The sequence below is a fragment of the Mustelus asterias genome, chromosome 10, assembly GCF_964213995.1.
Source record: "Mustelus asterias chromosome 10, sMusAst1.hap1.1, whole genome shotgun sequence".
Taxonomy (NCBI): Eukaryota; Metazoa; Chordata; class Chondrichthyes; order Carcharhiniformes; family Triakidae; genus Mustelus; species Mustelus asterias.
Genome location: NC_135810.1, coordinates 38,231,594 through 38,371,294, shown reverse-complemented (window position 1 = coordinate 38,371,294; position 139,701 = coordinate 38,231,594). Strand labels below are relative to the sequence as shown.

At 45.4% G+C, this 139,701-nt stretch overlaps 1 protein-coding gene across 1 annotated transcript; it reads left to right on the top strand.

Annotated features, from left to right (window-relative positions):
- The first annotated feature begins 29,873 nt into the window (after window positions 1-29,873).
- LOC144499562 (uncharacterized protein C3orf85-like) lies at window positions 29,874-116,913 on the top strand. Its single transcript, XM_078221667.1, has 5 exons — window positions 29,874-29,929; window positions 30,084-30,133; window positions 59,021-59,157; window positions 105,124-105,215; window positions 116,661-116,913. The coding sequence occupies exons 2-5, from the start codon at window positions 30,085-30,087 to the stop codon at window positions 116,734-116,736; spliced, it is 354 nt and encodes a 117-aa protein (XP_078077793.1). The 5' UTR covers window positions 29,874-29,929; window position 30,084; the 3' UTR covers window positions 116,737-116,913.
- The last annotated feature ends 22,788 nt before the right edge of the window (window positions 116,914-139,701 follow it).

The window sequence follows — 139,701 nt, the reverse complement described above, 5'->3', positions numbered from 1 at the left end:
AGATGAGGGGTTTGGATTATGAGGAGAGGCTGAGGAGATTGGGTTTGTACTCGTTGGAGTTTAGAAGGATGAGGGGGGATCTTATGGAGACTTATAAGGTAATGCGGGGGCTGGATAGGGTGGAGGCGGAGAGATTCTTTCCACTTAGTAAGGAAGTTAAAACTAGAGGACACAGCCTCAAAATAAAGGGGGGTCGGTTTAAGACAGAGTTGAGGAGGAACTTCTTCTCCCAGAGGGTGGTGAATCTCTGGAATTCTCTGCCCACTGAGGTGGTGGAGGCTACCTCGCTGAATATGTTTAAAGCGCGGATGGATGGATTCCTGATCGGTAAGGGAATTAAGGGTTATGGGGATCAGGCGGGTAAGTGGTACTGATCCACGTCAGATCAGCCATGATCTTATTGAATGGCGGGGCAGGCTCGAGGGGCTAGATGGCCTACTCCTGCTCCTATTTCTTATGTTCTTATGTAATCCAGCCCAAACCATCCATCCCGAATGCTGGCAGGGAATCAATCCCAAACCGCTGCCTGGTAGATATGGAATTTATCTCAGAACAAAGATCAATGCTTTTTCCACAGTCTGAGTGAGCCTGCCAAATGCTGAGCTTGTGTTTGCCAAGTAATGATTGATTTTTGTCATCCAGCATAGTGTTACTGAAGACGGTACTCCTAAAATAACAGAACCTCTGCACTGATCAATCCACACCACCAATTTGCTGTACAAGTAATAAAAGTAAAAATTGCCTTGTGAAAGCTGATGCTATGGGAATAGCACAGTAAGAAGTCTCACAACACCAGGTTAAAGTCCAACAGGTTTATTTGGTAGCAAATACCATAAGCTTTCGGAGCACAGCTCCTTCGTCAGATGGAGTGAATATCTGTTCTCCAACAGTGCACAGACACAGAAATCAAGTTACAGAATACTAATTAGAATGCAAATCTCTACAGCTGGCTCTGACTGCACTCCTCCAAAGGTACCAGTGCTCTCATCAGCTTCCACTCTACTTGGGAATATCCAGAGTAGGAAATTTGCTGAGTTGGTGGAAAGGATGCTGCAGTTGGCCTTTGTGCCCCTGGAAGTGTTGGTTGGAACATTGTGGAATTGTGAATAAGGCTTGGCATTAATGCCGCTGCCCGTTGAATACATATAAACAATTACTACATGTAGACATAGACATTAATTGTAAATTTGAGATGTCAAGAGGACAGCCGAGTGGAATGTGTGGCTTGTCATATGTGGAGAGTCTTCGATGCTGCCAGATCCTAGATGACCACTTGTGTAGGACATACTCCCAGCTGGTGCGCCAAGTTTCGGAGCTTGAGCAGCGGCTGGAGACACTAGTGCCTCCATGAGGCTGAAAGTTGCGTGAATAGCACGTTCAGAGAGGTAGTCACAGCACAGCTCAAGGGACTAGAGGAAAGATGGCAATGGATGAACACCAGACAGCCCAGAAAGGACAGGCAAGGAGTCCTCTCATTAACGGTGGATGTGGTCTATATGGACTTCAGCAAAGCGTTCGATAAGGTCCCCCATGCAAGACTTCTTGAGAAAGTGAGAGGGCATGGGATCCAAGGGGCTGTTGCCTTGTGGATCCAGAACTGGCTTGCCTGCAGAAGGCAGAGAGTGGCTGTGGAGGGGTCTTTCTCTGCATGGAGGTCAGTGACCAGTGGAGTGCCCCAGGGATCTGTTCTGGGACCCTTGCTGTTTGTCATTTTCATAAATGACCTGGATGAGGAAGTGGAGGGATGGGTTGGTAAGTTTGCTGACGACACCAAGGTAGGTGGTGTTGTGGATAGTTTGGAGGGATGTCAGAAGTTGCAGCGAGACATAGATAGAATGCAAGACTGGGCGGAGAAGTGGCAGATGGACTTCAACCCGGATAAGTGTGTAGTGATCCATTTTGGCAGATCCAATGGGATGGAGCAGCAGTATAAAATGAAGGGTACCATTCTTAGCAGTGTAGAGGATCAGAAGGACCTTGGGGTCCGGGTCCATAGGACTCTTAAATCGGCCTCGCAGGTGGAGGATGCGGTCAAGAAGGCGTATGGCGTACTAGCCTTCATTAATCGAGGGATTGAGTTTAGGAGTCGGGAGATAATGCTGCAGCTTTATAGGACCCTGGTTAGACCCCACTTGGAGTACTGCGCGCAGTTCTGGTCACCTCATTACAGGAAAGATGTTGAAGCCATTGAAAGGGTGCAGAGGAGATTTACAAGGATGTTGCCTGGATTGGGGGGCATGCCTTATGAGGATAGGTTGAGGGAGCTTGGTCTCTTCTCCCTGGAGAGACGAAGGATGAGAGGTGACCTGATAGAGGTTTACAAGATGTTGAGGGGTCTGGATAGGGTGGACTCTCAGAGGCTATTTCCAAGGGCTGAAATGGTTGCTACGAGAGGACACAGGTTTAAGGTGCTGGGGGGTAGGTACAGGGGGGATGTCAGGGGTAAGTTTTTCACTCAGAGGGTGGTGGGTGAGTGGAATCGGCTGACGTCGGTGGTGGTGGAGGCAAACTCGTTGGGGTCTTTTAAGAGACTTCTGGATGAGTACATGGGATTTAATGGGATTGAGGGCTATAGATAGGCCTAGAGGTGGGGATGTGATCGGCGCAACTTGTGGGCCGAAGGGCCTGTTTGTGCTGTGACTTTCTATGTTCTATGTTCTATAACCGGTATTCCATTTTGGAAGCTGATGAGAGCACTAGTACCTTTTGGAGGAGTGCAGTCAGAGCCAGCTTCTGGCACCACAGCGGCTTGACTGTACAGGCGGGTGAAAGAAGAAAGGAAGAGCAATAGTGATAGGGGATTCTTTAGTCAGGGGAGCAGACAGGCGTATCTGCGGCCGCAGACATGACTCTAGGATGGTGTTGCCTCCCAAATGTCAGAGTCACAGATTCACTGAAAAACTGCACGGCATCCTAAAAAGGGAGGGTGTTGAGATGGAGGTCATGGTACATGTTGGTACCAATGATATGGGCAAAGTGAGGAATGAGATCTTGCATCAAGAATTCAGGGAGCTAGGCAGTAGATTAAAAAGCAAGATCTTAATCTTTGGATTACTCCTGGCACCAAGTGTAGAAATAGGACAGATGAATGCATGGCTCAAGAGTTGGTGCAGGATGGGAGTGTGTTAGATTGCTGGATCACTGGGAACATTTCTGGAGAAGGTGGGACATGTATAAATGGGACAGTCTGCACCTGAACCACATTTGGGGCCAACATCCTTGCGGTAGGTTTGCTCGTGCTGCTGGGAGGAGTTTAAACTAGTCTGGCAGGAGGAGGGGACACAGATTATTGGTAAAATAAAGACACGTCATGCTATAATCAAGCAAGTCAGTGAATTCAGCTATGTTGAATGTCAAGAGAGTAAGGTAAGGCTGGATGGTCTTTAATAGGAGCGTAATAGGTAAGACTGATGAGTTAAAGACATGGATTGACCATGGAAGTATGATATTGTTGCCATCACAGAAACATGGTTGAGGGAAGGGCAGGACTGGCAATTCAACATTTTGGGGTATAGGACCTTTAGGCAAGATAGAGGATGGTATAAAATGGGAGGTGGTGTAACACTATTAATTAAGGAGTCAATTACTACAGTAAAGAGATATGATATCTTGGAAGAGTCTTCAAACGAGGCTTTGTGGGTAGAATTTAGGAATATAAAGGGGGCAGCCACATTACTGGGAGTATTATTGGCCCCCAAAGAGTCATGGGAAATAGGCGAGCAAATATACGGACAGTTCAATGTGGTGTATAAGAGTAATAATTAATTATATGAGAGGATTTCAACTTTCCCAACATAAATCAGGATAATCATAGTGTTAAAGACTTAGAGGGGACAGATTTCTTGAAATGTGTCCAGAAGAGTTCTTTTGTATCAATCTGTAGAAGGCCCAACAAGGGATGGAACAGGGCTGGATCTGGTTCAGGGGAATAGAGCTGGACATTGTGGCAGTTGGGAGGCATTTTAGCAATAGTGACAACAACACAGTAGAGTTCAAATTTGTTATGGACAAGAAGAAATATGGCCTTCAAAATACAGCTTTGGATTTGGGGAAGGCAGATTTTATGAAAATTTTTTGAAGATGTGGCCAAAGTTGACTGGGAACAGCTCCTTGTGGGTAAGTCTACAGCGGAACAGTGGGACATTCAAAAAGGAGCTGGGGAGAGTACAGGTCCAACATGCACCCTTTAGGGGAAAATGTAGGATTAAGATTCAGGGAACCCTAGATGTCTAGGACAATTCAGGACTGGATGTGCAAGAAGAGACAGGCTTTTAGCATGTCCTAAGGGAGAAATTCAGCTGTGGCCCGAAAGGAATATTGGAAGTGCAAGAGGGAACTGAAGAAAGCAATTAGAAGAGCAAAAAGGGACATCAAAAAAGACTTGGGAACAGGATTAGGGAAAATTCTCATATTTTGTAAACACATTAAAGGAAAGAGGTTAACCAGAGAAAGAGTAGGCCTGTTAGAGACCAAAGGGGCAATCTGCGTGAAGCCACAAGTTATTGGAAGGGTGTTAAATGGATACTTCTCTTCAGCCTTCACTCCGGAAAAGGAGAATGTAGGTACAGAATTCAGGAAAAGGCACAGTGAGAAACTTGTACAGTTTGATTATAGGAAATGGGCAGGTTTGGAGGTTCTGGCCGGTTTGAAAATAGACCATTCCCAAGACCTGGCTGAATTGCATCCCAGGCAGCTGTTCAAGGAAGGCAGGAAATTGCAGGAGTTCTGACAAACATTTTTAATTCCTCTCTGGCCATGGGGGAAGTCACAGTAAGAAATCTCACAACACCAGGTTAAAGTCCAGGAGGCAAGCTGTGGGGGTTACCAATAGTGTGACATGAACCCAAGATTCCGGTTGAGGCTGTCCTCGTGTGCGGAACTTGGCTATCAGTCTCTGCTCAGCGACTCTGCGCTGTCGTGAATGCCGCCTTGGAGAACGCTTACGGGCCGAATGCCCGTGACCGCTGAAGTGTTCCCCAACAGGAAGAGAACAGTTGCCTGGTGATTGTCGAGCGGTGTTCATTCATCCGTTGTCGTAGTGTCTGCATGGTCTCCCCAGTGTACCATGCCTCGGGACATCCTTTCCTGCAGCGTATCAGGCAGACAACGTTGGCCGAGTTGCAAGAGTATGTACCCTACGGACAATGTACCATGCCTTGGGACATCCTTTCCTGCAGCGTATCGGGTAGACAACGTTGGCCGAGTTGCAAGAGTATGTACCCTACGGACAAGCCCTCCGTATACACAGCATCTGCTCAGATGAGGAGGATCGCAACAGACACCTCCAGACGCTGAAAGATGCCCTCATAAGAACAGGATATGACGCTCGACTCATTGATCGACAGTTCCGACGCGCCACAGCCAAAAACCGCACCGACCTCCTCAGAAGACAAACACGGGACACTGTGGACAGAGTACCCTTCCTCGTTCAGTACTTACCTGGAGCGAAGAGGCTACGACATCTTCTCCGGAGTCTTCAACATGTCATTGATGAAGACGAACATCTCGCCAAGGCCATCCCCACACCCCGACTTCTTGCCTTTAAACAAACCCACAACCTCAAACAGACCATTGCAGCAAACCACCCAGCCTTCAGGAGAACAGTGACCACGGCACCACACAACCCTGCCACAGCAATCTCTGCAAGACGTGCCGGATCATCGACACGGATGCCATCATCTCACGTGAGAACACCATCCACCAGGTACACGGTACATACTCTTGCAACTCGGCCAACGTTGTCTACCTGATACGCTGCAGGGAAGGATGTTCTGAGGCATGATACATTGGGAAGACCATGCAGACACTACGACAACGGATGAATGAACACTGCTCGACAATCACCAGGCAAGACTGTTCTCTTCCTGTAGGGGAACACTTCAGCGGTCACGGGCATTTGGCCTCTGATCTTCAGGTAAGCGTTCTCCAAGGCGGCCTTCACGACACACGACCGCGCAGAGTCGCTGAGCAGAGACTGATAGCCAAGTTCCGCACACATGACGGCCTCAACCGGGATATTGGGTTCATGTCACACTATCTGTAACCCCCACAACTTGCCTGGACTTGCAAAATCTCACTAACATTCCTGTCTGGGAACAATACACATCTCTTTAACCTGTGCTTAATGCTCTCTCCACTCACATTGTCTATACCTTTTAAGACTTGATTATCTGTAAAGACTCACATTCCAATTATTATTCATGTAAATTGAGTTTGTGTCTTTATATGCCCTGTTTGTGATCAGAACTCCCACCCACTTGACGAAGGAACAGCCAGTTCCGAAAGCTAGTGGCATTTGCTACAAATTAACCTGTTGGACTTTAACCTGGTATTGTGAGATTTCTTACTGTGTTTACCCCAGTCCAACGCCGGCATCTCCACATCATGGGGGAAGTGCCAGAGGACTGGAGAATGGCTATTATGGTTCACTTTTCAAGAAGGGTGATAGAGACAAACCAGGAAATTACAGACAGGTGAGTCTCAAGTCATTGGTAGGCAACTATTAAAGAAAATGCTGAAAGAGAGAATTAATAACCACTTGGAAAGGCGTGGCTTAATTAGGGATAGTCAACATGGCTTTGTCTGATGGAGGTCATGCCTAACAAATTTGTTACAATTTTTTGATCAGTGATCAGTTGTGAGGATGAGGGAAGTTCAGTTGATGTAGCTTATATGGATTTTAGCAAAAGGTCCCACATGGGAGATTGAGAAGGTTAAAGCACATGGAATTCAGGGAAACTTGGCAAAATGGATCAGAAACTGGCTTAGTAATAGGGACCAAAGGGTTAGTGGCTGAAGACTGTTTTAGTGACTGGAGGCCAATGTCCAGTGGTGTACCACAAGGATCAATAATGGGACTCTTATTGTTTGTTATTTACATGAAGATGAAAATGCGAAGGGAATGTTAAACAAGTGTGCAGACGATAGCAAGATTGGTAGGGTGGTTAATAGTAAAGAAGATGGTTATCGATTACAGGAAGCAATAGATGGGTTGGTCAAATGGGCAGAGCAGTGGCAGATATATAACTCTGATAGGTGCGAGGTAATGCACTTTGGAAGAAGAATATCTATTTGTTACTTATCTCTACCAGTCTTTCTTTGTTAATGGTATGTGATCGGGTGGGATAATTAATTCTTATGAAACACACTATTTGACAACGGGCAAATAGTTAAAAATTTCCAAAATGAAGGCATATGGGACACTTGCTTTTATCAGTTGTGGCATAGAGTATAAGAGCAAGGAGGTAATGATGGAGCCATACAGAACATTGGTTTGGCACAGCTGAAGTACTGTGTGCAGTTTTGGTCACCTCACAATAGGAAGGATGCGCTAGAGGAGGTACAGAGGAGGTTCACCAGCATGTTGCCTGGGATGGAGCATTTGAGCTATAAGGAGAGACTGGATAGGCTTGGATTGTTTTTTTTAAAGAGCAGAGAAGGGTGAGAGGATCATGATTGAGGTGTACAAGATCGAGGGGTATGGACAGGGTGAGTAAGGAGCAGCTGTTCTCCTTGGTTGAAGGATCAATCACGAGGGGGCATAGTTTTAGGGTGAGGGGCAGGAGATTCAGAGGGGATTGGAGAAAAAACTTTTTCACTCAGGGTGGTGGGAATCTGGGATACACTGCCTGGGAAGGGAGTTGACCGGAAACTTTGCAATCTTTAAAAAGTATTTGGATGAGCACTTGAAATAGCACATCATTCAAGGATATGGGGCAAGTGCAGGAAAATGGGATTAGCATGCCTTTAGTGGTAGTTGTTGTTGGTGCATACTCGATGGGCTGAAGGGCCTTTTCTGCACTGTATGACTCTGACTTTACGACACTTCAAAGGAAGAAATAATTTGAAGTGTACCCTAGTGTATAGTCCTCATCAGTGGAAGGATGGCAAAAATGGCAAGAAGAGAGTGGTGTTGAAGAGTTGGATATTTTATCACTTCCAATACTGTTAGAAGTTTAAATTGATTTAGAAAATGACTCCTAGGGGAGATGCATAGAAGCTATTTCCTCTGATAGTAGAATCCAAAATGGGGAGGTAACCATAAAATTAGACATATGCCCATTTGGAGTGAAATCAAAAAGCACTTTTTCTCACAAATGTTAACGGAGATCTTGACCTCACCTGGATCAAATGTAATTTTCAAGAATCGTAATAAAATAAATTACCCGGAAATAATATTCAGTTTGTTTGCAGTTAAGCAATGAAGATTCTCGAGGAGTACATTAAAAAACCCTGTAGTTGGTCTAGGGCAGAATAAGCAGAAGCAAATATCTATTTGCTATTCACCTCTACCAAGCTTTCTTTGTTAACGGTATGTGATAGAGTCTTAGAGGTTTATAGCATGGAAACAGGTCCTTCGGCCCACCTTGTCCACGCTCTCCCCCTTTTTTAACCACTAAGCTAATCCCAATTGCCTGTGTTTGGCCCATATTCCTCTATACCCCTCTTACCCATGTAACTGTCTAAATACTTTTTAAAAGACAATTGTACCTGCTCTACGACTGCCTCTGGTAGCTTGTTCCAGACACTCACTACCCTCTGTGAAGAAATGCCCCTCTGGACCCTTTTGTATCTCTCCCCAGTCACCTTAAACCTATGCCCTCTAATTTTACTCTCCCCTACCTTTAGGAAAAGATGTTGACCATCTAGCTGATCTATGCCCCTCATTATTTTGATAACTATCTGGTAGGATAATTATTTTTTATGAAATACACAATATTTGACAATGGGCAAATAATTACAAATTTCCAAATGTTTTCCTAGCAGGGTGAACTGAATAATTTATAGAACATGGTTGTAGTTCACAGAGAAGTAATATATCTAATGTCATGTAGCTTACCTATCCATTGGGTAGAAAAGAACCAAAATAAGTCACCAGGTGATGGGTGTACAGGACTTTATGAAAATAGGGACATGGGCAGCAAAACTTCGGAAGATCCCAAGTTTACAACGATGAAAAACAACTGCATCGTAGTAAGCCACCCTAATAGCAATTCACAAACCTGTTTGACCACAAAATAAAAGGAATTTAACAAGATAGGATATGTATGCTTGAATCTATTTTAATAGAGTTGTCCTTATTTAAAACTGTACCAAACCAACATAAAAATCCCATTTCTATAACACAACTGTAAAAACATTAACCCATTCAGCCATATCTAGGCAAAAGAGATTGGCAACTTTGATAGCAAAATTTGTTAAAGGCCTTAATGTTGAGAATCTCTGTGCTTGATGGTAGGATGTTGTTTTGTTATTTATCATTATTTTTGACATTGTAGGCTGGTAATTAAAGTTTATACACAAACGAGGAACTAATGATACATTGTTTGTTTTAATGTGCTATATTAAGCACCTGAGCCCATATCCTACTTTGTTTCTGTTCAATTGTCTTTGCACTTCAGTGTTTTCACAAGACAGCCACTCAGACTGTGGCTGTAATTTGTGTTTCATCAGCAGTTCAAGGGGCTTAACAGACATCTTCAGGCTATTTAAGATGCAGGAGCTCACAGCACTTGATTACGGTTAGCAATTTTGAAGCACATGAGGAATGATTACCAAGAACTGGTGTTCCCAGTGGGGACTATTACTCACAGGGAGTACAGCTGGTAAAACTGAAGACATGAGGCTTGTAGTTCTCCAACCATTCATTTTAATTGATAGAGCATTACAAGCTGCAAACCTTCAATTGTACAAAACCTGAGCATCCGATTGTAAGATTGCTCCGAGGGAGAGCAGAAGAGGGAGAAAGAACTTTTCAGGTGAATATTTTCTGAGGGGCAATTTCAGGTGATGGAACAGATAGAGTTGGCGACATTCTGGGAATGCCATCATGTGAATACACATTTCCTGCTTGGTCACTCACAGATTCATACAAACGCACTCTCTCTCTCGTGTACACAACCTTTATGATGGGTCCTGCTCCTGGCCCCGTTCTCGCTTCAGTTCCGGCTCCCGCTTCCACTCTGTGCTCCTGCTCTGGGGTCTGCTCCCACTCTATGCTTCCGCTTTCACTCAGGGCTCTACTCTCGCTCCAGGCCCCACTCCCGAATGAACTACCCTTGCAGCCCTGGAAACTGCAATTAAAAACTTACCTTCCAACTCCTTTCTACTAGGTAATCATCAGCAAGTGCAAGGAGAAACCAATCTGTGATTGAACAAGCAGCTTTACAGCATCTGTTATATCTCCAGCAGTGTTTGAGGGCTTGATTCTGGCCTCTTGGCCTGCTGGACAAGCCTGCTCTCGGAATAGGCAACTGAGGTCCAGCAGTTCATGGGGATGATCATCCTTTGTGGCAGTGCATTTTGTATCTCCCACCTCTGACTTACTTTGTGATTAGCTGAGAGAATCATAACTTCCTTGTCTACTCTGGGTCTAGTGGATGGTGTCTCTGTGAAAGAAAGGAACTTTTGCTGTGTATAACCTTCCTCAGAATCTAAAGACTGAATTTCCACTACTTTTAAATAAAAGGTTGAAGATTGTTGCTGGAAAGAAAGTGAGTCATTCAACTGGTAAGCATCATCTGTTTTTACTAAGATTCTGAGCAATATACCAACATTACCACTCAATAAGGTATTTTGAGAGACAGGATCTACAGGCATTTAGAGACACAAGGACTGATTAGGGACAGTCAGCATGTCTCATAAATTTGATTGAGTCTTTTGAAGGGGTAACCAAGAAGGTAGATGAGGGCAGTGCAGTTGATGTTGTCTACATGGACTTTAGCAAGGCCTTTGACAAGGTACTGCATGGTAGGTTGTTGCACAAAGTTAAATCTCACGGGATCCAGGGTGACGTAGCTAAATGGATACAAAATTGGCTTGATGACAGGATGTGGAGATGCCGGCGTTGGACTGGGGTAAACACAGTAAGAAGTTTAACAACACCAGGTTAAAGTCCAACAGGTTTATTTGGTAGCAAAAGCCACACAAGCTTTCAGAGCTGCAAGCCCCTTCAGGTGAGTGGGAATTCTGTTCACAAACAGAGCATATAAAGACACAAACTCAATTTACATGAATAATGGTTGGAATGCGAATACTTACAACTAATCAAGTCTTTAAGAAACAAAACAACGTGAGTGGAGAGAGCATCAAGACAGGCTAAAAAGATGTGTATTGTCTCCAGACAAGACAGCCAGTGAAACTCTGTGGGGGTTACAAATAGTGTGACATGAACCCAATATCCCGGTTGAGGCCGTCCTCGTGTGTGCGGAACTTGGCTATCAGTTTCTGCTCAGCGACTCTGCGCCGTTGTGTGTCGCGAAGGCCGCCTTGGAGAACGCTTACCCGAATATCAGAGGCCGAATGCCCGTGACCGCTGAAGTGCTGCCCAACAGGAAGAGAACAGTCTTGCCTGGTGATTGTCGACAATCACCAGGCAAGACTGTTCTCTTCCTGTTGGGGAGCATTTCAGCGGTCACGGGCATTTGGCCTCTGATATTCGGGTAAGCGTTCTCCAAGGCGGCCTTCGCGACACACAACGGCGCAGAGTCGCTGAGCAGAAACTGATAGCCAAGTTCCGCACACACGAGGATGGCCTCAACCGGGATATTGGGTTCATGTCACACTATTTGTAACCCCCACAGAGTTTCACTGGCTGTCTTGTCTGGAGACAATACACATCTTTTTAGCCTGTCTTGATGCTCTCTCCACTCACGTTGTTTTGTTTCTTAAAGACTTGATTAGTTGTAAGTATTCGCATTCCAACCATTATTCATGTAAATTGAGTTTGTGTCTTTATATGCTCTGTTTGTGAACAGAATTCCCACTCACCTGAAGAAGGGGCTTGCAGCTCCGAAAGCTTGTGTGGCTTTTGCTACCAAATAAACCTGTTGGACTTTAACCTGGTGTTGTTAAACTTCTTGATGACAGGAGCCAGAAAGTGGTTGTAGAGGGTTGTTTTTCAAACTGGAGGCCTGTGACCAGCGGTGTGCCTCAGGGATCAGTGCTGGGTCCACTGTTATTTGTCATTTATATTCATGATTTGGATGAGAACATAGGAGGCATGGTTAGTAAGTTTGCATAGTGGACAGTGAAGAAAGTTATCTTGGATTGCAACGGGATCTTGATCAATTGGGCCAGTGGGCTGACGAATGGCAGATGGAGTTTAATTTAGATAAATACGAGGTGATGCATTTGGTAGATTGAACCAGAGCAGGACTTACTCAGTTAATGGTAGGGCGTTGGGGAGAGTTACAGAACAAAGAGATCTAGGGGTACATGTTCATAGCTCCTTGAAAATGGAGTCACAGGTGGACAGAATGGTGAAGAAGGCATTCAGCCTGCTTGGTTTCATTGGTCAGAACATTGAATACAGGAGTTGGGAAGTTGTACAAGACATTGGTAAGGCCACACTTGGAATACTGTGTACAGTTCTGGTCACCTTATTATAAGAACATAAGAACATAAGAATTAGGAGCAGGAGTAGACTATCTGGCCCCTCAAGCCTGCTCCGCCATTCAATAAGATCATGGCTGATCTTTTTGTGGACTCAGCTCCACTTACCCGCCCGCTCACCATAACCTTAATTCCTTTACTGTTCAAAACTTCATCTATCCTTGCCTTAAAAACATTCAATGAGGTAGCTTCATCTGCTTTACTGGGCAGGGAATTCCACAGATTCAAAACCCTTTAGAACCATAGAAAATTACAGCTCAGAAACAGGCCTTTTGGCCCTTCTTGTCTGTGCCGAACCATTTTATGCCTAGTCCCACTGACCTGCACTTGGACCATATCCCTCCACACCCCTCTCATCCATGAACCCGTCCAAGTTTTTCTTAAATGTTAAAAGCATTTACCACTTTATCCGGCAGCTCATTCCACACTCCCACCACTCTCTGCGTGAAGAAGCCCCCCCCTAATATTCCCTTTAAACTTTTCTCCTTTCACCCTTAACCCATGCCCTCTGGTTTTTTTCTCCCCTCGCCTCAGCGGAAAAAGCCTGCTTGCATTCACTCTATCTATACCCATCAAAATCTTATACACCTCTATCAAATCTCCCCTCAATCTTCTACGCTCCAGGGAATAAAGTCCCAACCTATTCAATCTCTCTCTGTAACTCAGCTTCTCAAGTCCCGGCAACATCCTTGTGAACCTTCTCTGCACTCTTTCAACCTTATTTACATCCTTCCTGTAACTAGGTGACCAAAACTGTACACAATACTCCAAATTCGGCCTCACCAATGCCTTATATAACCTTACCATAACACTCCAACTTTTATACTCGATACTCCGATTTATAAAGGCCAATGTACCAAAGGCACTCTTTACGACCCTATCCACCTGTGACGTCACTTTTAGGGAATTCTGTACCTGTATTCCCAGATCCCTCTGTTCAACTGCACTCTTCAGAGTCCTACCATTTACCCTGTACGTTCTTCTTTGGTTTGTCCTTCCAAAGTGCAATATCTCACATTTGTCTGCGTTAAATTCCATTTGCCATTTTTCAACCCATTTTTCTAGTTGGTCCAAATCCCTCTGCAAGCTTTGAAAACCTTCCTCACTGTCCACTACACCTCCAATCTTTGTATCATCAGCAAACTTGCTGATCCAATTTACCACATTATCATCCAGATCATTGATATAGATGACAAGCAACAATGGACCCAACACCAATCCCTGCGGCACACCACTAGTCACAGGCCTCCACTCAGAGAAGCAATCCTCCACAACCACTCTCTGGCTTCTTCCATTGAGCCAGTGTCTTATCCAATTTACTACCTCCCCATGTATACCTAGTGACTGAACCTTCCTAACTAACCTCCCATGAGGGACCTTGTCAAAGGCCTTGCTGAAATCCAGGTAGACAACATCCACCGCCTTCCCTTCATCCACTTTCCTGGTAACCTCCTCGAAAAACTCTAATAGATTGGTCAAACATGACCTACCACGCACAAAGCCATGTTGACTCTCCCTAATAAGTCCCTGTCTATCCAAATATTTGTAGATCCTATCCCTTATCACACCTTCCAATAACTTGCCCACCACCGACGTCAAACTTACTGGCCGATAATTTCCCGGATTTCTTTTGGAACCTTTTTTAAACAACGGAACAACATGAGCCACCCTCCAATCATCCGGCACCTCCCCCGTGAATACTGACATTTTAAATATGTCTGCCAGGGCCCCTGCAAGTTCAACACTAGCTTCCCTCGAGGTCCGTGGGAATACCCTGTCCGGTCCTGGGGATTTATCCACTCTGATTTGCCTCAAGACAGCGAGCACCTCCTCCCCTTTAATCTGTAAAGGTTCCATGGCCTCCCTACCAGTTTGCCCTATTTCCGTAGACTCCATGTCTGTTTCCTCAGTAAATACGGATGCAAAAAAACCATTTAGTATCTCCCCCATCTCTTTTGGTTCCATACACAGTCTACCATTCTGGTCTTCAAGAGGACCAATTTTATCCCTCACTATCCTTTTGCTCCTAACATACCTATAGAAGCTCTTTGGATTTTCCTCCACTCTGTCTGCCAAAGCAACCTCATGTCTTCTTTTAGCCCTCCTGATTTCCCTCTTAAGTAGCTTCTTGCACTTTTTATACTCCTCGAGCATCTGATGTGTTCCTTGCTGCCTGTACATTTCATTCAACTCTCACTTCCTCTTAATCAGTGTTACAATCTCCCTCGAGAACCAAGGTTCCTTATTCCGATTTACTTTGCCTTTAATCCTGACAGGAACATACAAACTCTGCACTCTCAAAATTTCTCCTTTGAAGGCCTCCCACTTTCCATTTACATCCTTACCAGAGAACAGCCTGTGTCAATCCACACTTCCCAGATCCTTTCTCATTTCATCAAATTTGGCCTTTTTCCAGTTCTTTGTGTGAAGAAGTTCCTCCTCAACTAGGTCTTAAATCTGCTTCCCCTTATTTTGAGGCTATGCCCCCTAGTTCTAGTTTCACCCGCCAATGGAAACAACTTCCCTGCTTCTATCTTATCTATCCCTTCATATCTTATATGTTTCTATAAGATCTCCCCTCAATCTTTTGAATTCCAATGAGTATAGCCCCAGTCTACTCAGTCTCTCCTCATAAGCCAACCCTCTCAACTTCAGAATCACTCTAGTGAATCTCCAGTGCCAATATATCCTTTCTCAAGTAAGGAGACCAAAACTGTACACAGTACTCCAGGTGTGGCCTCACCAGTACCTTATACAGCTGCAACATGACCTTGCTGTTTTTAAACTCCATCCCTCTCGCAATGAAAGACAAAATTCCATTTGCCTTCTTAATTACCTGCTGCACCTGCAAACCAACTCCTTGAGATTCCTGCACAAGAACACCCAGGTCCCTTTGCACAGAGCATGCTGCAATTTTTTACCATTTAAATAATAGTCCATTTTGCTGTTATTCCTACCAAAATGGATGACCTCACATTTACCAACATTGTAGAAAGGATATTATTAAACTAGAAAGAGTGCAGAAAAGATTTACTAGGATGCTACCGGGACTTGATGGTTTGAGTTATAAGGAGAGGCTGGATAGACTGGGACTTTTTTCTCTGGAGCATAGAAGGCTGAGGGATGATCTTATAGAGGTCTATAAAATAATGAGGGGCATAGATCAGCTAGGTAGTCAATATTTTTTCCCAAAGGTAGGGGAGTCTAAAACTAGAGGGCATAGGTTTAAGGTGAGAGGGGAGAGATACAAAAATGCCCAGAGGGGCAATTTTTTCACAGAAGGTGGTGAGTGTCTGGAACAAGCTGCCAGAGGTAGTAGTAGAGACGGGTACAATTTTGTCTTTTAAAAAGCATTTAGACAGTTGCATGGGTATAGAGGGATATGGGCCAAATGTGGGCAATTGGGACTAGATAAGGGTTTTTTAAAAAAAAGAGCGGCATGGACAAGTTGGGTCGAAGGGCCTGTTTACATGCTATAAACTTCTATGACTCTATGGTAAGCATCATCTGTTTTTTTTCTAAAATTCCGAGCAACATTATCACTCAAGGATATACGTTGATTGTGAAGAAAATAGAGAGAATCAACCATCTGGCAACCCTTGCAGCTAAGAGGGGACAATAATCCTGCCTCTGTTTGGAAGCTCTATGCTGGACCTTGTAACTCGATGTCCAATGGATAAAGAGTCATCAGTTGAGGTCATCTGCTCAGTGTCAATTTTTTTAGAAAAGTATTGAAGCCTTGATTTTGCACTGTAGCTGATAATCTAGATTAAAACTATTTACTTCCCCTAGGAATTATGTTGTCATGTCATTTCCTGGACTTCCCATTTCTTGGAATTTGTATTGTAAATATCAACTCGTCTGTTACTTCAAGTAAATTGTTGAATTTGAAGAAATGCCTAAAATGTCCAGTTTTGCCACACTGGAGGGTGCATTCAGCACTCTCTGCCGTGTAGCCCTGGCATCTATGATGGGTTTTCATACCACAATACAAGCATCTCAAAATGACTTCCAGCATGGAGTTTCCTGTCCTCTGGTTGCTTTGGTGGGCTTTCGTGGGGTCGCTGCTCATGCGCCTACCCAATCTATGGAATCACATGAAGCATTGGAGTTACCAAAAATTATAGCCTGATTAAATGCTCTAATATTGGGCTGCTTCATATACTGGACCACCTAGACCATAAGAGCAGAAGGAGGCCTTTTGGCCCATCCAGCCTACTCTGTCATTCAATGAGATCATGACGGATTTGATATGATAATCACACTCTCAAACTGAATGCCAAATTTTAACATGTTATGGTCACTGTTTCCTAGGGGCTCTTTTGCTCTGAAAGTGTTCATTAACCTGCCTTATTACACATTATGTGGAGATGCCGGCGTTGGACTGGGGTAAACACAGTAAGAAGTTTAACAACACCAGGTTAAAGTCCAACAGGTTTATTTGGTAGCAAAAGCCACACAAGCTTTCGGAGCTCTTAGCCCCTTCTTCAGGTGAGTGGGAATTCTGTTCACAAACAGAGCTTATAAAGACACAGACTGAATTTACATGAATAATGGTTGGAATGCGAATACTTACAACTCATCAAGTCTTTAAGAAACAAAACAACGTGAGTGGAGAGAGCATCAAGACAGGCTAAAAAGATGTGTATTGTCTCCAGACAAGACAGCCAGTGAAACTCTGCAGGTCCACGCAACTGTGGGAGTTACAAATAGTGTGACATGAACCCAATATCCCGGTTGAGGCCGTCCTCGTGTGTGCGGAACTTGGCTATCAGTTTCTGCTCAGCGACTCTGCGCCGTCGTGTGTCGCGAAGGCCGCCTTGGAGAATGCTTACCCGAATATCAGAGGCCAAATGCCCGTGACCGCTGAAGTGCTGCCCAACAGGAAGAGAACAGTCTTGCCTGGTGATTGTCGAGCGGTGTTCATTCATCCGTTGTCACAGCGTCTGCATAGTTTCCCCAATGTACCATGCCTCGGGACATCCTTTCTTGCAGCGTATCAGGTAGACAACGTTGGCCGAATTGCAAGAGTATGTACCGTGTACCTGGTGGATGGTGTTCTCACGTGAGATGATGGCATCTGTGTCGATGATCCGGCATGTCTTGCAGAGGTTGCTGTGGCAGGGTTGTGTGGTGTCATGGTCACTGTTCTCCTGAAGGCTGGGTAGTTTGCTGCGGACAATGGTCTGTTTGAGGTTGTGCGGTTGTTTGAAGGCAAGAAGTGGGGGTGTGGGGATGGCCTTGGCGAGATGTTCGTCTTCATCAATGACATGTTGAAGGCTCTGGAGGAGATGCCGTAGCTTCTCCGCTCCGGGGAAGTACTGGACAACGAAGGGTACTCTGTCCACTGTGTCCCGTGTTTGTCTTCTGAGGAGGTCGGTGCGGTTTTTCGCTGTGGTGCGTCAGAACTGTCGATCAATGAGTCGAGCGCCATATCCTGTTCTTATGAGGGCATCTTTCAGCGTCTGGAGGTGTCTGTGGAGAGGATCGCCAAGAAGATCGCGCATATCGACACAGACATCAAGTTTCTACAAAGATGCAAGAAAGCAGACAAGATACCGAAAGGACTACAGATCACGAACCCACTCAGGTCAACCTATAACACAGACTACGCTGAGAGACTTTGCCATCGCACCTCTCTCACCCTCCTCAACCACCTCATACACCAACTCTACTGCAAACGCCGCAGCCTGGAAACCAAGATCGAATCCATATTCTCAACTTGCGCTCAGGACGCAGACCAGCTGCGAAACTCTGCCAAGCAGACGAGACAAAGGAACTACACCATCTACATGCACACCAAGAACAGGAAACTTGAGAAACTCGGCATCACCACCAGCAGCAACCAAGCCTTGGTTAACCAAGCAGCATTTCACTGTACCGCAAGCCCACGGGTAACCTCACAATGCTCCACTTTTCCAGCCTCCACCCTAAACACGTTAAAGAAGCCATTCCCTACGGACAAGCCCTCCGTATACACAGGAACTGCTCAGATGAGGAGGATCGCAACAGACACCCCCAGACGCTGAAAGATGTCCTCATAAGAACAGGATATGGCGCTCGACTCATCGATCGACAGTTCTGACGCGCCACAGCGAAAAACTGCACCGACCGCCTCAGAAGACAAACACGGTACACGGTGGACAGAGTATCCTTTGTCGTCCAGTACTTCCCCGGAGCAGAGAAGCTACGGCATCTCCTCCGGAGCCTTCAACATGTCATTGATGAAGACGAACATCTCGCCAAGGCCATCCCCACACCCCCACTTCTTGCCTTCAAACAACCGCACAACCTCAAACAGACCATTGTCCGCAGCAAACTACCCAGCCTTCAGGAGAACAGTGACCATGACACCACACAACCCTGCCACAGCAATCTCTGCAAGACGTGCCGGATCATCGACACAGATGCCATCATCTCACGTGAGAACACCATCCACCAGGTACACGGTACATACTCTTGCAATTCGGCCAACGTTGTCTACCTGATACGCTGCAAGAAAGGATGTCCCGAGGCATGGTACATTGGGGAAACTATGCAGACGCTGCGACAACGGATGAATGAACACCGCTCGACAATCACCAGGCAAGACTGTTCTCTTCCTGTTGGGGAGCACTTCAGCGGTCACGGGCATTCGACCTCTGATATTCGGGTAAGCATTCTCCAAGGCGGCCTTCGCGACACATGACAGCGCAGAGTCGCTGAGCAGAAACTGATAGCCAAGTTCCGCACACACGAGGACGGCCTCAACCGGGATATTGGGTTCATGTCACACTATTTGTAACTCCCACAGTTGCGTGGACCTGCAGAGTTTCACTGGCTGTCTTGTCTGGAGACAATACACATCTTTTTAGCCTGTCTTGATGCTCTCTCCACTCACATTGTTTTGTTTCTTAAAGACTGGATTAGTTGTAAGTATTCGCATTCCAACCATTATTCATGTAAATTGAGTCTGTGTCTTTATAAGCTCTGTTTGTGAACAGAATTCCCACTCACCTGAAGAAGGGGCTTAGAGCTCCGAAAGCTTGTGTGGCTTTTGCTACCAAATAAACCTGTTGGACTTTAACCTGGTGTTGTTAAACTTCTTACTGTTATTACACATTACCAGGTACAAAATACCTTGTTCCCAAGATGGATCCACAACATATTGTTTTAGGAAACTATCTCGAATGCTATCTTATGAATTCTACTTCTTCCAATTTGATTTTCCTAATCTACATGAAGAGAAACTCACCAATGATTAGTGTACTGCTTTTTAACATCCCTTTATTATCTTCTGATTTATTTTCCATTCTATAGATTACTCCCACCAGTGTCTTCTTGCCCTTGTTATTTCTTACCTCCGTCACATAGATTCTATGTGGTGTCCGTAGAAAGTCCTTTAGGAGCTGTCCTTGTAGATTTTTGAAACTTTTAAGAAAAGTACGGAAAGCAACAATTGGTTGTAGAATCATTCCTACAAGCAGAAGAAGTCAACAAGCCACCAATCTGTACAGAGATCATGACGTCATTAAATAGCTCATCCTTAAATAGGAAGCAAGGGGTTTCCTGCTGCTTAACACTTGTTTAGTTGTAGTTAGCCTAAATAGTGTGTGTCAGCTAGAATTCCAAAATGACAGTGCTTATATCAGAGCAACTTTGCATGTTGACTAGCATGGATCTCAAAAACGGCACTACTGAGCCCAATGTCTTGCTTCCTGTGTTTACAACTTGCCACTGAAAACTTGAGCAGGTAATGTACGCTCATGAATACCTGACAATATATTTAGTAAAGAGAAGTAACTGAAAGAGCAGCATATGCCTATATTCAGGAGTCAGTAAATAAAGGCTTTTTGACTGTTCATTTCCATGAGTAGAGAAATAATTCTTCATATTCAACACCAAGTGGTGAACTCCTGTGGCTAATTTATATGGGCGAGTGACAACTTGGCAAAAGATGTAATTTTTTTTTTCCTGAGCAAGTTTTTCCAATGAAGATACATTGCAATTTCATGCAGAAATCCTCCTGCTGTTGAGTTGTCATTGATATAATGACGACTTATTGCTATCCATTGAACGCTCAATCACCAGGCTTGCTTGCTGCCCTCATTCACATCATAATTTGACTGAAATATTTGTGATGGGTTAGTAATAATTCAAGATATCTTGTTGTAGTGACTAGAGAGTCCATTTTTGTATTGTGCAATCACCTGACAATAAAAGGTTCTGATGATCAGTCATTGACCTGAAAGATTAACTCTCTCGCCACTGGTGCTGTCTGACTTGCATTTTCAGTATTTTCTCCTTTCATTAAAATATTCTTCCTGGTGTGAACTGGTTGTTGCTGGACATGAGGCAAACAGTTGAGTTTTATTTATGTATATCAGATGTTAACACTTTTACAAAACCCAATCAATTAATCAGTTCAGGAAAAGATTAACAGTTAATAACTATTGCACTGAGAACATATTAGCCTACATTTTTCATTGGCCAGATGGACAGAAGCAATATACCATGTTAATCAAAGTCATACACAGAGAAGCTGTGATAATATGTACTAACATGCCAACTGGTCAACAAGGCACCCATCTGTTACAGATTACAGAAATAAAGTCATCGCCTGTGTGTGACAAGATAAAGGTAGCTTGTGGAACAACTTACAATACCTGGGACAAACCCAGTATATTCTCAATGCCTGGCTAAAATGCAAATTAAAGAACATATTTTCTTGCCTAAAGTATGATAAGCTCGTGTTCTGCTTTTCAAATCTAGTTGCATTACTCCTAGCAAGCATGAACTCCGACCTAGTGCTGGACCCACTCCCATTTCTCCTGTTGTAATATGCCTTTTAGGGACTGCAGCATGATATCATTAGAAAGTAAATGTGTCATGTGATCCAGTTTTAGTTTTGCTTTTGCTTTCAGCAGAGGACAAACACACAGACACAGCTCTGATGTGTTCAAGTTTTATGCTTCTGTATATATGTTATCATGTGCCTAGTCCCAATGGATTTACCTATAACATGTTTGAACAATTCCTTATGAGCAATTAGTGCCTTTGTATCATTATAAAAACACAACCTCCCTGAGGAGATGAAACAATGTATCTGCTGCTCAAGTTTCAGGCTGAACAAGCTGGAGTTTAATATTCAATGTTTAACTGGAAGACCAGTATCAGGCTGAACGGAAGTTGGCCTGGGAAAGGTCTTCATGAACTCTCAAAAAACTTTTGAGGCAACACAGACCTACTCCATTAAACTAGCAGTAAGCAGATTCATTCTAGCTTCTGCCAGCCATTGGGATTTGTGAATCTCAAATGGATGAGTTATCCCGGATTCCAGAATAACATAATGAGAGAAAAAAACAACTAAATTTATCTGGAATACTGTGGTGAGACCACAAATAGCTAACACACTCTGGAGTATCATGGTGAGAGCTGAAATAACTAACACAATCCAGAATATCCTGGAGAAAGCTGAAATAACTAACACAATCTGGAATATCATGGTTAGCTGGAATAACAAATTCAATGCAAGAATGAATGGATAGGAATGCATATAGATGGAGAAAACTATAGAACCAGATGATTCTCAATTGAGCAGATGAACTTGGAGGTTCTCCTCCAAACCACTTACCATTCTGATATATTGCCGTTCCTTCAGTGTTGCTGGGTCGCATTCCTGAAACTTCCTCCCTGTCAGTAATGTGGATGTGCCTATACTACATGGACTGTAGCGAACCAAGAAGGCAGCTTGCCGTCACCTTCAAACAGACAATGCAGGATGGGGAATAAATGCTGGCCCAGCCCGTAAAGCCAATATCCCTTCAATGAACCCACAAAAACCTTAATCCCTTTACAACAATCATTCAGTCTTATTGTTTTTCTCTACTGGCATAGTAGAGAAAAATCTTTTTCGGGAAAGAGTGTTCTAGAATTTCATTATCTTTTCTACGGAAAAATACTCTTGGTATCACTCTTGAATAATCTGGCTCTAATTTTAAGATTATGCCATTCTGTTGAGGTCTCCCACACCACAGCCTTGACCTTCCCTTTAAACATCCCAAACACTCCAATTAGATAATTTCTTATACTCCAGGCAACACAGTCCTAAATATGCAACTTGCTCTCATAATTTAGCCATTCTATTTCCGCTATAATTTTGGTGAATTACATCCTTCCTGAGACATGGGCAGGACTCTCTGGCCTCACTATGGCGTGTTTCTCACACTGGGAGGCGGCATAAATTTGGCCAATGGCAGGTTCTTCTGGTCCCGCTGTTGTCCATGCCACTGGGAAATCATCAGCAGTACCAGAAGATCCCACCAGCCATGGTGACCAGAATAGAATGGAATATTCCACTTGGTTGCTAGGCATAACTATATAATTTCCAGCCATATACATTCCAGCCCTCTTGAAATGAAAGCCAACTTTTCAATAGCCTTTTTAAAGGGTCCTTATTGCCTCAGGTGCTCCTATAGAGTTCAGGAAGTTAAACAGATGCTGTTTCAGCTTTCCCCAAACATCTTCTGATTTCTAGAAGTACATGTAGGCTTGTACCTGCCCACGGGCTTTTGTGTGATTTCTGTACATGGACCCATAAATATTTTTGCTTCTCTACAGTTCCTGCCATCTCACTGATTGACGCTCATGTGGTTTTTGACTCTTAAATGCCCATGAAATGGTTTAGCAAGCTACCCAGTTCAAGGGCAATTAGGGATGGACAATAAATGCTGGCCCAGCCAGCGACACACGCATCCCATGAATGAATTTTAAAAATCACCATTTAGAAAAGTTTACTTCCCACCTGGGGGTGGAATGGCAGACAGGAAGTTTGTAAATAGTGTCATCGAGATCTGCAGCACAGAAAAAAGGCTCTTCAGCCCATTGACCCTGTGCCAGTCAGTCAAACCGCAACTATTTTAACACTAATGGGCTTCACGCAGTGGTGCCATGCCCATCACAGCCTTTTTAAAGGGTCCTTGTTGCCTCAGGTGCTCCTACAGAGTTCAGAAAGTCAAATAGATGTCTTTTCAGCTTTCCCCAAACATCTTCTGATTTCTAGTTGTACATGTAGACTTGTACCTGCCTACCACAACCCTGCAAGTATTTTACCTGCAGTGGGAGAGGCCTATGCCAGGTGATGCAGGCTTTTGCCGCTATTCGGCAAAATGCATACTTCACACCCTCAATAGACGAGACAAAAGCTTTCGGAATTTTAAATCGATCTTTTATTCAAGCTATACAAAGAAATTTGCCTTCCACAAGATGGCATACAGATTTGTTGAAAGATACCTGGCACGCACAATTATAACTTTGCTTATCTTGCAAGTAATTTGCACATACCAACTATAAGTATACATTTGTTCTGAAGTCATTGATATCCAATTACAACTAATAGTTTTGATTACTTCATTTATGTCAGGTGAATCATATATCAGGACGGTAGTGAGAGACGACATAGGCTCTAAGGAGCAAAACGTGGAATCGTTGTGGGTGGAGATAAGGAATAGTAGGGGGAGAAAGACACTGGTAGGCGTGGTCTATAGGCCCCCAAATAATAACTTAGAGGTGGGGAGGGCTATAAACAAGCAAATAATGGATGCGTGCAAAAGTGGAACGGCAATAATCATGGGGGATTTTAACCTACATATTGATTGGTCGACTCAAATTGGACGTGGAGGGCTTGAGGAAGAGTTCTTGGAATGCTGTTGGGATTGTTTCATTGAACAGTATGTTACAGAACCTACGAGAGAGCGAGCTATCTTGGATCTGGTTCTGTGCAATGAGACAGGTAGGATTAAGGATCTTCTTGTGAAGGATCCTCTTGGGATGAGTGATCATAATATGGTGGAATTTCTGATACAGATGGAGGGTGAGAAAGTAGGGTCCCAAACCAGTGTCCTCTGCTTGAACAGAGGGGAGTACGATAGGATGAGGGTGGAATTGGCTAATGTAGACTGGGCGAGCAGACTGGTAGGTAGGACAGCTGAGGAACAGTGGAGGATTTTTAAGGAGATTTTTTTAAGTACTCAGCAAAAATATATTCCGGTGATAAAGAAGGACTGTAAGAAAAAGGATAACCGGACGTGGATAACGAAGGAAATAAAGAAGAGTATTAAAATAAAATCAGATGCGTACAGAGTGGCCAAAAATAGTGGAGAATTAGTGGATTGGGAAAGCTTTAAAGAAAAACAAAGAACGACTAAGAAAGCGATTAAGAAAGGAAAGATAGATGATGAAACTAAACTAGCTCAAAATATAAAAATTGATAGTAAAAGTTTTTATAAGTATATAAAAAGGAATAGAGTGGCTAGAGTGAATGTTGGACCCTTGGAAGATGAGAGGGGGGATTTAATAGTGGAAAACGAGGAAATGGCTGAGACTTTAAACAAGTTCTTTGTGTCGGTCTTCACGGTGGAAGACACAAATAGTCTGCCGAATATTAGAGATCGAGAGTTGGTGGGAGGGGAGGTCCTTAATACAATTACTGTTACTAAGGAGGTGGTGCTTGGTAGACTAATAGGACTGAAGGTAGACAAGTCCCCGGGCCCGGATGGAATGCATCCCAGGGTACTGAAAGAAATGGCTGCGGTAATAGCAGATGCGTTAGTAGTAATTTATCAAAATTCGCTGGACTCTGGGGTAGTGCCGGCTGACTGGAAAACAGCTACTATTACGCCGCTGTTTAAAAAAGGAAGTAGACAAAAGGCGGGTAACTACAGGCCGGTTAGCTTAACGTCCGTAGTTGGGAAGATGCTAGAGTCCATTATTAAAGAGGAAATAACAGAGCATCTGAATAAGAATGGTTCGATCAAGCAGACGCAGCGTGGATTCATGAAGGGAAAGTCGTGTTTGACGAATCTACTGGACTTTTATGAAGATGTCACTAGTGCGGTTGACAGAGGGGAACCGGTGGATGTGGTGTTTTTAGATTTCCAGAAGGCGTTCGATAAGGTGCCTCACAAAAGGTTGCTGCAGAAGATTGGGGTACATGGAGTTAGGGGTAAGGTGTTGGCGTGGATTGGGGATTGGCTATCTAACAGGAAGCAGAGAGTTGGGATAAATGGGTGCTTTTCTGGTTGGCAGTTGGTGACCAGTGGCGTGCCGCAGGGATCGGTGCTGGGGCCTCAATTGTTTACCATTTACATAGATGATCTGGAGGAGGGGACTGAATCTAGGGTATTCAAGTTTGCTGATGACACGAAGGTGAGTGGGAAAGCGAATTGCGTGGAGGACGCGGAAAGTCTGCAGAGAGATTTGGATCGGCTGAGCGAGTGGGCGAGGATCTGGCAGATGGGATATAACGTTAGCAAATGTGAGGTTATCCACTTTGGAAGAAATAATAGTAAATTGGAATATTATTTAAATGGAGAAAAATTACATCGTGCGACTGTGCAGAGGGACCTGGGGGTCCTTGTGCACGAATCGCAAAAACTCAGTCTGCAGGTGCAGCAGGTGATCAAGAAGGCGAATGGAATGTTGGCCTTTATCGTGAGGGGGATAGAATATAAAAGCAGGGAGGTCTTGCTGCAACTGTACAAGGCACTGGTGAGGCCGCAACTGGAGTATTGTGTGCAGTTTTGGTCCCCTTATTTGCGAAAGGATATATTGGCCTTGGAGGGAGTGCAGAGAAGGTTCACCAGGTTGAAACCGGAGATGAGGGGTGTAGCTTATGAGGAGAGATTAAACAGATTGGGTCTGTACTCGTTGGAGTTTAGAAGGATGAGGGGTGATCTTATAGAGACATATAAGATAATGAAGGGGCTGGATAGGGTAGAGGTGGAGAGATTCTTTCCACTTAGAAGGGAAACCAGAACTAGAGGGCACAGCCTCAAAATAAGGGGGGGCCGGTTCAGAACAGAGTTGAGGGGGAACTTCTTCTCTCAGAGGGTAGTGAATCTCTGGAATTCTCTGCCCATTGAAGTGGTGGAGGCTTCCTCGTTGAATATGTTTAAATCATGGGTAGATAGTTTTCTGATCGATACGGGAATTAGGGGATATGAGGAGCAGGCGGGTAAGTGGAACTGATTCGCTTCAGATCAGCCATGATCTTGTTGAATGGCGGGGCAGGCTCGAAGGGCCAGATGGCCTACTCCTGCTCCTATTTCTTATGTTCTTATGAATATGTACACCTACACGGTGACACCATCCAACTATGACACCTGCTGTTAAGACCACCTTGTGATTTACCAGAGTTCTCTGCATCCCCTGTCCTTTAATCAGCTTGTCCATCTGTAAGTGTGAAAACATAGCGATAGCAGCTTCCCAGAGAAATGTGTGCTGTATCAATTCACATGGGAGCTCTGCTGCATTCAATGATTTGGGTCCTTTTAACCCTTTCATAAGGTCACCAGGCTGCCCAGCAAATGGGAAAAAAGGCTTTGTAAAATTTGTGCGACTATCAGTGAAAACAATGGAGAAGTAATTTATTTAATTAAGTTATTAAAAGTTAAGTTATTTATTAACTTAAGTTATTATGTTATTTATTAATATTGTCAATGCAAGAGTAAGATTTATTAAAGTGAAGTCTATTCAAGTGCAGGAGATTTTAATGAACAAGACATAAATATTGTCCGTATTGGATATTACAAAGCCATCAACATAGAAGGTAGCACCAACAGCAAGACAGTCAGCTCAGTTGGCTGGACAGCTGGTTAGTGATGCAGAGCAATACCAATAGCATGGGTTCAATTCCCATACTGGCTGAGGTTATTCATAAAGGCCCTGCCTTCTCAACCTTGCGCCTCACCTGAGGTGTGCTGATTCTCAGGTTAAATCACCACTGGTTAGCTGTCCCTGCACTCGTAAAAGGGCAGAGCAGCCAATGGTCTGTAACTTTACTTTTATATTTACTTACTTCAGCTGTAGCAGGATATCACTGGTTGTAATGCTCATTTGTGCAATACTTTCATTTAATCGCCATCAATTTAGTCAAATGTTCCATTACCTTTGTCTCTGAAATGCATCTTAGAGGTTACCATTTGCCAAATGTAGGTTAGTTTCTTTGCCAGGTGCCCAGTGACTTTTATAAATGGACATTTCATTTTCTGAAAGGTCCAGAATAGCATCCACTTCTAAGGACATGTTCAGACAGTTGCAGGGAATCTGCATTCTGCAGTCAGAGGGCTGATAAACACCCCCACAACCCTGCCACCACCTTAAGATCCATTTATATAACAACCACTTCCACTCTGCTCCAATGCTAAACTCACAGTGTAAGATGGGGGTCGGATAGTCACAGGACTGATAGGGAAAGAAATTACATTTTTGGGGGTTTTGGTATCACGGTAAGTTTGACCTTGTCGATCATCTGTACACAGTACAATGAGTATGTTCCTAATGGATTTGAAAATGTAGATGCAACTACTTGTTGTTCAGAAGTTTAAAATGTAATTTTCTTTTAAATAGTAATGCTGGGCGACAGGTGTCTGCAACAATATATACAGAGCTTTCACCTGGATGGTGAATTTGAATCAGGATACTAAGCAGGGGAGGCAGTGGTATTGTCACTGGATTAGAATCATAGAAACCCTACAGCACAGAAAGAGGCTATTCGGCCCATCGAGTCTGCACCGACCACAATCCCACCCAGGCCCTACCCCCATACCCCTACATATTTTATCCACTAATCCCTCTAACCTACGCATCTCAGGACACTAAGGGCAATTTTAGCATGGCCAATCAACCTAACCCGCACATCTTTGGACTGTGGGAGGAGACCGGAGCACCCGGAGGAAACCCACGCAGACACGAGGAGAATGTGCAAACTCCACACAGACAGTGACCCAAGCCGGGAATCGAACCCAGGTCCCTGGAGCTGTGAAGCAGCAGTGCTAACCACTGTGCTACCGTGCCGCCCTAGTAACCCAGAAACCCAGGGGATCTGGATTTGAATTCCACCATGGCAGAAATCGGGAATTAAAAGTCCTATGATGACTATGAAACCATTGTTGATTGTCGTAAAAACCCATCTGGTTCACTAATATCCTTTAGGGATGGAAATCTGCCACCCTTAACTGCTCTGGCCTGCATGTGACTCTTAAATCTCCTCAGGGATGGGCAATAGATACTGGCCCAGCCAGCGATGCCCATATACCATGAAAGTATAAAAAAAGTAGAGAAGGTACTGTCTGGCAGGTTTCTATATTTTAAGATAAATAGTCAAGATTTAAGAACATAAGAGAACATAAGAGATAGGAGTAGAAGTAGGCCATTTGGCCCTTCGCATCTGCCCTGCTGATCTAATTGTAGCTTTAAGTCCACTTTCCTGCCTGTCCTCCACCCCCACAGACCATAGCCCTTTGCTCCCATGTAGGTAGAAAATCGGTCTACTCATCCCTGAATATATTCAATTATCAAGTGTCCACTGGGGTAGAGACTTCCAAAAATTAACAAGTTCCGAGAGAAGAAATCTCCCCTCCCTCGCATCTCTATCTTAAATGGGAGACCCCTTATTTTGAGACTGTGCCCCCCCCCATTCTAGATTCCCTCATTTCATATGTTTTAATAAGATCACCACTCATACTCTAATTAATGTAGACCCAACCTTTCTTCAGAAGAGAATCCATTCTCGGAATCAACCTCATGAACCTCATCTGAACTGCCTCCAATGCAAGTACATCCTTCCTTAAACAGAGAGTGAAACTATACAATACTATAGGTGTGGCCTCACCAATGTTCTTCACAGCTTTAACAAGACTGACCTACTTTTACACGTATGCCTACTCTTTGCAATAAAAGCATCATGGACCATGAACTGATGTCCAATCAGATATTTTCTAAAGTTTAAGATCAGATGCCACCCTGGAGCTGGTGTTAGATTTACTGAGGGAGATGAAATTCCTGGGAAATGTCATTTTGCTGCAAAGGCATCCATCATTACAGCATGCACACAGTTTGCAGCTTTCCTGGGCCTTTTGCCTCACTTGCTTCTCAAATAATAGGTTGTGGTTTAAATCCTACGCCTGGCACTTGAGCACATAATGTGGGATGGTGCAGTACTGAGGGAGTGATGGTTTATCCGAGGTGCCATTGTTTGAGTGATTTTTAAACTGAGTTCACTTTCTTAGGTTGACGGTAAGTACTTGAAGAAGAGCAGGGTGATATGCTCCGCTGTGCCCTGGCCAATGTTTATCGCTTAATTAACATCACTATCAGAGTGATTGTGGGGCATTGCTGTGAATGGTTAGCAGACACCTAGAGCTGGCGAAATGTGCTATCTCAATACACGCTCTTTCTTTCGAAAGAAATTCCTTCGAATCTGAACTATTCATCTGCTGTCCATTGATTCCGGCAGACAGGAACAACATTATTCCCCCGAAAAAAACCCAGAAGAATTTCCAACCGGTTATGTGCCAGAGTTGCCTTGGCCTCCTGGAGAACCTTTGAGCTGCAGTCGGGAGGTACGAGTAGCATCAATGTGAGGTCTTTATGAATGAAGGGGCGGAGGTGGGGTCAGTGCCAAAGGCAATGGGCAGCTGAGCCTGGAGTCCCGGGGGTGAGACATCGGTTCAGCATCAGACAGACCCTTCTGTCCGTGCTCCAGCAGACAATCAGGGTAAGTGAGCAACTTTGTACCGCATCTCAATACCAGGTGAAGCAGCTTTACCCAGTCTATGGGGCAGTAACTGGATGCATCTGTTCAGTTCTGACATTGTTTTGCAGCGTGTAGAAAACTTACCCGATGAAATGTGTGTTGTGTTTTCTCACAGAATGTCGTTTGTGACTATCCAGCTTACTCTCGGCGCTCTGCTCATTTATGGTAAGAATGAAACGTTACTCTTGTACTTGCTAGCCCCAACTATCTTATATTAAACTTCACGTAAACCACCCACTGGCTGAGTATACAGAAAGTTTATTCAGATTGCTACCACCGGCAAACCCCTGGTATGTTAAAACCACGAAATTCGCACATTTCAGGCAAAGGTGTTTTTTCTTTAAATTCTCTGTGAAGGTCACATTCACAAAGTGTTAAAAAAAAGTCTTATCCTCCGTCTCTTCAGCTTGTGCCATGCTGTTTGCAAACTGGAGCCTTTTTTCTTTTTAAAAAATGTTCGTGATGATATTTTGAAGTTTATTTGAAGTTTTTATTTATTAATGTCACAAGTAGGCTTACATTAACACTGCAATGAAGTTACTGTGAAAACACATTGCATCACTTGACACTGAACTGGTTTGAATTTATTTCTATGAATGGTTATGAAATGCTTTGCAGTTAAAATTTAATTGAACTAGTTTATAGCAGTCTGGCAGGCTGAATTCATGAAATATGTGTCTGACCAAATTGGTTAGCAGAGAATTATTTCAGAAAGTTTTATTGTTGATTGAAGTCATAATTGAAAGTGTCATAATGGACTCTTGTTTCACTCTCCAAAAATGCTGCCAGACGAGTTTTCCCAGCGCGTTCTGCTTTTATTTCAGATCACCAGCATTTTGCTTTTATTTATAGGATTATTTGATTTGAACTCTAATTCTTATTATTAACGGTATACAGGGGCAGCACGGCAGCACAGTGGTTAGCACTGCTGCTTCACAGTTCCAGGGACCTGGGTTTGATTCCCGGCTTGGGTCACTGTCTGTGTGGAGTTTGCACATCCTCCTCGTGTCTGCGTGGGTTTCCTCCGGGTGCTCCGGTTTCCTCCCACAGTCCAAAGATGTGCGGGTTAGGTTGATTGGCCATGCTAAAATTGCCCTTAGTGTCCTGAGATGCGTAGGTTAGAGGGATTAGTGGATAGTAGGGATATAGAATCATAGAAACCCTACAGTACAGAAAGAGGCCATTCGGCCCATTGAGTCTGCACCGACCACAATCCCACCCAGGACCTACCCCCATATATTTTACCCACTAATCCCTCTAATCTACGCATCCCAGGACACTAAGGGGCAATTTTAGCATGGCCAATCAACCTAACCCGCACATCTTTGGACTGTGGGAGGAAACCAGAGCACCCGGAGGAAACCCACACAGACACGAGGAGAATGTGCAAACTCCACACAGACAGTGACCCAAGCTGGGAATCGAACCCAGGTCCCTGGAGCTGTGAAGCAGCAGTGCTAACCACTGTGCTACCGTGCCGCCAATATGGGGGTAGGGCCTGGGTGGGATTGTGGTTGGTGCAGACTCGATGAGCCGAATGGCCTCTTTCTGTACTGTAGGGATTCTATGATTCTATGATTAACAAGTGCACTAGTAATTTGGCCGGATTTTGGGGGCAAATTCTTTTTGGTCTCACAGAGATGGGTATATGAAAGTGGGACTGAGTGCAAAATCTGAAGATACCAAGTCACATCCCCAACACATTCCTGCCTTTGAACACTTTCTGAAACCAAGTTGAATGCGGCAGTAGCTGCCAAACCCGACAGCAGCAGATAACCAATTGAGGACTAATTAGTCCAGCAAGATGGCACTGTTGAGATCTACCCGGTGTCAGACAGCAGCCCCCCCCCCCCCGCCCCCCCCCCCGCCCCCCCCCCCCCCCCCCCCCCCCCCCCGCCCTCCCAATAAACTTGAAGCCAGAGGGTAATGTGGTGGCAGGTTGCAGTGGAGGGCCAACAATACCTCCTCTAAATCCTCCCATCTCAAAGACATGGGCATCAGAGGGCCACAGTCATGGCTACAGAAATCCTGTGGTGGGGTTCCTCAGCCACAATGATGCCAACTATGGCTGTTCTTCATTTTGAAATGTTGATAAATCTTCAGAGAGCACCTCCATTTTCAGGGGACCTTGCAGTCTCTGATGTGCTTTAACAGTTCCCACCTTAGCTAGTGAGGCAGCTGATTGTCCAGATTTTGAGACCACCTGACTGTGTCTCCCGCCTCAAGAACTCATCCGCTGTCCTTAATTAGAAAGCAAAAGGTAAGGTTAATTAACCACTGCGATAAGATTACAATGCAATGCGACCAGCGACACCATTTGATTCATGACATGTTTTTGGTCCTGACGTGAGAAAAATCTCAGAAGTGGTAAGATTCCATTCTCCTCAATTAGCCAACTGGACAACACAAACTATATGCAATGTCCTAACAAAGAGTTTGTATTTATTTGTTGAGTGCCTTACCACATCCACCAAATGCTCCAAAGCAATTTCACAACCAGTGAGTTACTTGTTTTGAAGTGAACTCACTGTTTTAAGCCAGATTGTGCAGGCAAATGGAATTTTGTCCTTCATTGCTAGAGAGATGGAGTTTAAAAACAGCCAGATTATGTTGCAGCTGTATAAGGTGCTAGTGAGACCACACCAGGACTACTGTGTACAGTTTTGGTATCCTTACTTGAGAAAGGATATACTGGCACTGGAGGGGGTGCAGAGGAGATTCACTAGGTTGATTCCGGAGTTGAGAGGCTTGGCTTATGAGGAGAGACTGAGTAGACTGAGTCTATACTCATTGGAATTCAGAAGAATGAGGGGAGATCTTATAGAAACATAAAAGATTATGAAGGGGATAGATAAGATAGAAGCAGGGAGGTTGTTTCCACTGGCAGATGAAACTACACCTAGGGGGCATGGCCTCAAAATAAGAGGGAGCAGAATTAGGACTGAATTAATTGCAAACAGTTGAGGTCTCAGCACTGAGGATGTAACTGGTGGAGTTGATGAGGGGCAGTGGATGTGGTTTATTTAGACTTTCAGAAGGCTTTCAACAAAGTTCCACGTCAGAGATTAGCATGCAAAATGAAAGCACATGGGATTGGGGGTAGTGTTCTTTGATGGATAGAGAACTGGTTGGCAGAGAGGAAACAAACAGTTAAGGTAACTGGCCTGTAATTTTCCATTTTCTGTCTCTCTCCATTCTTGAATAGTTACATTTGCTACTTTCTGATCTAATGGCACCTTCTTTAAATCAAGGGAAAATTAAAACCAATGCATTAACTATCTCACTAGCCACTTCTTTAAAGACCCTAAAATGAAGTCCATCAAGACCTGGACTCTTGTCAGCCCACAGCTCCAACAATTTACTCAGTACCACTTCTCTGGTGCCTTAAAGTTTCCTGAATTTTCCTTTCCTTTGATTTCCTTCTTTATAGCTATTTTTGGGATATTACTTATACTCTTTGTAGTGAAGACTGATGCAAAACACCTGCTTAATTCATCTGCCATCACCGTGTTTTCCATTATCAATTCTCCAAACTCATTTTCTGTAGGACCAATGCACACTTTGTTAACTTTTCTTTTTTTAATATTCATAAAAGCTCTTACTATTTGTTTTTAAATTACTGGCTAGCATTCTATCGTACTGTAATTTTTCCCTCATTAACCTTTTAGACATCCTTTGCTGTTCCTTATATTCTGTCCAATCTTCTGACTTGCCACCTGTCTTTGCACAATTATATGCTTTTTCTTTATGTTTGATACTGGCTAGAATTCTCTGACCTTGCCCGTGGCTGCGATTATCCAATCCCACTGCTGTGAATGGAGATTTGGCTGAACGCCAGATTCTGCATTCTTGCTGGCAGCAGTAGCTGGGCATGCAAGACCTGAGAATTCTGGCCACTATCTTTAACCTTTCTAGTCAACCATGGATGGTGGGTCCCTCCCTTGGACTTTTTCTTACTCATTGGAATGTATCTTATCTGTGCATTCTGAATGTTCCCTTAAATGTTTGCCACTGAATCTTCATTGTCCTATCCCTTCATCTAATTTTCTAATTTTAGCCATCTCAGTTTTCATGCCTTCATAATTGCCTTTATTTAAGTTCAGTTTCCCACCCTCTCCTCAAACTAATGTAAAATTCAATTCTAGTATAGTTGCTGATAGGGGTGCCTTCACTTGCACAATACCAGGTTCAATATAACCTGCCCTCTGGTTGGCTCCAGAACGTGCTGTTCTAAAAAACTAGAAACATTCTCATCCAGGCTACCATTGCCCATCTGACTTTTCCAGTCTTTATATATAAATTAAAGCCTCCCATGATTATCGCCATTCCTTTAATCTTTTATGTTCCACCCTACCATTTGGTTACTGTTAGGGGGCCCGGTACATGACTCGTACAAGTGACTTGACTTTACCATTTCTTATCTCTACCCAAATCATTTCCGCATCCTGGTCCCCTAAATTTATGTCATCCCACTCTATTGTTAACTAACAGAGCCACCCATCCACCTTTCTTCACTTCATGACCTTTCCAAATATCCTGAAACCTTCAATATTCAGGTCCTAGCCCATGTCCCCCTGCAGCCATGTCTCTGAAATGGCTATCAAATCATACTTATTTATTTCTATGTGTTTTCAGTTCATCGAGGGCATTGGCTAATAGGAGAGGTTGAATAAACTAGGATTGTTTTTACTGGAAAAATGGAAGGGATACCTGATAGAGGTCTACAAAATAATGAGAGGCATAGCAGGGCAGATAGTCAGAGGCTTTTTCCCAATGTGGAAGTGTCAATCACAAGGGGCCACAGGTTCAAGGTGAGAAGGGGAAAGGTTATGCACTTCATAAGAACTCTGGTCCCAGCATGGTTCAGGTGTAAACCATCGCAATGGTACAGATCCCATTTTCCCCAGTACCGGTGCCAGTGCCCCACAAACCGGAACCCACTTCTCCCAAACCAGTCTTGAGCCATGCACTAATCTCTCTAATATAATTTGTCCTTTGCCAGTTTGCACATGGTTCAGGTACTAATACAGACATTATGACCTTTGAGGTTCTGCAGATAAGGACATAAGAACTTGGACCAGGAGTAAGCAATTTAGCCCCTCAAGCATTTTTGTTGCTGTATTTATCATTGCTAAATTTCCCCTTCAGGTTAAGGGAGATGAGCGGAGGAAGTTTTTCACACAGAGAGTGGTGGGTGCCTGGGACGCACTGCCAGAGGAGGTGGTGGAAGCAGGCCATTAGCAACATTTAAGAGGCACCTGGATAGGTATATGAATAGGGAAGGAATAGAGGGATAGGGTCCGAGTAAGGGCAGAAGGCTTTTTTTTAAGTTTAGCCAGGGCATCAGGATCGGCATGGGCTTGGAAGGCCGAAGGGTCTGTCCCTGTGCTGTACTGTTCTTTGTTCTTATCTGTTTTGTTTTGAACGCTACATGCATTCGGATACAGCGCTTTTAGTTTTATCCTGTTATTCTTTTTATAACCTCTCACCCCATCTATTGATTTACAGTTAGTTTTGTATTCTCCATCCCTTCCTGCCAGAGTCTGTTTTTCATTTGCCATAACAATACCTTTCTCATTTGCCTTGTCTCTACGATTTGATTTACAACATCTTCCCAAATTTGATGCCTTGCCCCACTAATTAGTTTAAAACCCTGTCTACTTCCCTAGTTATGCACTTCACAAGAACTCTGGTCCCAGCATGGTTCAGGTGTAAACCATCCCAATGGTACAGATCCCATTTTCCCCAGTACCGGTGCCAGTGCCCCACAAACTGGAACCCACTTCTCCCAAACCAGTCTTGAGCCATGCACTAATCTCTCTAATATAATTTATCCTTTGCCAGTTTGCACATGGTTCAGGTACTAATACAGACATTATGACCTTTGAGGTTCTGCAGATAAGGACATAAGAACTTGGACCAGGAGTAAGCAATTTAGCTCCTCAAGCATTTTTGTTGCTGTATTTAGCATTGCTAAATTATATAAAAACATATTTCCTAAATAAGGGGGCATAATTGAATAATGTTTGATACAAATGTGAACAATATTATTGTTCAATGCACTTTGAAATAGTGTAAACCTTGTAGGTTTAAGAAACTTACCTCCTTTAAATTGTTTAAATGGTGCTAATTACCCAGATCCAAATCATGTTGTTTAGGGTACTGTATTTAAATTGCTCATATAATACGTTTCAGGGAATACAATCCTAGTTTGTTTAATCTCTCCTTGTGATTTAACTCTTGGAGTCCAATTATAATTCTCGGCTGCACTCCTTCCAAGGCCATCTCTCCTCCCACATTGCTCCAGTTGTGATTTCTTTTATCATTCACAAGATAGAGAGTTGCTGGCTAGATCAGCATTTATTGCCCATTCCTATTTGACCTTGAACTGAGAGAATTTCAGGCATTTCAGTAGGCAGTCAAGAGTCTGGAGTCACATGTAAGTTTAACAACACCAGGTTAAAGTCCAACAGGTTTATTTGGTAGCTTGTGGCTTTTGCTACCAAATAAACCTGTTGGACTTTAACCTGGTGTTGTTAAACTTCTTACTGTGTTTACCCCAGTCCAACGCCGGCATCTCCACATCGTCACATGTAAGGCCAGGGCAGACCAGTTAAGGATAGCCAGACCAGTTAAAGATGGCAGATTTTCTTTCCTAAATGATACTAGTTAACCTGATGCATTTTTACAACAATTGATGACAGTTTCATGGTCACCATTCCAGATTTTATGAATTGAAAATCAGTTGCCATGGTGGGATTTGAACCCAAGGGCCCAGAGCATTAGTTTGTGCCACTGAATTACAAGCTCAGTGATACCGCCACCATCTCCTTGTATTCTGAGCAATACATGAAGAAAACCCATTACCATCTTCCAATGGCCATGCAGGGATTAGCAGTAACACTGATCATACCAACTACATCCACATCCCAGCAACTTAAAAAAAAAAATCCCACTAGAATAATGAGGGAGGACTTCAGGTTTGGGCTCCAAACGTGTGCGTTTCAACAACAGGCCCACAGAACCTATGAATTTGGCATTCAGGCAACCTGGACATGATCCCCACATTTTGGCTTCATTCACATTTTCTAGGCAAGTTGTAGGCCTCAAGCAGGCTCTCTACTGCACTTTCCTGTTTGTTCCACAACAAAATCAGTTGACCATATCATACAGTGTGCTGGTAACTAAAGTATGTTTAAAGATGAGAGGTATGGAGATGGGGGTGTAAAATTTGTACGAATGGGCTGGCAGCAGCAAGAAGTGGCACAGTGGTTAGCACTGCTGCCTCACAACGCCAGGGACACGGGTTCGATTCCCGGCTTGGGTCACTGTCTGTGCGGAGTTTGCACGTTCTCCCCCTGTCTGCATGGGTTTCCTCCGGGTGCTCCGGTTTCCTCCCACAGTCTAAAGGTGTGCAGGTTCGGTGGATTGGCCATCCTAAATTGCCCCTTAGCGTTCTCGAATTAGCAGGGCAAATTCGTGGGGTTACGGGGCGAGGGTCTGGGTTGGATTGTGGTCGGTGCAGACTCAATGGGCCAAATGGCCTCCTTTTGCACTGTAGGATTCTATGATAAGTTGTTTGTATTGCTTAGGGGAGCATTTCTCTTCTTCTTGGTATGATAGAAATCTTTAACAGAACATTTGGGTGAGGGCTGCTATGGTTCATCATTGCTTTCTCAAAGGGAATTAGAGATGGGCAATTAGTTTTGGCTTTTCTAATGATCCTCATATCTCATTAACAAAAGAAAAGCCCAGAAGATCTGCACTGACTCTAAGGAGATAGGATGTGGAGATGCCGGCGTTGGACTGGGGTAAACACAGTAAGAAGTTTAACAACACCAGGTTAAAGTCCAACAGGTTTATGTGGTAGCAAAAGCCACACCTTTTGCTACCAAATAAACTTTTGCTACCAAATAAACCTGTTGGACTTTAACCTGGTGTTGTTAAACTTCTTACTGTCTGAGGAGATAGGCCAAAGCTGACCATTACACTCACCAGCTCTATTCTTCTTAAACTGCATGAGAACAGAAGAATCGCTGAGCAGAAACTGAGCAGAAATCGCACACCTGAGACGTCCTCAACCGGGATCTTGGGTTCATGTCACACTATCTGCAACCCCCACGACTTGTCTGGGCTTGCAAAATCTCACTAACTGTCCTGGCTGGAGACAATACACATCTCTTTAACCTGTGCTTAACCCTCTCTCCACTCACATTGTCTGTACCTTTAAGACTTGATTACCTGTAAAGACTCGCATTCCAACCATTATCTTGTAAATTGAGTTTGTGTCTATAGATGCCCTGTTTGTGAACACAACTCCCACTCACCTGATGAAGGGGCAGTGCTCCGAAAGCTTGTGGACCAAATAGACCTGTTGGACTTTAACCTGGTGTTGTGAGACTTCTTATTGTGCTTACCCCAGTCCAATGCCGGCATCTCCACATCATACTTACAGAAGATGGCATGGCACTGCAAATGATTGTGCTAAACCAGGCTACATCATAGAATCATAGAATTCCTACAGTGCAGAAGGAGGCCATTTGGCCCATTGAGTCTGCACCGACCACAATCCCAACCAGGCCCTATTCCTGCACCCCACATACTTACCCTACTAATCCCCGTGACACTAGGGTCAATTTAGCATGGCCATCCCTGAAACCCATTGTACAAAGAACCCCCAGCTTCTGTCGCGACACTACGGACTTCCTACGGAAACTCAGCACACATGGAGCAGTTGAACCAGGAGCACTCCTCGTCACAATGGATGTCTCAGCACTCTACACCAGTATCACCCATGACGATGGCATTGCTGCAACTGCCTCAGTACTCAACGCCGACAACTGCCAGTCTCCAGTTGCAATTTTACAACTTATCCACTTCATCCTGGACCACAATGTCTTCACCTTCAACAACCAGTTCTTCATCCAGACACACGGAACAGCCATGGGGACCAAACTCGCACCTCAATATGACAACATCTTCATGCACAGGTTCGAACAAGACCTCTTCACTACACAGGACCTTCAACTGATGCTATAGAACATAGATAGAACATAGAACAGTACAGCACAGAACAGGCCCTTCGGCCCACGATGTTGTGCCGAGCTTTATCTGAAACCAAGATCAAGCTATCCCACTCCCTATCATCCTGGTGTGCTCCATGTGCCTATCCAATAACCGCTTAAATGTTTCTAAAGTGTCTGACTCCACTATCACTGCAGGCAGTCCATTCCACACCCCAACCACTCTCTGCGTAAAGAACCTACCTCTGATATCTGTCCTGTATCTCCCACCACGAACCCTATAGTTATGCCCCCTTGTAATAGCTCCATCCACCCGAGGAAATAGTCTTTGAACGTTCACTCTATCTATCCCCTTCATCATTTTATACACCTCTATTAAGTCTCCCCTCAGCCTCCTCCGCTCCAGAGAGAATAGCCCTAGCTCCCTCAACCTTTCCTCATATGGCCTACCCTCCAAACCAGGCAGCATCCTGGTAAATCTCCTTCCAGCGCTTCCACATCCTTCCTATAGTGAGGTGACCAGAACTGCACACAATATTCCAAATGTGGTCTCACCAAGGTCCTGTACAGTTGCAGCATAACCCCACGGCTCTTAAACTCCAACCCCCTGTTAATAAAAGCTAACACACTACAGGCCTTCTTCACAGCTCTATCCACTTGAGTGGCAACCTTTAGAGATCTGTGGATATGGACCCCAAGATCTCTCTGTTCCTCCACAGTCTTCAGAACCCTACCTTTGACGCTGTAATCCACATTTAAATTTGTCCTACCAAAATGAATCACCTCACATTTATCAGGGTTAAACTCCATTTGCCATTTTTCAGCCCAGCTTTGCATCCTATCTATGTCTCTTTGCAGCCTACAACAGCCCTCCACCTCATCCACTACTCCACCAATCTTGGTGTCATCAGCAAATTTACTGATCCACCCTTCAGCCCCCTCCTCTAAGTCATTAATAAAAATCACAAAGAGCAGAGGACCAAGCACTGATCCCTGCGGCACACCGCTAGCAACCTGCCTCCAATCCGAAAATTTTCCATCGACCACCACCCTCTGTCTTCGGTCAGACAGCCAGTTGCCTATCCAATCGGCCAACTTTCCCTCTATCCCACACCTCCTCACTTTCATCATAAGCCGACCATGGGGGACCTTATCAAACGCCTTACTAAAATCCATGTATATGACATCAACTGCCCTACCTTCATCAACACACTTAGTTACCTCCTCAAAAAATTCTATCAAATTTGTGAGGCACGACTTGCCCTTCACGAATCCGTGCTGACTATCTCGGATTAATCCGCATCTTTCTAAATGGTCGTAAATCCCATCCCTAAGGACCCTTTCCATCAATTTACCAACCACCGAAGTAAGACTAACCGGTCTATAATTACCAGGGTCATTTCTATTCCCTTTCTTAAACAGAGGAACAACATTCGCCATTCTCCAGTCCTCTGGCACCATCCCCGTGGACAGCGAGGACCCAAAGATCAACGCCAAAGGCTCTGCAATCTCATCCCTTGCCTCCCAAAGAATCCTAGGATACATTTCATCAGGCCCAGGGGACTTATCGACCTTCAGTTTATTCAAAACTGCCAAGACATCCTCCCTCCGAACATCTATTTCCTCCAGCCTATTAGCCTGTAACACCTTCTCTTCCTCAAAAACATGGCCCCTCTCCTTGGTGAACACTGAAGAAAAGTATTCATTCATCACCTCGCCTATCTCTACTGACTCCATACACAAGTTCCCACTACTGTACACTAGATACATCGATGACACTTTCTTCCTTTGGACTCATGGTGAACAATCACTGAAACAACTATATGATGACATCAACAAGTTCCATCCCACCATCAGACTCACCATGGACTACTCTCCGGAATCGGTTGCATTCTTGGACACACGCATCTCCATCAAGGACGGTCACCTCAGCACTTCACTGTACCGCAAGCCCACGGATAACCTCACGATGCTCCACTTCTCCAGCTTCCACCCTAAACACGTTAAAGAAGCTGTAGTGGGGAATTAAAGAAATGGTTACCTGGCACACAAAATGGTTGCCTGGCACACAAAATGGTTACCTGGGAAAGGGACATTAACAGGCACTGGCTTTTAGCACAGACAGTTACTTAAAGTTAAAACATGCAGTAACTGAAATGCTGCAGGAAGCTAGTCAGAGCTTGAGGCACTTTAAGATAAGGGCAGACCCAGAACAATAAGACTGATAATAAGATCAGCCACAGATGGGAACATAAATACATAAATGCAACAACATCAGCCACTGAATGTATAGATCGAAACCAGTCATTGATAGACGAAATGTATCCATTCTATGAACAATGCTATGTTAACTGCCCATGTCTGTACCTGTCTGATTGTAACGATGTGTTAACTACCGATCACCATGATAAGACCATAAGACCATAAGACATAGGAGCGGAAGTAAGGCCATTCGGCCCATCGAGTCCACTCCACCATTCAATCATGGTTGATTTCAACTCCATTTACCCGCTCTCTCCCCATAGCCCTTAATTCCTCGAGAAATCAAGAATTTATCAATTTCTGTCTTGAAGACGCTTAACGTCTCGGCCTCCACAGCCCTCTGTGGCAATGAATTCCACAGACCTACCACTCTCTGGCTGAAGACATTTCTCCTCATCTCTGTTCTAAAGTGACTCCCTTTTATTCTAAGGCTGTGCCCCCGCGTCCTAGTCTCCCCTGCTAATGGAAACAACTTCTCTACGTCCATCCTATGTAAGCCGTTCATTATCTTGTAAGTTTCTATTAGATCTCCCCTCAACCTCCTAAAGTCCAATGAATACAATCCCACGATCCTCAGACGTTCATCGTATGTCAGGCCTACCATTCCCGGGATCATCCGTGTGAATCTCCGCTGGACCCGCTCCAGTGCCAGTATGTCCTTCCTGAGATGTGGGGCCCAAAATTGCTCACAGTACTCCAAATGGGGCCTAACCAGTGCTTTATAAAGCCTCAGAAGTACATCCCTGCTTTTGTATTCCAAGCCTCTTGAGATAAATGACAACATTACATTTGCTTTCTTAATTACGGACTCAACCTGCAAGTTTACCTTTAGAGAATCCTGGACTAGGACTCCCAAGTCCCTTTGCACTTTAGCATTATGAATTTTGTCACCGTTTAGAAAATAGTCCATGCCTCTATTCTTTTTTCCAAAGTGCAAGACCTCGCACTTGCCCACGTTGAATTTCATCAGCCACTTCTTGGACCACTCTCCTAAACTGTCTAAATCTTTCTGCAGCCTCCCCACCTCCTCAATACTACCTGCCCCTCCACCTATCTTTGTATCATCGGCAAACTTGGCCAGAATGCCCCCAGTCCCGTCATCTAGATCGTTAATATATAATGAGAACAGCTGTGGCCCCAACACTGAACCCTGCGGGACACCACTTGTCACCGGTTGCCATTCTGAGAAAGAACCTTTTATCCCAACTCTCTGCCTTCTGTCTGACAGCCAATCATCAATCCATGTTAGTACCTTGCCTCGAATACCATGGGCCCTTATTTTACTCAGCAGTCTCCCGTGAGGCACCTTGTCAAAGGCCTTTTGGAAGTCAAGATAGATAACATCCATTGGCTCTCCTTGGTCTAACCTATTTGTTATCTCTTCAAAGAACTCTAACAGGTTTGTCAGGCACGACCTCCCCTTACTAAATCCATGCTGACTTGTCCTAATCCGACCCTGCACTTCCAAGAATTTAGAAATCTCATCCTTAACGATGGATTCTAGAATTTTGCCAACAACTGAGGTTAGGCTAATTGGCCTATAATTTTCCATCTTTTTTCTTGTTCCCTTCTTGAACAGTGGGGTTACAACAGCGATTTTCCAATCCTCTGGGACTTTCCCTGACTCCAGTGACTTTTGAAAGATCATAACTAACGCCTCCACTATTTCTTCAGCTATCTCCTTTAGAACTCTAGGATGTAGCCCATCTGGGCCCGGAGATTTATCAATTTTCAGACCTTTTAGTTTCTCTAGCACTTTCTCCTTTGTGGTGGCAACCATATTCAACTCTGCCCCCTGACTTTCCTGAATTGTTGGGATATTACTTGTGTCTTCTACTGTGAAGACTGACGCAAAGTACTTATTAAGTTCCTCAGCTATTTCCTTGTCTCCCATCACTAGATTACCAGCATCATTTTGGAGCGGCCCAATGTCTACTTTTGCCTCCCGTTTGTTTTTAATGTATTTAAAGAAACTTTTACTATCATTCCTAATGTTACTGGCTAGCCTACCTTCATATTTGATCCTCTCCTTCCTTATTTCTCTCTTTGTTATCCTCTGTTTGTTTTTATAGCCTTCCCAATCTTCTGACTTCCCACTACTCTTTGCCACATTATAGGCTCTCTCTTTTGCCTTGATGCATTCCCTGACTTCCTTTGTCAGCCATGGCTGTCTAATCCCCCCTCTGATAACCTTTCTTTTGTTTGGGATGAACCTCTGCACTGTGTCCTCAATTACTCCCAGAAACTCCTGCCAGTGCTGTTCTACTGTCTTTCCCACTAGGCTCTGCTTCCAGTCGATTTTTGTCAGTTCCTCCCTCATGATCTGTCTACTCAACTTATAATGATGTGTTAAACGGCTAATGTCCGGACTACCTATTGTCTAAAAGGTATAAAAATGATCAACTGCTATTGTGTAGTTGAGAAGGTAGCTGCCAAGTACTGCGGAGTACCAGTGCTTTCTCCCCGAAGCTTCGTGTCCGAAATAAAACTGTGTTATTGAACCTCCAGTCTGACTCCGGTGGTAAATTTCCCACAACAATTGGCGTAGTCAGCAAGGATCTTATTACTGGTAAGTTTTGATCGATTGGCCACGATCGGAAAGCCGGGGTAGAGTTCACTGAATCTGTGGGAGTCAGACAAGGTCAAGAATATAGTTTGAAAGGGGTTAAACTTAAGGGGTATTTGTAGTAATAAGTATTGAGTGTATATGGTATAGTGATAAGTACTAACTGCTGATAGTGATAAGTAACTGTTACTTGTGCTGACCGACTAGAGGACAAGGAAGTGCCTGTCTCAAACGCGCAGCCTTAGACCGGTTGTTAAGAGGGGAAATCCCCCACGCGAAGGTCAGGAACCTGAAGTGGGCGTAGAGGCACCAAGGGCACTTAGCATTGTGAAGCACAAGTGGCAAAGGTCAGTTAACATCAAACTCTGTAGTGGCGAACAAACGCAGAGTTGCCACCTGTTCGCATGAAAGTTTGTATAGTTGGGTACTGGACTGTCAATGTTGTAAAGTGGTGCAGAAAAGGAGCTGATCAACTCTGACCTAGAGCCGGACTGCGGTGGAGAAGTACATTGCCGAGCTGGTAATAGTGGAAGCCGTGAGTATAAATTGAAACCCTGAGACGGTAGTGAAACACAGTGCTAGAGTAGTAATAGTGGCCGGGGGTAGTGAAGTCCCTACGGTAGAGAGCACACTTTACTGGGGAGTAATCATGGCCATACAGTGCCTAAAACATGTTGCCAAGGCGGCAATAGTGACCGCGGGTAGTGAAGTCTGCGAAAGTCTGCAGATAAAGAAGTTAAGAGGGGATCTGCAGGTTCTCTCATTGAAGTGTACATGACAGACAGGCAAGCATTAATAAAGAGGATGCAAAGGGATGGCTGGGATACTTCTCAGACCTTAGAACAGCAGAGAAAGTGGATAGATGGAGAAAAGAGAGACATGACAAAGAAGATAGGGGTATTATTAGTACAACAGTTAGCTGGACTAATTGAGCAAGTAGTCACCTCTACTAAAAAGTGGAGTGAAGATAAAGAAAAGATTAGAGAGTTAGAATCCAGAGTAAGGGAACTGGAGAAACGAAACCAAGTGTTAGAAGAGAATCAATGGAGAGGGGAAACTGTTCCTCGACCGCCTTATGAGTCCACACGACAGGGACGAACCACTCCTCCAGAGGAGTGGGAAGCACTAGAACACAACTTAGCGCCAGTAACCCGAGGGGGAACAGATGCGCAGCCAAAAGCGAATTATAAACCCTTCACCCAAGGTGAGAGGCAGCAGATAACGGCTTCCCTGGGTAAATTACAACCTAGAAGCGCAAACACTAAATTCTGGGAAGAATTAGATACAATTTGGGTAGGACACCAATTACACCTGAGAGACGTACACCAACTGGTCAGGGCAGCCTGTCCAGCAGATAAGTGGAGGCAGGTAGCAGGTGGACCCGTTGCTCCTCCAGCACAGGATTATAGTGGGGGACGGTGGACACATAGTGGCGGCACGGTAGCACAGTGGTTAGCACTGCTGCTTCACAGCTCCAGGGTCCTGGGTTCGAATACCCGGCTCGGGTCACTGTCTGTGTGGAATTTGCACATTCTCCTCGTGTCTGCGTGGGTTTCCTCCGGGTGCTCTGGTTTCCTCCCACAGTCCAAAGATGTGCAGGTTAGGTTGATTGGCCAGGTTAAAAATTGCCCCTTAGAGTCCTGAGATGTGTAGGTTAGGGGGATTAGTGGGTAAATATGTGGGGGTAGGGCCTGGGTGGGATTGTGGTCGGTGCGGACTCGATGGGCCGAATGGCCTCCTTCTGCACTGTAGGGTTTCTATGATTTCTATGATTTCTAGTCACCCTAACAGCAGAAATAGATGCCCAACAGGCACCCTTCACCCAGTTTAAGACAGAAATTCAGAGAGTATTAGGGAATACTCCTACTAACTGGAGCAGAATTGCCACAACCAAGCAGCTAAAGGGGGAAGGAGCTTCTGAATACGGGGAACGGTTGTTCCAAGTATATCAAGAATGCTCAGGGCAAGGAAACCCAGGTTGTGGGGATCAAGCGTTCATCCAGGCTTTTAAGGATGGACTCTCTAGTGCTCACCAAACCATCCTAAAAATGGGAGTGATTATGTCCCAAGGTTACGATGAATTGGTAGAATGGGCTAGTGGCGTACCGGGAGGCAGAGAGGGGAAATCCCAGACAAGAGCAAGGCTAGAAAGAGAAGCCGCTTACAGTAATGGGAACGGAACTAAGCCCAAACTGACTTGCCACAATTGTGGCCGACAAGGGCACTTTGCGAGGGATTGCGCCCCAAGGAAAGGAAACAGATTTGGGAGCAGTGGGAAACATTGTAGCCACTGTAATAAACATGGACACACAGAAGCAGTGTGTTGGGATAAACATGGGAGACCCCCGACCCGATCCATGACCACAGCAGAACCGGAGGAACCACAGAACCTCCGAGATCAGCAAGATTGACGGTCTGCAGCCCCCATTCATAAGAGTAAGAAGGAGGGAAGGATTTATGTGTCTGCACTAGTAGGGGGCAGGCAATGTGAGATGCTGGTGGACACAGGAGCATCCATATCTGTCACCGACCTACCCTTACCCACTACAAGTAAAATGATTTACTAACCGGGATATGAGGGAACCTGAGCGAGACCATATTAGTAGAAATAAATAATTTGTATATACCAATGAGGTTCTATGTGTGTAAAAATAACAAGGGTACAATAATGGGAAATGATTTAATGAAAGAATATGAGATTTTGATAGACTGCGGAAAGGGAGAATTAATCTGGCCAAGACAGGACGGTCGGAAAACTAGAATAGGGAAACTCACAAGTCACCTCGAAACTATTAAGGTGGCCACAGTCACCACCAAAAATTGGGAATTAGAGACAGGAGGGTTCGGAGCCATCTGTGCGTCTGTCCCCGGAGTATGAACTAAAACAAAGTTAGATCCCGGTTTGACTAAAACGGACCCAATAAAGGTACCTGGACCGGAGCATAAGCCCCACCGACCATACCCAATAAAACCAGAGGCAGAGAAAGCTGTAGTGGAGATAGTTAAAGGGTTAGTGGAAAGGGGGATTCTGAGAGAAACCACAAGCACCACTAACTCCCCAACATGGCCGGTGAGCAAACCTGACGGAAGCTACAGGCTCACGATAGATTACACCAGACTCAATAAAGTCACGTCCAAGTTGCACCCATTGTAGTAAGCCCCTTGACAATCCTGAATGGACTGTCACAGGAGCCAAAAATATTCACAGTATTGGACATAGCCAATGGATTCTGGTCCCTACCCTTGGATCCCGAATCCCAAGACAAATTCGCCTTTACAGTGGGAGACAAACAGTACACTTGGACTCGCCTACCGCAGGGATTCCACAACAGCCCCGCTATCTTCCATCGAGTAATGAGTGACATCCTGAACAGGGTAGAACTGCCAGAGGGTAGCACGATCCTACAATATTTAGATGATACCTTAATAGCTTCGGAGTCCAAGTCAGGAGATCAAGAAGCATTATATCTAGTACTAAACAAACTAAAAACCGCAGGGTTAAAGGTGAGCCCCAAAAAGGCACAAATCGGGAAAACACAGGTCCTGTACCTAGGACATCTTATATCCCCAGGGCTTAAAGAAATACCAACAGACCGAAAGAAGGCAGTACAACAAATGCCGCGACCCGTCACTGTAAGAGGGGTCAGAGAGATGCTAGGACTATTTAACTATAGCCGAAGTTTCGTCCCAGGGTTCGCAAAATTGGCAGAACCTATACAAAGACTACTCAAAGGGGGAAAACCAACTTGAGACCCCGCAGAATGGGGACCCGAGCAGGAAGAGGCTTACAACAAACTAAAAACAGAACTGATATCAGCCCCTGGACTAGGATTACCAGATTCTAATAAGGACTTCCACATCCATTGTAGTATTTGAGGGAGGGTTCTATTCCGCAGTGGTAACACAGGACCATGGCGACAAAAGGAGACCCAATAGGGTATTATTGAACCGCAGAAGGGCCGGGAGTCACCGGACTGCTGAGGTGCATAGCCGCCTTGGATTGGGCTGTAAAGGTTAGCGAGCCAATAATCATGGCAGGGAATATAATCCTTCACACCAAACACACCTTGGTGGAAATGTTGAACACGGGAAAACTAAGGTCAATCTCAAACATGAGAAGGGCTAAGTGGGAAGCTGTCCTCCTACCTCCAAGCAAATCCTTAATAATAATAATAAGGGACACAGGGAATAACCCAGCAGAAGGGATTTTAGACACAGGAGAGCCACACAATTGTGGGGATATAGATATGGACATAGAAGAGGGTAGGATAAAGGATGTACCTTTTACAATAGCTGAGGAGACCCTTTTTGTAGATGGTTCACGCAAATATGTGGAAGGATCACCCCGGATAGGGTGGGCAGTAGTAAATGATAAATTAGAGACAGTAAGGTCAGGAAGGATTGACGGAGGTCTATCTGCGCAAGTGGCAGAACTAGTGGCACTCACACAGGCACTAGAGTTATCTGAAGGCAAAACGGTAAACATATATACAGATAGTCAGCACGCATTCAGAGTCATACATGATTATATGACAGCATGGGGTAGAAGAGGGTTAAAAACCACGGGAGGAACTCCTATCAAACACCAACAAAGAATTGAGGCATTGTTGAAAGCTAGCGAGAAACCTCGAGAAGCCGCAGTAATCAAAATTAAAGCGCACCAGAAAGAACCAGGAAGAGATAACCCGGACTGGTTAAATTTCAAAGGGAACCAAGCCGCAGATAGAGCAGCACAGTTAGCCTTAGAACAGGAGACAGTTGGCGAGCTGCCAATAGCAGCAACAGAACAGACAAGAGACGAAATAGATATTCGGGACTTACATGAGGATACCTCGAAAGAGGAAAAAGAGAAGTGGGAAGCACAGGGAGTGATCAAAGGGACTGATAACGTTTGGAGATGGGAAGATAAGGTAATAGCACCAGAGTGCATACAAAACACCCTATTGGAACTACACCATGGACTCTCACATGCGGGTAGAGAGGCCATGATAACTAGTATAGGAAAGGAATGGTGGTGGAAAGGAATGGGAAGTGACATAGCCCGACACTGTCACCGATGCGTGACATGCGCGCAACACAACCCTGGTTGACCCATAAAAATTAAGATGGGACACCAGCCCCGACCAAAGGGACGCTGGGAACATCTGCAAATAGATTTCACAGGGCCACTACCACAATCCCATGGCAAAACCTATTGTCTGGTTATTATAGACCAGTTCACCAGGTGGGTAGAAGTGTTCCCTACTACAAATTGTACTGCTACCACGGTGGCTAGGATATTGGCAGAAGAGGTCATTCCTAGTTGGGGACCAAATCGATTCGGACCAAGGGACGCACTTCACTGGAAAGGTGGTAAAAACAGTATGCCAATTGATGGGGATAAAACAAAAATTCCACATCCCTTACCACCCACAGAGTTCTGGAATGGTGGAACATATGAATAGAACACTTAAGAATGCATTAGCTAAAGCCATACAAACATCAGGAAAAATGTGGACAGAGGTATTGCCCACTATACTAATGAGGCTCAGAGCCACCACAAACCGGACAACCGGATTAACCCCTTATGAACTAATGACAGGACAGGCGATGCAATTACCAGAAAGCATCATAACAGGTGGGACCGATGTAGGTCCACTAAAAGATAAAATCAGGAGATACGTTTTGGAACCAAGCGCCCAACTAAAAGGGATGCGCAAATTGGTAAAAGATAATCAAGAAAAAAGAGACGCAGAGAGAGCTTGAAATGCTCCCTGACGTCCCAACAGCGGGAAGTCGCGTCCGAGTAAAAATATTACCTGACAAACCAGGGTTTGCACCAAAATGGAATAGGCCGTATGAAGTTATAATTAGTGGAGACACCTGTGCCTGTATAGACATAAGAGGGAAAGGTGTATGGAAACATTGGACCCAGCTGAAATTACACAAAGAAATGAATGAATGAATTGACCCGATTGCTTTCCTCAACACAGGCAAAGACTGCAAGCAAGAGCAACTGGCGCGTTCGGGTTGACAGTATAACTTTTGAAAATTGTATAACTTACAGTATTAGGATTGATACTTGCTCGTTGTGGATATGTATGTAATCGCGTATGTAACTGTGTTACTTTGCGTTGTCGCGACTGTAAATTTGACTGGATTGGAGAATAACCTATTTTACAAAGCTCACATACATTTACACGGGAATCGAACTGTATGTTACCCATTAGATTAGCACAATCAGTAGAAGCCCTATTTGTAACCACCCCTGGGTGGACCGCTCAAGACTTATATACAGTAGATACATCAGATGCACCCTGTAAGGGACAAATTGGCAAATATAAAAGAGGTATACAGGGGAGATGTGTGGAACTTGTAAATCCCACAGATCCTGTGTGCAGGGGGCTCCAACAGGGGGGAGGACTGCAAGCTAACCGCTTTGTTTTACGGGGCAGGGATGGGGATGTGCCTATGCCTTGGTCCCCAAGAATGATTCCTGCGTACAGACGCGTGTGTCCGTCAGCATTGTCGGGTTAATAAGGGTCAGTTTACTTGCACTTGTGATGAACAGAAATGCCTGAATGTAACCGCGGGGAGGCAGCTCATTTGTGGACAGTGTAATGGGACTCATGTCAGCTCAGCCGAATGGACATATCCGTTTGATACTTACCAGGTGGTGGGATCAAACGGGGAGTCAAGTAAACCGAGCAATTGGCAATATAAACAAACTCATAATCGGGACACTAAATGCTACCGGGCTAAGAAGGGATATGTGTTCCTCTTCAATGGTACTTACACGACAGAAACACCAACCCTCCCGAACCTTTTTGCAGTCGGAACAATAGGACCACTCACTGTTCCATGCCCTCAGAAGGGGCATATCCGGAGAAAGATAGTAACCCGGGCTATCAGCAAAGAATTCTGCGCTGATTGGGAAACCCCGGGCACAATGGGATCATCACTGGGATACGGCACACACATCTCCATCAAGGGCGGTCATCCCAGCACTTCACTGTACCGCAAGCCCACGGATAACCTCACGATGCTCCACTTCTCCAGCTTCCACCCTAAACACATTAACGAAGCCATCCCCTACGGACAAGCCCTCCGTATACACAGGATCTGCTCAGATGAGGAGGATCACAACAGACACCTCCAGACGCTGAAAGATGCCCTCATAAGAACAGGATATGGCACTCGACTCATCGATCGACAGTTCTGACGCGCCACAGCGAAAAACCGCACCGACCTCCTCAGAAGACAAACACGGGACACGGCGGACAGAATACCCTTCCGACAGCAGCAGGGAAGAAGCTGTTCTTGAGTTGGTTGGTACGTGACCTCAGACTTTTATATCTTTTTCCTGACAGAAGAAGGTGGAAGAGAGAATGTCCGGGGTGCGTGGGGTCCTTAATTATGCTGGCTGCTTTGCCGAGGCAATGGGAAGTGTAGACAGAGTCAATGGATGGGAGGCTGGATGGGAGGAGAAAGCATGCGGATACACAATTATTCAGATGCACGTATATTTTAGAAGTTTGTGCCATATTATGAAATTGAACATTTCATTTTCTCCTTTTTTTTCTTGAATGGCCAGAATAGAACAATGGCCACTTGCAAAGAAAGATCTATTCTTTATATAGGACCTTCCACGTCCTCAGGATGTCCCAAAGCGCTTCACAACAAAGGAATTAGCTTTGATTTTTGGGTCTAACTTAGCAGGATTGACTTGTTGGTGGCTCAGATAGGGCAGCACACCTGGGGAAAGGAAATATAGCAAAACCCAAATGGTGTTAACATCTGGGCCAGATTTTAATTTTGTACATCTGTCTTCCGGCTGAAGCTGGCAGGAACAATGCCAGAGTCGACGAGTGGGAATGGGATTTGTGTTGACGACCAAATTCCTCTGGGAACCAAAGAAAATCATCCCTAATGGATTGGGGAAGGTGGGAGGGGCAACGGTTAGTGTGGGGGTGAGGGAGGAGGAGGTGGTGGGTGGAAGGAGGGGTGCTGCTTTTAGAGATGATGTCAATCAGGAGGAAGGTAGAAATAATCATAGCTAGAGGTGCTCAAGGATTCTTTGCAGGATCTGAAGGAGAATTTGTGATACTGGCCCTCAGGGAATGTTCCAAAAATGAAAAAAAATCACTTACCTCTTGAGGACTCATTCTGCCTCCCACAAGGCTTCTCTGGCAAAGTTTACCATTGTGGGGACCGCCTTCTGATTGCCAGTGAAAATAGTGCAGTGTCAGTCATGTCAATAGGCCATGGCATTCACTTTTAAATTAGGCCCTTTGTGATGGGAGTCTCATTTATCTTGAAAATTGATAATGATAAAATGCCACAGGCAGGAATGCAGACTTCATGCTGATAAATTGAGCCACCCAATTTTTATGCTCCCACATTTTTAGCTGACGAAGTGCGGGGGTCGGAGATTAATGGAGATCCGAGATCGCCACTATTGTTTGTCACCAAATGCTGCAGGCATTTCCACAAATAACAATGAGATGAATAGGTGGTTAATCTGTTTTTTGGTGACATTAGTAAAGGGATGAATGTTAACCAGGATACCAGAACAACTTACTGGTCTTCAAAAAACATTTACATCCATCTGAAAGAAGTTAGCTCAGTTTAAATCTTATGTGAAAGACAACACCTGAGAAAATGACGCTCCCTCAGAACTGCACTGAAGTATTCACTCAGATTAAGTGATTGAGTGACGGATTGGGGCTCAAACCCTCAACCTTCTAACTTTTAAAAAAATGTTTCACTCCATTCTTGAAGTTACAACGCCAATGCAGAGGGTGGACCTGGCAAGCCCAGATCCATTGCCTTGCATGCTCCAAAAGCCAAATTCCAATTGAATCCAATTCATGGCCTCCATAAGAGAGACAAACAAGATCCAAGATGACAAGAAAATGCATTGCACCCCCATCTCTGGCTTGCTCTGATCCTTTATCTTAGTCAAAAAGGCTTTGAAAAATTGCATCAGACTCACTAGCTACCCTGATCATTGACTCTACCCTAAGCCAGGGAGATCCCCTGCATGCTTACGGTTTCACCACTGCCAGGTGTCAGCACACCCAACGTGCAACGGGCGAGCCTCATCCTGGACAAACCATCTGCATAATCATGGTTTCACCCAAAGGCCAAAACTCTCAGAAAAAGTGCTGCCATCTAAGACAACTGACACTATAAGAAGTCTCACAACACCAGGTTAAAGTCCAACAGCTTTATTTGGTAGCAAAAGCCACTCGCTTTCGGAGCGCTGCTCCTTCGTCAGGTGAGTGGGAGTTCTATTCACAAACAGGGCATAGAAAGACACAAACTCAATTTAGAAAATAATGGTTGGAATGCGAGTCCTCACAGGTAATCAAGTCTTAAAGGTACAGACAATGTGAGTGGAGAGAGCGTTAAGCACAGGTTAAGGAGATGTGTATTGTCTCCAGACAGGACAGTTAGTGAGATTTTGCAAGCCCAGGCAAGTCGTGGGTTCGAACAAGACCTCTTCATCGCACAGGACCTTCAACCGATGCTATACACTAGATAGAAATGGATGTGGGCAGACAAGTGGCAGATGGACTTCAACCCAGATAAATGCGTCGTGGTCCATTTTGGTAGGTCAAATGGGATGAAGGAGTACAATATAAAGGGAAAACTCTTAGTAATGTAGAGGATCAGAAGGACCTTGGGGTCCGGGTCCATAGGACTCTGAAATCGGCCCCGCAGGTGGAGGAAGTGGTTAAGAAGGCGTATGGTGTGCTGGCCTTTATCAATCGAGGGATTGAGTTTAGGAGTCTGGGGATAATGATGCAGCTATATAAAACCCTCGTCAGACCCCAATTGGAGTACTGTGCTCAGTTCTGGTCGCCTCATTCCAGGAAGGATGTGGAAAAGATTGAAAGGGTGCAGAGGAGATTTACAAGGACGTTGCCTGGATTGAGTGGCATGCCTTATGAGGATAGGCTGAGGGAGCTCGGTCTTTTCTCCTTGGAGAGACGAAGGATGAGAGGAGACCTAATAGAGGTGTATAAGATGTTGAGAGGCATAGATCGGGTGGACTCTCAGAGGCTTTTTCCCAGGGTGGAAATGTCTGCTACGAGAGGACACAGGTTTAGGGTGCTGGGGGGTAGGTACAGGGGAGATGTTAGGGGTAAGTTTTTCACACAGAGGGTGGTGGGCGAGTGGAATCGGCTGCCGTCAGTGGTGGTGGAGGCGAACTCAATATGGTCTTTTAAGAGACCATATTGAGTACATGGAGCGTAATAGGATGGAGGGTTATAGGTAGGTCGAGAAGGTAGGGATGTGTTCGGCACAACTTGTGGGCCGAAGGGCCTGTTTGTGCTGTAGTTTTTCTATGTTTCTATACATCGATGACATTTTCTTCCTTTGGAGTCATGGTGAACAATCACTGAAACAACTATATGATGACATCAACAAGTTCCATCCCACCATCAGACTCACCATGGACTACCCTCCAGAATCGGTTGCATTCTTGGATACACGCATCTCCATTAAGGACAGTCACCGCAGCACCTCACTGTACCGCAAGCCCACGGGTAACCTCACAATGCTCCACTTTTCCAGCCTCCACCCTAAACACGTTAAAGAAGCCATTCCCTACGGACAAGCCCTCCATATACACAGGAACTGCTCAGATGAGGAGGATCGCAACAGACACCTCCAGACGCTGAAAGATGTCCTCATAAGAACAGGATATGGCGCTCGACTCATCGATCGACAGTTCTGACGCGCCACAGCAAAAAACCACACCGACCTCCTCAGAAGACAAACACGGTACACGGGGACAGAGTATCCTTTGTCGTCCAGGACTTCCCCGGAGCAGAGAAGCTACGGCATCTCCTCCGGAGCCTTCAACATGTCATTGATGAAGACGAACATCTCGCTAAGGCCATCCCCACACCCCCACTTCTTGCCTTCAAACAACCGCACAACCTCAAACAGACCATTGTCCGCAGCAAACTACCCAGCCTTCAGGAGAACAGTGACCACGACACCACACAACCCTGCCACAGCAACCTCTGCAAGATGTGCCGGATCATTGACACAGACGCCATCATCTCATGTGAGAACACCATCCACCAGGTACACGGTACATACTCTTGCAACTTGGCAACGTTGTCTACCTGATACGCTGCAGGAAAGGATGTCCCGAGGCATGGTACATTGGGGAAACCATGCAGACGCTACGACAACGGATGAATGAACACCGCTCGACAATCACCAGGCGAGAGTGTTATCTTCCTGTTGGGGAACACTTGAGTGGTCACGGGCATTCGGCCTCTGATCTCCAAGGTGGCCTTCACGACACACGACAACGCAGAGTCGCTGAGCAGAGACTAATAGCCAAGTTCCACACACATGAGGACGGTCTCAACCGGGATCTTGGGTTCATGCCACACTATCTGTAATCCCCACGACTTGCCTGGGCTTGCAAAATCTCACTAACTGTCCTGTGTGGAGACAATACACATCTCTTTAACCTGTGCTTAACGCTCTCTCCACTCACATTGTCTGTACCTTTAAGACTTGATTACCTGTAAAGACTCGCATTCCAACCATTATTCTGTAAATTGAGTTTGTGTCTTTATATGCCCTGTTTGTGAATAGAATTCCCACTCACCTGACGAAGGAGCAGTGCTCCGAAGGCTAGTGGCTTTTGCTACCAAATAAATCTGTTGGACTTTAACCTGGTGTTGTGAGACTTCTTACTGTGTTTACCCCAGTCCAACGCCGGCATCTCCACATCATTAGTGACACTAGTCAGGGAAAGTGCATCAAACATAAAATGGTTCTGACTGTTTTGTATCAATATTTTACTCATTTTAATTTACATAGTGCAGATAAATTTACTTCAGTAGTTGGTTGGTTGCATATTTGGTTACTTATTTGGAGATTTAGTATACTTTTTTGAAAAAACATACTGCTGCCTTTGTTGGAGATGTTTATTTTTATTAAATTAATTAGTTTTATTTTTAAATTGTTTTCAGTATTCTGGCACAGCATCCAAATAAAAGTAGAATGAAGACAGCATTGATGGTTTGTGTAAAACTTCAGCAATCACTTTGGCTGTGGCCAGACTAAATTGAGAGGAAATATCTTATACAGTGTTGTTGCTCCTGATCATTCTCCAAGAGACCTCTCATGTCTGAGTCTATGGGTGTTGGCTGGGCACAACTTTGGACTCTGCTGCTATTTTTTATCTCATAGTTTCCTGATTCTCTCAGTACAGGAATGGCGAGTTGGGCCAAGTACTGAAGAGCAGCCAGGGACTGTAAAATCTTAACCTCACTGTACCTTCAGGAAATGAGGTCGAAAATTACTGGTCACTAAGCTTTGGAAGGACCTATTACCTGAAGGATCATTCACACATTAGTATGATATTTCACGTGCTCTCTTTGCCAAAGATGATGCAGCCTTCGGCCTTCCAGGGATAAACAGCTTTAGCTCTGAGGATAGATTGGAGAGATTGGGACTGTTTTCCTTGGAGAAAAGAAGGCTGAGAGGAGGTTTGATAGAGGTATTCAAGATCCTGAGAGATATGGACAGCGATAGTGGACAGGGATAGTGAGAAACATCTCCCTTTCAAGAGAGCATCAAAATCTTTTTTTTCACCCAAAGGTGGCTGGAGTCTGGAACAAACTTCCTGAGAGGATGGAGGAAGGTTTGATCGAGGTATTCAAAAGGGAATTGGATTGTTAGCTGAATAGAAATCATGTGCAAGGTTACAAGGATAAGGTGGCGGGGTGGGATTAGGTGGAATTCTCAGTGAGCCAGTGCAGACTCGATGGGCCAAATAGCCTCATTCTCCACTGGACACACAAGACAATCGAAAGAGTAGATCCCCAGAACTGCAAGGAGGAGATTAGCTTGTTTAACATTAATGCAGTGAGTGCATGGACTAGAAGGTCAATCTTCTTTGCTAATTGTACTCAGTGTAACAACATGAATGTATACATATTGTGCAACGACCACCGCAACAGGTCCACAGCAGACACCATCTCCCTGGCCCTGCACTCAACCCTAGAACATCTAGATAACAAGGACACCTATGTCAGACTCCTATTTATTGATTACAGCTCAGCCTTCAACACTATTATTCCCACAAAACTCATCTCCAAACTCTGTGGCCTGGGCCTTGGCCCCTCCCTCTGCGACTGGATCCTGAACTTCCTAACTCACAGACCACAGTCAGTAAGGATAGGCAACAACATCTCCTCCACGATCATCCTCAACACCGGTGCCCCACAAGGCTATTCTCAGCCCCCTACGATACTCCTTATACACCTATGACTGTGTGGTCAAATTTCCCTCCAATGCGATTTTCAAGTTTGCTGATGATATCACTGTAGTGGGTCGGATCTCAGACAATGATATGACAGAGGACAGGAATGAGATAGAGAATCTGGTGAACTGGTGCAGCAACAATAATCTCTCCCTCAATGTCAACAAAACGAAGGAGATTGTCATTGACTTCAGGAAGCATAGAGGAGAACATGCCCCTGTCTATATCAACAGGGCTGAAGTAGAAAGGGTTGAGAGCTTAAGGTTTTAGGTGTCCAGATCACCAACAACCTGTCCTGGTCCCCCCGTGCCGACACTATAGTTTAGAAAGATCACTAACGCCTCTACTTTCTCAGAAGACTAAGGAAATTTGGCATGTCAGCTACGACTCTCACCAACTTTTACAGATGCACCATAGAAAGCATTTTTTCTGGTTGTATCACAGCTTGGTATGGCTCCCGCTCTGCCCAAGACCGCAAAGAACTACAAAAGGTCATGAATGTAGCCCAATCCATCACGCAAACCAGCCTCCCATCCATTGACTCTGTCTACACTTCTCGCTGCATCAGCAAAGCAGCCAGCATAATTAAGGACCCCATGCACCCCAGACATTCTCTCTTCTACCTTCTTCCTTCGGGAAAAAGATACAAAAGTCTGAGGTCACGTACCGACTCAAGAACAGCTTTTTCCCTGCTGCTGTCAGACTTTTGAATGGACTTACCTTGCATTAAGTTGATCTTTCTCTACACCCTAGCTATGACTTTAACACTACATTCTGCACTCTCTCATTTCCTTCTCTATGAACGGTATGTTTTGTCTGTATAGCGCGCAAGAAACAATACTTTTCATTGTTTGTTGATACATGTGACAATAATTAATCAAATCAAAAAAATAAATAAATAAAATCAAAAAATCACTGATTTCAGCCTGTAAATGGAATACCACAGATAGTGGGCTCAGGAATACCATCTCAGTGCAAGACAGACAGTAAGATATATATTTGAGGATCTAGCAGCTTGAAAGGTGCAGTCGTGTGAAGGAGACTGTAAATGATAGAAAGCATTTTTGTCTTTTGCAACAAGGTGTTATATTAAATCTCTGATTGTCACATCTTATCTTGCAGAAGCATCCTGGCAGTTGATGAAAAATGTAACTGTATAAGTCCCAGAATCTGCTCCTGGAGCAGAGAATCATTTATTTAAAGTTTATTTATTAGTGTCACAACTAGGCTTACATTAACATTGCAATAAAGTTACTGTGAAAATCCCCTAGTCGCCACACTCCGGCACCTGTTCGGGTACACTGTGGGAGAATTTAGCATAGCCAATGCACCTAATCAGAATGTTTTTCGGACTGTGGGAGGAAACCGGAGCACCCGGGGAAACCCACGCAGACACGGGGAGAACGTTCAAACTCCGCACAGTTACCCAAGCCGGGAATCAAACCCGGGTCCCTGGTGCTGTGAGGCAGCACTGCCAACCACTGTGCCACCGTGCCATCCCTTTGGCAGCAGTGGAAATCAGAAAACGAGCTTGCTGATTCACACCATTCCCTTCTCTTGATCCTGAAATCACTGAATTCTTGCTGCGATAACTTTTCCTAGCACTGTGTATTCTGCAATCTTGTCTAAGTAGTTATTCTTTGTGTGGAAGTCAAGATAGGGCATTTCAGCAAGCTATTTGACAGTGGAGGACATCACAGCTGAGCCTCTTCATGTTGTTATCCACTGTCTGTACCCATGCACAGCTGGAAATCCTAACTGATATTTTTCATTCCCAACCAATGCACTCATGGATATCTCAGCGCAAGCTGGGAATTAAAGTTCAATTCATGATGAAGATCGGGTATCTATCAAAGATTTTCAAGTCTTCTACAGATGATTTGTGCAGTTGATATCAAAAAATATTGTCTGTTTGACAGGGCTTGCAGCAGCACCATTTTTGGCTGATCAAGAAGCCCATCACTTCATCCGCAGCAAAAGGCAGGCTGATACAATGCAAGGATACTGGGACCCAAACAGTGCACACAATGTGTGGGGAGTCACTCGGGCAGAACAGGTAAGGACTGAATGTGATCACACTCTGATCTGGTTAGGTTGCATTTTCCTCCAGCTGAATTTAAAATTACAGATAATTTGGGTAATTTAGAGAATTAATCCCAGTGTGGTGAGTTTACCTCGAGCACACCAAAGAAAATTGAATGGGGAGTTTTACACACCCTGGAGAGGAATTTTCTCTTTGGATTGACCTCTGTAGATTCTTTAGGTCAGTCACTGAATAAGGGACTATATCAAGACTAATCCATGGGAGTAATTTCCTTATGAGTAATTGGAGACATAACATCTAGTAATTAGAACCATTGAAGCATAGAAAAATTATAGCACAGGAGGCCATTCAGCCCATCTTGTCCATGCCAGACCAAGGACACCCAGGTGCCCTTTCTAATCCCACCTTCCTGTACCAGGCCCATAGCCCTGTATTTAACAACACTTAAGGTGCAGACCCAGGTATTTTTTTAAAGAGTTCAGGGTTTCTGCCCCTACCACCACCTCAAGCAGCTAATTCCAGACACCCAATACCCTCTGTCTAAAAATATTCTTCCTCATGTCCCCACTACACCTTATGTCACTTATCTTGAATCTATGTCCCCTGGTTCTAAAATTCTCTGACAGGTTTATTTGGTAGCAAAAGTCACTAGCTTTCGGAACAAGCTGTTCCTTCGTCAGGTTGGTGGGACTCCCACCCACCTGACGAAGGAACAGCCTGTTCCAAAAGCTTGTGGCTTTTGCTACCAAATAAACCTGTTGGACATTAACCTGGTGTTGTGAGACTTCTTACTCTAAAATTCTCTGCCAAGGAAAAACAATTTTACCCTCGTAATATTTTTGGAAGGTGCAGGTGACTATTGTTTCATGACTGGGGATTTTTGCTAATATCATGGACCAAATTTTGTGGGCCACCTGCAGGCAAAAGCCCTACAAAATAGGGCACTGTGTTATTAAAGGTGTGCCCACTGCCTACCCACCCCCACCCTCACCATGCTTTTGTGAGCAACATGGGAGGCATCGCATGGGCCGCCCTCCCTCAGCATATAATCCAGCCCCGTGTTTCAGTCGACTGTGGACATATTGGCTGGAATTCTCCAGCCGTTCACACCGGAAGAATCTTTTAGTCCCGGCGCATCCCCAATGTGGGTTTCCCAGCGGTGGGACCGGAAGATCCCATCGAATGGTACACTGCCTCCTGCTGCGAGAAACACACCGCAGGAAGGGCAGAGAATACCCCCCCCCCCCCCACTCCACCCCCATTGCAAGAGAATTACTACCATAATTAGTTAACCAAGTCATTAGTTTTACCATATGACTACCAGGATGAAGAAGGTACACGAGGTGCATTTCATTTGTCCACCAGTATCCATTTCCTGTGCATTGCAACCTCTTTTAGATTTATTTTGGAGCAGAAAGCTATTGTTATAACTGTTTGCAGTGGGTTTTATTGTTCCAAAAACATTGCTGTGTTTCACAAGAACGGGTAAATCAAATGCAACTTGGTAATTTGGCTACAATAAATCTAAAGAATTATTCAATGATCCAGCTCTTCATTGAGAGGCTTGTTAGGCATGGGTGCAAGTTAGAAAATCAATCGTCCAGTGTGGTGGGCTTATCTCTAACCTGTGCTCATTGCTGACCTTGACTGAGAGAAAAATAAACATATTAGTTTTCAGCATGTAACTCTTCACATCTAGGAGTCAGTTTTTTTTAGTTCAGTTAGGGTGTCATGATCGGCACAAGCTTGGAGGGGTGAAAGGGCCTGTTCCTGTGCTTGTTCTTTTCCTTGTTCTTTCTTTCTTAATCTCTGATGATAACTACATAAACATTCACTAAATATTGAAGAAAATGAATCTGAGCTGCTTGCTAATTTGAAAGTTTTTAAATTAACATTTGGTGGAATTTTGATGCCCCCTGCTGGCAGGTTTCAAGGCGACGGTTTCTCGTAAAATGCAACTCATGGCTAGTTCGCCACTTTCCTGCCCATCCCTGGCCTATCTCCCATGATGTGGAGATGCCGGCGTTGGACTGGGGTAAGCACAGTAAGAAGTCTCACAACACCAGGTTAAAGTCCAACAGGTTTATTTGGTAGCAAATACCATAAGCTTTCGGAGCGCTGCTCCTTCGTCAGATGGAGTGGTCTCTGTTCTCAAACAGGGCACAGACACAGAAATCAAATTACAGAACACTGATTAGAATGCAAATCTCTACAGCCAGCCAGGTCTTAAATGCACAGACAATGTGGGTGGAGGGAGCATTCAACACAGGTTAAAGAGATGTGTATTGTCTCCAGACAGTACAGCTTGTGAAATTGTGCAAGTCCAGGAGTCAAGCTGTGGGGGTTACTGATAATGTGACATAAATCCAACATCCCGGTTTAGACCGTCCTCATGTGTGCGAAACTTGGCTATCAGTTTCTGCTCAGTGACTCTGCGCTGTCGTGTGTCGTGAAGGCCGCCTTGGAGAACGCTTACCTGAAGATCCAAGGCTGAATGCCCGTGACTGCTGAAGTGCTCCCCCACAGGAACAACTATATGATGACATCAACAAGTTCCATCCCACCATCAGACTCACCATGGACTACTCTCCGGAATCGGTTGCATTCTTGGACACACACATCTCCATTAAGGACGGTCACCTCAGCACCTCACTGTACCGCAAGCCCACGGATAACCTCATGATGCTCCACTTCTCCAGCTTCCACCCTAAACACGTAAAAGAAGCCATCCCCTACGGACAAGCCCTCCGTATACACAGGATCTGCTCGGATGAGGAGGATCGCAACAGACACCTCCAGACGCTGAAAGATACCCTCATAAGAACAGGATATGGCGCTCGACTCATCGATCAACAGTTCCGACGTGCCACAGCGAAAAACCGCACCGACCTCCTCAGAAGACAAACACGGGACACGGTGGACAGAGTACCCTTCGTCGTCCAGTACTTCCCCGGAGCGGAGAAGCTACGGCATCTCCTCCGGAGCCTTCAACATGTCATTGATGAAGACGAACATCTCGCCAAGGCCATCCCCACACCCCCACTTCTTGCCGTCAAACAACCACGCAACCTCAAACAGACCATTGTCCGCAGCAAACTACCCAGCCTTCAGGAGAACAGTGACCACGACACCACACAACCCTGCCACAGCAACCTCTGCAAGGCGTGCCGGATCATCAACACGGATGCCATCATCTCACGTGAGAACACCATCTACCAGGTACATGGTACATACTCTTGCAACTCGGCCAACGTTGTCTACCTGATACGCTGCAAGAAAGGATGTCCCGAGGCATGGTACATTGGGGAAACCATGCAGACGCTACGACAACGGATGAATGAACACCGCTCGACAATCACCAGGCAAGACTGTTCTCTTCCTGTGGGGGAGCACTTCAGCAGTCACGGGCATTCAGCCTTGGATCTTCAGGTAAGCGTTCTCCAAGGCGGCCTTCACGACACACGACAGCGCAGAGTCACTGAGCAGAAACTGATAGCCAAGTTTCGCACACATGAGGACGGTCTAAACCGGGATGTTGGATTTATGTCACATTATCAGTAACCCCCACAGCTTGACTCCTGGACTTGCACAATTTCACAAGCTGTACTGTCTGGAGACAATACACATCTCTTTAACCTGTGTTGAATGCTCCCTCCACCCACATTGTCTGTGCATTTAAGACCTGGCTGGCTGTAGAGATTTGCATTCTAATCAGTATTCTGTAATTTGATTTCTGTGTCTGTGCCCTGTTTGAGAACAGAGACCACTCCATCTGACGAAGGAGCATTGCTCCGAAAGCTTATGGTATTTGCTACCAAATAAACCTGTTGGACTTTAACCTGGTGTTGTGAGACTTCTTACTGTGCTATCTCCCATTTTACAGGGGGAAGGGGGGGGGTGGTGGAGGTATCAGTTGGGCGTCCATTCTTGGCCCTATTGAGGCCAAGTGGTCAATTAAGTGGTCAATTAAGGGCCACTTACGGTCAAGTGGTCAATTGAGTGGTCAATTAAGGGCCACTTACGGGCTTTGTTCTGTCCCATTGCTATTTTACCAATTGCAATGGGTGGCCCATGCCAAGCAAGTAGCTCAGAAGCTTTATTGCATGTTCTGATGTAATATAAGGGGGTAACCTCCTTTGGAGATTTCCTTGTTCATCAGAGTCGCGACACCCCCCTCAAGGTCATGTCCCCTTTAACCTATCCCCTTCCATTATCCTCTCAAACCTGAACATCCCACAATCGCCTCACTCCTTATTGTCTCGTAGATCCTGCTGATACCCCTAACTTACCTTCAGTTGGCCTTCATTAGCCCCTGTTCCTCGGGGACTGACTGTAGCCCCAGCACTGGCCAATGCTCGAACCTGGGCTGCTGGGAATACAGAGCTGCTAACCATCTGATTGGCCGGCTGCTCTCTAAGGCAGTTGTTATGGGGCAGAAGGCTCTCCCTCTGCAAATCAATGCCTCACTGAACATTAAATAGCTATGGTACTGGTGAAGCTGCATTCTCCACTGACTCTTTAGGTAAGAGGACGGGAAACCTTGCATTTGAAACATCTGTTCATTGCCTTTGTGCTCAGAGAACAATCAGTTGCAAACTACACTAGTTGCATCAGCAAATAATGGGGGGAAATTAAGTCCTCCCACTGTTGTATCTCTGACTCACTTTTCCATGGAGTGTAGTTTCTCCAGTGGGAATACTGAATCAGGGAATTTAAACTACAGTGCACCTGAGGAAATGGGAAGAGAGATAGTTTTGTTTAATCTTGTGCAGATGACATGCAGCACTTGCATTTAGCCTTAAGTATCATGGGTTTGAATGTTGCATGTAATCTTTCTAACTTCGTTGCTCTTATAGAATCAGAGCCCCTACAGTGCCATTCAGCCATTCATGGAGGCCATTCAGCCCATCGAGTTTGCACCAACAGAGCATCTTTCTCAGGTCGACCACATCCTCTCCCCTTTCTCCACCAAACTGCCGCCTCATCCCTGTAACTCCACGCATTTATCATGCCTAATCCACCTCAGCTTTGAACACTAAGAGGCAATTCTATTACTTTTCATAATTATTTGCTGTACTTGCAGACGAGTCTTTTGGGATTCATACACTTTGTGATTTTTTGTTTTGTTACCTTTGTCAGATACCCTGGAATTTTGAAGAAATGTGAATGACCCCAAGGTGCAAACCTCAAACAGGATTACCAAATGAAACTTGACTTTCATTTAGTCATGTATTTAACATACAGGATAAATAGCTGAGGGCAAAGGTCGGGTGGGCAAGGTAGTAGGCAGTAGCATTTGGACAGTTTTCTCCCTGCTTCCAACATGAGAGTTTATCTGAAAGACATTGACATATTATACGTCGGAAATGGAATTTTCAAATTTTGGAGAACACATTTAAAATGTCTGATTTCAGTTATTTCAAGTCGACATTATCATTTATGTTCAGTATGGTCTACTAACATTCCCCAAACATAATAACTGTCTTTCTCGTGACACTTAGTGGCACTTTAATTAGAAACAGCAGGCATTTTTGGAGTAATTATTTTGAATTTGCGCTCCTGGCAGGTGGTGCACTGGAGGCCAGAGGAATAGAAGTCATGTGAATGGACTAAGAAGCACAATACAGGCAGTATGCAAATGTTATTCTGGCTGCTAATTTAAATGATTGTTGTGTGAAGCCAGTATTAACATTCTGTTTAGTGGCTGCACATTTGAGCAGGGGATACAAAATCCTGAGAGGCTAAGATGATTTACAGCGAAAGCAAAAATTCCTCACTGTCGTCATCAGCCATGACCTCAGCGGGTATCCCTTTCCCTAACAAGCATCCCTGCAGCTTGGGGTGACCCTCAAATACCCCAGGGATTTGAGATTGCCCAAGGATGAAGCCATCATGCAGACTCCCTGGAAAATGTGCACATACGCACGCATTATCCTCATCAGGTGGTCACAGACCATCTGAACATTACGGGAGTGGAATCATGGAAATGGGATTTCCTGAAGGGGCGGGAAGAGCTACATGAGTGCCATCGATGGCTCCCTGTACCTTTGGCAGCCAAGGATGGTGCTGAATCCCGCAGCTCTTTTGCCCTGTGCTTTTGCACAGAGTGTGGATGTGTTTGTGGCTGGATGACTGCGAGATGCCATTCAGGTTACCTGTTTAACCCAGAAATGATGCCATGGCATAGAAGTTGAGGGTTGTCATGACCTTCACAGCCACAGGCAGCGAGTGGGTGCCTCCTTCTCCACATGGCGCCAAGTTGGCAAGCATGCTGTCTGCGTGCCCTCACCATCGAACCCCTGTTCAACTGCTGTTGTCTCTAGCCCTTGAGCCTGCCCTGCAGCCCTCTAGCCTCCTGGCACAGGGTTCTCCTGCTTGTTATTGCTGGAGTCTGTGCTTCTCCAGTGCTGTAATAAGCAGAATTGCCACTTCCACTGGCTCCATTCCAAGATCTCTCGGAAAGCTGCGAGAGTTGCGAGACAGAGGGAGAGGGAGAGAGAGAGAGTCTGGTTGCCTTCCCTCACCTATTGTCGTCCTGGTCCCAGAGGCAGCCATTCCTACACCTCATCCAGTAGCCAGTGCTCGCTCACATGTTTGGTGCCCTGCCAACCTCATCACTTGACCAGCCCTGGTCAATGCCCTCACACCCTCTGATTTACCTCTGGCCTCTTGTCTGGTTGTCCACTCTCTTATTCTCCACATCACGGGAGGTTCTGACAGGACGTTTCAATGGTTGCCCATCCCTCGTGAGGAGAGTCAACTGGACGTTTATATCCACCTTGAGAACTAATGGATCCTCTTATGGCAGGTATTGGGGTCTGGCATTATGCTTACAATTTCCCTCTCAAACCCCTGTGCCCAAGCATTTATCCTTGAAACCTGAGTTTTCATTCATATTCCTGACTTTGAGAATGTGGGCAGCTGACATTGTTAAGGGTTTACTCTTGATTGCTAATTAGTTTGACGAGAATGAGTCTCAGGAATGTTAGAAGGCCCTGAATGGCAAGACTAATAGTCACCGTTCTTACACAGTCTGCATCATTGCACGGTCTCATTGCTGTCAACCCTTTACAATTGCGATTCCTGGACAGTCATTCCATCAGTTTTAAATGCTTGTCTTCTTTGGGGTTTCACCAACCAGCCCCTTAGGCCCTCTTCCTTCACTCTCAATACACCCTTCTCCCCACCTCATGAGCCCCACACCCACAGCTGTCCCATACCCCCATGCCAATAACAGCTGACTAACTCAATGTTCATTTTAATTTACTGACAACATAGGCTGCAGACTGACACAACGCTCTGAAAACATTTTAAAATACAGGCTGCAGATTTCAGGACAACACACACCAGCCATGAACTCCATCCTGTAGGACGCCCCCAAACCCCCCACCAACACCCTTGACCACTCTACTTTGGAGCTAGTCACTGGGAATTGTCCCCTTGGACACCCTGGTACAAGGTAGAGAGGGGTACTCACCTTCTTGCTCACTTTCGGAGGTCATGGTGCCTGGTTCCTGTTTTAAAAACCAATAGTAATTCAAGCCCATGTGACATCACACTGATGGGTGGAGACAGTGAGGTCTGAAGATTTGACTTTAACCTCGCTAAGTACATTATAATGCATTCAAATTGAGGCAAATCACGTCCGCACCCTTTCTGAGCGTCAACCTCATCGCATCATCAGGGAGAGCCCGGGTACATCACGTTCTGAAATATTGCTGGAGCAAATCCTGTCTTTGGCCTCTTGCCAAATCCTGTCTTTGGCCTCTTGCCAAAGACAGCCATGATGGGATTTGTGCCTTTGGCTAATGGGCCCACTTAATCCCACCCGCATTCATTCATCCGTTGTCGTACCATCTGCATGGTTTCCCCAATGTACCATGCCTCGCTGCAGGAAAGGATGTCCCGAGGCATGGTACATTGGGGAAACCATGCAGACGCTACGACAACAGATGAATGAACACCGCTCGACAATCACCAGGCAAGACTGTTCTCTTCCTGTGGGGGAGCACTTCAGCGGTCACGAGCATTCAGCCTCTGATCTTCGGGTAAGCGTTCTCCAAGGCGGCCTTCACGACACACGACAGCGCAGAGTCGCTGAGCAGAAACTGATAGCCAAGTTCCTCACACATGAGGACGGCCTAAACTGGGATCTTGGGTTCATGTCACACTATCGGTAACCCCTACAGCTTGCCTCCTGGACTTGCAGAATCTCACTGGCTGTCCTGTCTGGAGACAATACACATAGCTTTAACCTGTGCTTAATGCTCCCTCCACTCACATTGTCTGTATCTTTAAGACCTGATTAGCTGTAAAGATTCGCATTCTAATCAGTATTCTGTAACTTGATTTTGTGTCTCTGTATGCCTTGTTTGAGTGCAGATATCCACTCCATCTGACGAAGGAGCAGCGCTCTGAAAGCTAATGGCATTTGCTAACAAATAAACCTGTTGGACTTTAACCTGGTGTTGTTAAAACTCTTACTGTGTTTACGCTCAGGATGACAGCATTCAATCTCCCACCAGTTCCTGTCTGCTACTGCTCTTACTGTTGCCTGTCAACCAGCCAGCCCAGATTCTTGCTGTCCATGCTGAGAGGGTGCAGTTTGAAGCTGGGTCTTCCAGGAGCAGAGGTGCTTAACACATTCTGCATCGCCACCTGTAGTTTCCCCCACTGAAATTTACCAGTCTTCCGCTAACCATTTTGCAGCCGCTGAAGTGGCACTGTTTAGGATCAGTGAGGCAGGCAATAGAAGTGGAATGTGGAAGCTAAGGAAATGTAAAGGGTGATGAACTGACATTTGTATGCAATACAATATAGTCTGAATGAAACATCTGATTTCGCTGTGCTTTTCGCTTTACATTGTGGCCAAATAGGTCAATAAGATTCCAGTTATTTAGATTATAATCAGTTCAGATTTTTATACAATAGCTTGTATCCTTTAACTATAACTTAACAAGAGCAGATCTATCATATATGTCAGATTGTCACTTTGCACTGTCCCAAAGTGTTTAAAGAGTTTAGTGAACATTGTCAAAAGTGATAAATGATATGACGTGATGTTTTATTTAATTAACAAGATGTGCCATGTTCAATAATAATCCTGTCATTTAGAGGGAGAACAATGTGAAGAAGCTCCCTTCATTTTTAAGAATTTCAGCCATATAACTAGTAATTTTCCACCCATTTGTTTTAATGGTTATAAAATCAAGTCTTGCTCTCCTGATTTCCCAAGAACATTGCTTTCTGTCAGATGGTGAATCTACATTCGGTTCCAGGCACTATGGAAATCGATAGCTACATTTTCAAATGCTGTTGGGAATGGAAACAGCTGCGGATGTGATTTGAGAATCACTTTCCTGGAGGGCTGGCACTGGATCTCGCTGTCATTGGAATGCGATGCAATTTTCAAAGGATAATAGTGAAAGGGTGGTGTTTGGAAACCACAGGGACTGTTAAACTACTTGTAATGCCAAGTAAAAGGCTTCAGTGGTCTAGTTTGAGATAATCAGAACAGCAAGCACAGGGAACACTCTGTCTGGAACATGTCTGGGTGAACCTGACCTGTACACAATGGGGAGTCAACAGGGCGAATGGGGACACTGGCCAATTTATTTCACAGTAAGAGTTTTAACAACACTAGGTTAAAGTCCAACAGGTTTATTTGGTAGCAAATGCCATTAGCTTTCGGAGCGCTGCTCCTTCGTCAGATGGAGTGGATATCTGCTCTCAAACAGGGCAAACAGAGACACAAAATCAAGTTACAGAATACTGATTAGAATGAGAATCTCTACAGCCAACCAGGTCTTAAAGATACAGATAATGTGAGTGGAGGGAGAATTAAGCACAGGTTAAAGAAATGTGTATTGTCTCAAGACAGGACAGCCAGTGAGATTCTGCAAGTCCAGGAGGCAAGCTGTGGGGGTTACAGATAGTGTGACATAAACCCAAGAACCCGGTTTAGGCCGTCCTCATGTGTGCGGAACTTGGCTATCAGTTTCTGCTCAGCGACTCTGCGCTGTTGTGAAGGCCGCCTTGGAGAACGCTTACCCGAAGATCCAAGGCTGAATTCCCGTGACCGCTAAAGTGCTCCCCAACAGGAAGAGAACAGTCTTGCCTGGTGATTGTCGAGCGGTGTTCGTTCATCCGTTGTCGTAGCGTCTGCATGGTTTCCCCAATGTACCATGCCTCGGGACATCCTTTCCTGCAGCGAATCAGGTAGACAACATTGGCCGAGTTGCAAGAGTAGGTACCATGTACCTGGTAGATGGTGTTCTCACGTGAGATGATGGCATCCGTGTCGATGATCGGCACGTCTTGCAGAGGTTGCTGTGGCAGGGTTGTGTGGTGTCGTGGTCACTGTTCTCCTGAAGGCTGGGTAGTTTGCTGCGGACAATGGTCTGTTTGAGGTTCTGCGGTTGTTTGAAGGCAAGAAGTGGGGGTGTGGGGATGGCCTTGGCGAGATGTTCGTCTTCATCAATGACATGTTAAAGGCTCCGGAGGAGATGCCATAGCTTCTCCGCTCTGGGGAAGTACTGGACGACGAAGGGTCCACCGTGTCCCGTGTTTGTCTTCTGAGGAGGTCGGTGCGGTTTTTCGCTGTGGCGCTTCGGAATTGTCGATCGATGAGTCGAGCGCCATATCCTGTTCTCATGAGGGCATCTTTCCGCGTCTGGAGGTGTCTGTTGCCATCCTCCTCATCCGAGCAGATCCTGTGTATACGGAGGGCTTGTCCGTAGGGGATGGCTTCTTTTACGTGTTTAGGGTGGAAGCTGGAGAAGTGGAGCATCGTGAGGTTATCTGTGGGCTTGCGGTACAGTGAGGTGCTGAGGTGACCGTCCTTAATGGAGATGCGTGTGTCCAAGAATGCAACCGATTCCGGAGAGTAGTCCATGGTGAGTCTGATGGTGGGATGGAACTTGTTGATGTCATCATATAGTTGTTTCAGTGATTGTTCACCATGAGTCCAAAGGAAGAAAATGTCATCGATGTATTTAGTATATAGCATCGGTTGAAGGTCCTGTGCGGTGAAGAAGTCTTGTTCGAACCTATGCATGAAGATGTTGGCATATTGAGGTACGAAGTTGGTCCCCATGGCTGTTCTGTGTGTCTGGATGAAGAACTGGTTGTTGAAGGTGAAGACATTGTGGTCCAGGATGAAGCGGATGAGTTGTAAAATTGCATCTGGAAACTGGCAGTTGTCGGCATTGAGTACTGAGGCCGTTACAGCAATGCCATCATTGTGGGGGATGCTGGTGTAGTGTGCCGAGACATCCATTGTGACGAGGAGTGCCCCTGGTTCAACTGCTCCATGTGTGTTGAGTTTCTGTCGGAAGTCCGTAGTGTCGCGACAAAAGCTGGGGGTACTTTGTACAATGGGTTTCAGGTTGCCCTCGACATAGCCGGAGAGGTTCTCGCACAGGGTCCCATTGCCCGATACGATGGGACGGCCGGGCGTGTTTGCCTTGTGTATCTTCGGGAGGCAGTAGAGATCTCCAACGCGGGGAGTACGTGGGATGAGAGCACGGAGGGTGCTCTGAAGGTCTGGATCAAAGGTCTTGATCAGAGAGTTGAGTTGACGGGTGTGTTCTTTGGTCGGATCTGTGGGTAACTGTCTGTAATGTTCCTCGTTGTTCAGTTGTCGGTACATTTCTTTGCAGTAATCCGTTCTGTTTAGTATGACGATGGCTCCTCCTTTGTCTGCTGGTTTGATGACAATGTTGCAGTTGGTCTTGAGAGCGTGGATGGCGTTGCGTTGTGCTTGGGTGATGTTCGGGGCTGTCTTGTGAGTGCGGCTGATGAATTTGGTGTTGACGCACCTCCTGATGGCTTGGGCATACATGTCAAGTCGAGGGCAGCGGCCTTCTGGAGGAGTCCAATCCGAATCTTTCCTCTTCGGTTGCACTGTGGATCTCTCTGTCGGCTGTTCCGGTTCATTGGCTGTCTCATTGTGTTCGCTATTGGCCTCTTGGGGTTTGTGGAAGAACTCCCGCAGCCTCATTCGCCTGATGGATTCCTCTGTGTCCGCTGCGAGACTGATGGGGTCTATTTTGGTGGTGGGGCAAAAATTGAGCCCTCGGCTGAGAACTTCGATTTCATCTGGTTGAAGTGTGTAGTCCGACAAGTTGACAATGGACTTCCCTGCAGTGGTACTGTTTTCTACTGTGGTACCGGGGGAGGCTTGGTTGCTGCTGGTGGTGATGCCGAGTTTCTCAAGTTTCCTGTTCTTGGTGTGCATGTGGATGGTGTAGTTCCTTTGTCTCGTCTGCTTGGCAGAGTTTCGCAGCTGGTCTGCGTCCTGAGCGCAAGTTGAGAATATGGATTCTATCTTGGTTTCCAGGCTGCGCCGTTTGCTGTAGAGCTGGTGTATGAGGTGGTTGAGAGGGTGAGAGAGGTGCGACAGCAAAGTCTCTCAGCGTAGTCTGTGTTATAGGTTGACCTATAGTTTCTACAAAGATGCAAGCTGTGGAGGAGCACTTCAGCGGTCACGGGAATTCAACCTCTGATCTCCGGGTAAGCGTTCTCCAAGGCGGCCTTCACGACACACGACAGCGCAGAGTCGCTGAGCAGAAACTGATAGCCAAGTTCCGCACACATGAGGACGGCCTAAACTGGGATCTTGGGTTTATGTCACACTATCTGTAACCCCCACAGCTTGCCTCCTGGACTTGCAGAATCTCACTGGCTGTCCTGTCTGGAGACAATAAACATCTCTTTAACCTGTGCTTAATGCTCCCTCCACTCACATTGTCTGTATCTTTAAGACCTGGTTGGCTGAAGAGATTCGCATTCTAATCAGTATTCTGTAACTTGATTTTGTGTCTCTGTATGCCCTGTTTGAGAGCAGATATCCACTCCATCTGACGAAGGAGCAGCGCTCCGAAAGCTAATGGCATTTGCTACCAAATAAACCTGTTGGACTTTAACCTGGTGTTGTTAAAACTCTTACTGTGTTTACCCCAGTCCAACGCCGGCATCTCCACATCAATTTATTTCAAACATGAATAATAACACTCAACTTTTCAACCAGTGGCAGTGTTGCTATTGCTAGTGCTGATAACCATGGGTGATTTTAATCTACATATAGATTAGATGAATCAGATTGACAAAGATAGCCCAGAAACTGAGATCACAGAGTGCTTTTGGGACAGTTTCTTAGAGCAACAGTTCTACAGCCCACCAGATAGCAGGCGATTCATGGTCTGGTAATATGCAGCACGACAGGATTTATTATCAATATCATAGTAAAGGTGCCCCAGGTAGCAGTGATCATAACATGACTGAATTTTGCATTCCCTAGATTCTGGAAAGGTCCCATCAGATTGGAAAATGGCAAATGTAAAGGAGAGAAACAAAAGGCAGAATACTATAGGTTAGCTTAACATCTGACATCGGAAAAATGCTGGAGTTTATTACTAAGAAGGTAATAGCTGGGCTCTCAGAAAATCTCAATGCAAGCAGGCAAAGTCAGCATGGTTTTGTGAAATGAGAATTGTGTTTGACTGAACTATTAGAGTTCTTTGAGGGAGTATCAAGCAACTGAATAAAGGGGAACTTGCAGATGTGATGTATTTAGATTTCCAGAAGGCATTTCGCAAGTTGGCATATTAAAGCAAGCTACACAAAATAAGATTTCATGCTGAAGAGGATAACATGGAGAGAAGATTGGTTAGCAACAGGATACAGAGAGTCAGCATAAATGATTCATTTTGAGTTGGCAAGTTTTAACAAGTGGAGCATCACATGGATTAGTGCTGGGACAATGATTTGAATGAAGAGACTGAAAATATAGTTGATCAATTTTCAGATGAAACGAAGGTAGGTAGGAAGGTAAATTGTGAAGAGGACATAATGAGTCTGTAAAGGGATATACATAGATTAAATAAGTGGACAAAATAACAGATGGAGTATAATGTAAGAAAATGTGACATAGAAACATAGAAACCCTACAGTGCAGAAGGAGGCCATTCGGCCCATCGAGTCTGCACCGACCACAATCCCACCCCCTGTCTACTTGAGCAGGAAGAGTAAAAAAGCAGCATATTATTTGAATGGGGCGAGATTACAGAACTCTGCAGTACAGACAAATCTGGGTGTCCTGCTACATGAATCACAAAAGGTTAGTCTGCAGGTACAGCAAGTGAATAGGAAGGTGAATGGAATGTCATTCATTGCAAGAGGAATGGAATATAGAAACAGAAAAGTTTTGCTATTGTTATACTGAACGTTGGTGAAACATAGAATCATAAAATCCTTACAGGAGGCCATTCGGTTCATCGAGTCTGCATCAACTGACAACAATCCCACCCTGATCCCACACATGTACCTTGCTAGCCTGCCTGACACTAAGGGGCAATTTTAGCATGGCCAATCCACCTAACCCGCACATCTTTGGACTGTGGGAGGAAACCGGAGGAAACCCATGCAGACACAGGGAAAACATGCAAACTCCACACAGGCAGTCACCCGAGGCTGGAATTGAAACCGGGTCCCTGGCACTGAGAGGCAGCAGTGCTAACCACTGTGCCACCGTGCTGCCCATCTAGAATACTGGGTACAGCTTTGGTCTCCTTATTTTAGAAAGGACAAAATTGCATTTGGAAAAGTTCAGAGAATGTTCGGGTATTTGATTTGATTTATTATTGTCATATGAATTTGTATACAGTGAAAAGTATTGTTTCTTGTGCATTATACAGACAAAGCATACCGTACATAGAGAAGGAAAAGAGAGGGTACAGAATGTAGTGTTACAGTCATAGCTAGGGTGTAGAGAAAGATCAACTTAGTATGAGGTAGGTCGATTCAAAAGTTTGATGGCAGCAGGAAAGAAGCTGTTCTTGAGTCGATTGTTTCGTGACCTCACACATTTGTATCTTTTTCCCAATGGAAGAAGGTGGAAGAGAGTATGTCCGGGTTGTGTGGGGTTCTTGATTATGCTGAATGCTTTTCCGAGGCAGCAGGAAGTATAAACAGTGTCAATGGATGGGAGGCTGGTTTGTGTGATGGACTGGGCTTCGTTCATGACCCTTTGTAGTTTTTTGCGGTTGTGGACAGAACAGGAGCATTGGTGGGCTTTCTTAACTATGCATAGGCATGGAGAGACCAGGACAGATTGTTGGTGATCTGAACACCTAGAAACTTGAAGCTGTCGACCATTTCCACTTCATCCCCGTTGATGTAGACTGAAGCATGTCCTCCACTGCGCTTCCTGAAGTTGATGACTGTCTCCTTCGTTTTGTTGACATTGAGGGAGAGATTATTGTTGTCGCACCAGTTCCTCAGGGATCAGTGCTGGGACCTTTGCTGTTTGTAATATATACAAATGACTTGTAGGAAAATGTAACTGGTTTGATTAGTAAGTTTGTGGACGAGACAAAGGTTGGTGGATTTGTGGATAGTGATGAGGACCATCAGAGGATACAGCAGGATATAGATAGGTTGGAGACTTGGGCTGAGAGATGGCAGATGGAATTTAATCCGGACAAATGTGAGGTAATGCATTTTGGAAGGTTTAATACAGAGAGGAAATATACGATAAAAGTCAGAATCCTTAAGAGTATTGATAGGCAGAGGGATCTGGGTGTACAGGTACACAGGTCACTGAATGTGGCAACACAGGTGGAGAAGGTAGTCAAAAAGGCATATGGCATGCTTGCCTTCATTGGCCGGGGCATTGAATTTAAAAATTGGCAATTCATGTTGACGCTTTATAGAACCTTAGTTAGGCTGCACTTGGAATATAGTGTTCAATTCTGGTCGCCACACTACCAAGAACAAAGAACAATACAGCACAGGAACAGGCCCTTCGGCCCTCCAAGCCCGCGCCGCTCCCTGGTCCAAACTAGACCATTCTTTTGTATCCCTCCGACAGAAGGATGTGGAGGCTTTGGAGAGGGTACAGAAAAGATTTACCAGGATGTTGCCTGGCATGGAGGGCATTAGCTTTGAGGAGAGGTTGGAGAAACTTGGTTTGTTCTCACTGGAACGACGGAGGTTGAGGGGCGACCTGACAGAAGTCTACATGATTATGAGAGGCATGGACAGAGTGGATAGTCAGAAGCTTTTTCCCAGGGTGGAAGAGTCAATTACTAGGAGGCATAGGTTTAAGGTGCGAGCGGCAAGGTTTAAAGGAGATGTACGAGGCAAGTTTTTTACACAGAGTGGTGGTTGCCTGGAACTCACTGCCAGGGGAGGTCGTGGAAACAGATACAATAGTGACTTCCAAGGGGCATCTTGACAAATACATGAATAGGATGGGAATAGAGGGATATGGTCCCCAGAAGGGTAGGGGGCTTTAGTTCAGTCAAGCAGCATGGTTGGTGCAGGCTTGAAGGGCCAAAGGGCCTGTATAATTCTCTTTGTTCTTGTTCTTATTTGTGCTTGATACAATAGGAATAGTGATGCCATGTGGAATGACAATGTCAGGGGTGTTCTGTTTCAGAAAGTTGGTGGAGGATGCAACATGAGTTGACCTTCACATGTGCATTTTTTTGGGTTCCGAAGTTATACCCTCGCTCTCACTGTGGAGACTGAGCAATGTCCTTTAGCGAAGGAAACCTGCTGCCCTTACCTGGTCTGACCTACATATGATTCCGGCAATGTGGTTTACTCTTAAATGCCTTCTGAAATGGTCTTGTAAACCACTCAGTTCAAGGGCAATTAGAGTTGGGCAATTAATGCTGGCCCAGTTAGCGTCACCACATCTCATGAATGAATTAAAAAATAGAGCAAGAAAGAGTCAGTCAAAATAGAGTCAAGTACAGTGGGACTCCTTATATTTACGAATATTCAGCAGGCAGGGCTCTAGTTAATAAGTCAACAGCAGAGCAGGGGAGGAAAATGCGCCATCTGGAATATCTTGTCTGACAGATGGGCTGTCGCAGAACAAACCCTCCAATTATCTTGCTTTCCTTGCCATTGAATCAAAGTTTTGTTCCGTCAAGGATTGTGTGCAACAGTTTTCCATGCTAAATGATGTCATGCATGGTGTCCTTCTTTCCAAGCACATCTCCAAATCTCTTTCACAACCAGCAAATGGCAATGGAAGCAGAATTATGTTGTTTGGTTCTAGTCATGATCTGGGACAGAGGCGGCAGTTACAAATGGATGAGGCAGGGCGTCTTTCTGCAGCTGTAACTGTGACTGAGATTTTGGATCCACTCTGCTCATCCCTTATTCGAGAAGGGGCGGAAAAGCTGCTTCACATAGTCTGCTTCACCTGTCCCAATTGGATAACCGAGTCCAGAGGGATCCCTTTCTGGAGTAGAAAAACACAAAATACACAAGTAGTAAACTTTGGGATCTAGAACATCAGGATCCTCATGAACACACCCACAAGTGATGCCCAGAGCATCGCATCTCATTTGTCGCCTGAGAACTCTGGTGTTACGACATTCTGAGTGAGTCACAAGTTAAAGAGAGGCAGGTTATATTTTATTCTGGAAAGGGAAACCAGAAGAATGTGGAGTTTATGGAGTTAGACTTACATTAAAGATGAACTTGTGAGCTGGCTTCATGATCTCCCTCTTGGAAGAAATGTGCGCCTCATGAATCTTTGTCTCAAAGTGGCAAGGAGTCAATTCACTACTTTGATCAATATCTATACCCCAAATCTGGATGTCAACAATGAAACGAGGGAAGAGGTCTATGCTAAATTTAGCCGAGCTTTCTGTAGGGTTCCAAAGCAGGATAGGCTTATTCTTCTTGTAGAATTCAATGCCAGAGTTGGAAAAGTTTCTCGTTTTTGGAATGGAACTGTTGGCAGGAAAGGAATTGGAAGTGTCAACTCCAGTGGAATTTTTCTCCTTGCCAAATGCACAGAACATGGGCTTATCATTCTCCAACCACTGGCACCTTTTCTTTTTTATTTGCTCATCACAGAAGGTTACAGCACAGAAGGAGGCCATTTGGAAATGGCAGGTATGAGTGGGAGGCCAGTATACTGCATTCGGTGTGAGGTGTGGGAGTTCCTGGAGACGACTTGCCTCCCGGAAGTCCATATCTGTGCCAGATGCGTGGAACTGCAACTCCTGAAGGATCGTGTAGGGGAGCTGGAGCTGCGCCTCGATGACCTCAGTTTAGTTAGGGAACATGAGAGATTAATAGATAGAAGTTATAGTCAGGGAGTGACACCAGGGTCTCGGAAGGAAGACACGTGGGCCACAGTTAGGAGGGGTAATAGTCAGAAGGGTGATGTGCCAGAAAGTACCCCAGTGGCAGTCTCCCATAAAAGAAAGGGATGGGCAACAGATGGGAGAGGGGAAGGGAGTGAGCAGTCTGTGGAGGGATCCCCTGTGGTTGTCCCCCTCCACAATAGGTATATTGTTTTGGATTCTGTGGAGGGGAATGACCCTCCAGGGGTAAGCCACGAGGACCAGATCGCCTCCACGGAGACAGGCTCAGGGGTCCGGAAGGGAAAGAAGGGGTTAGGAGAGCGGTAGTGGTGGGGGACATAATGGTTAGAGGCACGGACAGGCGCTTCTGTAGGAGTGAACGAGAATCCAGGATGGTAGCCTGCCTCCCTGGTGCCGGGGTACTGGATGTCTCCGAGAGGGTAGGAAGCATATTAAAAAAGGAACGTATTCAAACGGACGTAATTATACACATTGGTGAAAATGATGTAGGTAGGAAGAGCAGGGGGGTCATACGAGAGAAATTCAGGGAGATGGGTGCTAGGCTAAAAAGTAAGGCCTCCAGAGTAGCAATATCTGGACTGCTCCCAGTGTCTAGTGCAAGTGAGGCCAGGAACAGGGAGATTCTACAGTTGAACGCATGGCTAAAGGACTGGTGCAAGAGGGAGGGTTTTAAATTCAGAGATAACTGGGAAGTCTTCAAGTCAGGATGGCAACTGTACGGAAAGGATGGGTTACACCTTAACTGGAAGGGAGCAAATATCCTGGCTGGGAGTTTTGCTAGAGTGTTTCGGCAGGATTTAAACTAGTGTGGCAGGGAGGTGGGGAACAAAACAGTAGGTCAGTAAGTACTGAGGCTGGGGTTGAGCTGGGGCCAAGGCAAAGCTAGCTAAGAAAAGGAGCACTCTGGAGGAGGATGACCTGAGTGGGCCTGGAGTTCTGGAGTGGATCTGCTTCAATGCGAGGAGCGTAACGGGTAAGACAGACGAACTTAGGGCCTTAATGCTTACGCGGAATTTGGATGTGGTTGCAGTGACGGAGACTTGGGTAAAAGAAGGACAGGACTGGCAGTTGAATATTCCGGGGTATAAGTATTTTAGGCGAGACAGAGGAGGGGCTAAAAAAGGTGGGGGAGTAGCGATATTAGTTAGGGAGCATATTACCGCGGTGCAGAGGGTGGACAACTTAGATGGGTCATGTACTGAGTCACTGTGGGTGGAACTCAGAAACAGGAAGGGTGCAGTCACTATGCTGGGGGTGTACAAAGACCACCCAACAGCCCACGGGAAGTGGAGGAAAGGATATGTCAGGAGATTCTGGATTGGTGCAGAAAAAATAGGGTTGTTGCAGTGGGGGACTTTAACTTCCCTGGTATAGACTGGAAAGTGCTTAGAGCTGGGGTTCCGGACGGGGAGGAATTTGTAAAATGCATACTGGAAGGTTCTTTGGAACAGTATGTAGATAGCCCGACTAGAGAGGGGGCTATACTGGACCTAGTTCTGGGAAATGAGCCCGGTCAGGTCGTCGAAGTTTCGGTAGGGGAACATGTGGCAAATAGTGACCACAACTCTGTTAACTTTAGGATAGTAATGGACAAGGACGAGTGTTGTCCTAAGGGTAGGGTGCTAAATTGGGGGAAGGCTAACTATAGCCGGATTAGGCAGGAATTGGTGGATGTTGATTGGGAGAGGATGTTCGAGGGTGAGTCCGCGTCTGGCATGTGGGAGTCTTTTAAGGAACTATTGATAAGGCTGCAGGATAGGCATGTGCCTGTAAAAAGGAAAGATAGGAAAGGTAGGATTCGAGAGTCGTGGATAACCAGGGAAATTGAGGATCTGATTAAAATGAAAAGGGAGGCGTACGTTAAGTCCAGGCAACAGAAAACAGATGGAGCTCTGGAGGAATACAGAGAGAGTAGGAAAGAACTCAAACGGGGAGTGAGAAGGGCAAAAAGAGGTCACGAGATGTTCTTGACAGGCAGGATTAAGAAGAATCCTAAGGCATTCTATTCATACGTTAGGAGCAAAAGAGTTGTCAGGGAGAAAATCGGACCTCTCAGGGACAAAGGAGGGGAATTATGCTTAGAACCCAAAGGAATAGGGGAGAGCCTAAATTAATACTTTGCATCGGTATTCACGAAGGATAGGGCGGCACGGTAGCACAGTGGTTAGCACTGCTGCTTCACAGCTCCATGGACCTGGGTTCGATTCCCGGCTTGGGTCACTGTCTGTGTGGAGTTTGCACATTCTCCTCGTGTCTGCGTGGGTTTCCTCCGGGTGCTCCGGTTTCCTCCCACAGTCCAAAGATGTGCAGGTTAGGTTGATTGGCCATGCTAAAATTGCCCTTAGTGTCCTGAGATGCGTAGGTTAGAGGGATTAGTGGGTAAAATGTAGGGCCTGGGTGGGATTGTGGTCGGTGCAGACTCGATGGGCCGAATGGCCTCTTTCTGTGCTGTAGGGTTTCTATGATTCTATGATGTGTTAACCGGGAGTGTCTCAGAGGGAGGTGTTGACCCGTTAGAGAAAATCGCCATTACAAGGGAGGAAGTGTTAGGTTTTTTAGGGAACATTAAAACTGACAAAGCCCCAGGGCCTGATGGCATCTATCCTCGACTGCTCAGGGTGACGAGAGATGAAATTGCTGGGCCTCTGACGGAAATCTTTGTCGCTTCTTTGGACACAGGTGAGGTCCCTGAGGAGTGGAGGATAGTGAATGTGGTCCCGTTGTTTAAGAAGGGTAGCAGGGATAACCTGGGAAATTATAGGCTGGTGAGCTTGACGTCCGTGGTAGGGAAGTTGTTGGAGAGGATTCTTAGAGACAGGATGTATGTGCATTTAGAATGGAACAATCTCATTAGTGACAGACAGGCTGGAAAATTGGGTGGAGAGGTGGCAGATGGAATTTAATCCGGATAAATGCAAAGTGATGCATTTTGGAAGAAATAATGTAGGGAGGAGTTATACAATAAATGGCAGAGCCATCAAGAGCATAGAAACCCAGAGGGACCTAGGTGTGCAAGTCCACAAATTCTTGAAGGTGGCAACACAGGTGGAGAAGGTGGTGAAGAAGGCATATGGTATGCTTGCCTTTATAGGACGGGGTATAGAGTATCAAAGCTGGAGTCTGATGATGCAGCTGTATAGAACGCTGGTTAGGCCACATTTGGAGTACTGCGTCCAGTTCTGGTCGCCGCACTACCAGAAGGACGTGGAGGCGTTAGAGAGAGTGCAGAGAAGGTTTACCAGGATGTTGCCTGGTCTGGAGAGTCTTAGCTATGAGGAGAGATTGGGTAAACTGGGGTTGTTCTCCCTGGAAAGACGGGGAACGAGGGGAGATCTAATAGAGGTATACAAGATTATGAAGGGAATAGATAGGGTGAACGGTGGGAAGCTTTTTCCCAGATCAGAAGTGACGATCACGAGGGGCCATGGGCTCAAGGTGAGAGGGGCGAAGAATAACTCAGATATTAGAGGGACGTTTTTTACACAGAGGGTGGTGGGGGCCTGGAATGCGCTGCCAAGTAGGGTGGTGGAGGCAGACACGCTGGCATCGTTTAAGACTTACCTGGATAGTCACATGAGCAGCCTGGGAATGGAGGGATACAAACGATTGGTCTGGTTGGACCAAGGAGCAGCACAGGCTTGGAGGGCCGAAGGGCCTGTTTCCTGAGCTGTACTGTTCTTTGTTCTTCTTTGATCTTTGGTCAATCATGTCTGCATGTGCCGTATCATTAAGACTGAGTACCATTTCCCTGCCTTTTCTCCATACGAAGTCTCACAACACCAGATTAAAGTCCAACAGGTTTATTTGGTAGCAAATACCATAAGCTTTCAGAGCGCTGCCCCTTCGTCAGATGGAGTGAAAATCTGTTCTCCAACAGTGCACAGAGACACAGAAATCAAGTTACAGAATACTAATTAGAATGCAAATCTCTACAGCCAGCCAGGTCTTAAAGGTACAGATAATGTGGGTGGAGGGAACATTAAACACAGGTTAAAGAGATGTGTATTGTCTCCAAACAGAACAGCTAGTAAGATTCTGCAAGATCAGGGGGAAAGCTGTGGGGGTTACTGATAATGTGACATAAATCCAACATCCCGGTTTAGGCCGTCCTCATGTGTGCGGAACTTGGCTATCAGTTTCTGCTCAGCGACTCTGCGCTGTCGTGTGTCGTGAAGGCCGCCTTGGAGAACGCTTACCTGAAGATCCAAGGCTGAATGCCCGTGACTGCTGAAGTGCTCCCCCACAGGAAGAGAACAGTCTTGCCTGGTGATTGTCGAGCGGTGTTCATTCATCCGTTGTCGTAGCGTCTGCATGGTTTCCCCAATGTACCATGCCTCGGGACATCCTTTCCTGCAGCGTATCAGGTAGACAACGTTGGCCGAGTTGCAAGAGTATGTACCGTGTACCTGGTGGATGGTGTTCTCACGTGAGATGATGGCATCCGTGTCGATGATCCGGCACGTCTTGCAGAGGTTGCTGTGGCAGGGTTGTGTGGTGTCATGGTCACTGTTCTCCTGAAGGCTGGGTAGTTTGCTGCGGACAATGGTCTGTTTGAGGTTGCGTGGTTGTTTGAAGGCAAGAAGTGGGGGTGTGGGGATGGCCTTGGCGAGATATTCGTCTTCATCACTGACATGTTGAAGGCTCCGGAGGAGATGCCGTAGCTTCTCCGCTCTGGGGAAGTACTGGACGACGAAGGGTACTCTGTCCACCGTGTCCCGTGTGTCCCGTGCATCCCACCATCAGACTCACCATGGAATACTCTCCGGAATCGGTTGCATTCTTGGACACGTGCATCTCCATTAAGGACGGTCACCTCAGCACCTCACTGTACCGCAAACCCACGGATAACCACATAATGCTCCACTTCTCCAGCTTCCACCCTAAACACGTAAAAGAAGCCATCCCCTACGGACAAGCCCTCCGAATACACAGGATCTGCTCGGATGAGGAGGATCGCAACAGACACCTCCAGACGCTGAAAGATGCCCTCATAAGAACAGGATATGGCGCTCGACTCATCGATCAACAGTTCCGAAGCGCCACAGCGAAAAACCGCACCGACCTCCTCAGAAGACAAAAACAGGACACGGTGGACAGAGTACCCTTCATCGTCCAGTACTTCCCCAGAGCGGAGAAGCTACGGCATCTCCTCCGGAGCCTTCAACATGTCATTGATGAAGACGAACATCTCGCCAAGGCCATCCCCACACCCCGACTTCTTGCCTTCAAACGACCACGCAACCTCGAACAGACCATTGTCCGCAGCAAACTACCCAGCCTTCAGGAGAACAGTGACCATGACACCACACAACCCTGCCACAGCAACCTCTGCAAGACGTGCCGGATCATCGACACGGATGCCATCATCTCACGTGAGAACACCATCTACCAGGTACATGGTACATGCTCTTGCAACTCGGCCAACGTTGTCTACCTGATACGCTGCAGGAAAGGGTGTCCCGAGGCATGGTACATTGGGGAAACCATGCAGACGCTACGACAACGGATGAATGAACACCGCTCGACAATCACCAGGCAAGACTGTTCTCTTCCTGTTGGGGAGCACTTCAGCAGTCACGGGCATTCAGCCTTGGATCTTCAGGTAAGCGTTCTCCAAGGCGGCCTTCACGACACACGACAGCGCAGAGTCGCTGAGCAGAAACTGATAGCCAAGTTCCGCACACATGAGGACGGCCTAAACCGAGATGTTGGATTTATGTCACATTATCAGTAACCCCCACAGCTTTCCCCCTGATCTTGCAGAATCTTACTAGCTGTTCTGTCTGGAGACAATACACATCTCTTTAACCTGTGTTTAATGTTCCCTCCACCCACATTATCTGTACCTTTAAGACCTGGCTGGCTGTAGAGATTTGCATTCTAATTAGTATTCTGTAACTTGATTTCTGTGTCTCTGTGCACTGTTGGAGAACAGATTTTCACTGCATCTGACGAAGGGGCAGTGCTCTGAAAGCTTATGGTATTTGCTACCAAATAAACCTGTTGGACTTTAACCTGATGTTGTGAGACTTCTTACTGTGCTTACCCCAGTCCAACGCCGGCATCACCACATCATTTTCTCCATACTCCAGTACATTGTTTCTATTCAAGTAAACAATTCATTGGAGGTGAATGTTGCTGGTTTGGCCAGCATTTATTGCCCATCCTAATTGCTCTTGAGAAGGTAGTGGCATGCAGCCTTCTTGAAGTGCTGCAGTTCATTTGTTGTAGGGACACCCACAATGCTGTTAGGAAGGGAGTTCCAGGATTCTGACCCAGTGACAGTGAGGGAAAAGTGATACAGTTCCAGGTCAGGATGCTGTGTGGCTTGGAGGTGAATTTGCTGATGGTGATGTTCCCATGCATCTACTTGCCTTGCCCTCCTACGTGGTAGAAGTCACGGGTTTAGAAGATGCTGTCAGTCATTGTCCATGCCCAGGATCACAAAGATGTCCCCATAACCAGAGCAATGGTAGGGCTGGTGACTGCTAGACCGATCACTGACTTATTTTTCAATTCTGTCCATCAAACTGGCTCCCAAACAATGGGTGCAACAGAGCAGATGTCTACAAAAAATCAATGCCGAGACAGACAGATCCAAACAAAAGCGGCCAATTCTAACAATGCCTTAAGGAAAAAGTTTCAAATTTTAATCAAGAATAGAAGAAGTATTCACAGTGCTTGGGGTGTCCTTAAGTCCAAGATCATCAATTCCTGCAGTGAGAGACATGGATTTTCTGTCAAGAAACATCAGGATTGGTTTGATGAAAATGATCCAAATATCAATACACTGATAGATTGCAAATGCAAGACTTACTGCTCCTGGCAGAATGATTTCAACTCAGAGCAAAGAAACTGGCTTACCAACAAGTAAAGGCCAAGGTACACAGGTGAACCCATGACATGAAGAACATGTGGTGGGCAGACAAGGCAAAGCAAATTCAATAACTCATTGACATGAGTTCACTACCACTAAGACCATTCATGGTGCAATTACTCGAGGACCAATCCCTCTGAGGCCTAAAGATGGGAGAAATCTGATCAAGGAGGAGGAAGCTGTCAATACCCATGTTGACTCTGCTTGATTGCATTTAAGTTTTCTAATTATCCCCTATAACCCCCTTAGTAATAGATTTCAGCATTTTCTGAACAACAGATGTTGTTAATTGGCTAGTAGTTTCTTGCTTTCTGTTTCTCTCCTTTCTTGAAAAAAGTTATATTTCACTATTTTCCCACCTTATGGTACCTTTCCAGAATCTCGGGAATTTGGGAAAATCGAAACCAATGCATCTGTTATCTCAGCAGCCACTTGTTTTAAGACCCTGCCGTGAACTCCATTAGGACCTGGGGGCTTGTTAGCTTTTAGCTCTAAAACTTTTCTCAGTACAATTCCTGGTGATTGTCATTGTATCAAGTTCCTCCCACCCTTTCACTTTTTGATTCACAATTATTTCTGGGATGTTATTTGTATCCTCTACAATGAAGACAGATGTAAAATACCTGTTCAATTTATCAGCTTTTTATTTTCCATTATTGATTCCCTCAACTCACTCCCTGAAGGACCCATGGTCATTTTACTTCGTCCTTTCCTTCTTAGAAACCTGTAGAAACTCATATTAGAACATAGAACATAGACATAGGACAATACAGCATAGTACAGGCCCTTCGGCCCTCGATGTTGTGCCGAGCTTTGTCCAAAACCAAGGTCAAGCTATCCCACTCCCTATCATTCTGGTGTGCTCCATGTGCCTGTCCAATAACCTTGTAAACCACTCATTATCTGTTTTTATATTTCTTGTTCACTTTCTCTCATATTCTAATTTCTCACGCATTATTCTTTGTTGTTTTAATAAATTTTTAACTCTTGTATATGGCTCAGAAACTTGGACTGCATTCAGATACCACCCCAAGACCCTAGAGAATCCATCTCAGACACTGTCTGAGATGGATTCTTCGCATCAGCTGGGAGGACAGGCATACTAACATCAGTGTTCTAGAAGGAATCAAGAGCATCAACATAGAGGCCATGATCATCCAAAACCAACTCCACCGGGCCGGCCATGTGATTAGGATGTCAGAGTCCCGATTGTCAAACCAAATCTTTGTCTAGCTCGAGGAAGGCTCTCGAACAAGAGGAGGACAAAGGAAGTGCTTCAAAGACACCCTGAAGGCTTAGCTCAAGAAATACAACATAGATGTAATGCCTGGGAGACCCTTGCTCAGAAGAGACCTTTCTGGTGGAACCTGCTGATGGAAGAGACACAGTTCTTTGAGGACACCCGATGACAAGAGGAGGCCCGGAAAAAGAACCTGAGGAAAGAATACCAGTGATCTCGAGTCCAAGAACCAATTCCCCAAAGACACCTTCTCAAAAACACCTGGCAAGTGTGCAGTGAAAGACGCAGCTCTAGGATTGGGCTCATCAGCTGCACAAGGACCCACAGATCCCATGACTTGTAACACGGGGTTTCTTCGGTGGACAATTATACTCGATAGCAAGTGATCACCAAAGAAGGGTTGTTTTTATATTCTGTCCAAACTTCTGACTTGTCCCTAACCTTTGCTGAATCTTTTAGTTTGATATTATCTTTAACATCCTTAAATAGCCATAGTTGCTGCATCCTTCCCCTCAAGTGTTTCTTTTTTAATGGAATGTATTTTTTGAACATCTGCTTAAATGTTTGCCACTGCATCTCCTTTGACCTACCCCTTAACCTACTTTCACAATTCACTTTAACCAGCTCTGTTTTCATCCCCTCATAATTGCCCTTATTTTAGTTTAAAACTCTAGACTTAGACCGACTCTTCTCTCCCTCAAATTGAATACAAAATTCAATTGTTATGGTCACTACTATCTAGGGTGCACCTATTATGATTTCATTAATTAATCTTGTTGTAAATGACCAAATCTAGATCAAACTGCTCTATAGTAAGCTGTAGAATGTGCTGCTCTAAGAAACCATCCCAAAAACACTTTATGAATTAGTCCAATTAGTCTGACCTTTAAGCAGATAAGATCGCTCATGATTATCACCGTGCCTTTGTCAGAAACCCCCATTATTTCTTCCTAAATACACTGTCCTACAATGTGGTTACTGTTACAGTGCCTGTATGCTACTCCCGCAATGACTTCCTAACTTGACTAATTTTTGTCTTTATCCAAACTGATTCTACATCTTAATCTTTAAAATTAAGCCAGCCCCCTCTAATGTACTGATGCCACCTTTAATTAACAGAGCTACCATTCCACCTTTCCCGCTCCCTGTCCTTCCAAAATATCATTTATTTTTGAATCTACAGGTCCCAGCCATTGCCATACTCAACCATTTGTCTGTAATAGCTATCAGATCATGTATATTTATTTCCAATTAAGTTGCCACCTTATCCATGTTGTTATGAATGCTATGTGCATTTAGATACAGAGCCTTTAGTTCTGTCCTTTTACTGTTTTCACAACCTCTAGCCTTATCTGCTGGCTCACTCTTATGTTTGCATGCTCTCTCCCGTCTTGCCACCCTCTGATTATCATTAACCTTATTGAATCCTTGCTCAATTTGATTTGATTTATTATTGTCACATGTATTAGTATACAGTGAAAAGTATTGTTTCTTGCGCACTATAGAGACAAAGCATACTGTACATGGGGAAGGAAAGGAGAGGGTGCAGAATGTAGTATTGCAGTCATAGCTAAGGTGTAGAGAAAGATCAGCTTAATGCGAGGTAGGTCCATTCAAAAGTCTGATGCAGCAGGGAAGAAGCTGTTTTTGAGTTGGTTGGTACATAATTTCAGACTTTTGTATCTTTTTCCTGACGGAAGAAGGTGGAAGAAAGTATGTCCGGGGTGGGTGGGGTCTTTGATTATGCTGGCTGCTTTTCCAAGGCAGTGGGAAGTGTAGACAGTGTTAATGGATGGGAAGCTGGTTTGAATGATGGACTGGGCTTCATTCATGACCATTTTGTAGTGCTCTGTGGTCTTGGGCAGAGCTGGAGCCATACCAAGCTGTGATACAACCAGAAAGAATGCTTTCTATGGTGCATCTGTAGAAGTTGGTGAGAGTCGTAGCAGACATGCCAAATTTCCTGAGTCTCCTGAGAAAGTAGAGGCATTGGTGGGCTTTCTTAACTATAGTATCGACATGGAGGGATCAGGACAGGTTGAAGCTTTCGACCATTTTTACTTCGTCCCCATTGATGTAGACAGGCGCATGCCCTCCACTACGCTTTCTGTAGTCGATGACTATCTCCTTCGTTTTGTTGACATTGAAGGAGAGATTATTGTCATCGCACCGGTTCACCAGATTCTCTATCTCTTTCCTTTAATGTGTCTCGTCAATGTTTGAGATCTGCTCCACAATGATGGTGTCATCAGCAAATTTGAAAACCGAGTTGGAAGGGAATTTGACCATACAGTCAAAGATGTGTAAGGGGCTGAGGACACAGCCTTGTGGAGCACTGGTGTTGAGGATAATCACGGAGGATGTGTTGTTGCCTATCCATATTGACTGTGATCTGCAGGTTAGGAAGTCTAAGATCCAGTTGCAGAGGAAGGAGTCAAGCCCCAGGCCACAAAGTTTGGAGATGAGTCTCGTAGGAATAATGGTGTTGAAGACTGAACTGCAGTCTATGAATGGGAGTCTGATATAGGTGTCTTTGTTATCTAGGTATTGCAGGGTTGAGTGTAGGGCCAGAGAGATTATGTGGACCTATTGTGGCGGTAGGCGAACTGTAGTGGATCCAGGCAGTCCGGGAGGTTGGAATTGATTTGTGCCATGGCTAACCTTTCAAAGCACTTCATAATGATGGATGTCAGAGCCACCAGACGATAGTCATTAAGGCACGCTGCTTGGCTTTTCTTTGGTACTGGGATGATGGTCGTCTTCTTGAAGCAGGTAGGGACCTCAGGTTGGTGTAAAGAATCTTACCTTGTCTTCACTCCTTGATTTATCATGACTTCCCACATTTGATCCCTCTCCCCATTATTTACTTTAACTTTACCTCCCCAATGATACAGCTTCCACATTCCCCAGTAGAGGTGCCAGTGCCCCATGAATTGAAACCCATTTCTCCCACACCAATCTTTGTGCCACACATTTAACTCTCTAATTTTATTTACCCTACGCCAATTTGCTTGTGGCTCAGTTACTAATCTATATATTAGTAACTTTGAGATTCTGTTTTTAAATTTAACCCTTGAGCTACTCAAACTCCCGACGCAGAATGTCTTTCCTCACCTTACCTATGTCATTGGTACCCATTTTTGATTTGATTTGATTTATTATCACCACATATATTAGCATACAAGTAAAGTATTGTTTCTTGCGTGCAATACAGACAAAGCATACCATTCATTGAGAAGGAAACGAGTATAGAATATTAGAGTTAGAGCTAGGGTGTAGAGAAAGATCAACTTAATGCAGGGTAGGTCCATTCAAAAGTCTGATGGCAACAGGAAGAAGCTGTTCTCGTGTTAGTTGGTACGTGACCTCTGACTTTTATATCTTTTTCCCGACGGAAGAAGGTGGAAGAGAGAATGTCCGAGGTGTGTGGGGTCCTTAATTATGCTGGCTGCTTTGCTGAGGCAGTGGGAAGTGTAGACAGAGTCAGTGGATGGGAGGCTCACTTGCGTAATGGATTGGGCTACATTCACGACCTTTTGTAGTTTCTTGCGGTCTTGGGCAGAGCAGGAGACATACCAAGCTGTGATACATCCAGAAAAAATGCTTTCTATGGTGCATCTGTAAAAGTTGGTGAGAGTCGTAGCTGACATGCCAAATTTCCTTTGTCTTCTGAGAAAATAGAGGCATTGGTGGGCTTTCTTAACTATAGTGTCGGCATGGGAGGACCAGGACAGGTTGTTAGTGATCTGGACACCTAAAAACCTGAAGCTCTCGACCCTTTCTACTTCATTCCTGTTGATATAGAAAGGGGCATGTTCTCCACTACGCTTCCTGAAGTCGATGATAATCTCCTTCATTTTGTTGACATTGAGGGAGAGATTATTGTTTGCCGCACCAGTTCACCAGATTCTCGATCTCATTCCTGTACTCTGTCTCGTCATTGTTTGAGATCTGACCCACTACGGTGGTGTTGTCAGCAAACTTGAAAATCGAATTGGAGGGGAATTTGGCCACACAGTCACAGGTGTATAAGGAGTATAGCAGGAGGCTGAGAACACAACCTGTAGGGCACCGGTGTTGAGGATGATCGTGGAGGAGGTGTTGTTGCCTATCCTTACTGATTGCGGTCTGTGGGTTAGGATCCAGTCGCAGAGGGAGGAGCCGAGCCCAAAGCCACGGAAGTTGGAGATGTGTTTCGTAGGAATAATAGTGTTGAAGGCTGAGCTGTCGTCAATAAATAGGAGTCTGACATAGGTGTCTTTGCTTCCTAGGTTTTCCAGGGTTGAGTGCAGGGCCAGGGAGATGGCGTCTGCTGTGGACCTGTTGTGGCGGTAGGCAAACTGTAGTGGATCCAGGCAGTCCGGGAGGCTGGAATTGATTCGTGCCATGACTAAACTTTCGAAGCACTTCATAATGATGGATGACAGAGCCATTGGGCGATAGTCATTAAGGCACACTGCTTGGCTTTTCTTTGGTACTGGGATGATGGTCATCTTCTTGAAGCAGATAGGGACCTCAGATTGTTGTAAAGAGAGGTTGAAGATGTCTGCCGATGCTATTCCTGCCAGCTGATCTGCACAGGATCTGAATGCTCCTCCGGGTACCCCATCTGGGCCAGTCGCTTTCCGTGGGTTGATTTTCAAGACAGCTGCTCTGACATCTGCAATGGTGACCTCAGATATAGGTTCACCCAAGGCTTCCAGGGTGGAGGGCATGCTCTCGCTGACCTCTTGTTCAAAATGGGCGTAGAATGCATTGAGCTCATCAGGGAGGGGTGCATTGGAGCCAATGATTTTAGATGCCTTCATCTTGTAGCCTGCCATAGTCGGCGGGGGCCTGTGTGGCTAGCCTGGGACTCTAGCTTGGTCCGGTACAGACTTTTGGCATCTTTGATGGATCTCCTTAGATTGTTTCTGGCTTTCTTGTATAGATGTGATGTGGAGATGCCAGCGTTGGACTGGGGTAAACACAGTAAGAAGTTTAACAACACCAGGTTAAAGTCCAACAGGTTTATTTGTGTGGCTTTTGGTACCAAATAAACCTGTTGGACTTTAACCTGGTGTTGTTAAACTTCTTTCTTGTATAGGTCAGGCCATGAAGACCATGGCAAGTTCCACTCCCACCCTGAGCCCTGACCCCTAGCACTGGGCAATAACAGCCTTCTGGATTCTTGATCTTGAGGGATACGGACCGCGTAAGGACAGAAACTTTTTTTTGGTTAGGGCATCATGATTGGCACAGACTTGGAGGGCTGAAGGGCCTGCTCCTGTGCTGTACTTTTCTTTGTTCATTAACTGCAGAGAACTGTGTCTGTCCTGTTGGCTATGCTGTCCGTTACTACCACTACATTCCTATAATTCTTTCACCAACAACCTCCCCCCCCCCCCCCCGCCCCCCCGCCACCACCCCCCCACTCCGCAATGAAGGGCTTCCTCCACAACAGTGCCATGGTCATTTGCTCACCTACCCTGCAAGCTTTCGGAGAGCGACACTCCGAAAGCCCGTGCTACTAAATAAACCTATTGGTCTTTAACGTGGTGTTGTGAGAGTTCTTACTGTGCTTACCCGAGTCCAACATTGGCATCTCCACATTTTGTCCAGACAGGCAACAAGCACCTCAAACCTCAAATTGTAACTACTGAGGCCCTCCCACTTCCACCTTTTCAATCCCCATAACTGCCTCAGTCACAGTCACATCCTCCTGTCCCTGACCACTGACCAAATTAGGAAACCCTAACCTAAGGGATGTGACTGCCTCCTGGTACAAAGTGTTCAGGTAACTCTCCCCCTCCCTGATGTATCGCAGTGAATGCAGCTTGGCCTCCAGCTCAATGTCTCTGAGCTGAAGCTCCTTGAGCTGCAAACATTTACTGCAGATGTTTTTGCCCTGCGCCGCACTGCATCCAAGAGCTTCCACATTTTGTAGTCACAACATAGCACCTATCCTGCCACCTTTATAATAAGTTAATTAATTTATTAATGTACCCTACTACTTCCAATAAGATTTACTTCTGTTGGAGGTCTCTCCCCTTCTGGTCTATCCCACTCTCTGGTCTCCCCTTTGTCGGTCTCCTCCCCTCTCGCCAAATCTCTCCCCCTCGCCAGGTATCTCTCCCCTCACTTGGTCCCTCTCCCCTTGGTGGGCTCCTCTCCCCTCGCCAGGCCCCTTTCCCCCTTGCCTGGGGTCTCTCCCCCTGGCCTGGGGTCTCTCCCCCTTGCCGGGCCCCTCTCCCCCTCACTGGGCCCCTCTCCCCTTACCAGGGTCCTCTCCCCCACTGGTCAGGGCTATAACCACATGTCTCTGGGGTCCTTACTCTGCTTGCTTGGTCTCCCCCCCCCCACCCCCGACCCCGACCCTTGCTGTGTCTCTCTCCCCCATATAATGGGTCTCTCTCTGCTGCTCCCCTCTCGCAATGGAACTGAGTCTCCCTCCCTCTAGCCGGGCCTCTCCCCCTGCATCAGCACTTTCCTCCTTGTTGGGTTTCCTCCCCCTGATCCTATCAGAGCAATCCAGTTCACCCCAGCCCTCTGTTCTTTACCCTTACATTTTCTGTATGCTTCCGTTACCAACCATTCTGCTGCCACTGAAAACAATGTCCTTTCATTTACTGGTTCAAAACTATTCATCATTTTGAATGCCTCTATCATATCTTGGGATTTGTAACAGATTCGATAAAAGGAAAAGTATTTCACCCGACAGATGTAAAGCATATACATTTTTTTTCTATGGTTGCTGCTCTGTTAAGAGTTTTATTTCAGTTGGCTTTCATTGGTATTTATTTTTTCCCAAAATGTTTTTGACTGAGCACAGCATGGAGCCCTTGGCGTTATTTGAGATTTGGTTCTGTTTAAGGCAGTACCCCTTTAAAGGGCTGTCCCTTTTACTTTGTCCCTCAGCTTATTTGATTTAGTTTATTTGTTTTTTGTTTTTAAACAAAATAGTTGGAGCCCTTGGCGTTGAAATGACCTTGAGGACAACGCAATACAAATGATAGCTAATCAGCTGTTTTATGTTGATAATGTCAATGAAAAAGCAAGTTTGGTGGGGTGTAAGATGATCTGCTGATTCTCCATCACCATTCTGTGTTACCGTGCAACACTGATTTTACTCTTCAAGAGCTTTAAGAATCTATCCCTGGCAGGAGTCCTCGGCTAGAATTTACTGAGTTTCTGCAGCAACAGAACCCTACATGAAACAGGTGGCTACCACTGGTCTAAGTTGGCACTATAATTAGCTGTATGAATATTTGATATGAATCAAATGAACAATGTTGAAAATGGAAAATTAATTTGTGGAAAGACCTTTATTATTCATGACTGTGAAAGACAAGCTGTAGTATAACACTGTTGACGTGTTATTGGTAGCTGGAATGGCTGCTTACCTTTTTAATTGGGGTCACTGTAATTAAGTAGATACTATTAATGTTTTGTTTGTCACTTCAGCAATCCTTGTGTAATAGTTCATGCGTCACTACTTTTTACAAACTCCAGCTCCTTTCTGATTCCTACTTCTAATGCTCTTAACTACTAATTAAACAACTATGTTGGAACAGTGAATGCATCAATTGTCAAAGCTATTTGAAATTAACAGATGGCAGGAAGCATACCTTCACAAGTAGCTCGTAGGTCAGCTGGGCATCCTTACAGTGAGCTGACAATCAGTGTGTGACTTTCCCTTGTACGGATATTCCTCAATGTGCTATGGTAGAGACGTGGCATGGTAGGATATGATAAATTAGTCCAAATTGGCTCAATGCCATAAAATCGCAAGAAGCCTCACTTCACAAACAGATGGTCTCAGAATAAAGTGTCTAGTTTGTCTGACACAGACGTTTTGTTGCAACTTGACTTGTTACTTCAAGAAATACCTCTCAGCAACATGACACCATAGAAAGTGCGAAAAGCTGATGTATCCTCTAGATTTTACAACAATGGCCTCAACTCCAGTTTTCAGCCAAACCCCCTCTGAACTTTCTCTGAACTGCTTCCAATGCAAGTATATCCCTCCATAAGTAAAGAGGTCAATCTGCACACAGTACTCCATCTGCAGTCTCACCAATGCTCTGTGTAGTTGTAGCAAGACTTACCCATTTTAATATTCTCCATTTCAATAATGACCTATATTCAATTTGCTATCCTAAACACTTGTAGCTGCATGCTGGTTCATGTACATGGACACCCTGATCCCTCTGTACTGCAGCTGTCTGCAAACTATCTTCTTTAAATTGACCCATTTACCCCGAGTCCCTATTTCTAGCCAATCCTCAGTAATGTATCACCCCAACACCATGAGTTCTTTTCCTGCATGGTAACCTTTTCTGTCACAGCTTATCAAATGCCTTCTGGAAATCCAAATACACTACATCTCACCATTCCCCTTTATTCACCCTGCAAGTTAAGTCATCAAAGATTTCTCCACCATAATTGCCCTTTCACAAACTAATGTTGAGTCTGCCTGATTGTAGAATCATTTTCTAAATGTCCTGCTAGACCTCCTTAATACTGAATTCTAGCATTTTTCCAGTGATCAACATTAGACTAACTGGTTTATAATTTCCTTCTTTCTATCTCCCTCCTTTGTCGAACAGGGTTGTTAGATTTGCAATTTCCCAATCTGCAAATCTCGGGAATTTTGGAAGATTTCAAATAATGCATCCACTTTCTCTACCTTCACTTCCGTTCAGACCTTAGGATGCATACGACCTAGTCCAGGAGACTTCTCAGTCTTTAAACCCTTTAAATTATCATTTTAAGACCCTCTCTCCCTTTTGCCCCTGCTTTTCTACTATACTTGGGATACTTTTTGTGTCTTCTACTGTGAATACAAATACAAAATACTTGTTCCAACTCTCTGCCATTTCCTTGTTTCCCGTTATTAATTCCCCAATTTCACCCTTCAAGGGACAAAGACTCAGTGTTGCTACTCTTTTCCTTTTTAAATACTTGTAGAAGGTTTTATTATCTTATTTTTATATGTCATAGAATCATCATAGAATCCCTACAGTACAGAAGGAGGCTATTTGGCCCATCAAGTCTGCACTGACCACAATCCCACCCAGGCGCTGTCCCCTTAACCCGACGTATTTATCCTGCTATTCCCCATGACACTATGGAACAATTTACCATGGCCAGTCAACCTAACCCACACATCTTTGGACTGTGTTAGTTTGGACTCTTAGTTTTTTTTTCATACTTCAATTTCTCTCTACTTTTTAATCATCCTTCACTGGTTTGTAAAGCTTTCCAAATCTCCTGGCCTACTACAAAATGTCGCAACATTGTACATCTTTTCTTTCAATTTAGAGTAACTTCATTAGTTAACCATGAATGGTGCACCCTTCTTGCAAGATTCTTTCTTTCTCAATATAATATATCTTTATTGATATATCATAGAAATCATAGAAACCCTACAGTACAGAAAGAGGCCATTCGGCCCATCGAGTCTGCACCGACCACAATCCCACCCAGGCCCTACCCCCATATCCCTACATATTTTACCCGCTAATCCCTCTAATCTACGCATCCCAGGACACTAAGGGGCAATTTTAGCATGGCCAATCAACCTAACCCGCACATCTTTGGACTGTGGGAGGAAACCGGAGCACCCGGAGGAAACCCACGCAGACACGAGGAGAATGTGCAAACTCCACACAGACAGTGACCCAAGCCGGGAATCGAACCCAGGTCCCTGGAGCTGTGAAGCAGCAGTGCTAACCACTGTGCTACCGTGCCGCCAATATATATATGAATTATATTATGAATTATATATATGAATATATATTATGAATTATCTCTTTAAATGCCTGTCACTGCTTCTCTACTGTCTGACCTTTTAACTTATTTTCCCATTCAACTTTAGTCAGCTTTGTCTTCGTATCTGTGTAATTATCTCAGTTTAAGTTTTAGACACTAGTTTTGGACCCAAATTTCTCACCCTCAAATTGAATATGAAATTCCATGATGTTATGATCACTCTTACCGAGAGGATCCTTTACTATGAGGTCCTTAATTAATTCTGTCTAATTACCTGTTCTAAATTAGGCTGTTCCCTGTTTGGTTCCAGAATATATTATTCTAAAACAAATCCCAAATACTCTCAATGAACCCATCCTGAAGGCTATTTTGGCAATTTGATTGGTCTAGTCTATACGAAGATTAAAACCTCTCAATCATCACAGTAACATTCTTACCTGACCCCATTACTTTTTAATTTATACTCTGTCCTACTGTGTAGTCAAGTCACCAGTGACTTCTTTCATTTGTTCCTTCTTATCTCCACCCAGTCTGATTCTACATAATGTTCCTCTGAACAAGGTCATTTCTCACAACTGTACTTCTGTTATCCTTTATTAACAGAATTACTGCACCTCCTTTTCCTTTTCTTCTATTGTTCCAAAATGTCAAATACTTTTAACTATTCAAGTCTCCACTGTGGTCACTTTGCAACCATTTTCTGTAATGGCTATCAGACTCATTTGTTATTAATTTGTCCATCTGGTTACAAATGTTGTGTCTTTAATTCTGTCTATTTACTATTTTTCCCTACTCTCACCTTATTTTCCGCTGTGCTCTTATATTTGTACACTCTGTACCTTGATGTTACATTCTAGTTATTATTACAAAGAACAAAGAAAATTACAGCACAGGAACAGGCCCTTCGACCCTCCAAGCCTGCACCGACCATGCTGCCCAACTTAACTAAAATCCCTTCATCACAAACCTGCACTATTGCCTTGTCCTTTCTCTTTAACTTTCCAAATCTACTCCCATGTGAACCCTCTCCCCACACCCTAACTACTTTGTTTAAGTTTTTGTTATATGATTTGCTGCTGCACAGGTCCCAGCATGGTTCAGGGGAAGGCCATCTCAACAGTTAGCTCCATCTTTCCCCAGTACTGGTGCCAATGCCCCATTCATTAAAACTCATTTTTCCCGCACCAATCTTTGAGCCACACATGCCGCTCTCAGATCTTATTTGCATACCAGTTTGTTTGTGGCTCAGCTGGTAATCCAGAGATTATTATCTTTGTGATTATGCTTTTTTAATTTAGTCCCTAGTGGTCATTCTCTCTCAGCAGGACCACTTCCTTAATCTTACCTATAGTGTTGAATGAAGAGGTGGAAGGGATGAAGGACTTCAAACAATTATAATCACCAGGGGAAGGGTATGAAGACAATTATTCAAACTAAAAGCTGACAAGCCCCCAGTGCTGATAGACTTCATTTTTGGGTCTTAAAAGAAGTGGCTGCTGAGATAGTAAATGAATTAGTTTTGATTTTCCAACATTCCTCAGACTCTGGAAAAGTCCCATCCGATTGGAAAAATAGCGAATGTGATTCCTCTGTTTAAGAAAGGAGGGAAACAAAAAACAGGAAACTATAGGCCGGTTAGCTTAATACCTGTCATAGGGAAATTGCTGGAATCTATTATTAAGTAGGTTATGATGAGGCATTAGTAAAATTTCAATGCAATCAGACAGAGTAGAAAGGGTCAAGAGCTTCAAGTTTTTAGCTGTCCAGATCACCAACAACCTGTCCTGGTCCCCCCCATGCCGACAGTATAGTTAAAAAAGCCCACCAACGCCTCTACTTTCTCAGAAGACTAAGGAAATTTGGCATGTCAGCTATGACTCTCACCAACTTTTACAGATGCACCATAGAAAGCATTCTTTCTGGTTGTATCACAGTTTGGTATAGTTCCTGCTCTGTCCAAGAATGCAAGGAACTAAAAAAGGTCATGAATGTAGCCCAATCCATCATGCAAACCAGCCTCCCATCCATTGACTCTGTCTACACTTCCCGCTGCCTCAGCAAAGCAGCCAGCATAATTAAGGACCCCACCCACCCCGGACATTCTTTCTTCCACCTTCTTCCTTCGGCAAGAAAATACCAAAGTCTGAGGTCACGTACCAACCAACTCAAGAACAGCTTCTTCCCTGCTGATGTCAGATTTTTGAATGGACTTACCTTGCATTAGTTGATCTTTCTCTGGAATGCGCTGCCAAGTAGGGTGGTGGAGGCAGGCACGCTGACATCGTTTAAGACTTACCTGGATAGTCACATGAGCAGCCTGGGAATGGAGGGATACAAACGATTGGTCTAGTTGGACCAAGGAGCGGCACAGGCTTGGAGGGCCGAAGGCCTGTTTCCTGTGCTGTACTGTTCTTTGTTCTTTGTTCTTTGTAGGGGGGGAGGTTTAACACAGATATCAGAAGGACATATTTCACACAGAGGGTCGTGGGGGCCTGGAATGTGTTGCCGGGCAAGGTGGTGGAGGCGGACACACTGGGAACGTTTAAGACTTATCTAGACAGCTATATGACCGGAGTGGGAATGGAGGGATACAAAAGAGTGGTCTAGTTTGGACCAGGGAGCGGCGCGGGCTAATTGTTCCTTGTTTCTCGTTTCAAGGCTTCATTCTATGATCATCTTGCTGGTGCCAGTACAGAGCGAGACTGCGGATAGTTGGGAACCTGTCTCGGGGGCAGGGAATTCATATGGTGTTCATGGAAGTGGAAATGACTAGGGTTGGGAAGCATTTTCCGATCAGGGCCATTGTGATCTCCTGGACTCGTTTCGATCGCCTCAGGGGGTCGGAGAGGAATTTCCCAGATTTTTTTTTTTCCCCATATTGGCCCTGGGGTTTTTCACTCTGGGTTTTCGCCTCTCCCTGGGGATCACATGGTCTGGAATAGGGGGGTGGGGGTGAGTTAATAGGTTGTAATGAACAAAGCATCATAGCTGTGAGGGACAGCTCGGTGGATAGGATATTAGTATGTAGATAGGCTGGAAAATTGGGCGGGGATCCTGGATTCAGGATTCAATCCTGGACCGGGGAGCGGCGCGGGCTTGGAGGGCCGAAGGGCCTGTTCCTGTGCTGTATTGTTCTTTGTTCTTTGTTCTTTGTTCTACACCCACCAAGACTGTAACACTACATTCTGCACTCTCTCGTTTCCTTCTCTATGAACGGTATGTTTTGTCTGTATAGCGCGCAAGAAACAATATTTTTCACTGTATGTTAATAAATGTGACAATAATAAATCAAATCAAATCAAAACATGGTTCTGTGAAAGGGAAATCGTATTTGACTAATTTATTAGAGTTCTGTGAGGAATTAACAAGCAACACGGATAAAGGGGAACCTGTGAATGGGCTGCAATTAGGTGTACAGAAAGCATTTGACAATGTGTCACATCGAAGGTTACTATGCAAAAATGGGAGCGAATGGTTTAGTTGGTAACATATTGGCACAGATAGAGGATTGGTTAGCTAACAGGAAGCAGAGAAGGGATAAATCGATCATTTTAGGGTTGGCAAGGTAAAGTGATTGGAGTCCCACAGGGATCAGTGCTGGGGCCTCAAATATTTACAATTTCTATCAATGATTTAGATGAAGGGACTGAATGTATGTTTGCTAAATTTGTTGGTGACACACAGATAGATAGGAAAGCAAGTAATGAAGAGAACATAGGGAAACTGGGATATACATAGGTTAAGTGAGTGGTTAAATACTTGGCCAATGGAATATAATGTGGGACTTGTCCACTTGAGCAGGAAGAATAGAAAAGCAGTATATTATTTAAATGGAGAGAGATTGCAGACTCTAAGATACAGCGGGATCTGATACATGAATCAGGAAAAATCTTTAATCTTTAATAGGATGTAAATGCATTAAGAACAGTTCAGAGAAGATTCAATAGATTGATTCCTGGAATGAGGTGCTTACATAGAATCATAGAATCTACAGTGCAGAAGGAGGTCATTCGGCCCATTGAGTCTGCACTGATCACAATCCCACCCAGGCCCCATTCCCATAATCCCTCATATTTACCCCTGACACTAGGATTAATTTTAGCATGGCCAATCCAGCAAACCTGCACATTTCTGGACTGTGGGCGGAAACCGGAGCACACAGAGGAAGCCCACGCAGTCACGGGGAGAATGTGCAAACTCCACACAGACAGTGACCCAAGGCTGGAATTGAACCCAGGTCCCTGGCGCTGTGAGGCAGCAGTGCTAACCACTGTGCCACCATGCTGCCCTTATGAGGAAAGTTTGGATGGGCTCAGTCTGTATCCATTGGAGTTTAGAAGAATGAGAAATGTTCTTATTGAAGCATGCAAGATCCTGAGGGGGCTTAACAGGGTGAATCATAGAATCTCTACAGTGCATAAGGAGGCCATTTGGCCCATCGAGTATACACCAACAACAATCCCATCCAGGCTGAATGCTGAAAGGATGTTTCCCCTTGAGGGAGAGACTAAAACTAGGGGGTAGAGTTTAAAAATAAGGGAGGGCGATTCTCCCATCCCGTTGTGCTAAAAATCAGAGCGGCCCAGAGCGAATCTCCCAGCACCATCAGTTCTGCGCTGAAAATAGGTGCAAAGATGCATTATACATGCAGGTGGCAATTTAAATATATTTTGAATCGTATTACCGGGCCTGGCACTGAAGTTTCTGGGCCCGCCCACCTCTCCTCTGCCACGCCTCCCCCCCCCCCCCCCCCCATCCCCCCCTACGAGGAGTATTTCACTCCAATGGGTTTTAGTATAGCTCCCCACTTGCAGGGAGCTGGTGGCTCGACTCTGCTGGAGTGAAGGGGGGAGCAATCGGGCCCACCCAGAGGGTCGGGTGCTGGAGGGTGCCCCCTGGTCGGCAGTGCCAGGATGGGCCCCTTCGCACTGCCCAAGGGGCAAAGTGCGAATGCCCAGGGGGCATCTTGGCAATGCCCACTGGGCATGGGGCAGTGCCAAGGGTTGGAGCCTGATGGGCCAGGGCTAAATGGGGGCAGTGCCTTTTAGGGCGATCGGTGGGGGTCCCACTGCCACTCTGCAGTCAGGATCGGTGGGGGAGGTAGGAAGGCCAGCGATCAGGGTGGGAATTGGCACTGTGAGTGGGGGAGAGTGGATCTGGGAGGGTGCTGGAGATCAGGGCTGGGCCCAGGCATGTTTGGGTGGCAGCCATCATGCTGTGGATGTTAGGGTTAGGGCCGGTGTTGCAGGGATCGCAGGGTTGGCTAGTGATCGAGTTGGCCAGCAATTGGAAGCTGGCAGACAGGGGCCACTGCGCATGATCTCAGCACTGACAGATCAGCGCATGCGCAGTGGCCTGCTCAGCGCTTTACTGCCAGCCTCTCCACCTGCCCACTGATGTTTTACGTATTTCATGTTGCAGCAGTGCAGAGTGTGGGAGATTCTTCTCTGAACTCCCATTGAAAAAAAATAGCGTGATCTACTCCCGTTTTCACGCAAATTCGACACTTAGAATTTTTTTGGGAGAATCCCAGCCAAGGAGTTCCTTGGCCTAGAGACTTCTGCAGAGATGTCCTAGAGCTGAGATGACTGACCCACCACAACGACAATCATCTTCCTATGTATCAGGTATGACTCCAACCAGCAGAGAGTTTGCCTCCTAATACCCATTGATGCCAGTTTTGCGAGGGCTCCTTGATGTCAGACCCGGTCAAATGCAGCCTTGATGTCAAGGGCTGTCACTCTCACCTCACCTCTGGAATTCAGCTCTTTTGGCCATGTTTGAACCAAGGTTGTAATGAGGTCAGGAGTGAATGACCATGTCAAAACCCAAATTGGGCATCACTGAGCAGGTTATTATTCAGCAGATGGTGCTTGATAGCATTGTTGATGACCCCTTCCATCACTTTACTGATGATCAAGGGTAAACTGTTTGGGCAGTAATTGGCTGGGTGGGATTTGGCCCGCATTTTGTGTGTGGGACATACCTGGGCAATTTTCCACATTGTCGGGTCGATGCCAGTGTTGTAACTGTACTGGAAGAGCTTGGTCAGCAACAAGTCCTGGAGCACAAATCTTCAGTACTATTGCTGGAATGTTATCAGGGCCCATTTCCTTTGCAGTATCCAGTGCCTTCAACCATGTCGTGGTGAATTCTGTTTCGGTGGCCAGATTAATTTAGAAAGTTCTAAAAAGCAACTTCGATAAGTAAACTCTTGCAAAGGCAAACAAAACTTCATTTTTAAAGCAAAATAAAATTTTATTTTTAAAACTAGTTTTATTAAAACATAGAAAATTCAAAATGAAAACATGCAATAGACAGACAAACAAAGACTTCGGCCAAAGGGGGATCCAAGATAGGCTCAATGACACAACCATATCACTGAGCTTTCTCTGCAGATCTCCACTTTCGTGCCAGAAACTTGAGCAATTATATAATTTAGTTATCTTAGATACAACCCAGCAATTAACTTAACATGATCTCATTTAATATTCGACATGTCAATCTATTAATGACAGCATTCTTAAATTGAATTACAATCTGACACCTTAAATAGTAGTTTGCCATTTGTTCATTCAACTGTCGCAAGCTGTGATGACTTCAGCCAGGCTAATGAGGTTGGCTTGCTAGAGTATGAACTACCTGATGAGTCTTGTCTGCCCCTCTACCGCGGCTACATTCGCGGCCAGGTGTCTCTGGAGAGGGAGCATGCGGTGTCCACGGGCGCGGTTGACGCCTTCCGCGACCGCTGGGCGCCGCAGGGGCTGGGGTGTATTATCGACCCCGATAATCACCTTTTGGTTTGACGTTTTAAGTTTCCTTTCGACTTTGATTTTGGTTCGGGCTGTTCCCCCCTTCCTTTTGGGGAGCCGCCCCTTTTACTTTGTCCCTAAGTTAATTTGAGTTCGTTTACTTGATTGGTGCCGAAAGAGCTACCTGATGAGTCTTCCCTAAGTTAATTTGAGTTAGTTTATTTGTTTGGTATTCAAAAGAGATACCTGATGAGTCTTATTCAAAAAAAAAGATACATGATGAGTCTTAATTGATGGTTAAATCAGGGAGCCTCATGCTCCCTATTTAAAGCAGGTGTGTCAGACTCCCAGCCTGCATTTCAGCAGGGTGCAACTGGAGAGCTGGCTGTGTACAGATGTCTGGTGTAAATAAAGTAACTTGGTGACAGGACTTTCGCCTCCGTGGAGTTATTACAGAAGCATACTCCTTAAACAAAATGGCTTCCTAGTTGCTTAGCAATCCAAAACTATAATTTTAACTTGTTCAGCATTTTGTGGGGAAGTCAAAACTGGTTCATCTGCCGGATGAGGGCCCAGTCATCTGGCAGAATTCCCAGGTTAGACTCCCTGTTCTCAAACACAAAATTATATCATTTGTTCCTTTAAACAATGCATGATTTCATAACTAAACCAAATTTAAGTTACATTGTAGCAGAGTTTCATGTTTAGCTAATTTACTGACACAATCAGTCCCTGAGTTTTACAATTTAATATTGGCAGGCTTATTAGCTTAACATTTATTCCGAAAATATCATATATTAAATGCCCATTTCATTCTTAAACCTTATATTAAAATATTAGCAGCTAGATATCCTTATGTTGAGTATTATATGGTTAAATATTCCCTTCATCAAACAATTTCTTGATAAACGTGGAGTGGATCGAATTGGCTGGAGACTGGAATCTGAGGTGTTGGGTACTACTGGAGGAGGCCGAGATGGATGAAGATTGATGAAGATGGATGAAGATCTTCTGGCTGAAGATTGCTGCAAATGCTTCAGCCTTATCTTTTGCACTGATGAGGATGGGGATGTTTGTGGAGCCTCCTCCTCCAGTGAGTTGTTTAATTGTCCACCACCATTTATGACTGGATGTGGCAGGACTGCAGAGCTTAAATCTGATCCATTGGCTGTGGGATCGCTTAGTTCTGTCTGTGACTTGCTGTTTATGCTGTTTGGCATGCAAGTAGTCCTGTTTGGTACTTTCACCAAGTTGATGCCTCATCTTTAGGTCTGCCTGGTGCTGTTCCTGTCATGCCCTCCTGCGCTCTCCACTGAATCAGGGTTGATCCCCTGGCTTGATGGTAATGGTTGAGTGGGGGCTATGCCAGACCATGAGGTTGCAGATTGTGTTGGAGTACAGCTCCGCTGCTGTTGATGGCTCACAGCACCTCATGGATGCCCAGTCTTGAGTTGCTAGATCTGTTTGTAGTCTGTCCCATTTAGCATGATGATAGTGCCACACAACACGATGGAGATTATTCTTAATTTGAAGGTGGGATTTTGTCTCCACAAGGATTGGAGGTGGTCACTCTTACCGATACTGTCATGGGCAGATGCATCTGCAGTCGGCAGATTGGTAAGGATGAGGTCAAGCATGGTTTGCCAGGTGGTCTGTCCAGTTTCATTCCTTATTATTGTCTTCATAACAATTGGTACAACTGAGTGACTTGCTAGGCCATTTCAGAGGGCAGTTGAGAGACAACCACTTTGCTGTGGTTCTGGAGTCACTGGTAGGCCAGACCAGGTAAGGACAGCAGATTTCCTTCCCTAAAGGACATTAGTGAACCAGATGGGTTTTTCCGACAATTGACAATGGTTTCATGGTCATCAGTAAACTCTTAATTCCATATATTTTTTATTGAATTCAAATTCCACCAGCTGCCGTAGTGCAATTCGAACCCAGGTCCCTTTAGCTGAATTTCTGCATGTATAGTCTATCGATAATACCACTAGGCCATCGCATCCTCCCCTCACTAATTCCCCAAAAAGCTGATGTATGCTCCTTTAAATGTGAAAAAATATAAAATAATTATTTACAAATAATACACCGTATGCAATTTTCCCCTTAAAATCAGAAAGCATTATGGGGGCGATTCTCCCAGCCCGCTGCGCTGCTTTTGTAGGATTTCCGGTGCTGTCAGCTCCACGCCAGAAATCGGCGCAAAGCTGCATAATTTATTTAAATTAGTATTTTAATATATTTTAAATCTCATTAGTGGGCCTGGGACTGAAATCTCTGGGTCCGCGAGCATCTTCCCCCCTCGCCAGGAGTGGTTCACTCCAGCAGAGTTTACTATCGCTCCCCACTTGCGGGGAGCCAGTGGCTCGGCTCCACTGGAGTGAAGGGGGCCATTGTGGTCCCCCAGAGGGTCGGGAGCCTGGGGGGTAGTGCCTTCTGGGCACTGCCATCTTGGCAGTGCCAGCCTGGACTCCCTGGCACTTTCCAACAGGCAAAGTGGCAATGCCCACCAGGCATTGGGCATGGTGTGGGGGTGGGGCCTAATGGGGCGGGGCCTGATGGGGGTCAGGACCTCTGGGGGTAGATCTGTGGGAGTAGCGGGTCACACTGCCACTCCGCACTCGGGCTGAGTGACAGAGGGAGGGAGGCTAGCGATTGGGGCTGGCCATCGGACTGTGGTGGGGGGTCGGCCTGCTGGTGTTGTCGGGGCTGCAGTGGGGGGATGGGGGAAGGAGTCGGGACACTGTGGGAGGGGAATCGAGACGGCCTGGGAGGTGGGAGGGGTTGAGGCTGGCCCGGACACATTCGGGGTCCAGCGACCGGGCCTTGGGGGGTGGGAGGGACAGCGTTGCGGGGTTACAAGGCTAGCCAGCAATTGAGCTGGCCAGCAGTCGGGAGGGCGGCAATGCGGGGCCACTGCGCATGCGCCAATCATGGTGCTGACAGATGGGTGTATGCACAGTGGCCCGCTCAGCACAATGCTGCTGGCTTCTTCATAGGGAATAGGCCCTGCCCACTGAATTTCAGCATGATTCACGCTGAGGCACTCTGCAGTGCACAGGGTGTGGGAGATACATTTTGAAACTCCCGTTGAAAAAATGAGGGGGATTTCCGCCAGTTTTTACGCGAATTTAACACTTAGAATTTTTTTGGGAGAATATCATTCACTTTGTGCATTTTTTGTTATCCATTTTTTGACTGTATGTATTTAATACAATTTAGGCAAGTGAATATTGGACCTCTTTGAGAGACACAGCACAATACTATATAGGTTTGAGTTCGATCGGCTTTGCATCAGATCCATCTGTTACACAGTGAGTACTGAATTAGTTATTTTATATAAGCATTGTGTTTCACAATAAACAAATAGCCTGAAGTGCAGTCAACGGAAATGCAGAACTAACATAGCAAAATGTTTGGTGCTAGTTATAATTTGCATCCAGAAAGGCAGATACCCCAATGTTGTACTTGGAGAATAGGCTCATGCCAGCAGCACGCCTGCTCTATGGAATGAGGCAGGTCGACCTGAGCAAACTTGATATTTCAACTTGCAATTCCAAAGGAGGGAAAGTTCAGGAGGCAGAGCAAGAGCAAAGACTAAACTCATAAACCCCAGAATGATTTGTGTGAAGTACAGCTCCTTACTCACTCAATGTCTGTGTGGAGTTTGCACATTCTCCTCGTGTCTGCGTGGGTTTCCTCCGGGTGCTCCGGTTTCCTCCCACAGTCCAAAGATGTGCGGGCTAGGTTGATTGGCCATGCTAAAAATCGCCCTTCGTGGCCTGGGATGCGTAGGTTAGAGGGATTAGTGGGTAAATATGTAGGGATATGGGGGTAGGTCCTGGGTGGGATTGTGGTCGGTGCAGACTCGATGGGCCGAATGGCCTCTTTCTGTACTGTAGGGTTTCTATGATTTCTAATGTGAAATGGGGAATTATCCTTCACATCTTCCAAGCATTGGCAGCCTGCCCCAGATACAAAATATCAAATAGGTAGTTGAAATCTCCTGTTCCTCGTGGCACATGACACAATTAACATACCCTTAAATTATTTTTGCAATACACAATTGTTAAATGGTCCTGCGCAGTCACGCTCACAGTAATTTAAAGATAGCAACTTGTACAGCCTGTGTGGGAACTTGCAGGCTAAGAAATAATTGAGATTGGTGAGTGGCCCAGATAGAATGAATAAGAGGGATCTATTTTCCTTAGCAGAGAGGTCAGTACCTGGGTTGAGGGTGGGATGAAGGGTAGTGGCATAGATTTAAAGTAATTAGTTGAAGAGTTAGAGGGGAGTTGAGGAAATGTTTTATCACCCAGAAAGTTATTGGGGTCTGGAACTCTGCCTGAAAGACTAATTGAGGAAGAAACCCTCATCCCATGTTTTACACAGCTGAAATTCCCTAACCTGCTGGTTACAGAGGATGAAGGAGCAGCGCTCCAAAAGCTTGTGATACCAAATAAACCTGTTGCTTTAACCTGGTGTTGTGAAATTTCTTTCTGGTTACAGAATAAAAGCTGAAAGACGGAATTAGGCTGGATAACCCTTTGGGCTAGCAGAGATATGAAGGGCCAAATGGCTGTCTCCTCTTGCCACAATCCTGTGGACTGTTCTTCCCCACAAATGATGCTTATATTTGCATGTTAGTACAGACTCACCTTATCGCTGGGTAGTTTTGTAACAAAGGACACCTTAACATGGAGAACATAGAACATAGAACAGTACAGCACAGAACAGGCCCTTCGGCCCACGATGTTGTGCCGACCTTCATCTGAAACCAAGATCAAGCTATCCCACTCCCTACCATCCGGTGTGCTCCATGTGCCTATCCAATAACCGCTTAAATGTTCCTAAAGTGTCTGACTCCACTATCACTGCAGGCAGTCCATTCCACACCCCAACCACTCTCTGCGTGAAGAACCTACCTCTGATATCCTTCCTATATCTCCCACCATGAACCCTATAGTTATGCCCCCTTGTAATAGCTCCATCCACCCGAGGAAATAGTCTTTGAACGTTCACTCGATCTATCCCCTTCATCATTTTATAAACCTCTATTAAGTCTCCCCTCAATCTCCTCCGCTCCAGAGAGAACAGCCCCAGCTCCCTCAACCTTTCCTCATAAGACCGACACTCCAAACCAGGCAGCATCCTGGTAAATCTCCTCTGCACTCTCTCCAGCGCTTCCACATCCTTCTTATAGTGAGGTGACCAGAACTGCACGCAATATTCCAAATGCGGTCTCACCAAGGTCCTGTACAGTTGCAGCATAACCCCACGGCTCTTAAACTCCAACCCCCTGTTAATAAAAGCTAACACACTATATGCCTTCTTCACAGCTCTATCCACTTGAGTGGCAACCTTTAGAGATCTGTGGATATGGACCCCAAGATCTCTCTGTTCCTCCACAGTCTTCAGAACCCTACCTTTGACCCTGTAATCCACATTTAAATTTGTCCGACCAAAATGAATCACCTCACATTTATCAGGGTTAAACTCCATTTGCCATTTTTCAGCCCAGCTTTGCATCCTATCTATGTCTCTTTGCAGCCTACAACACCCCTCCACCTCATCCACTACTCCACCAATCTTGGTGTCATCAGCAAATTTACTGATCCACCCTTCAGCCCCCTCCTCTAAGTCATTAATAAAAATCACAAAGAGCAGAGGACCAAGCACCGATCCCTGCGGCACTCCGCTAGCAACCTGCCTCCAGTCCGAAAATTTTCCATCCACCACCACCCTCTGTCTTCGATCAGACAGCCAGTTACCTATCCAATCGGCCAACTTTCCCTCTATCCCACACCTCCTTACTTTCATCATAAGCCGACCATGGGGGACCTTATCAAACGCCTTACTAAAATCCATGTATATGACATCAACCGCCCTACCTTCATCAACACACCTAGTTACCTCCTCAAAAAATTCTATCAAATTTGTGAGGCACGATTTGCCCTTCACAAATCCGTGCTGACTATCCCGGATTAATCCGCATCTTTCTAAATGGTCGTAAATCCCATCCCTAAGGACCTTTTCCATCAATTTACCAAAGAGAAAGCTTGACACAACCCCTGTCAGTTGAATTAGTGGGCTTTCTATAGTCTGACTACTCAAATTCAATTTGTCTGATGTCAATGGCCCTAATGGAAGTTATATTCTTGGCAGCATAGCTCACAGGCTCACAAGGGCTTGCAAGTTTTTCTGGAATGTCAAGGTCTATAGAAGGCGGTATAGGATGTTGATAGCGTGGTACTTTCTTTGGAGAATTTCTCCATTTAATCTTGGGTTCCTGGATTGTTACGAGTGTTCATCCAGAGCGAGGCAAAGAGGTGTGTTTGTGTTTCAGAAGTTTCTGGGCTAAGAAATTAACTTTTAAGCTTTTTTTGCGGGATTTATTTATTTAAAACGCGAAACCGGAAGTGGTTCCAGGAAGGGTTTTTGATTTCCAGTCCAGGGCGGGAGGTTTAAAAGCAGGCCCCACTATCTAGCGGGCAGCATCGTTAGCGGAGTGAGAGGGAGCTGAGTGAGAACTGAAGGGCTTTGGCTCATCGGGCTTCGGCGGTAAGCGCAGGGCAAGGTAGGTTAAATTCGTAGTTAGTGCCAACATATAGGTAATTGGAATGGAGGGACATGTAATGTGCTGTTTCTGCATGATGTGGGAACTGGTGGACCCCAAGGTGATTCCCAGTGAACATATCTGCAGTAAGTGCTGGCTGCTTGAGGAGCTCCAGCTCAAAGTAGACGAACTGGACTCAGAGCTTCAGACATTGCGACATAAGAACATAAGAAATAGGAGCAGGAGTAGGCCATCTAGCCCCTCGAGCCTGCCCCGCCATTCAATAAGATCATGGCTGATCTGACGTGGATCAGCACCACTTACCCGCCTGATCCCCATAACCCTTAATTCCCTTACCGATCAGGAATCCATCCATCCGCGCTTTAAACATATTCAGCGAGGTAGCCTCCACCACCTCAGTGGGCAGAGAATTCCAGAGATTCACCACCCTCTGGGAGAAGAAGTTCCTCCTCAACTCTGTCTTAAACCGACCCCCCTTTATTTTGAGGCTGTGTCCTCTAGTTTTAACTTCCTTACTAAGTGGAAAGAATCTCTCCGCCTCCACCCTATCCAGCCCCCGCATTATCTTATAAGTCTCCATAAGATCCCCCCTCATCCTTCTAAACTCCAACGAGTACAAACCCAATCTCCTCAGCCTCTCCTCATAATCCAAACCCCTCATCTCCGGTATCAACCTGGTGAACCTTCTCTGCACTCCCTCCAATGCCAATATATCCTTCCTCATATAAGGGGACCAATACTGCACACAGTATTCCAGCTGCGGCCTCACCAATGCCCTGTACAGGTGCATCAAGTACATCCCTGCTTTTATATTCTATCCCCCTCGCGATATAGGCCAACATCCCATTTGCCTTCTTGATCACCTGTTGTACCTGCAGACTGGGCTTTTGCGTCTCATGCACAAGGACCCCCAGGTCCCTTTGCACGGTAGCATGTTTTAATTTGTTTCCATTGAGATAGTAATCCCATTTGTTATTATTTCCTCCAAAGTGTATAACCTCGCATTTCTCAACGTTATACTCCATTTGCCATATCCTCGCCCACTCACTCAGCCTGTCCAAATCTCTCTGCAGATCTTCTCCGTCCTCCACACGATTCACTTTTCCACTTATCTTTGTGTCGTCTGCAAACTTCGTTACCCTACACTCCGTCCCCTCCTCCAGATCATCTATATAAATGGTAAATAGTTGCGGCCCGAGTACCGATCCCTGCGGCACGCCACTAGTTACCTTCCACCAACCGGAAAAACACCCATTTATTCCGACTCTTTGCTTCCTGTCGGATAGCCAGTCCCCAATCCACTTTAACACACTACCCCCAACTCCGTGTGCCCTAATCTTCTTCAGCAGCCTTTTATGGGGCACCTTATCAAACGCCTTTTGGAAATCCAAAAACACCGCATCCACCGGTTCTCCTCCATCAACCGCCCTAGTCACATCTTCATAAAAATCCAACATGTTCGTCAAGCACGACTTTCCCCTCATGAATCCATGCTGCGTCTGATTGATCGAACCATTTCTATCCAGATGCCCTGCTATCTCCTCTTTAATAATGGATTCCAGCATTTTCCCTACTACAGACGTTAAGCTGACCGGCCTATAGTTACCCGCCTTTTGTCTCCTTCCTTTTTTAAACAGCGGCGTAACATTAGCCGTTTTCCAATCAACCGGCACTACCCAGAATGCAACGAGTTTTGATAAATAATCACTAACGCATCCACTATTACCTCTGACATTCCTTTCAATACCCTGGGATGCATTCCATCCGGACCCGGGGACTTGTCCACCTTCAGTCCCATTAGTCTACCCAGCACTGCCTCTCTGGTAACATTAATTGTATTAAGTATTTCTCCTGCTGCCAACCCTCTATCGTTAATATTTGGCAAACTATTTGCGTCCTCCACTGTGAAGACCGACACAAAAAACTTATTTAAAGACTCAGCCATATCCTCATTTCCCACTATTAACTCCCCCCTCTCGTCCTCCAAGGGTCCAACAATAACTCTAGCCACTCTATTCCTTTTTATATATTTATAAAAACTTTTACTATCATTTTTTATATTAATTGCTAGCCTAGCTTCATAGTCTATCCTTCCTTTCTTTATCGCTTTCTTAGTCTCTCTTTGTTGTTTCTTAAATTTTTCCCAATCACTTGTTTCTCCACTATTTTTGGCCACTCTGTACGCAGCTGTTTTTATTTTAATGCTCTCCTTTATTCGTTATCCACGGCTGGTTCTCCCTTTTCTTACAATCCTTGTTTTTTGCTGGAATATATTTTTGCTGAGAACTGAAAAGGATCTCCTTAAAAATCCTCCACTGTTCCTCAGCTATCCTACCTGCCAGCCTGCTCTCCCAGTCTACCTTAGCCAATTCATCCCTCATCCTATCATATTTCCCTCTGTTCAAACAGAGGACACTGGTTTGGGACCAAACTTTCTCCTCTTCCATCTGAATCAGAAATTCGACCATATTGTGGTCACTAGACCCAAGAGGGTCCTTCACAATAAGATCCTTAATTCTACCTACCTCGTTACACAATACCAGATCCAAAATAGCTCGTTCCCTCGTCGGTTCCGTAACATGCTGTTCAAGGAAACTATCCCGACAGCATTCTAAGAACTCTTCCTCCATTCCACCCTTACCGACTTGAGTCGGTAAGGGTGGAATCAGGGAAGGGGAGTGTTACCTGGATAATGTGTTTAAACATAGAGTCACACCCCTTAGACTAACTAACTCAGCCGGGGTTCAGGGATAAGTGGGGGTGGCTGCAGGTGAGGCAGGGAGTGGGGGGAAGAAGGCAGGGAGTGGGGGGAAGAAGGCAGGGAGTGGGGGGAAGAAGGCAGGGAGTGGGATACAGGAGGTAGAGTCCCAAGAGTCTCAGCCCCTGAATCTGTACAACAGGTTTGAGATTCTTGCTACCAGTAGGGACGGGAACGGGGACTGCAAGGAGGACGAGCAAACTGCCCACGGTACCATGGTGCAGGGAGCCGTTGAGGCAGAGGAAGTGAAGAGAAATGTAGTGGTAATTGGGGATAGTGCAGTTAAGGGCATAGACACTGTTCTTTGTGACCAGGATAGAGAATGCCGTAGGTTGTGTTGCCTGCCTGGTGCTCGGGTCCAAGATGTATCATCTGGGCTGCATAGGAACTTGGAGTGGGAGGGTAAGAATCCAGTTGTCATGGTCCATGTAGGTGCCAATGACATAGGCATAACAGGAACAAAGGATGTGCAGAGGGAGTATGAAAAGCTAGGAACCAAATTAAAAAGCAGAACCAACAAGGTGGTAATATCTGGATTACTACCTGAACCACACGCGAATTGGCACAGGGTCAATAGGATTAAGGAGACAAATGCGTGGCTCAAGGATTGGTGTGGGAGGAATGGGTTCGAATTCATGGGACATTGGCACCAATATTGGGGCAGATGGGACCTATTCGGATGGGATGGTCCCCGTCTGAATCGTGCTGGGACCAGAGTCCTGGCAAATCATATAACTAGGGTCGTTGATAGGGCTTTAAACTATTAAATGGGGGGGAGGGTGCAGGGTTATGGGGAATTACAAAATCGAAGGTAAAGGAGAGAGTACAAGTGCAGGTTAATGTTGAGGACATTCAACTAGTTAAAGGAGTAGAGGGCTCGGGAGATGTTAGTAGCATTTCAACAAACCGGGTCCAGATAAAGGCTGGCATAAAGACACTTTGCCTGAATGCACGAAGCATTTGAAACAAAGTAAATGAGTTGATGGCACAAATCCATACAAATGAGTATGATCTAGTGGCCATCACAGAAACGTGGTTGCAGGGTGACCGGGACTGGGAACTGAATATCCAGGGGTATCAGACATTTAGGAAGGATAGACAGGTAGAAAAAGGTGGTGGGGTAGCTCTGTTAATAAACGATAATATCAGGACGGTAGTGAGAGACGATATAGGCTCTAAGGAGCAAAACGTGGAATCGTTGTGGGTGGAGATAAGGAATAGTAGAGGGAAAAAGACACTGGTGGGCGTGGTCTATAGACCCCCAAATAATAACTTAGAGGTGGGGAGGGCTATAAACAAGCAAATAATGGATGCGTGCAAAAACGGAACGGCAATAATCATGGGGGATTTTAACCTGCATATTGATTGGTCGACTCAAATTGGATGTGGAGGGCTTGAGGAAGAGTTCTTAGAATGCTGTTGGGATAGTTTCATTGAACAGTATGTTACAGAACCTACGAGAGAGGAGTTATCTTAGATCTGGTACTGTGTAATGAGACAGGTAGAATTAAGGATCTTCTTGTGAGGGATCCTCTTGGGTTGAGTGATCATAATATGGTTGAATTTCTGATACAGATGGAGGGTGAGAAAGTAGGGTCCCAAACCAGTGTCCTCTGCTTGAACAGAGGGGAGTACGATAGGGTGAGGGCAGAATTGGCTAATGTAGACTGGGCGAGCAGACTGGTAGGTAGGACAGCTGAGGAACAGTGGAGGATTTTTAAGGAGATTTTTTTAAATACTCAGCAAAAATATGTTCCGGTGATAAAGAAGGACTGTAAGAAAAGGGATAACCAGATGCGGATAACGAAGGAAATAAAGGAGAGTATTAAAATAAAAACAGATGCGTACAGAGTGGCCAAATATAGTGGAGAATTAGTGGATTGGGAAAGCTTTAAAAAACAACAAAGAACGACTAGGAAAGCGATTAAGAAAAGAAAGATAGATTATGAAACTAAACTAGCTCAAAATATAAAAAGTGACAGTAAAAGTTTTTACAAATATATAAAAAGGAATATATAAAAAGGTTGGTGCAAAAGGTTGGATCTCATGGGATAAAGGGGGAGGTGGCTAGATGGGTGGAGAACTGGCTTGGTCACAGAAGACAGAGGGTGGTAGTGGAAGGGTCTTTTTCCGGCTGGATGCCTGTGACTAGTGGTGTTCCGCAGGGCTCTGTCTTGGGACCTCTGCTGTTTGTGATTTATATAAACGATCTGGAAGAAGGTGTAACTGGGGTGATCAGTAAGTTTGCGGACGACACAAAAATGGCTGGACTTGCAGATAGTGAGGAACATTGTCAGAGGCTACAGAAGGATATAGATAGGCTGAAAATTTGTGCAAAGAAATGGCAGATGGAGTTCAATCCAGATAAATGCGAAGTGATGCATTTTAGTATTACTAACGTAGGGGGGAGCTATACGATAAATGGCAGAACCATAAAGGGTGTAGATACGCAGAGGGACCTGGGTGTGCAAGTCCACAAATCCTTGAAGGTTACATCACTGGTGGAGAAGGTAGTGAATAAGGCATATGGCATGCTTGCCTTTATAGGACGGGGCATAGAGTATAAAAGTTGGGGTCTGATGTTGCAGTTGTATAGAACGTTGGTTCGGCCGCATTTGGAATACTGCGCCCAGTTCTAGTCGCCACACTACCAGAAGGATGTGGAGGCTTTAGAGAGAGTGCAGAGGAAGTTTACCAGGATGTTGCCTGGTATGGAAGGGCTTAGTTATGAGGAGAGATTGGGTAAACTGGGGGGTTGTTCTCATTGGAAAGACGGAGGATGAGGGGTGACCTAATAGAGGTGTATAAAATTATGAAAGGCATAGATAGGGTGAACGGTGGGAAGCTTTTTCCCAGGTCGGTGGTGAAGTTCACGAGGGGGGTCATAGGTTCAAGGTGAGGGGGGGGGGTTTAACACGGATATCAGAAGGATGTATTTTACACAGAGGGTGGTGGGGGCCTGGAATGCACTGCCGGACAAGGTGGTGGAGGCAGACACACTGGGAACGTTTAAGACTTATCTAGATAGCCACATGAACGGAGTGGGAATGGAGGGATACAAAAGAATGGTCTAGTTTGGACCAGGCAGCGGCGCGGGCTTGGAGGGCCGAAGGGCCTGGTCCTGTGCTGTATTGTTCTTTGAATAGAGTGGCTAGAGTGAATGTTGGACCGTTGGAGGACGAGAGGGGGGATTTAATAGTGGAAAACGAGGAAATGGCTGAGACTTTAAATAAGTTCTTTCTGTCGGTCTTCACGGTGGAAGACACAAATAGTTTACCGAATATTAGAGATCGAGAGTTGGTGGGAGGTGAGGTCCTTAATACAATTACTGTTACTAAAGAGGTAGACAAATAGGACTGAAGGTGGACAAGTCCCCGGGCCCGGATGGAATGCATCCCAGGGTACTGAAAGAAATGGCTGAGGTAATAGCAGATGCGTTAGTAGTTATTTATCAAAATTCGCTGGACTCTGGGGTAGTGCCGGCTGATTGGAAAACAGCTACTGTTACGCCGCTGTTTAAAAAAGGAAGTAGACAAATGGCGGGTAACTACAGGCCGGTTAGCTTAACGCCCGTAGTTGGGAAGATGCTGGAGTCCATCATTAAAGAGGAAATAGCAGAGCACCTGGATAAGAATGGTTCAATCAAGCAGACGCAGCAACCTCACAAAAGGTTGCTGCAGAAGATTGGGGTAAACAGAGTTGGGGGTAAGGTGTTAGCGTGGATTGGGGATTGGCTATCTAACAGGAAGCAGAGAGTTGGAATTAATGGGTGCTTTTCTGGTTGGCAGTTGGTGACCAGTGGCGTGCCGCAGGGATCGGTGCTGGGGCCTCAACTGTTTACCATTTACATAGATGATCTTGAGGAGGGGACTGAATGCAGGGTATCAAAGTTTGCTGATGACACGAAGATGAGTGGGAAAGCGAATTGCGTGGAGGACGCGGAAAGCCTGCAGAGAGATTTGGATAGACTGAGCGAGTGGGCGAGGATCTGGCAGATGGAATATAACGTTGGCAAATGTGAGGTTATCCACTTTGGAAGAAATAATAGTAAATTGGAATATTATTTAAATGGAGAAAAATTACACCATGCTACTGTGCAGAGGGACCTGGGGGTCCTTGTGCGCGAATCGCAAAACCTCAGTCTGCAGGTGCAGCAGGTGATCAAGAAGGCGAATGGAATGTTGGCCTTTATCGCGAGGGGGATAGAATATAAAAGCAGGGAGGTCTTGCTGCAACTATACAAGGCACTGGTGAGGCCGCAACTGGAGTACTATGTGCAGTTTTGGTCCCCTTATTTGCGAAAGGATATATTGGCCTTGGAGGGGGTGCAGAGAAGGTTCACCAGGTTGATACCGGAGATGAGGGGTGTAGCTTATGAGGAGCGATTGAACAGATTGGGTCTGTACTCGTTGGAGTTTAGAAGGCTGAGGGGTGATCTTATAGAGACATATAAGATAATGAAGGGGCTGGATAGGGTAGAGGTAGAGAGATTCTTTCCACTTAGAAGGGAAACCAGAACTAGAGGGCACAGCCTCAAAATAAGTGCGGGCCGGTTCAGAGCAGAGTTGAGGGGGAACTTCTTCTCTCAGAGGGTAGTGAATCTCTGGAATTCTCTGCCCATTGAAGTGGTGGAGGCTTCCTCGTTGAATATGTTTAAATCACGGGTAGATAGTTTTCTGATCGATAAGGGAATTAAGGGATATGGGGAGCGGGCGGGTAAGTGGAACTGATGCGCTTCAGATCAGCCATGATCTTGTTGGATGGCGGGGCAGGCTCGAGGGGCCAGATGGCCTACTCCTGCTCCTATTTCTTAGGATTAGCATTTTCTCCAAAGTTTCTCCCAGGCTTGCCAAAATGTCCCTAGTGCATCATTTCTGCATCTTGATGACAAATATTAAATACTCTCTCTCCTCCTGCCACATGCAATTACTTGAACAAGGAGTCAGTCTGAAAGTTCTGTTTCTCCAAAGGAAACAAGTCTCTGTTCGGATACTATTAAGCATAATGGTTTGACTTGCAGGCTCCCAGCAGAAGTCTTACTCATTGGAATGTTAGGCTAACTCTGCATGGTCAGGAAATCCTCCCCATGGCTTTCTGAAATGCATTCCAATGGTGTAAAACGTTCCCCTATAAGTAATATGTTTGATTTGGAAAGATTAAAGCCTGTTTACGAGATTTGTTTCACTGTAGTGTATTCCAGGTTTGTTTGCACATGAGGTTAGTAGCGGTTCTTGCTTATTGGTTTCTTAGACCCCAAGAAAGTGCGCCCCAAGAAAAACAGATGTTATGTAGATAGTTATCTGGAAATCACGATTGCAATGTTGCAGCTCTTTTGAAAAAGACTTTTAACCTTCAGAAGGGCGATGCTAATATAACTGTGATTGTTGTCTGCCTAAACCTGAATTTCTAATGTCTCCTTTGTAGGGAGCATATCAGGAGCTACATGGATTACCTGCGACAGACAAGCGTTTACCTTCAACAGCAACCCACATACAAATGATTCCAAAGTATTGATGGATAAAAAGGGCATCAAATAGTTCTAATCTTGTGATTAATTCAGAGCAGATACTGAAGGCCTAGAAGTCATGTCATTGCCAATCAATCTGCTCTGACAGCATGGGAATACTTCTCTGCTTGTATCAAAGCACAATGTAACCACAGCTCAATGAGCTCTAACTGTGCCAAGATTTATCTGAGTAGAGGCTATGCATTAAGCATTGCCTGAAAAATGTTAATCAATAAATGTTGATGGTAAAAATTTTCATTGTGTCTTGTGATATTTATCCGCATATTCCTGATTTTTATTCAGAACGATTTTTAATGTTGGCTGTTTTCCACAGTGAGGAAAGGTTAGCAGTACTCCAGCATCCATGTCAGGTGCCGGTGCAAGTGTGTGTTCATGAACTGGAAACATCGCCCTGAGATTATGGGCACACAGCCTATGATAATCTACATACTTTATACTAAAGACCAGTCTTCCCTACTGCAATCTAGATAAATCAGCCTTACATTCTTGCAGCATCTTTGTACACCAAGCACTAGCTTTTAAAAATATTCAGGTTGAAGACTATATGTGTATGTTCTTTGTGATGAGTGATGCCAGTTTTGGAGAATGGACTACTTTGCCATTTTCATATTCAGTTTCGGTTTGCACACTTTACCCAGAATCACAGAATTGGTATGCAGAAGGAGGGCATTTGGCCCATTATATTTGCACCTGCTCTCCAAACCAGCATCATAACTTAGTGCTGCCTCCTGCCTTTTCCCCATTTCTCTGCACATTGTTTCTGTTCATGTCCTCTAATGCCCTCTTGAATGGTTTGATTGAACCTGCCTCCACCACACTTCCAGGCAGAGAATTCCAGACCCAAACCACTTTCTGTGTGAAAAAGTTTTTTTCTTACATCACAATCCTTCTTTTGTAAATCACTTTGATTCCCTGTCCTCTCATTCTTGATCCTTTTACCAGCAAGAACAGTTTCTCTTTATCTACCCTCTCCCGCCCCTTCATGATTTTGAACATCTGTATCCAATCTCTCTCCAAGGACACCCTCTTCAATCTATCCTCATAACTGAAGCTTCTCATCCCTGGAACCATTCTTGTGAACCTCTCCTGCATTCACCAATGCATTCACATCCTTCTTATAGTGTGGCATACAGAACTGTACACAATGTTCCAGCTGAGGTCTAACTACTGTCTTGTATAAGTACAGTATAATGTCTTTGCTCATGTATTCAATGCCCCTTTTAATGAAGCTCAGAACACTATTTGTTTTATAACTGCTCTCACTATCCTGCCACTTTTGGTGATCTACGCACATACATACCCAGGTCCCTCTGCTCCTGAACCCCCTTAAGAATTTTACCCGTTATTTTATATTGTCTCTCTATGTTCTTCATATCACAATACATTACCTCACACTTCTCCACATTGAATTTCATTTGCCACCTATCTGCCCATGCCACAAACTTGTCTATGCCCTTTAGCAGTTCTACTAGGTAATGATTGAGCTGTATAAAATGTTCGTTGAGCCACAGCTAGAGAGCTATGTGCAATGTGGTCACCACACCATAGAAAGGATGTGATTGCACTAGAAAAGGTTCAGGGGCGTTGTAGGTAAATAATACCTCTGAGACTAGTCGTGAGTCAAAGTACAGTGGTTTATTTTCACAAGCTTGTGGGAGAAGTCCGATTCCTAACACGGTCTCCAGACTTCTCGCCGAATACAGGTTAAGAGCAAATATTTATACATATATTTTCGCCTCTGGTCACGTCCGCATTTTCTCACGATTATTGCTGCCTCGGCAGTTCCGTCCTTGGCGTAGTCCGTGTAATCGTGGCCATCTCAAGGCTGCAACTATCTGTTCTGTCGCCTCTATGTGGCGGACACCTGTGGTTTGTTTATCCAGCATACAAGACTATAAGTTTGCATAAACAAGTTAACTGGAGTACAGGGGCCTATATAACAATTTAACAATTTATATTGGTAGGGGTCAATAATATATAATGAATATATATGAATCCAGTATTATACGATCACAGAAGGCATACATGTAAGCTCCACTGTGTTAAACAGAAGTACATAATATAAAGAACACAAAATGGATTCTAGCTTATGCTAGCTGGGTTAGCCACATTCCTGAACACAATTAGCTGGGAAAATCATAAGCTTGTGTACAACAGCAGGGACAGCTGTTTCTCTTATCTGTTTTGGATACACAAAAACAAGTTCTACAATGCCTTTTACAAATCTCTAAGTATTACAAAGTTCATTAACCCATTCCTGTCTTCAAGGGGGGAGTCACCAGGATGTTGCCTGGGATGGGACGCTTCAGCTATGGAGAGATGCTGAATAGGCTGGGGTTGCTTTTCTTAGAGCGGAGAAGGCTGAGGGGGGATCTCATCAAGGTGTACAAAATTATGAGGGATATAGAAAGGGCAAAAAGGAAGAAAAATTTTCCCCTTTGTAGAGGGGTCGATAACCAATAGGCATATATTTAGGGTAAGGAGCAGGAGATTTATAAGGGATTTGAGGAAAACATTTTTCATCCAGAGGGTGATGGGAGTCTGTAATTCACTGCTCAAAAGGGTTATCGAGGCGGGAACCCTCACAACATTTAAGAAGCATTTAGATGAGCACTTTAAATGCCATAGCAAAGAAGGCTATGGCATTTAAGTGCTGGAAAATGGGATGAAATTAGATAGGTGTTAGGCTGGCACAGACACGATGTGCCAAATGGCCTCTTTCTGTGCTGTAAAACTAGGTGGAATTCTGCCGTGCTGCCCGCCACAGGAATTGTAGTGGGCGCGAGCAGACCATGCAAAGGTTCGTTGACCTCAGGAGGAGATTTCCAGCGTTGGGGCGAGCGCAGCCCCAAAACTCCACCCAATGACTCTCTGACTAAGGTAAAGCTATTTTGGGATACAGTTGTTGCTCAGTGCCATCTTCTAAATAATGAGAAATAAAGAAAGCCTTTAGTCAGCACAATCGTTCCTGTGACAGTCAAATTATTGATTGGTTCTCAATATGTTGCTTCTAGGTCTCCACAAGATATTAGAGGCTGTGCTGCTATTCTGTTCACAGAGCCTGATGGTAAATGGCTGATACATTGTTTAATTGTACGTTGATGAACAACAATGTTGACAATCCCAAGTGCGGATGAGCTTTCACCACCTCACTGATTTCCCAACTTCTCAAAGAATAGTGCTGTTGCAGTCTTGCTATTCCTACTGTATATAAATTAAAAGTGAGGATAGGTTACCATCAATTTCTGGTTGTCTTCATGGGACTAGCCATAATTCATAACTTTGCACCACCCCAAAGTTTAGTGTTCTCTCAGGTGGCTGAAGGTTGGGCAATACATTCAATGTGACAGTGCTTTGTCGTAACCAATCAAACACCATGGTTGAGCTGTAATGAAATGCGGTCCATGTCTAGTCTTGGATGCTGATCAAGAAGGGCATTAGCGTTCAGTCACCCAGCACTGTCAGTTGTTTCATGAATGTCTCTGAGAACAGAAAGAAAAATCAGGAGAGTTTTAAAACTGATTGTTGTATTCATTTTACATCATTGCCAAAACTCAAGATCTACTCCAATGTGTAGGCAAGTCCCCTAGTAGCTTGTACCTTGCTATGAATGAGTCAAAGTTTGCTCTCCAAATCTCCAGGTATCCCCAAAGTTGCAGCGACCATCAATGTGAGATGCAGCAATTTTTGACATATGTTTCCCTTCAGAATTTAGACTGGAGTAACAACCTTGATCATCTTACCCATTTCATACAGGCTGTTTGTGATTTGGATACAGGGTAGGGGAGATTATTACATGTTTTCTTTGCCTCAGCCCAACTGCATGAAAAGAAATGAGCCATTGGTTCCTTTCACAATGTCCTCATCTTTTCCATTTTCTCCTCTCCTCCCCTCTGTCTTGTGTCCTGTTTGTTTCTTTCTTCTATTCTCTCCTCTCTTTTATTCTCTTACTACAGCTCTTCAAAGGGAGCGGAATAGAAATTGTTCTAATTATGTTTCCTTACCCAGAATTGGTACCATGTCTTAGTGTATGTGCTCATTCACATGGCCATAAATAACACCAAATTATTGCTCATTATTTGAAAGAAAATAGACAGACAGCCAGCACTAATTGCACTCTTCATTGGCAGCTTGTCTTATTAGGGACATCAATACTGCACATTGCCGATAATAATAAATGGCAGCCTGTAACTCTTAATGATGAGGAACACTTTGGCTGCAAATATCTGTCAGTGAAGATACTGATAATGGCAGCAGTTGAGAAACTTCAAGCATCCTTTGTTTTTGAGTGTGCGTTGGCAGTTTTGATGGAGAAGGTGAGCAGAGTGAAAGAGATGCTCTATCCACCAAGTATCAGAAGATTAGAAGACAAGTTATCAAAAATTAGAGAGCAGAGATAGCTCATGGCAGTAATGTTGAAGCAACCTTAATGATCCCAAGATGAATTCTAGGGTAAACTGATATCTCTCATTATTCTGCCTAGCCACTCATAACTCTTCCCACTCCATACCCGCAACCTCCTTCAATCATTGAAGCATTCTTCATTCCAACTCCTTATAGTTTCACTGTAACACTTTGCACATGCAGCTTTCCTCACTATTATTTCTTTCACTGTCTCTACCATCATTCATACACCAGCAACCCTCACATTCCATTTCTCAAAATGTCTCACAGACCTAACACTGAAACTCTTCTGCCTCAACTTTCACTCCCGGGCCAGGAGTGCAGAGTTGGGCCAATTCCTTGCTCCACAAACCCCACTCAGGAAAAAGTACTCTGACGGGTGAAATTTTCAGTCAATATTGGTGGGGAGCAGCGATGGGGGATTGCTGAGGAGGAATGGATGTAAATGGAAGTCGTGGCATGCAATCCCAAAAAGATGTCAGAGGCTGCTGAGTGCAGAGGCCAGCTTCAGTGTGCCAAACATTTGTCATGGTTATGAAAATAAAAAGTAAAACAAAAAACTGCACTCACACCGCCCCAACACCCATTGCCTGCCCATCCCCTATCCATGCCAATCTATGCCACTTCATGCCCTCTACCTACCATTCCAAATCACACAGTATCCACCATGGGCAGTCCTCAGGATGTGGAGATGCCGGCGTTGGACTGGGGTAAGCACAGTAATGAGTTTGTGTCTTTATATGCCCTGTGAACAGAACTCCCACTCACCTGATGAAGGAGCAGCGCTTTGAAAGCTTGTGGCTTGTGCTACCAAATAAACCTGTTGGACATTAACCTGGTGTTGTGAGACTTCTTGCAGTCCTCAGGACCCATGCTGAATTAAATAAATTTATTTTGTCTTCTAACAAATTCACTTTTTAAAAATCAAATTGATTAAAAACTCAATTCACTACATTTAAATTCCTTTTGAATACAAGCATTTATATTTCTTGCCCATTTTAAATAATTTAGAACCATTTGGAGCTGTCAATCAAACTGTGAAATTGGTAGGCACCTTACTGTGATAAGAGAAGCTTGTGAGATCAGTAATGCAGCTCTAACCATATGATGATAGCTCTCAGTCTTACCTCAACAGAGTGAAATAGCAAGAACTGACTTTTTTTAGAACCTGCAGCCTTTTTTTAATTTAAAGGGCAGGAGATAAAAATTATTTGTTAGTTCTCTTAATAGCTCTTGACAGCTTTCTTGACAGATCTCTTGAGAGTTCCAATGAGTTTATGTACTATTTATGCAAATTCGTATCTATTTTTAAAAATGCCAAAGGGCACTTTCCACTCACAAAGGGATCCTTACCATTCCCAAAGGACACTTAACCTCTCCCAAAAGTGTCCTGGAATCATATTCAAAAGGGTATCCAACCAGTCCAAACAACTCTGGTAGCTGTACACCTTCTCTTACTTGAACTAAAGTGCACGTCGGGTGGGATTCACCTAAAAAAATTCCAAGTGTTGAATTTGCATAAAAACTGGAGTAAATCCTGCTTTTTTTTATGAGCGGGACTTTCAAAATGAATCTTCCACACTCTGTGCATTGCCGAGTGCACTCGTGTGAATCATGCAAAAAATCGGTGGGTGGGACCTATTCCTGCCCGAGAGGCCGGCAGCATATCGCTGAGCAGGCCACTGCACATCGCCGATCTGTCCGTGCCAAGATCAGTGCAAGCGCAGTAACCTCACACTACCAGCCTCCTGATCACTGGCCGGCATGATCACTGTCTAGCCCCATGACCACACAACAATGGCCGTGCAACCCCCCCCCTCATGACCCGCTCGTTGGCCCCCCCGGACGTGTCCGGGCCAGCCCGCTGTCCCCCCTATGCCCACCACCCCCTCTGCCCACCTCGTCCTTTCCTTCCCTCCCATAGTCCCGATCCACCCCCGCAGTCCCGAACCCTCCCACCCCCCCACCCACCCCGCAGTCCCGACCCCGCCACGCAGCCCTGACTGCCCTGAGCTGCCCCCTCCCAACCTGATGGCCATCCCTTAACTCTGGACTCCCTCCCTCTGTCACTGATCCCTTTGCATTCTGACCCCCCCCCCCCCCCACCCTCAATGATCTCCCCCCAGATGCCTTGCCCCATTATGCCCCGCCTCCATTAGGCCTTGTCCCCTTGGCACTGTCTGATGCCCGATGGACACCACCAAGGTACGTACCCCCTTGGGCATTGCCACTTTGCCCCTTGGGCAGTGCCAAGCTGGCAATGCCCAGGGAGCACCCCACCTTACCCCTGACCAACCTCCTGGGGAGCATCAATGGCCCCCCTTTCACTCCAGCAGTGTCAGGTCACCAGCTCCCCGCAAGTGGGGAGCTGTTGTAAACCCCGCTGGAGTGAAACACTCCTAACAGGAGGGGGAGATGCTAGTGGGCCTGGAGACTTCAGTCCTGGGCCCACAAATGACATGGCAATGGTAATTTACATACATCATACAGCTCCAAGCCAATTCCTGGTGTGGAGCTGACAGCACCAGAAATCCGGCATCCAGAGAATTGCAGAGGCGTGGTGTCCAGCAGGAAGCCGGCTAAATGGTCTCCGCTTGAGTCTCCCCTGTCACGTTTTAGACATACTAGTAGCCAAAATCATATCTCACTGAGGCAGCTGCACTTCATAAGAGCTTAAATCCCCAGGACCTGATGAAATGTATCCCGGGTTGCTGTGGGAGGTAAGGGAAGAGATTACAGGGGCCCTGACAGAGATATTCAAATCTTTGCTGGCCACAGGTGATGTGCCAGATGACTGGAGGATAGCTAATGGGGGACCTTTATTCAAGCAGGGCAGCAGGGACCTACCAGGTAATTACAGGCCAGTTAGTCTAATGTCAGATGTAGGGAAATTAGTGGAAACAATTCTGAGGGACAGGATTAATCAACACTTGTAAAAGAAGGGATTGATCAGGGATAGTCAGCACGATTTATTGGTGGGAGATCCTGTCTAGCTAATTTAATTGATTTTTTGAAAATGTAACTAAAGATATTGATAAGGGTAGTGCAGTCGATGTGGTTTACATGGACTTCAGTAAGGCCTTTGACAAGATCCTATTTGGAAGGTGGCCCAAAAGGTTAGAACCCATGGGATCCAAGGCAAGTTGACAAATTGGATCTAAAATTGGTTTGTTAACAGCAGGCAAAGGGTGACGTTAGAGGGTTGCTTTTGGAATTGGAAGACTGTTACTAGCAATGTAGCACAAGGAGTGGTTCTGGGACCCTTGGGGGGTGGCGAGGGGATTCTACTAGCCCGTTGTGCTGCCAGAAATCAGTGCGGGGCTGATTACCATATGGAAATCGTTATTTTCATATGATTAGAGAGACCGGGAAGGTAGTCTCTGGAAAATGGAATTTTGCTTTCCAAGAAGGCAAATGGAATTTTGTCCTTCATTGCTGGAGGGATGGAGTTTAAAACGCGAGGTTATGTTGCAGCTGTATAAGGTGCTGGTGAGGCCACACAAAGAACAAATGACAAAGAAAATTACAGCACAGGAACAGGCCCTTCGGCCCTCCACGCCTGCACCGACCATGCTGCCGACTTAATTAAAACTTCCTACCCTTCCAGGGATCATATCGCTCCATTGCCATCCTATTCATGTATTTGTCAAGGCGCCCCTTAAAAGTCACTACCGTATCCGCTTCCACTACCTCCCCCAGCACTGTGTTCCAAGCACCCATCACCCTCTGTATAAAAAACCTGCCTCGTACATCTCCTTTGAACCTTGCCCCTCGCAGATTAATCCCATGCCCCCTAGTAATTGACATTTCCGCCCTGAGAAAAATCTTCTGACTATCCAGTCTGTCCATGCCCCTCATAATCATGTAGACTTCTATCAGGTCGGCCCTCAACCTCCGTCGTTCCAGTGAGAACAAACCAAGTTTCTCCAACCTCTCCTCATAGCCAATGCACTCCATACCAAGCAACATCCTGGTAAATCTTTTCTGTACCCTCTCCAAAACCTCCACATCCTTCTGGCAGTGTGGCAACCAAATTGAACACTACATTCCAAGTGTGGCCTAACTAAGGTTCTATAAAGCTGCAACATGACTTGCCAATTTTTAAATTCATTGCCCCGACCGATGAAGGCAAGCATGCCGTATGTCTTCTTGACTACCTTCTCCACCTGCATTGCCACTTTCAGTGACCTGTGTACCTGTACACCCAGATCCCTCTGCCTATCAATACCCTTAAGGGTTCTGCCATTTACTGTATATTTCCTATCTGCATTAGACCTTCCAAAATGCATTACCTCACATTTGTCCAGATTAAACTCCATCTGCCATCTCTCCGCCCAAGTCTCCAACTGATCTATATCCTGCTGTATCCTCTAATGGTCCTCATCATGATCCACAAATCCACCAACCTTTGTGTCGTCCGCAAACTTACTAATCAAACCAGTTACATATTCCTCCAAATCATTTATATATATTACAAACAGCAAAGGTCCCAGCACTGATCCCTGAGGAACATCACTTGTCACAGACCTCCATTGAGAAACACACCTTCCACTGCTACCCTCTGTCTTCTATGACCGAACCAGTTCTTAGCTGGAGGGTCTTAGCCGGAGGGAAAAACTGGAGGGTCTTAGCTATGAGGAGAGATTGGGTAAACTGGGCTTGTTCTCCTGGAAAGACAGAGGATGAGGGGAGACCTAATAGAGGTGTACAAAATTATGAAGGGTATAGATAGGGTGAACAGTGGGAAGTTTTTTCCCAGGTCGGAGGTGACGATCACGAGGGGTCACGGGCTCCAGGTGAGAAGGGCGAGGTATAACTCAGATATCAGAGGGACGTTTTTTACACAGAGACTGGTGGGGGCCTGGAATGCGATGCCAAGTAGGGTGGTGGAGGCAGACACGCTGGCATCGTTTAAGACTTACCTGGATAGTCACATGAGCAGTCTGGGAATGGAGGGATACAAACGAATGGTCTAGTTGGTCCAATGAACGGCACAGGCTTGGAGGGCCGAAGGGCCTGTTTCCTGTGCTTTGTTCTTTGTTCTTTGTTCTTTGTTCTGTATCCACCTTGCCAGCTCACTTCTGATCACATTTGACTTTATCTTCTGCACCAGTCTGCCATGAGGAACCTTGTCAAAGGCCTTACTGAAGTCCACGTAGACAATATCCACTGCCCTACCCTCATCAATCATCTTCGTTACTTCCTCGAAAAACTCAATCAACTTAGTGAGACACGACCTCCCCTTCACAAAACCATGTTGCCTCCCACTAATACGTCCACTTATTTCCAAGTGGGAATAAATCCTGTCTCGAAGAATCCTCTCCAATAATTTTCTTACCACTGAGGTAAGGCTCACCGGCCTGTAATTACCTGGATTATTCTTGCTACCCTTCTTAAACAAAGGAACAACATTGGCTATTCTCCAATCCTCTGGGATCTCCCCTGTAAGAAGTTTAACAACACCAGGTTAAAGTCCAACAGGTTTATTTGGTAGCAAAAGCCACACAAGCTTTCGAGGCTCTGAGCCCCTTCTTCAGGTGAGTGGGAATTCTGTTCACAAACAGAACTTATAAGACACAGACTCAATTTACATGAATAATGGTTGGAATGCGAATACTTACAACTAATCCAGTCTTTAAGAAACAAAACAATGGGAGTGGAGAGAGCATCAAGACAGGCTAAAAAGATGTGTATTGTCTCCAGACAAGACAGCCAGTGAAACTCTGCAGGTCCACGCAACTGTGGGAGTTACAAATAGTGTGACATAAATTCTGATTCTAGGATCGCATGATAAAGACTCAGGAGGAAAAAAGCAGAAATATTTATGTGAAATAGTGTGACATAAACCCAATATCCCGGTTGAGGCCGTCCTTGTGTGTGCGGAACCTGGCTATCAGTTTCTGCTCCGCGACTCTGCGCTGTCGTGTGTCGCGAAGGCCGCCTTGGAGAACGCTTACCCGAATATCAGAGGCCGAATGCCCGTGACCGCTGAAGTGCTCCCCAACAGGAAGAGAACAGTCTTGCCTGGTGATTGTCGAGCGGTGTTCATTCATCCGTTGTCGCAGCGTCTGCATAGTTTCCCCAATGTACCATGCCTCGGGACATCCTTTCTTGCAGCGTATCAGGTAGACAACGTTGGCCGAGTTGCAAGAGTATGTACCGTGTACCTGGTGGATGGTGTTCTCACGTGAGATGATGGCATCTGTGTCGATGATCCGGCACGTCTTGCAGAGGTTGCTGTGGCAGGGTTGTGTGGTGTCTTGGTCACTGTTCTCCTGAAGGCTGGGTAGTTTGCTGCGGACAATGGTCTGTTTGAGGTTGTGCGGTTGTTTGAAGGCAAGAAGTGGGGGTGTGGGGATGGCCTTGGCGAGATGTTCGTCTTCATCAATGACATGTTGAAGGCTCCGGAGGAGATGCCGTAGCTTCTCCGCTCCGGGGAAGTACTGGACAACGAAGGGTACTCTGTCCACTGTGTCCCGTGTTTGTCTTCTGAGGAGGTCGGTGCGGTTTTTCGCTGTGGCGCGTTGGAACTGTTGATCAATGAGTCTAGCGCCATATCCTGTTCTTATGAGGGCATCTTTCAGCGTCTGGAGGTGTCTGTTGCGATCCTCCTCATCCGAGCAGATCCTGTGTATACGGAGGGCTTGTCCGTAGGGGATGGCTTCTTTAACGTGTTTAGGGTGGAAGCTCCTCCGGAGCCTTCAACATGTCATTGATGAAGACGAACATCTCGCCAAGGCCATCCCCACACCCCCACTTCTTGCCTTCAAACAACCGCACAACCTCAAACAGACCATTGTCCGCAGCAAACTACCCAGCCTTCAGGAGAACAGTGACCAAGACACCACACAACCCTGCCACAGCAACCTCTGCAAGACGTGCCGGATCATCGACACAGATGCCATCATCTCACGTGAGAACACCATCCACCAGGTACACGGTACATACTCTTGCAACTCGGCCAACGTTGTCTACCTGATACGCTGCAAGAAAGGATGTCCCGAGGCATGGTACATTGGGGAAACTATGCAGACGCTGCGACAACGGATGAATGAACACCGCTCGACAATCACCAGGCAAGACTGTTCTCTTCCTGTTGGGGAGCACTTCAGCGGTCACGGGCATTCGGCCTCTGATATTCGGGTAAGCGTTCTCCAAGGCGGCCTTCGCGACACACGACAGCGCAGAGTCGCGGAGCAGAAACTGATAGCCAGGTTCCGCACACACAAGGACGGCCTCAACCGGGATATTGGGTTTATGTCACACTATTTCACATAAATATTTCTGCTTTTTTCCTCCTGAGTCTTTATCATGCGATCCTAGAATCAGAATTTATGTCACACTATTTGTAACGCCCACAGTTGCGTGGACCTGCAGAGTTTCACTGGCTGTCTTGTCTGGAGACAATACACATCTTTTTAGCCTGTCTTGATGCTCTCCCCACTCCCATTGTTTTGTTTCTTAAAGACTGGATTAGTTGTAAGTATTCGCATTCCAACCATTATTCATGTAAATTGAGTCTGTGTCTTATAAGTTCTGTTTGTGAACAGAATTCCCACTCACCTGAAGAAGGGGCTCAGAGCCTCGAAAGCTTGTGTGGCTTTTGCTACCAAATAAACCTGTTGGACTTTAACCTGGTGTTGTTAAACTTCTTACTGTGTTTACCCCAGTCCAACGCCGGCATCTCCACATCTCCCCTGTAGCCAGTGAGGATACAAAGATTTCACTCAAGGCCCCAGCAATTTCCTCCCTTGCCTCTCTTAGTATTCTGGGATATATCCCATCAGGCCCTGGGGATTTATCTACCTTAATGTTTCTCAAGAACCCCAATACCTCCTCCTTTTTGATCTCAGCATGACTCAAACTATCCACACACCCTTTCCCAGACTCATCATCCACCAAATCCTTCTCTTTGGTGAATACTGACGCATTTAATACCTCGCCCATTTCCTCTGGCTCCACGCATAGATTCCCTCCCCTGTCCATGACTGGGCCAACCCTCTCCCTGGCTATCCTCTTGCCCTTTACACCTGGAGTACGACACGAAATTGGCTGGACGACACGAAATTGGCTGGACTTGCAGATAGTGAGGAACATTGTCAGAGGCTACAGAAGGATATAGATAGGTTGGAAATTTGGGCAAAGAAATGGCAGATGGAGTTCAATCCAGATAAATGCGAAGTGATGCATTTTGGTAGAGCTAATGTAGGGGGGAGCTATACGATAAATGGCAGAACCACAAAGGGTGTAGATACGCAGAGGGACCTGGGTGTGCAAGTCCACAGATCCTTGAAGGTGATGTCACAGGTGGAGAAGGTGGTGAAGAAGGCATATGGCATGCTTGACTTTATAGGACGGGGCATAGAGTATAAAAGTTGGGGTCTGATGTTGCAGATGTATAGAACGTTGGTTCGGCCGCATTTGGAATACTGCGTCCAGTTCTGGTCGCCACACTACCAGAAGGATGTGGAGGCTTTAGAGAGAGTGCAGAGGAGGTTTACCAGGATGTTGCCTGGTATGGAGGGGCTTAGTTATGAGGAGAGATTGGGTAAACTGGGGTTGTTCCCACTGGAAAGACGGAGGATGAGGGGAGACCTAATAGAGGTGTATAAAATTATGAAAGGCATAGATAGGGTGAACGGTGGGAAGCTTTTCCCCAGGTCGATGGTGACGTTCATGAGGGGTCATAGGTTCAAGGTGAGGGGGAGGAGGTTTAACACGGATATCAGAAGGACGTATTTTACGCAGAGGGTGGTGGGGGCCTGGAATGCGCTGTCGGGCAAGGTGGTGGAGGCGGGCACACTGGGAACGTTTAAGACTTATCTAGATAGCCACATGAACGGAGTGGGAATGGAGGGATACAAAAGAATCGTCTAGTTTGGACCAGGCAGCGGCGCGGGCTTGGAGGGCCGAAGGGCCTGTTCCTGTGCTGTATTGTTCTTTGTTCTTTGAGTACTGTGTACAGTTTTGATCTCCTTACTTGAGAAAGGATATACTGGCACTGGAGGGAGTGCAGAGGAGATTCACTAGGTTGATTCTGGAATTGAGAGTGTTAGCTTATGAGGAAAAACTGAGTAAACTAGGACTATACTCATTGGAATTTAGAAGAATGGGGGGGCATCTTATAGAAACATATAAAATTATCAAGGGAATAGATAAGATAGAAGCAGGGAGGTTGTTTCCACTGGCGGGTGAAACCAGAACTCGGGGGCATAGCCTCAAAATAAGGGGGAGCAAATTTAGGACTGAGTTGAGGAGGAACTTCTTCACCCAAAGGGTTGTGAATCTCTGGATTTTCCTGCCCAGTGAAGCAGTTCAGACTACATCGTTAAATGTTTTTAAGGCAAACTTAGATTTTTAAACAGTGAAGGAATTAAGGGTTATGGTGAGTGGGCAATGAAATGGTAAATGAAGCTGAGTCCGCAGAAAGATCAGCCATGATCTTACTGAATGGTGGAGCAGGCTCAAGGGGCCAAATGGCCTACTCCTACTTCTAGTTCTTATGTTCTTATGTTCAACTTCTCCCCACCAATGGGGACCAGGCATGCTCACCCCACTGGAGGGGACTGAGGTCATTGAGGCCCCCCCAGGAGGTCAGGGCAGGGAGGTGCCCCTTTGGCAGTGTCAGCCCAGCACTCTGGCACTGCACACCAGGCACCCTGGCACTGCCCACCGGGCAGCAGGCAGTGCCAAGGAGGCACTAGGCAGCGCCAAGGCAGTGGGTCCAGATGGTGGCGGGGCCAGATGGGCCAGGACATGGGGGGGAAGGTCGGAAAACAATACGGAGGCCAGTGACCGGGAAGCCGGCGATGGGCGGGGAGGGGGTCGGGGGGGAGGGCGTGGTGGTGGGTCCAGTGCACATGCGGCGATCTCCTCACTGATAGATCAACACATGCGCAGTGACCCACTGAGCACGATGCTGCCAGCCTCTCCAGCGGGATGAGACCCTGCCCCCCACTTTCTGGCATGAATCTCTGTGATGCACAGAGTGCTGGAGATTCATTAAACTAAGCACGGCCAAAAAAATGAGTAGGAAATTCTCCTGTTTTTCCGCCCATTGGGCGCTTAGTTTTATTGTGGGAGAATCCCGGCCTTGCTGTTTGTTATATACATTAATGACTTGGATGTGAATGTAGAAGGTATAATTAGTAAGTTTGCAGATTATGCAAAAATTGGTGGTGTTGTTGATAATGAGGGACATAGACTCAGCTGCAGATTGATATTGATGAGCTGTTAAGTTGGGCAGAGCAATGGCAGGTGGAATTTAATCCTGATAAGTGTGAGGTGATGCATTTTGGAAGGTTCAATAAGGGTAAAATATATGCAATGAACGGTAGGTCCCCAGGGAGTATTGAAGAACAAAAGGATTTTGGAGTACAAGCCGACAGATCCCTGAAGTTGGCAGCACAGGTAGATAAGATGGTGATGAAGGTTAACTTTAGGATAGTAATGGACAAGGATGAGTGTTATCCTAAGGGTAGGGTGCTAAATTGGGGGAAGGCTAACTATAGCCGGATTAGGCAGGAATTGGTGGCCGTTGATTGGGACAGGCTGTTCTGGGGTAAGTCCACGTCTGGCATGTGGGAGTCTTTTAAGGAACAGTTGATAAGGCTGCAGGACAGGCATGTGCCTGTAAAAAGGAAGGATAGGAAAGATAGGATTCGAGAGGCGTGGATAACCAGGGAAATTGAGGATCTGATCAAAAAGAAAAGAGAGGCGTACGTTAGGTCCAGGCAACTGAAAACAGATGGAGCTCTGGAGGAATACAGAGAGAGTAGGAAAGAACTCAAACGGGGAATTAGAAGGGCAAAAAGAGGTCACAAAATCTTCTTGGCAGACAGGATTAAGGAGAATCCTAAGGCATTTTATTCATATGTTAGGAACAAAAGAGTTGTCAGGGAAAAAGTCGGACCTCTCAGGGACAAAGGAGGGGAATTATGCTTAGAACCCAAGGGAATAGGGGAGATCCTAAATGAATACTTTGCAATGGTATTCACAAAGGAGAGGGACTTGTTGACTGGGAATGTCTCAGAGGGAGGCGTTGACCCGTTAGAGAGAATCTCCATTACAAGGGAGGAAGTGTTAGGTTTTTTAGGTAACATTAAAACTGACAAATCCCCAGGGCCTGATGGCATTTATCCTAGACTGCTCAGGGAGACAAGAGATGTAATTGCTGGGCCTCTGACGGAAATCTTTGTCTCTTCATTGGACACAGGTGAGGTCCCTGAGGATTGGAGGATAGCGAATGTGGTACCGTTATTTAAGAAGGGTAGCAGGGATAACCCGGGTAATTATAGTCCAGTGAGCTTGATGTCCGTGGTAGGGAAGTTGTGGGAGAGGATTCTTAGAGACAGGATGTATGCGCATTTAGAATGGAACAATCTCAGGCAGCATGGTTTTGTAAGAGGGAGGTTGTGCCTCACAAATTTGGTGGAGTTTTTTGAGGAAGTGACAAAAACGGTTGACGAAGGAAGGGCCATGGATGTCATCTATGTGGATTTCAGTAAGGCATTTGACAAAGTCCCTCATGGCAGGTTGGTGAAGAAGGTTAAGGCTCATGGGATACAAGGAGAGGTGGCTAGATGGGTAGAAAACTGGCTTGGCCACAGGAGACAGAGGGTAGCAGTCGAAGGGTCTTTTTCCGGCTGGAGGTCTGTGACCAGTGGTGTTCATGATTGGAGATGCCGGCGTTGGACTGAGGTGAACACGGTAAGAAGTCACACAACACCAGGTTAAAGTCCAACAGGTTTATTTGGTAGCAAATACCATAAGTTTCGGAGCACTGTTCCTTCGTCAGGAGCAGTGCTCCGAAAGCTTATGGTATTTGCTACCAAATAAACCTGTTGGACTTTAACCTGGTGTCGTGAGACTTCTTACCAGTGGTGTTCCGCAGGGCTCTGTACGGGGACCTCTGCTATTTGTGATATATATAAATGATTTGGAAGAAGGTGTAACTGTTATTATCAGCAAGCTTGCGGATGACACGAAGATGGCTGGACTTGCGTATAGCGATGAACATTGTCGGACAATACAGCAGGATATAGATAGGCTGGAAAATTGGGTGGAGAAATGGCAGATGGAATTTAATCCAGATAAATGCGAAGTGATGCATTTTGGAAGAAATAATGTAGGGGGGAGTTATACAATAAATGACAGAGCCATCAAGAGTATAGAAACACAGAGGGACCTAGGTGTGCAAGTCCACAAATCCTTGAAGGTGGCAGCACAGGTGGAGAAGGTGGTGAAGAAGGCATATGGTATGCTTGCCTTTATAGGACGGGGTATAGAGTATCAAAGCTGGAGTCTGATGTTGCAGCTGTATAGAACGCTGGTTATGCCACATTTGGAGTACTGCGTCCAGTTCTGGTCGCCGCACTACCAGAAGGATGTGGATGCTTTAGAGAGAGTGCAGAGAAGATTTACCAGGATGTTGCCTGGTATGGAGGGTCTTAGCTATGAGGAGAGATTGGGTAAACTGGGCTTGTTCTCCCTGGAAAGACGGAGAATGAGGGGAGACCTAATAGAAGTGTACAAAATTATGACGGGTATAGATAGGGTGAACAGTGGGAACCTTTTTCCCAGGTCGGACTTGACGATCACGAGGGGTCACGGGCTCAAGGTGAGAGGGTCGAGGTATAACTCAGATATCAGAGGGACGTTTTTTACACAGAGAGTGGTGGGGGCCTGGAATGCGCTGCCAAGTAGGGTGGTGGAGGCAGACACGCTGGCATCGTAAGACTTACCTGGATAGTCACATGAGCAGTCTGTGAATGGAGGGATACAAACGAATGGTCTAGTTGGATCAAAGAGCGGCACAGGCTTGGAGGGCCGAAGGGCCTGTTTCCTGTGCTGTACTGTTCTTTGTTCTTTGTATATAGAATGCTTGCCTTCATTTTGGATAGTCAGAAGCTTTTTCCCAGGGTGGAAGAGTCAATTACTAGGAGGCACAGGTTTAAGGTGCGAGGGGCAAGTTTAAAGGACATGTTCGAGGCAGAATTTTTATACAGAGGGTCGTGGGTGCCTGGAACTCATTGCCGAGGGAAGTAGTGGAAGCGGATACGGTGGTGACTTTTAAGGGGCTTGACATTTGTCTTGACAAATACATGAATAGGATGGGATTGGAGGGATATGGTCTACGGAAGGGTTGGGGGTTTTAGTTAAGTTGGGCAGCATGGTCAGTGCAGGCTTGGAGGGCCGAAGGGCTTGTTCTTGTGCTGTAATTTTCTTCGTTCTTTGTTCTTTGTTCTTTATTAGCTGGGCATAGGATATAGGAGCAGGGAGGTCTTGGTGTAACTTTATAAAACATTGGTTAGACCACAGATGAAATATTGCAGTTGTAGTCACCACACTATCAGAAGGACGCAATTGTAGTGGAGAGAGTGCAGAGACAATTGACCAGGATGGAAAGTTTCAGCAGTGAGGAGAGACTGGATAGGCTCGGTTTATTTTCCCCGGAGCAAAGGAAGCTGAGGGGGCATCTGATAAAGGTATACAAAATTATGAGAGGCATAGATTGGGTAGATCATGAGAATCTTTTCTCCATGGCAGATGTGTCACAGACCAGACGGCATAGGTTTAAGGTGAGGAGTAAATGGTTTAGAGGGAAGCTGAGGAAATATTTTTTCACCCAGAGGGTGGGGGAATTATGGAACGCACTGCCTGAGAGGATGGCAGAGGCAGGTAGTCTCGCAACATTTAAGAAGTATCTAGATGAGCACTTAAATCGCCAAGGCATAACAGGCTATGGTCCAAGAGCTGCTAAATGGGATTAGTATAGATTTATATTTGATGGTTGGCTACCTGACACACTTTACCCAGTTATCAAATGCAGTGAGATGTCTCATACAAAAGTCAGATGTTACTTCTCAGTCCTGCTGCATATAAACCTAAAATAAGGGCACATTTCATTAGATAGATTTGCACACTGCTTCCATTATTTTGTGGACAGAATAGCAACTTTTAGAAACACAATGTAGTTCTTATTCTGTAAAAAATATAAATGCAGATAAGCCTTTCACCTAAAACATCTTGGCGATCCCCTTTCCAAGACTCAGGGTCATTATACATGAGTGGTATCCAGTGTGTGTGCTCGTACCGTTCGTGATGTAGACATGAAATTTTGCACTGGCAGTTTCTGTCTACCAAACACTAAATAAGTGCAGCATCCTCTGCTGTTGCAGCTGGAACCTGTGTGAACTGCTCATCTCCATAACTAACCGAGGGAAGGAACGTTCATGAGCATCACAGAGTTTGAATTAGAAAGTGTCAGAACATTTCATGCAATGCCAAATTGGGTGAAAAAATTGAAATAAAGGAGGGAAAGAAAGATTGGATTAAGAGAGAGAAAGACAGAAAGAAAAAGTTAAAAAACACATTTGAACAAAGAACAAAGAAAATTACAGCACAGGAACAGGCCCTTCAACCCTCCAAACCTGCACCGACCATGCTGCCCGACTGAACTAAGAACCTCTACCCTTCCGGGGACCATATCCCTCTATTCCCATCCTATTCATGTATTTGTCAAGACGCCCCTTAAAAGTCACTATTGTATCTGCTTCCACTACCTCCCCCGGCAACGGGTTCCAGGCACCCACTACTCTCTGTGTAAAAAACTTGCCTTCTACATCACTTTTAAACCTTGGCCCTCGCACCTTAAACCTGTGCCCCCTAGTAATTGACTCTTCTACCCTGGGAAAAAGCTTCTGACTATCCACTCTGTCCATGCTCCTCATAATCTTGTAGACTTCTATCAGGTCGCCCCTCAACCTCCGTCGCTCCAGTGAGAACAAACCACGTTTCTCCAACCTCTCCTCATAGCTAATGCCCTCCATACCAGGCAACATCTGGTAAATCTTTTCTGTACCCTCTCCAAAGCCTCCACATCCTTCTGGTAGTGTGGCGACCAGAATTGAACACGATATTCCAAGTGAGACCTAACTAAGGCTCTATAAAGCGGCAACATGACTTGCCAATTTTTAAACTCAATGCCCCGGCCAATGAAGGCAAGCATGCCATATGCCTTCTTGACTACCTTCTCCACCTGCATTGCCACTTTCAGATCCCAGATCTCTTTGCCTATCAATACTCTTAAGGGTTCTGCCATTTACTGTATATTTCCTCTCTGTATTAGAATTTCCAAAATGCATTACCTCACATTTGTCCGGATTAAATTCCATCTGCCATCTCTCTGCCCAAGTCTCCAACTGATCTATATCCTGCTGTATCCTCTGATGGTACGGCACGGTAGCACGGTGGTTAGCACTGCTGCTTCACAGTTCCAGGGACCTGGGTTCAGATCCCGGCTCAGGTCGCTGTCTGTGTGGAGTTTGCACGTTCTCCCTGTGTCAGCAAAGCGTTTGATAAGCTTCCCCATGGTAAGCTTTTGCAGAAAATACGGACACATGGGATTGAGGGTGATTTAGTGGTTTGGATCAGGAATTGGCTAGCTGTAAGAAAACAGAGGGTGGTGGTTGATGGGAAATATTCATCCTGGAGTTCAGTTACTAGTGGTGTACCGCAAGGATCTGTTTTGGGGCCACTGCTGTTTGTCATTTTTATAAATGACCTGGATGAGGGCGTGGAAGGATGGATTAGTAAATTTGCGGATGACACTAAAGTTGGTGGAGTTGTAAACAGTGCGGAGGGAAGTGGCAGGTTACAGAGGGACATAGATAAGCTGCAGAGCTGGGCTGAGAGGTGGCAAATGGAGTTTAATGCGGAAAAGTGTGAGGTGATTCACTTTGGAAGGAGTAACAGGAATACAGAGTACTGGGCTAATGGTAAGATACTTGGTAGTGTGGATGAACAGAGGGATCTGGGTGTCCATGTGCATAGATCCCTGAAAGTTGGCACCCAGGTTGATAGGGTTGTTAAGAAGGCGTATGGTGTGTTAGCTTTCATTGGTAGAGGGATTGAGTTTCGGAGCCAGGAGGTCATGCTGCAACTGTACAAAACTCTGGTGCGGCCGCACTTGGAGTATTGCGTACAATTCTGGTCGCCGCATTATAGGAAAGATGTGGAAGTGTTGGAAAGGGTGCAGAGGAGATTTACCAGGATGTTGCCTGGTATGGTGGGAAAATCGTATGAGGAAAGGCTGAGGGGCTTGAGGTTGTTTTCGTTAGAGAGAAGAAGGTTAAGAGGTGACTTAATAAAGGCATACAAGATGATCAGAGGATTAGATAGGGTGGATAGTGAGAGCCTTTTTCCTCGGATGGTGATGGCTAACACGAGGGGACATAGCTTTAAATTGAGGGGTGAGAGATATAGGCCAGATGTTAGAGGTAACTTCTTTACTCAGAGAGTAGTAAGGGCGTGGAATGCCCTGCCTGCAGCAGTAGTAGACTCGTCAACATTAATAGCATTCAAATGGTTATTGGATAAACATATGGATGATATTGGAATAGTGTAGATTAGAGGGGCTTTAGATTGGTTTCACTGGTCGGCGCAATATCGAGGGCTGAAGGGCCTGTACTGTGCTGTAATGTTCAATGTTGTATGTTCTATGTTCTGCGTGGGTTTCCTCCGGGTGCTCCGGTTTCCTCCCACAGTCCAAAGATGTGCGGGCTAGGTTGATTGGCCATTCTAAATTACCCCTTAGTGTCCCGGGATGCATAGGTTAGAGGGGTGAGTGGGTAAATATGTAGGGATATGTGGATAGGGCCTGGGTGGGATTGTGGTTGGTGCAGACTCGATGGGCCGAATGGCCTCTTTCTGTACTGTAGGATTCCATGATTCTATGGTCCTCATCGCTATCCGCAAATCCACCAACCTTTGTGTCATCCGCAAACTTACTAATCAAACCAGGTACATTTTCCTCCAAATCATTTATATATATTACAAAGGTCCCAGCACTGATCCCTGAGGAACACCGCTCTCCATCACAGCTCTCCATTCAGAAATGCACCCTTCCACTGCTATCCTCTGACTTCTATGACCGAGCCAGCTTTGTAACCACCTTGCCAGCTCACCTCTGATCCCATGCGACTTCACCTTCTGCACCAGCCTGCCATGAGAGACCTTGTCAAAGGCCTTACTGAAGTCCATGTAGACAACATCCTCTGCCCTACCCTCATGAATCATCTTCGTCACTTCCTCGAAAAACTCGATCAAGTACGTGAGACACGACCTCCCCTTCACAAAACCATGTTGCCTCTCACTAATACGTCCACTTATTTCCAAGTGGGAATAAATCCTGCCTCGAAGAATCCTCTCCAATAACTTCCCTACCACTGATGTAAGGCTCACCGGCCTATCATTACCTGGATTATTCTTGCTATCCTTCTTAAAGAAAGGAACAACATTGGCTATTCTCCAATCCTCTGGGAACTCCCCTGTAAGAAGTTTAACAACACCAGGTTAAAGGATCCACATCATGACCTCCCCTGTAGCCAGTGAGGATACAAAGATTTCTCTCAAGGCCCCAGCAATTTCCTCCCTTGCCTCTCTCAGTATTCTGGGGTATATCCCATCAGGCCCTGGGGACTTGTCTACCTTAATGTTTCTCAAGAACCCCAATACTTCCTCCTTTTTGATCTCAACATGGCTCAAACTATCTATACATCGTTTCCCAGATTCATCACCCACCAAGTCCTTCTCTTTGGTGATTTATTTTGTTCCAAATGCGCTCCAACAATATATAAAATTTGAAGGAATGAGAGTCCAACATTATAAAAGTTCATTTTCAATGCCAAAGGGATTCTTTGAAATTAATTAAGGCTTGCCATGACATAATGGATAAGCCTTAAGTTTTTCTAGCAAATTTAGTCCATACATAACGTAATGTGGTGGCCAGAATCGAAAGCAATAAAGTGCGGCCTAATCAAGTTTCATGAAGCTGCAACATGAGACCTAACTCTTGTACTCAATGCCCCGACCAAAATTCCGGCCCAAGTGAAGGCTAATTATTTCACCACAAACACAGGAAGCAAATCAAGAGATGAATCACCTCAGCTGCTTTTCACATTCCATCTGGTCATTGACTTCACACTGCCATTGGAAAAGACCCGGGATCTGTTCACCGGCTGCCATCTTGGATGGTAAATAAAATCAAACATTAGGAACCTTCAATGGAAAAGAAAAAAGAATGTGGAGAAAAGGAAGGTGAAAAATAAAAGGGAGGAGATTTGTTTTGTACTGTTCTCATTTACCCTGCTGTCAGATCATTGTCTCTCAGCAAAATAGATGATCTACTAGATGTATTAGGGTCTAGTACAGAATTTGAGAAGGGAAGTCTTAAAATTCCAGTATGAAAAGGTTCGGATAGAAAGGTGGACAATTTTATTTGGCGGGCCCTTAGCATGTGAAAAACAATTAAATTTAAAGTATGAGGGTTGTAACTCACAAATGCTAGCAATTTGCATTTATGCTATATAAGGCACATGATTTATTAACAATGGATATACTTCATTGCTTGGTTTTGTGATTTAGGTATTAATTATGTTTCACTAATTATGGATGACTGATATTTCACTTTGTGAGATAAATCTCAAAATATTCAAATTACTAATGTTCATAAACATCCATTCATTTGGGTCT

Excerpts from the sequence above, each read along its gene's own strand:
- LOC144499562 (XM_078221667.1), top strand. The coding sequence starts at position 30,085 with ATGTCGTTTGTGACTATCCAGCTTACTCTCGGCGCTCTGCTCATTTAT. Across the intron at positions 30,134-59,020 it reads CGGCGCTCTGCTCATTTATG|GGCTTGCAGCAGCACCATTT; the intron begins GTAAGAATGAAA and ends TCTGTTTGACAG. Across the intron at positions 105,216-116,660 it reads TCAGATCCATCTGTTACACA|GGAGCATATCAGGAGCTACA; the intron begins GTGAGTACTGAA and ends TCTCCTTTGTAG.